General features: G+C 33.3%; 6 protein-coding genes across 11 annotated transcripts in view; 5 read left to right on the top strand and 1 right to left on the bottom strand.

Moving 5' to 3' along the window:
* Positions 1-16,789: 16,789 nt before the first annotated feature.
* Positions 16,790-27,846, bottom strand: LOC133190677 (serine/arginine repetitive matrix protein 1-like). The gene is made up of 7 exons (XM_061326369.1): positions 27,842-27,846; positions 27,500-27,626; positions 26,020-26,133; positions 25,532-25,901; positions 18,378-21,374; positions 17,868-18,113; positions 16,790-17,187 (listed from the first exon to the last, which is right to left on the bottom strand). The coding sequence occupies exons 1-7, from the start codon at positions 27,844-27,846 to the stop codon at positions 17,081-17,083; spliced, it is 3,966 nt and encodes a 1,321-aa protein (XP_061182353.1). The 3' UTR covers positions 16,790-17,080.
* Positions 27,847-32,976: 5,130 nt separating this feature from the next.
* Positions 32,977-46,079, top strand: LOC133190318 (maternal embryonic leucine zipper kinase-like). 3 transcript variants are annotated; one of them, XM_061325867.1, is made up of 17 exons: positions 32,977-33,099; positions 33,289-33,390; positions 33,702-33,787; positions 34,086-34,202; positions 34,904-35,047; positions 36,590-36,658; positions 36,929-37,021; positions 37,223-37,321; positions 38,074-38,241; positions 38,386-38,469; positions 38,628-38,738; positions 38,841-39,261; positions 40,088-40,205; positions 40,788-40,956; positions 41,268-41,371; positions 43,009-43,182; positions 43,839-46,079. In XM_061325867.1, exons 2-17 carry the CDS (start codon positions 33,333-33,335, stop codon positions 43,843-43,845), a joined length of 2,022 nt encoding a protein of 673 aa, XP_061181851.1. In that variant the 5' UTR covers positions 32,977-33,099; positions 33,289-33,332; the 3' UTR covers positions 43,846-46,079. The 3 variants fall into 3 exon arrangements, with proteins under 3 accessions (XP_061181851.1, XP_061181852.1, XP_061181853.1); XM_061325868.1 differs by having other exon boundaries at positions 43,009-43,197; XM_061325869.1 differs by having other exon boundaries at positions 32,978-33,099; positions 40,812-40,956.
* A 4,274-nt stretch (positions 46,080-50,353) lies between these two features.
* On the top strand, positions 50,354-94,919 carry LOC133190317 (serine/arginine repetitive matrix protein 1-like). Of its 3 annotated transcripts, XM_061325863.1 has the most exons (7): positions 50,354-50,794; positions 54,715-54,820; positions 55,833-56,264; positions 56,493-56,552; positions 57,494-57,658; positions 93,043-93,067; positions 93,266-94,919. In XM_061325863.1, the coding sequence occupies exons 1-7, from the start codon at positions 50,740-50,742 to the stop codon at positions 94,523-94,525; spliced, it is 2,103 nt and encodes a 700-aa protein (XP_061181847.1). In that variant the 5' UTR covers positions 50,354-50,739; the 3' UTR covers positions 94,526-94,919. The 3 variants fall into 3 exon arrangements, with proteins under 3 accessions (XP_061181847.1, XP_061181848.1, XP_061181849.1); XM_061325864.1 differs by lacking the exon at positions 56,493-56,552 and having other exon boundaries at positions 50,355-50,794; XM_061325865.1 differs by lacking the exons at positions 56,493-56,552; positions 57,494-57,658 and having other exon boundaries at positions 50,357-50,794; positions 93,266-94,918.
* Positions 94,920-103,381: 8,462 nt separating this feature from the next.
* On the top strand, positions 103,382-124,946 carry LOC133190314 (uncharacterized). Of its 2 annotated transcripts, XM_061325860.1 has the most exons (8): positions 103,382-103,776; positions 113,954-114,072; positions 116,200-116,474; positions 118,474-118,575; positions 119,632-119,793; positions 121,403-122,158; positions 123,593-123,701; positions 123,930-124,946. In XM_061325860.1, exons 2-7 carry the CDS (start codon positions 113,975-113,977, stop codon positions 123,694-123,696), a joined length of 1,497 nt encoding a protein of 498 aa, XP_061181844.1. In that variant the 5' UTR covers positions 103,382-103,776; positions 113,954-113,974; the 3' UTR covers positions 123,697-123,701; positions 123,930-124,946. The 2 variants fall into 2 exon arrangements, with proteins under 2 accessions (XP_061181844.1, XP_061181845.1); XM_061325861.1 differs by lacking the exon at positions 118,474-118,575 and having other exon boundaries at positions 103,386-103,776.
* Positions 124,947-135,577: 10,631 nt separating this feature from the next.
* LOC133190676 (uncharacterized) lies at positions 135,578-137,885 on the top strand. Its single transcript, XM_061326368.1, has 6 exons — positions 135,578-135,593; positions 135,901-136,053; positions 136,238-136,453; positions 136,695-136,913; positions 137,176-137,287; positions 137,396-137,885. The coding sequence occupies exons 1-6, from the start codon at positions 135,578-135,580 to the stop codon at positions 137,883-137,885; spliced, it is 1,206 nt and encodes a 401-aa protein (XP_061182352.1).
* Positions 137,886-139,707: 1,822 nt separating this feature from the next.
* The window catches only part of LOC133190675 (uncharacterized), an 8,766-nt gene continuing 4,294 nt past the window's right edge, over positions 139,708-144,179 (top strand). Inside the window, exons 1-5 of the mRNA XM_061326367.1 lie at positions 139,708-139,728; positions 139,895-140,096; positions 140,328-140,449; positions 141,743-141,893; positions 142,172-142,318. Of these exons, the coding sequence (XP_061182351.1) occupies positions 139,708-139,728; positions 139,895-140,096; positions 140,328-140,449; positions 141,743-141,893; positions 142,172-142,318 (643 nt within the window). The remainder of the gene's footprint in view (positions 139,729-139,894; positions 140,097-140,327; positions 140,450-141,742; positions 141,894-142,171; positions 142,319-144,179) is intronic.

The raw sequence follows: 144,179 nt of genomic DNA, 5'->3' as shown, positions 1-144,179 counted from the left end.
TATAAGGTGCAAGTGGAAATTGAATTATTATTCATAAACGTTGCAATAAAGGACTAGGTCTGATTTTTTTTTCGGGAAAAACTAAACGGTCTGAATTTTTTCGGGAAAAAATAAACACTTCATTCATATCAGTTCTCCTCAGTTGAACGCTTTTTATATAGGTTGATACATAAGAAGATATTTTCATTTCAATTTTTAAATGTTCAAGAATTAACTTTTGAAATTCTTTCAGGCAACCAGTTCTAATTATCTTCACCAAATACAATATCATCTATTCAAGAAGGAAATTTTATCTGAAACTTTTTATCAATATTACATTTTAATATTAGCTGTGTTACATGTAAAGCTACAGAGTTTGAGTTACCTTTTTTTAATAAGGGTGAATTTAAAAAAAATGACCGAACACATATTTATTAATATATAATATATCAATCTGTACAAAAAATACAGGTAATGGGAATAAATTTCTATGACTCAATATATGTCTTTAGATAGTGTCTAAATACCTGCCAAATATCTCATTGATATCTCAATTCACAAAAAAGTTATGCCCAAAAATGATGCTAAAAATGTCAGGAGTGCAACACCTTTTGTGACATTTTGAAAATTCAATATTTGTTTAAGATCTGTGAAATAAATAATAATGGCTTATGTCGGAAATAAAGACTTTTCTGATTATATTCAAAGTATTGAGCTTTAAATGTATAGACAGTAGCAACTTTTGTTTGACCAAGTTGTGGCCATGGCTGATGTTGAAAAAAAATGTTATACCATGTTATGAGTGCAACAGAAAAAAAATGTAGTTTTGCCAAAAAACCCCATCGATTTTAAAAAATCTGAAAGACATTTAGGTCAAAAAAGAATTTTCAAAGTGCTAAACAATAACTGATATACATTTTAAAACTTAAAAATGTTATATAAATCACAAGCAGCATTAATGAGAGTCAAGTATCTGAGCATACCCAATGATGTCAGAGTGCAACATTTGATGTTCCTCCGTATGAAAAAAAAATTATCAGTATATGATTCTCTGGTTTTTATTTTGGAAAAAAGAGACATAAAAATCATTTTTACCAAAGAGATTTATCAATAAAAGGGTCTGTTTGTGTTTCAGATCTATATTTCTATGGTCAGAAGTGCAACACATTTTTTTTGAAGATTCAAGTTATATACTTCTATTCATGCTAAGAAATATTCTTTAATTAATAATGATCTATTTGATTAATTAATACTAAATTATTGACAGTCTTATTATTAAAATCCTTCTCTTTTTCAATTTTATCAATTCGGATGTGTTTTTATCTTTTCTTTTATTTTTTTTATGAATGTAAAAAATAAACACATTGAAAAATTGTTATAAAATTCAAGTAATTCTACCTCAACTTCACTGAAACAACAGAACATGTTCTGATGTAATTTTTTCTTCACAAATCTACTTTAAAGACTTTCATGCTCTTGGTCAGGATTACAACAAATTGCAATCAAGGTTTAGATCTAATCATTTATATCCCTGATACCATTTGAAGCATTAAAAAACCATGATTTCTTTTTATTATTTATTTTATAGAAAGTCTTTAACGTTACAGTGATATTTTCTTTTTTCAAATAAAGTTTTACTAATAAAAATTCTGAAACCTTTTTATCCAGCCGTCTATTCTATTGCAACTTCAGGAATTTTGACTAAATTGCATGTACAATATGATGATATAGGTGAAAAATATGCTATGGGTAGTTGAATTTTTTCAAAAAATTTCAATTTGGTGGTCATTATTTTTCTAATTCTGCATAAAATGATTAAATACATTCAATACTTTTACAAGTCGTGTTCAAATGTTGTATTAATTAAACACTTACCGATTAAATAATGCACTTTTTTTTTATCATTCCCGGCTAAAATCTATAAAATAATGATCATCTTCCCTGCATAGCTTGGAAAGTAAAAAATATTTGGATATATGTTAAGTATCACATCATGTCTAGCATAAATGTATAAGAATGTCTAGCACATGTTTGTTTGTTTGTTTGTTTTTTTAATTTAATCGGTTACAGGTATTTTCTTTAGAGTCATGAATCAGCGTCATAATACTTCTTGTCTGATGAGATAAAAAAAAGCAAGTTCCCTCTCTCTCTCTCTCTCTCTCTCTGGGTTATCAAAGAGTAACCGGTTACTCGAGTCCAAGTATCAAAGACTAAAACAGTTCTCGCGTACTGAGAGAAAACCGTACCATATTATTTTCTTCTTTATTGTAGTTCTTTGTTGAGCACATTCTGATTTTAAATACCAGTATCTAAATAACCTTGATTAAATTTAAAACACTGTCATCTTTTTATCTTTTTACAACTGGGTTTTTAGGACTTATGATCTGGCTCTTTCTTGTTTCTGAATTCAAGATCTTGTGAATATTTACTAAATATTTGAAAACGTTGTTGTAGAAAATCAAACATCTTCGAGCTAATGATGTACCTCGTTCTTGAACAGTTTAAGATACATCACTAGATACTGTAGACGTACTTTTTTCCGCGTGGGATTGATTTGTGCTATGAACACGGTCACAATTATTCTCCACTATATATTCAATAGATCCCCTACATGAACCTCTGGCTCTGGGGCCACAATTTTGGAAGAGGTATCCTTGATCATCATAACCATGCACTTAGTTTATCTGCTGAATACCCAGGAGCAGAGAAGATTTTCAAAGAATGCATTTTCACTATATAATCAATAGAGCCCCCCTCCTGCAGAACCCCTCACCCTGGGGTCACAAATTTTAAAAGTTTGGAAGGGCCGCCCTTGGTCATCATAACTATATACTTGGTTTATGAAAATGTGTGCAATGTTTAAAAATCTTCTTTCTTACTCCTGGACATCAAGCAGTCAAACTGTAGGCATGATTGTAATAAGAATTGAGCCCTCTACAAAAATTGTGAAATTCATGGCCCCAGGGCCAGGGGTTATGGCGCTAGGACGGGGCTCTAATGATAATATAGTGAAAATGCATTAATTCTTTAAAAAAATCTTCTCCTGTGCTTCTGGGTATTTAGACGATAAACTAAGTACCAAGTTATGATGAGCAGGAGTGCCTCTTCCAAAATTCTGAATTTTGTGGCCCCTGGATCAGGGGTTCTGGTGTTTGGGTGGGGCTCTAATGATTATATAGTGAAATGCATTAATTCTTTGAAAATCTTCTCCTGTGCTCCTGGGTATTAAGTCGAAGAACTAAGTACATAGTTATGATGAGGAAGAGTGCCTCTTTCAAAATTGTGAATTTTAATCATGGACCCTGGATCAGGGGTTCTTTTGTTTGGGTGGGGCTCTATTGATAAGTTAGCAAAAATGCATTTCATGCTTTGAAAATCTCTTCTCCGTACCTGAGTACTAAGCAAACAAACTAAACGCATTAATATCAATGTAGATGTATTAAATATACTTATAACTAAATGTGCCCTTTCTTTGCCCCTGGATATCTAGGAGGCAAACGGAGTTCAAAATTGTAATAAGTAAAGCAAATGAGAGTTACTCCCCTTTGCTAGATATTGTTAATCAAGAAATCATCGTGTATAGTTTAATTAACAGGGTATTTGATTGATTGAGGATACAAGAAAGAATGTTATATATATAGAAACAAAATAAAAATGAATGTTTGGTTTAAATGAGCAAATCATGCTCAAAATGAGATTCTTGCCTGGAAAGCAATATAAAAGATTGACATAAAGATTATTTACATATTTAGCAAATTTGTAATTGTACACAGTTTGTCTACATTGACAGTAGATGAGTTTTTATCACTGGTAGAGTCAACAAGAGACTGGATAAAGTTGTTTTCTACTTTATCAAAGTGAACAAAGAATCACAGAGAGCCAGATGACTTATTGTAATTAGACAAGTGGCAAATAGCCAGTTGTATACCCAAGTCTGTGTATACTGAATTAAGGCAAGTGACAAAAACATAACTGTATATATATTGAATACCTTGCACAATCGACAAGTGTCCATTGTATTTGTATATTTTGCATTCATTATCATCCCTGCAAGACTTGGGGAAAACGAAGCATGATTCCAAGGAGATCATTCGAGTCTAGCACTACAATAAGCAAGAGTATTTTGCCAGATTTTTGAAATTCTAAGGCAACTTAATTTGCTTCGTCTATAAGTTAATTTCGTTTTATACTTCTATGGACCCTTTACAGTGTTGTATTATACTCAGGTGACCGTTAAGGCCCTTGGGCCTCTTCTTTTAAATTTCTGATATGAAAAAATCATATACATGTTTCAGTAAATTGAATTTGTGATCCTTCAACTGGCGTCGGAATTTCATAAATATTATGGATTCTGTAGAGGATTATGCCAGGAGATGGGCCAGAAATGAAAAAGAAGACCTTGACACTTTGTCAGAATGGATCAAATGTTTCAGATGTACGTTAAAATCGCGCATTAAAAGATTAAGGGGCAATATGAGAACCATTTATCCTTCTGTATTCAATAATCCAGAAGTGAAAAAAGAATTAGATATATTACATGATCAGTACGTACTGGTCCCTGCTGACAAAGCAGGTAACAACTTTGTCTTTGTTTGTAAGGCTCATTATATTAAATATATTTTAGAGGAACTTGGATTTAATTCTACAAGTGGTAATCCAACTTATACTCATAGTTCCCTTTCTAAGGAAGAAATTCTTCAAAATCATATGTCAGTTTTGAATATTTTTAATATTCCAAACAACCAAAATGAATTTGAATTACCATATATATATATTGGATTCCGAAAATTCATAAAAATCCTTACAAACAAAGATACATAGCGGGTTCCAGTAAATGTTCAACCAAGCCTCTTTCTTTACTCCTCACTAAGATATTAACAGTAGTGAAGGGGAAACTTCAAGAGTACTGTGCAACAATATATTCGAGAAGTGGTGTAAATCAGATGTGGATACTTAAAAATTCCAAGGAACTTTTGGAAAATTTGAAATCACGGGATTTTACAAAAATCAACAGCTTAAAAACTTACCACTTTTCAACTTTATACACAACTATTCCCTACGATAAATTAAAGTCCAGGCCTTTTGATATCATTGACACCTGCTTTTTCAATAAAAATGGAACTCGTAAATTGACTTACCTTGTCATTGGACATTTGCAAAATTATTTTGTTAAAAAACATTCTGATTGTACACAAAAGTACTCTGAAGTTGACATTAAAAAAGATGCTTGAGTTTCTGATTGACAATATCTATGTGGTTTTTGGAGACCAGGTCTTCCAACAATCTATTGGAATTCCCATGGGTACCAATTGCGCCCCGTTATTAGCAGACCTTTTTTGTATTCATATGAAGCAGAATTTGTCCAAAATCTTATACGTGAAAAGAAGAAAACACTTGCTGTGGTCTTCAACTCGACATTTAGATATATTAACGACGTATTGTCAATTTACAATGGTTATTTCCATTCTTATGTCGATACGATATATCCTGGTGAGCTTGAGATAAAAGATACCACAGAGTCTGACACATCTGTTTCATATTTGGATATTTTACTTGAAAAGAACGTTAATGGTAATCTAACAACCAAGCTTTATGATAAACGTGATGACTTTAAGTTTTCAATCGTCAACTTCCCTTACTTATATGCATCAATATACCTTCATCACCTGCATACGGGGTTTATATCTCTCAGTTGATTCGATACGCAAGAGTATGCTCTACGAATGTACAATTTCTAAAACGAGGTAAATTATTGACAAACAAGTTGATGAAACAAGAATATCAGCAGTTTCGTTTAAAGTCATCATTTCGTAAGTTCTATGGTCGATACAATGACCTTGTCAGCAAATACAATTTATCATTCAGTCAAATGCTGACTGACGTTTTTCATGCTAATTGTTAGACCATTATTTACACATTGGATTGTCGACGGATTTTTCCGTTATTTCCCGATCATGACAAGGAGCACACGGCGGGTGTGACCGGTCGGCAGGGGAAGCTCACTCCTCCATGGCACCTGATCCCACCTCTGATGTTTTGGAGGTCCGTGTTTGCTCTGCTCCTATTTTGTATTGTTTAATGGACTTTTGAGCTTGAATACTGTTCGTTATCTCCATATATTTCATTTGATATCACGAATTCGAATTTTTGATATCAGAAAATGACTTTCTTTTTTTGATATCAAAGAATTCGATTTTATATATCAAAAGTAATGTTTTTGATATCAGAAAATCCTAATGATTTTTTTTTATATCAGAAAGTGATTTTTCGATATCAAAGATTCGAATTTTTGATATCAGAAAATGATTTATAGCAAAATTCAAATTTTTTATATCAAAATATAACTAATCGTTTTTGATATCAAGAATTTGAATTTCTGATATCAGAAAAATTTTTCTGATATCAGATAATGGATTTTTTGATATTAGAAAATGATTTTGTGATATCAAAAAATTACTAAGAATTATTAAAACGGCGTTTCATAACAAAACAGTTTAAGTCGTAGAAAAGAAGTTTCATTGAAAACTGCATGTCATTATCTCTTATTCACGATTCCAGAATTAAAACAGCTTAGCATTTGACATCATACCACATTAAGTCTATGTGTGTGCATAAAACTCTTAAATGGTATCATAATTTTTTTCTAACGATTCACCTTTTATGTTAGATACATTAAAGTTACAGCCGTAGATTTGACCTGAGTATCAATGAACCTAACCCTCTGAAAAGTAACAAAAAGACTTCCAAATGCAATAAAACAGTCTTCATATCGAAATAAAGAGGCGAAAAGTCATGCATTTAATTAAAAATCAGACTGATGTTTTGGATGCTATACTTTGTACTTCAATATTTTGCATTCAATTTTGATTGTATGACGTATTTTCACATTGTATGCATTTAAAGTCCCCCTTCCAATGATAATTATTTGGACATCAGTCCAATAACTGAAATTTTAAACTTTGCTATTTGAAGTCATATTGTGATATGTTTATGTTTACATGCTACAACAAACGAGATGGTTATTTGGGACTAGATATAAGATACAGTTCTTTTTTTCTTGCTCTATATATTGCCAATCATAGTATATTGTGTTATAGCTAGGTTCAATTTCATAGTTGTATAGTCCCCCCCCCCCCCCCGGTTCCTACGGCCATGGTTTAACATCAATTTATAATGCAGTGTATTTCACTTTATTTCTCTTCAGTCTCGTGCATTGTGTACTTTTCCTACTCCATGTAATTCGGAGTTATTATTGTACTATGGGTGAAAAAATTTATTACCGAAACAAGTACCTGTGTCTTCAACATAAGCATTGACTCCTATTGAGTCGTTTCGTTCTTTGGCATAACAGAAATGATTTGTTTTTACTGAAAAGTACAAACTTTGTATTGGATGCACGGAATGAATCTAATAAGTCACTTATTTGACCATAGTTCGAAATAATATTATTTAGTTTGTATTAAATATCCAATGCAATGTATAATTAGTGTTGAAGTGAATTGTCATCATCAATCAATCTAAACATTGAAAGCATTTTTTTAACAGCATAATTTACATAGTTGCTCCAAAACAGGACCCTGGGGTATACCTGCAAATATATCTAATTTTGATAATAACAGATCCTTTTAAATTTCGTTTTTCTCCATATTAAATATCACTAAAATGAATACTTGTGTCAGAGTTTAGAGAAAATTATAAATATAATGGTCAACCAAGATTGCCAATTCATTTTTGCCAATTCATACGGAAATGAAGTAACTTTCGGCGTATGAAGTATTTTTAATGCGTTGCTATTCACATTGGGATCTTTATTTTTATTTTTATTTTTTTTTTTTAATTATTATTCTACTTTATTTTAATACAATGTCTAATTTTCTTGTTAGATTATGTCCCCTTTTCACTTTTATCCAAAAATATCGTATAAAACTTTCTTTTAAATTGGCCCCAGTCTTCTCAAGTACTTCAATAGTAATCAAAAGCATGCATATAAGTTGATTGGTCCATGAATAATCAATTAGCACAATTTCCCATTCAAAAAATCCCGTACGGTCATGAGTGTAATATTGAGTGGCGATTCGTCGTCAGTAGAGTACAATCATGCAACAAAAAATACATGTATATCAAATTCTGGTTGGTCAGGAGCATAGACACAATGAAAATATCTATAGAAACACAAAAACATACACACCCTTTCTCTCACAAACTTGTACACACTGAAACCCAGTTATTCCCCTTGAAGTTCATGTATTTAGTGTAATTAAACTACAGTAAATGAAGTCAAATTTTCTTCCTAATAATGATAAGAAAAAGCCCAAAGACTTCATTTTTAAGACTAAAAATGAATATTCTAAGAGGAATTTTAAAATCTTATTTACATTGTAAAGCGGGCATAAATATACTAGTACGTATCAGATGAAGTTGAGATCGAGGGAAAATACGCCGGGTTCTTGGCGTAAACGTTGCATATACATTGGGTGTTTGTATGACTTATTTCGCTAATAAATAATTATAAAGATAAATTTTTGGCAAAATAAATATTCAAGAATGTTCTTAATAATTATGGAAATCATTAGATTTGATTTTGATGGATATTTTTTCAACCGTTATTGTAAATTGTGGCGATAATATTTCTTCACGGGTATAAAACACTACTACTTATTAAAAATATTTCCAATATAGGTTTTTTTGGATAATAAAATAAAAAAGCAGCAAAAAATAATAAGTCCCAAGCCTCCCCCCATCCCCGTGAGAGAGAGAGAAGAGACAATGCGTGTGACAGACAAGAGAGAGAGAGAGAGAGAAAGTAGGGAGATAGTAGATAAAGAATGAGCGAGAGAGTGTGGGGAGGGAGAGAGAGAGTGATTTGTGAGAGAGAGAGAGTGATTTGTGAGAGAGAGGGAAGAAAGTTTGGAAAGTGAAAGTGAGAGAGCGTGAAAGTGGGGAGGGAGGGAGAGAGCTAGGGAAGAGTGGAGTGAGAAAAGGGGATAGAGAGAAAGAGGGAGAAAGTAAGTGAGAGAGGAAGGATAGCGAGAGAGAGTGAGGGAAGAGTGAAATAACAAAAGGAGAATGAGAAAGAGAGAGGAAGGGGAGTAGGAATAAGAATGAGTGTTACAGGGATGAGAAAGAGATAAATGAACTAAACATAACGAAATTAAGGCAATTATTATTATCAACAAATGATATTTACCTAGAAACGATTATGTAAAATAATTTTGGTATAAAATGATTACATGATATATGCATATCTTTGCATAAGTTGTAAAACATTTTATATAGCTGTATAGGTTTATGACCAAATGATGATACTTTTCTATTCCTATACTCTCATATGACCACCACTGGACAGGTCCGGTAGGTATACGTTTTGTACAGACCTCAGATGTGCTTCTTCTCCTCTACTTGACCATTCTGCTAACGTCAATATCCGCTGGACATGAGCAATATATGGACAAGTACCGGTCGTTACACAGATTAACCGGATCACCGACCGCACGGCCGTTAGTATAATGTTCGATAATCGTTTTCTCAGCTTCTCTTGAGTTGCACATCGTTTTACACGGTACTCATTCGTTGCTGAAACATTCTGTAAGTTGACCGTTGCTTGTACGATACATGCCTGTTAATTGTACAGTTTTTATCCGTTTTGTATGCTTCATGTACTGACTGCAAAAATCTCGAGAAGCGTTTGTCATTCGTTAGCCTATCCTGTAAGATGTGAAAGAGTCCTTAGGAATATGTTCTGATTACATGTATCTACTTCAAACACTGTATCAAAATGCTCAGTCAACAGACATTCCAAATTCAGACTTCAGACCATAGTGACTTGTTCAGTTTGTTCTTCATCCGCGTACAGTGAGAAAGAAGGACCACAGCAATATTTTTGTCTTGGGCCAGACAATTTTTTTTTAATCTCCATAAAAGTAGATTTTTTAGGATCTGTCATTTCATGAAACCGTATAATTTGCATGGGCCATGCAAAGATCTATTTTTGTAATTTTTTTTTTCATTTTTGCTGTGTCTCTTGAAGTAGGTGACGTCTCTACATGAGTAAAAATTCTCAACTGGGACGTTAAGCAACATACAATCAATCAATCGGTCAAAAAATCAATATATATATTTTAATTTTTCAAATCATTACCATATTAAGAATGCAGTAGCCTTTACATTGCAGAAACAGGTTGTTTATTGTATATGATTGTAATGCTGATTAAACTGCTGTTGAAATTTCCAAAAGTATTTGAATATTTCGCATGTTTTGTTTATACTTAGTATGATATTTTAATTATTCATTTTACATATTTTTAATTTATTTTAACAAATCTAGTATCTATCTGAATCCATGTTAGCAGAATCATGAACTTTGTGAATGAAAAAAGTTTTGTCACTGAAGAGTTGCTTGGGCTACTTAGAGTGTACTAATGTCACTTGTTTGGAGCTTTATTTGAAAATGATGACCTACTTTATGATTGACACATTCCGAAGACCTAAAATGCATCAACTGACCAAATTTGATGGTTCTAAGTCAATTATTATCCAAAATATTTAAATAATGTCATAAAATTCCAAAAGTAGGTCACTATGAACTGCTTTTCAGTTCAAATACCTTGAGGGCTTAGGATGCGTCAACTGACAAAGTTTGATGCTTATAGGTTTCAAAGTGTCCAAAATATGCCTCTAAAACAATATGAAAATGAATACCTGCAAACCCCCAAAAGTAGGTCAATGTGATCTACGTTTTGATAAATATGTTTCAAGGTCCCCAGATGCATCAACTTACGAGGTTTGATGGGTCCAAACCTCTCAGTTTCCGAAATAATTACCTCAAGTGTTCTAGAAATGAATTGCCATAAAATTCAGAAAATAGGTTGCAGTGACCTACTTTATGGTTGACTCACTTCAAGGTCCCATGATGCAATAACTGACAAGTTTTGATGACCATAGGCTTCAAAGTGTCCAAGATATGCATCAAAATCAAATTGGAAAATGAATACCTGTAAAATTAAAAAAGTATGTCACCGTGACCTGCTTTTGAGTGAGCATGATATGAGGTCCTAATTTTAAGATGCATTAACTGACAAGATTTGATGATCCTAGTCTCAAAGTGGGAAAAATATTAAAGTTTTAACAAAACTTAATTTGTGGTCAACTTTGAAGTGACCTTGAGACCACGCCCTTTGCCCCAGGGTAATTCCTTGAACAATTCTTAATCTACAACATATCTTCATCCTTGTATGTGAGTTTGGTGATACTCTGCCCAGTGGTTCTTGAGAAGATTTTTTAGCAACTATTGCTTTTGTTTTTATTTCCCTAATTATCCCCCCCCCCCTTGTTTACTGGTCACATCCATAGTTTTAGTATAAATAAGAGCCTTTGGGCTAAGGATACCCTGTAACAAATTTGACAACAATTAGCCCAGGAGTTCTTGAGATATGGCCAATGTTCCAAAATGTTGACGCACACCGCACATCGGATAAATGGCCATAGCATAAGCTCTTTGAGCCTCTGGCTCAGAAGAGCTAATAAACACAAGATAAGCCCGTAGCAAAGTTAATCAAAGCGAATTTTAAGGGCAGGGTGGAGATGTGCTGGGGTTTGTGGCAACCACAAAAAAAATGACAAAGAAAAAACATACAGTCCAAGGACCTTACGGTCATCACCTGAGCATAATACAACACTGCAAAGGATTAAAATTAAGTGATAGATGGAACCCAAAAGCAAGCAAGAGATAAAGATCATCAGAAAAAAGCAAAATAAGTAGTACTCACTATTCATAATTTTGAAAATCGAATAAATGTACCTAGGAGCAGAAAAATTTTTCAAAGAATAAGTGCATTTTCACAATATAATCAATAGAGTCACGCCCTAACACCAGATCTTCTGACTCAGGGGCCATCAAACTCAATAAAGATAATAAAACCCCTTGCTCACTATAAATGTCCAGGAGTAGAGAAGATTTTCAAAGCATTAATGCATATTCATTATGTATAAATCAATAGACCTATACCCCACACAATGAATCCCTGACCACGGGGCTACATATTTCACGAGTTTGGAGGAGACACAGTTTATCTGCTAAATACCCAGGACCACAAGAGATATTCAGAGAATTAATGCATTTTCACTTTACACGAATAATCAATAGAACCCCACCCTAACAACAAAACTCCTTAGCAAGGGACCAAGAAAATAATTATTTTGGCAGAGGCGCTCTTGTTTATCATAACTATACACTTAGTTTTACTTAACCCGCCCTTGCACCGGAACCTCCTATCCTGGGGTCATGAAATTCATATGTATATATGTTAATGCACAACAACGGACGAAAGGTCACCTTAATAACTCAGGTGACCTGAAAATAAAACTTACATAACTTTGGAGAGAGTAGAATTTTTGATTTTCTTTTCAATATAAGAACCAATCTAACTAAAATTAGATGTTCCGAATCCGCTACCGCTTCTCAAACATCTAACAACATCCCATTCGGGGTCATGTCAGAGCGACATTTCAATGTTTGAGAAGCGGATTCAGATCATCTAATTTTAGTTTGATTGTATAAGAACATGATTTATTTATTGCAATAAAAAATGTTTGTGTGTTTAAAGGGGCATGGACTACGTTAGAATGATAAAGATTCTGCAGCAAAAGACGGTTGGAACCCCCTCCCTCTGACCCCCATATGGATTGCAAAATCGACGTAAAAGTCATCACTCTCTACCATCGGCTCATACATTCACCTCTGTCGTTGGCTCGCGTATATCACAGTGTTAAGCACAAGAAATAGTGCGATTGTTTTAATTCATTATAATTAAATTCCTGCACTAATGTTTGTCTTGTAAGGCAGATATCTACTAAGTAGATCTGGAACTATTAGTTTAATTTGAAATAATCCTTGATATATCATGGTGTTTACCTTATGTCAAAAATCTTGACGCGAGCCCATTGCAGAGGTGTCTGAGAGAGAAACGAACGACAACTCTGCATAGGAGATTGAAAAGTCATATGAAGATCAGTATCATTTTAAAACTTTAATCCGGATGTAAATATATGAGTTGGTCTCATAATTAAAGCCCAAAGGGCTATTATGAAAAATTTGATTACGTACCAATCCGATACCTTATTACTTATGTTTAACATTTCTGACTGTTTTATAACAAATATTTGCGTACTATACTTTGATGTCACTGTGAAATGTCGATTGTTTATGATTTTACAATGAATTTATGGTCAAATATACCAAGTATTGATGACCAATGTTGGCTTGCTTACTTGAATGGGAAAATAAAAATGTTCAGTTAATTTATTATGGTCTAATAAAACGTTTAGAAATTAAGGTTGAATTGATGGCAAAAAATAGTTATATTATTCTCAATCTAAGGGCAGATCACTCTTACATGTACTCTTTAGTGAGCAGAGGATGTTGGGGGCTTTAATGTAATTTTAAAAAAGTCTCAAAAACATCAAGTTCTGTCGATACTTTCCTTGAATATCTGTTTTTGCATTCTTTTGTACTCTAAAAATCCAAAAATCTTTTTAGTTATCATTATCTTTGGATTTCTAAACTACTTTCAAAATCTCTGGAAAATATATGAACCGAATATTGCTATATAAGCAGTTCTATAGGATTATATAGGAAACAAGAGATGTTTGTGAAACGCTTATGCCCCCCCCCCCCCATTGGATTTTTTTAAGTCCAAGGGGTATAACTCTGTCAAAAATTGCTCCATCGTACCCAGAGCAGACCTTCACCTAGATATTTTTATGATAAATTTGTATACCAAATTTCATTTTCAGTATGTGCAACGTCTGCGAAGAAAATGAACGGAAACTGCAAATAATTGGAATTTCTTTTAAGTCCAAGAAGCATAACTCTGTCAAAAATTGCTCGATCGTACCCAAAACAGAACTTGACCTAGATATTCTTATGATAAATCTGTATACTAAATTTCATTTTAGTATGTGCAACCTCTGCAAAGAAAATGAACGGAAACTGTTGGTGGACCGACAGACAGCAGTAAAGCAATATATGCCCTCCCTTCTTTGAAGGGAGGCATAAAAATTCCACCTCCCTAATTTTGCACAAATTATGCCTACAAATATGTAGTACTGTTCTCAATTTCTTTGTGAGGAAACTTCTTCAAGTAGCAATATTTCAATCACAAATTCTTGGGAAAAGTTCTATATTTTTTAGGACAATTTTGTCTGACCTTAATCAAGCAGAGTAAGTTTATTCTTACAAAAGGAAGAAAAAACACAAGATTTTTTTTGTATAAAAATATTTTATTCCTGAAACAAAACAATGTATAAAGTTGAAAACATTATGTAAAATAGAGACCAACAAATGAACATAAAAAGTTTCCAAGACTGCTTTAATGCCATTTGTAATGGAATGCTGTAAAGCTTCACTCCAATATATTGCTGAAATGTGCAAGTACATTCAAAAAGATTTATTTGTTCAGATAAATTATATGCTCTTGAAGGCATGTACTTGTTGAGAATTTCAATTTTGTTTCAAATCACTGACAAAGACCAGTATTTCCTTTAACCTAATTGTAATATTAGGACAGAAATGGCACTTTTAACGAGTTGTATATTTTTCTTCCAGCTGAGGAAAACATATTATGCAATAACAGAAAAGACACGCTGCCCTGCTTGTGTGTGGTTTTCATAGTCAGACACATTCCTTCTGAAAGACAAAATGGGGATTCTGAAAGACAAATGGGGGATAAAGAGTGAAATAATGTCCACATCTATTTCTGGATAATCCACTGCTGATATGGCTGTTCTGCAATAGAGTCACAATCAAACATGGTCTTTCACCGTTAAAATAAACTGAAATTATGAAACAATTAACTGAATTACTAAGTCAGCTTTGATAAGTTGCCTTTAACAATTTCTTTGATTCTGAAAAAAGAAAGCTATAAAATTTGATACTGTGGAATCATTAGATTTCATGTTGGCTCAATTTTCGAGGAATTCGTGGGTACCTCTCATCCATGCAGTAACATCGTCCACAAATTAACAAATTAGGTTATAAAGTCATACTTCTTTTTGTAAGTATAAGAGATTACACAAAATTATGTCCCCCACGAACCTGTGAAATTTAAGCAGTCCACGAAAATTGGCCCTCACAAATTCTAATGATTCACAATACGCTACAAGGCTAAATACAGTGCAAAGATAAATGCTACATTATATGTTTGGTTTCAAACATCCAGAGGATATCTAAATATAAACTGCTAATGTATGACAAGGAACAGATGATTTAATCTTTTGCTGTATACATATTTATGCAAAACAATACAAGAAATGATAAATTTTTCCAATAATTTTGTTGCAAACTGTTAAACATAAGCATATTTTTTTAAAATCTAAACTACATGTTTGTTAAACAATAAATAATCTAATAGGCAAGAGGACTTAAGTATTTTGCACTGCCATATTATATTTGAGGAGGTATAACACAATTATAAGTGAAAGATAATGTAAATAATACATTTTGATGAAAGAAATATTGAAATCTACATATAGCAGAAATAGCACTTTTCACAAAAAATAACTGAAAATTTGAGATCCCTGCTTGGACTGAAACTCTTAAAGAACAGTCAGGCAGACTGGCACTGAGTTAGACAACAAATTTAGACATGAAAAACAATAAAGACACTTAAATTTGTATCTAGGAAGTACTCCTTTTCAAAAACTTACTAGCTTAGACTTCTTTAAACTTGGTGTGCATGATTGAAAAATTTAAATCCCTGCAAATCATTTCCTTTACATTAATCTATTAACAAAAATGTAAATCATCATTTAAATAAATAGTTCTCATACGATTTCTAGCACTTTTAGCAACCATTTTTTTGAACTAGAAACAATGAAATATGTTAGTAGCAATATATTTTGGTCGATACACATTTTTTTGTAAAATTTTGAGAAAAGAAGACACAACTTATGTCAAAGATGACTGTATCATCATTCATTTTTTAACAAAGCATGAAATAAAATTACTATGGTGCAGGAATTTTTACTTCATATATGGGCGGAATATGATATCTTCTTTTAAAAAATCTTTGTACATATATTCAGTCTTGTTTAAATTGATATTAATATATGAGAATACACTAGAGATAAACATTATTTGGATAATGAACATGATGAAATAAACCTCAAAACTGAAATACTATAGAAATAATGTGCGAGAAATATGTCCTTAAAAAAATTTCCACATATTTCACATGCTGCCCCATTAAAAAAAAATTTGGCACCTTACATTTTAGTATGAACGTCTTTCATACATACACAATTAAGTAATATTGAGAAATGTACACCACGATGATTATAACATGATGACTATTGTCTTTAATTACTGTACTTGATTGATTTTTATCTAACGTTAAAACTTATTCATAACCAAACCCTAAACAATAACATCAAAGCTGGCTTGAAACAGTTGAAACACTCTTTTTTCTGAAAGAAAGAAAGAAAAAAATCCAAAAAAAAAACAGCATCATTTATAATAAACCTGCAAACCAAAATTTGGAATCAGAAAAAATGTCTTTTATCATAAAATTTTTTTTGGTTACTTAAAAACATATTGAAGCCATTAAAATGACTTGCTACTGTGTGTCAAGCCAGCCAGAAAACCATACAAATTACAAACAAATATACAGATAACATACAGAAACATTTATAATGTGTTTAACTAGTTTCTATAAATGCACCTTTCATATTAAACATTTTCCTATTCATGCTGCTCAACGTACAAGGTGAGTTAGTTATCAACACATTTAAGTCAACATAAACATTAACAACCAACTTCAAGACCACTGTTACATTTATTTACTCTTTTAGAACAGGAATTTTAAAAGAGACAATCTTTAACATGTTTAAATATCATTATTCATATACACGTACAATACAAAAATCTTTTGCATTATCGCAGTTACTCACTTAACATAATCAAGCTCCAATCACTCATTCTCTACAAATTCATTTTATATACACTTAGTGTATTAAATGTCAACACCATGTTCTTTTACAATGTCTTTTCCAAAATTCTAATTTACATTGTCAAACAATAGCTATTAAACTTCAATACCAAGGTATGTTAACCATAAATCTCTTTGTCCTTTTTTATTTCTCTCTCTCTTCTCTCAATCTCTGCATTCCTCCTTTTGATGAGTTTGATTCTAGCATCCAAGTCACCACTTCCAGCTGAAAAGATGAAAAGAACCTATTACTCCTACAAAAATTTACTGCCTATACTGACCAATTGATTTAAGGTTGTTAAATTTGACCAAATATTTGCAAACACACTGGTCCTGCATTGACAATGAATTTTAAGAGGGCTGGGTGGTTGTGGCCATTTTCAGACTATACTGATCTCCTTTAGAAGAGCTCCATATAAGGATATACAAAAATGATCAAATTTTAAAACTAAAATGTATGAAATTTTTGTTTGCCAAATGATAGTTGACAGCTTAAGATATCATATCTAAAAAATTAAGTTATATCTGATGGTTAATTTGTTGACCCCCCAGCCTCCTTAATGACCAAACTGACCAGTGAAATTGAAAATTTTCTGCCTTTATTATATTATTTTTAGTCAGTTGTATGTTATGAGCAGGATGTGTTTATAACAATACATGTCTATCAGTGGTGGCAAAATTCACATGGTAGTGGACACATTTGATCTCTAATCTCTTAGTGTGATTTTGCATCTTTATGAAACTTTGATCTCTGCTAGAATTGAGATGTTTTGATCTTCCATCATGTAATTCCAATTTACAACCAAAAGAAATGAATAGTGAAGACAATAGACAGATAGATAACAAAAAAAAATTATTGGAAAATGGATATCCCATAACTTTATTTTGGACAGCCTGGAAATTTACCTGAAGCATCCTCTTTGGTACTTATAAAGGCTGCTCTTTTGTGTGTAGATGTCTTTCTCTGCAGTTCAGGAGATACCTCCCGAACTGCTCTCTTGTGTGTAGATGTCTTCCTCTGTAGTTCAGGAGACACCTCCCGCACTGTTCTTTTGCTCTTTTTGACTTTTTTAATGTCAACTGGAAGACCAAGCCGAGCATGAACTGACCGCCTTGAAGAACCTTCTTCAGAGAGACTAGCTTTGTCTTTGACTGCAAGATTGAAAAACATCAAAAACATTTTAACATAGGGTATACAATTTGTCAGCACATCCAAAAATAAAAAATCAATGCTTAAAAAATCTGAATTTTGTCACAATCTTGGTCTTATGATGATTTATCAAGTAAATTTTTTTTTGGTCAATGAATGGTTAAATTGGGCAATAACTGACTAATCAAAAACTCATTAACATTCCAATATAAAGTGCCTTTTAAGACAAAAGAAAAATTTATGTAAATAATGCTTATCATGTTTACCTGTGTCGTACTGGAATATCACTACTGGACTTGCTTTGCCTTCAGTCCTGGATGATGATTTCATGCCTTCCTCATTTTCATCTTCTTCCATGTTGTTGTCATCCTCTTTATTTCCTCTGTTGACAGATCGAATTAAATGCCTAGCATCAGTCTTCGACAGACTGATTTTTGTGACATCAACTGTTTCCTCATCGTCTCGTGTTACAATTGTTCTTGAAGACATTTGGCCTTTAGAAACATCAGCTTTTCTGCTGGGTAAAACAACACTTGTTTTTAGTCTCGATTTATACACAACATCATCTCCCTCATCATCACTACCTTTTAATTCTGTAAATTTTTTTTGCCTATGCTCCTTCACTTTAGAATCTGTTTTCACCATTGCACTTTCTTGTGGTCTTTCCCTTCTCCGTATTTTTTCCTCCTCTTCTCTTTCTTCTCCTGTCTTTTTCCACTTCATTTTTTCCTTTTTTCTCTCTTCCTCTTTTTTCCTCCTCTCCTCTTCCTCTTTTTTCCTTCTTTCCTCTTCCTCTTTTTTCCTTCTTTCCTCTCTCTGTGCCCTGTATTCTTCCCTCTCTTTCTCTCGAGCTGCCAATAGTCTTTTCCGCCGCTCACGGTCTATATCATCTTGATTTCTCTCAGAATTAGCTGACTTTTTGCTCCTCCATATTTCCTCATCTGATTCACTTTCAGAGTCATCTATCATTGCATGTCTTCTTATGCTTTCATCTGAATCCTCATCATCACTTGTCTTGATAGACTTCATAGATTCTCTACTTTTCCGTTTATCAACTGTAATTTTTGCACTTCTACTAGGCTCACTTCCCATCTTCTTTGCACTTCTCTCATTATTATGATCCTTGGAGCTTTTTTCCTCCTTTGAATCAGATGATTTAGTCCTTTTAGATCCATTTTCTTCCCCTTTTCCTCTCTTGTTTTTGTCTTTTTTCTTTGGCAAAATACCTTTTAAAGATATTGTTTTCTTTGCAACACTAACCTCTGATGATGTTTCAAATTTTCTTTTCCTGGCCTCAAACAACTCCATGTCCTTTGGGTCTGAAATTTTTGTAGCAGTTTTACTAACATATGCTCCTTCACTTATGCTCTTCCCAACAACTTCCCTGTCATTAATACTTCTTTCACTGACACTTTTACTAACACTTACTCTTTCACTAACTTGCTTGCTCTGATCATTAATACTCCTATCACTAATACTTTTAGTAACACTGATTCTTTCATGAACTGGCTTCCTCTGGTCTTTTTCTTTTACATACTTCTTATCTTCTCCTCTTCTATCATCTCTTTTTGAATCTTTATACAAATCTTTCATGTCAATTTTTCCTCTTTGAGGCTGTCCAGCTATCTCTAGCATTTTATCAACGATGCTTGACTTTGATTTTTCATTCTGACCAGATTCTTTCCACCTAGGCTCCTTTTTCCATGGAGATGAAGAATAACTGGCAGGAGAATGACGCATCTCCTTTTTGGGAGTTAAAGACCTATTCCTGCTAGAACGTGGAGACCAGTTGTTTCTCCTTGCAGGTGATAGTGACCTGTCTCTTTTTCTATGGGGTGACACAGATCGTCTGTAGTAAGGAGAAGGAGATCTGCGATAAAAATTTCTCTCAGTCATTGGTAATGGTGATCTTGACCTTCTCCTAGGAGATGGGAGCCTTCTTAGTGGTGATCTTGACTTAAAAGGTGAATACTGAGATCGTCTTGGTGAAAATGACCTACTTCTAGACCTTCTAAAAGGTTTTCCTCGTCTACTAGGTGAAAATGACCTTGATCGACTTCTGGTCCTTTTTAATGGTCGTCTTTCTCTTCTTGCAGGAGACAAAGATGAACTTCTTGTTCTACTTCTAGATCTTCCTCTCTTTCGCACCAAAGGAGATCTATTCCTTTGTCTAGACAGAGATGGAGACCTACTTCCTCGCCCAGGTGAGAGAGATCTGTTCTGCCTACGAAGTCTTGGAGAGTAACTTCTAGGAGAAAAGGATCTGTCCCTGCTTCTCCTTGGTGACGGACTTCTACTTCGTCTGTAAGCACCCTTTGGTGTCCTTGACCTTGATCTACTTAAATATCTTTGAAATGGAGATAATGGTCTTTTGTAGGGGGAACGTGATCGACTTCTTGAAAATGACTTTCGTCTCTTAACATATGGAGAGGGTGACCTATCACTTGTTCTTCTTCTGGGAGAGTATGACCTACTTCTGCTTCTAGGTAGTTTTCTTGGGGAATGTCCTCTGGAGTGACTTCTTGACTTTGATCTTGATCTTGCTGTGTATAGTTTTGGTGACCATGATCTCTTTCTTGATGGAGAATAAGATGGAGAAGTAGATTTGTGAGATAAAGTTCTCGAGTCTCCCTGTCTTTCTAAGCTTCTATCTGCACTTTTGAAATCTCCTGACACTTGTGATGATGAGGTCACATTCTTTTGTCTTTGAAATGGTGATAAAGAGGCACTTTTACGAGATCCTCTCGAGCTAGTATGAGATCTTATCTGGGCAGATCTTGATACTGAACCTGAATGTGAACTGTCTCTAGAATGTCTTCTAACTGGCGAACTTGGTCTTGAAGCAGACTGTGAACTACTTTTGGAACACCTACTAGCACGAGAACTTGGTCTTGATTCTGAAGGAGAACTTTCTCGTGAATGTCTACTGGCCTGTGAGTTTGATCTTGAAGAAGTGCTGCTGGTAGATCTCTCAGGTGAACTCACGGAACTTTCCTCTGTTTGATTCTTAGTTGTTTTAGGTGACTCTGAATGCCTTCTCCCTGAAGAGTCAGATTCACGTCGTCTTCTTGTATTGTCTGGAGAAGATGACCTCGAATCATTATGTCCGTTTTCAGGGCTATTTTCTGTCTCCTCCACATTTGAGAGACTTTTCTGATTTTCTTTGTCACTGTGATTGTCTTTTTCTTCCTCGTCAGTTGAATCCTGGGCCTCAGATCCTTCATCTGAGTCTGTGTCTGTGTCATCATATCTTGAAAACTTATCTATATAATGGAAAAAATATTGCATTTAACTTATTCAAACCAGTACAAAGTCAAATACAGTCAAACCTGTTATCTCGGGTTCAATGGGACCAAGAAAAAACTTTGAGACATCAGAGGTTTTGAGATAATGAGGGTAAATTACTTAAAGAATAAGCAGTTGCAACTTCCAAATCACTTCAACATATCAACAGTATTCGAGATATCAGTGTTCAAGATACCATAGTTCAACTGTACTTCACTAGAGTTTTCCTAACATGACCCATACATCCACATGGGCACAATCAAATCAATTATCTCCTTACGTATCCACAGATGCAGCACATCTGCAAGTCTGATTGGAAACCCCTAGAGATAAGCCAGAAGGTGATCTAAACTCTGGGCTTAATCTTTTGTTTACACTTTACAGACATAAAAAGAAATGAACAGACCACAGGCCCTTAGATCGCTTTAAAAAATTAGATGTTAAAAAAAATAAAGGTATGGAACTCCTTACATAGGGTACCCACATTTGCCAATAAAATACTTTTATATCAAATGATCTAAAACTTTATTTTCTATTAATAACTATTCACATATAAACAATCTACGTTACTACCAAAGTTCCTTCCGAAATTCCGTATACTTCCAGAGATATGCTGAAATCATATTCCAAAACTGACCTTATTTTTTTTACTCAAAATTAGCTTGGGCCTCTGAATAGTTACACTAATTGTAAAGCGGGAATGACGAGCCGAATTCTTCCCGGAATTTATTCTATACTCTGAATATTTGTTTATTAGCACTCAATCTCTACAAAATTTTATTTGATTTGATCATATGGTCTTACTTAGTTACCACCAACATTTTAGCAGTATAATTTTGAAAAAATCAAAAGGTATACTATACATTCCAGGAAAATTTCATTCAATCATACAGGTAACTCTCGAAACCTCGAAGTCCGCGGGACCGAGGAAAAACTTCGAGAGATCAAGAGTTCGAGTTTTCAAGAGTCCGGAATTTTCTGGGTTTGTTGACAGGTTTTAAAATTAGTCTTATCGGATGTAATAATTTTCATGCAGTGCTAACCTTTTACACGTGGTTTTTATAAAACAACGATATTTTTTCGTAATTCAGATGAATATTTCATTAAACTGAGTAAAGCAAAAAATGTATATCGTCATATCATGTATATTTATTTATTCTTTGTAATACGGACATCATACTACGCATTCGTTACATGAAAACGACATTTTACAGCGTCGTATAGAGTTTTTTCTATTCCAAACATGATCATTGAACACAGTTCTGTAAGTATTTGTCCGCAATAAAAGTCGTCATATTGACATTGAGGCTGTTTCTGCTTTTTTCATATTTCGTTTAACTTTGACACTGACTCGAAATAAAAATTAAATTAGTGTTTTGTCTGTTAATAAATTACTACTTTTCAATGACACTGCGTCTCTAAATTATCTTAAAACAGTCGATGATAATTATTTTAATAGCATATAGGCAAAATATGATTCATTATAAATCAATTATCACCTTGCAGCATAAGTGTCACCTGTATGAGGCGCCATTTCTATATTTTTGAGGTATTTTTTGATATCAAAAAAAGAATTCTTGATATCAATAATTCGAATTCTTGATATCAAAAAATAATTCTTGATATCAAAAAATAATTCTTGATATCAAGAATTTGAATTTTTGATATCAGAAAATGATTTTCTGACATCAAAAACTCGATTTTTTGATATCAAAAAATGATTTTCTGATATCAGGAAATCAAATTTTTGATATCAGAAATTAATGTAGATTTTCTGATATCAGAAAATCGAATTCTTGATATCAAAAAATCATTTTCTGATATCAGAAAATCGATTTTTTGATATCAGAAAATAAATTTCTGATATCTAAAAATAAATTTCTGATATCAAAAAATGCTTTCGAATTTTTGATATCAAAAAATCGATTTTTTGATATCAGAAAATATGAGTGAAATAAATAGAACTTACATTAATGAATGCTCCCTTATTCCGTATCAATGGTTAGTTTACTCGTATTAGTGTCATCCTGAACACCGATCCCGCTGCAACATTGTTTGTTGTTTTACTGTGATTAGTGTTATCACTTCATAGTTTATTGTCTAGCCTAAAGCGTTGTGTTTTCTTAATAAACTTTTTGTATAGATTAATGCAGGGAAATAAATGAATATACGTAAATTGATACATGCATTTACAATGCTGATAAGTTCGAAATGTCCGAATTCCAAATAAGTCTTGAAGCCCCCTTGAGTTGTAAAGACAAGAGATTCGTAGGAAATGACAGTAGAAATGAATAGAGTAATTAACACTTTATGCATTCAGTAAGTTCTCTTTACATCATAAACACCGAAACTTGTAACCCTCATTTTGTAACATATACAAGTTCGCCTTTCCACTAATTCTATAGAAAATACTACAAAACCCAAACACAGGGGAACCCTACTTCTGTGAAATCAATCTTGGGGAGAATAGATTATCTGTATGAGCCTAAACACTTATATTTGTTGAATTTCTGATATCAAAAAATTGATTTTGTGATATCAAAAAATCCAGTTGAATTTCTGATATCACAAAATGATTTTTTGATATCAGAAATTCGAATTTTTGATATCAAAAAATGATTTTCTGATATCAGAAATTCGAATTTTTGATATCAAAAAATCTCGCTTATTTTTTGATATCAAAAAATAAATTTTCTGATATCAGAAAATGATTTTTTGATATCAAAAATTCGAATTTCTGATATCAAAAAATCATTTTTTGATATCAGAAAATACCTTAAAAATATTAAAACGGCGCCTCATACACCTGAATAAACATTCTGTCCCTCGAGACCCGCGTCTTCTGCCTGGGGCCATTTAAATGTCCAGGTAAAGGTGCTAATTATATAATCTTGTCTACACATAGCCACTTCGAGGTATCGAGGGTAAATTCTAATAGAATATGCATAGCGGGACTGCATTTTGACTTCGAGGGATCAAGGGTTTCGAGAGATCAAGAGTTCGAGAAATCAAGAGAAAATTTGCTTAGTTATATAGTGGAAAAATTTGGGACCGGAGACTCACTTCGAGCGATCAAGAACTTCGAGAGATCGAAGTTCAAGCCATCAAGAGTTACCTGTAGTTCTTTTTACATTAATAAACAACATGGCTGTGAAGTTGTTGAAGCAAACGTTTTCTAATTTTTTTTGGTGAAAGGAATTATTATTGACTTAACCTTACGCTGGAGTAAAAAAATCAACTTTAAAATGTTGAAAGATTGTGCAAATACTATGCAACTATTTGCTGCAGTTCCAACACTGTCTGTATACATGTGAATAACAAGGGCCCAAGCTAATGTCGAGTAAATAAAAGTAGGTCAATTTTGGAATTGATTTCACCATATCTCGGGAAGTACATGGAATTTCGGAAATAAACTTTGATAGTAATGTAGATTGATTATATATGAATAGATATGAACAGAAAGTAAAACTTTAGAGCATTCAATTTAAAAGTATTTTATTAGCGTAAGTGGGTACCCTATGTAAGGAGTTCCATACCTTTATCTTTTTTATACACCCCAATTTTTTAAAGTCAGATTTAAGCGATCCAAAGGCCTGTGGAACAGACATACAGATTCAAGAATACCTCCTCTACAACTTTGTTGCCAGGGGTATATTACCATATATAAAGAGAGTAAATGAAGATTAAATTGAGACTTTAGATTAACAAAACTGTTTAATAGGCCTTCAATCACTGGGTTCATTGACCCTCTATAACTTCAGTTAACAGTTAGAGGGCAGTATAGAAAGAACAGCCTTAGCAAAAAGCAAGATTTTGCTTTTCTTTTGATAGCTGGTACGGTTTTTTAGCATTTGACACTACAATGTCATTATTTTGATTTCCCGGTAACCATTAATCATAATGTTTTAGAAATTTACTTGGTAGCACTATTCTACTAATCAAAAAGATTTTCGACTTACATAATCATACTTTAATCTCTCAATATTTTTTTTCTACTAAACCTTTGTCAATTTTAAATTAAAAGTTTATGGTCTCTTTCATATGTATATATCTGAATCCATTGTCTTTTCTAATACCAAGGACAGCTTGTTGCAAAATTATGTGAAGTTGAATTTACATATTCCATTTTTGTTACCTTTTGGCCGGCTTGAAATAGAGGATTGACTATTTTCATCAGAAAGTCCTAAGGATGCCCATTTATCTTGTGGCAGCAACAGCTTAGGCTTGGTTGGCTGACTTGAATCAAGAGACCCTGTATTTTCAGGTAACCCTGCCCTAATCTCCTCCTTTTTTGGTTCTTCCTGAGTCAAGACTATCAAACAAGATCTTGATCCAGACTGTGCATTGTTCCAACTACCTCCTCTACCTTTTCCTCCCCTAAATGGACGTCTATTGCTTCCCCTCCCTCTCACTGTACCCTGGTAGAACTGGTTAGGCTGGGGTTGGGCTGGCAAAGGTTGATTAAGGTGCTGGTATGCTGAGTAACTTGTACTTTGTGAGGTTACCTGAAACATTTAAACAAAAGTTTGTCTATATCCATTTGGCAACTTGTACAATATCATTGATACTTTTGTGAAATGTTTAAACTATAATTTTATACTTAATGTCCTGATTCCTACATACTTGACTAGATGGTGGTAGTGACTGAGACTCCTGCTTTGTTTGGCTGTCTGTGGAAACATCCTTCTTCCTTTTCAAAGAAGCTAATGCTGCAAGTCTCAAAGCTTCCAAATCATCCTAAAAGAAAATGTACACAATCAGCATACTATAAATCAAAAGCATCAAAATATTTCTGTCTTTCTGCTGTAGTTAGTTAATTTGAACCAGAAGTCTCTGTTGAGACTGTAGCTCTATTGGTTTGTACTTACAATAAGAAAGAGAAAAGAAGAACCTGAACTTAATTTAGACCAAATATATAAGAGGAATTCTGAGTAGCGTTTTGAAAGAATTTCAACATTATTCCTATTTTTTGTAAACACTGCAACACTCTTCATCTAAATCAAAACCCAATACACTGAACTGGGAATCTTTGTGTATCTACTTATGTACCAAGTCTTATAGAAATCGGATCAAAACAGTAGGAGAATGAGCATTTTGAAAGAAGGTAGAATTAATTAATTAACAATGAAAACTGTGCTTATCCTGAGACATTTCTCCTGTAATCTTTCACAGATTGGGACCAATCTCCCACCAAACAGAATATGATATCCCAAACGGGTATTATGACCCAAATGGGCTATAAGTAAATATTCCGAATTGACAATATAAATTTTAGTTTTATGTTCTGTATGAGAAATTTGAAAATACATTTCTTTTTCTGAGGGATCAGGATTTACCTAGGGACCCAAATATATAAAAATATATAAAAGGCAACTGAAATGTACGCTGCAACACCCCAATACATTGTAGAAGTGGGTGTACAGCAGGTGGACAATAAGTCTCTTGTTTATATACAATAGGAATTTCCATTTAAATGCTTTCAAAGTTAAGAAACATCTTTAGTGTTCTCACTCGTCGAGAAACTTAGCTTTGCTCCAGCATTTTGAACCACTTGCATGATCATGTGTTCAAATACTATCCAACATGGTATTGTTTCATAAATATTGGTCAGATTTCCATCCAGACTGTAATATGTAGATAGAACGTTCTATTGTTAAAATGATATTGTCCTACAGACCCGGTTTAACGATAGAAATTGTTCCGTGTATTGGCAATGTAGCAAAATAAACACAGGCGATAACTCGAACTCAATGTATTTACTATGATCAATCCAGAGAGTTCCGAATGTCAACATGGCGTGTAAATTTGAAGCAAAAAAAAACTTTCAGAAAATTTATATGGATTATTTTTTAGGTTAAAAGGCATATGCAATCTCAAAAAGGATTGTTATGATTAATTTGGTAGTTATTTTCATTGCAACTCCTTTTGTATACTTAAAAATCATTTCGGATCTGCTTCGATTTTCTACATTGCAAATATATGGGACGTATTCTAACTGTGGTGACAGCTTGTCCCAAAACACAGATTTTTCTGACTAGACTGTATGGTGCTCAAATATATGCATAAAAACATTATACAGTTGTTGACTGGGGTAGAGGGAAACAGTCAATCCGTTGGACCGGAGTGCAAGCTGTTGCCCAAGGCCGTAGGCCGTGGGCAACAGAATGCACTCCGGTCCAACAGATCGACTGTTTCCCGATACTCCTGTCAACAACTGTTTTGTTATACTCCTATTAAATCAAATTTATAAATTTAAAAGAAAATAAAAACAGAGTCAACAGATATTCGAGAATATTTTCAGCCGTTTTCACAACATTTTTTGTATTTTTACTGTCCCTACTTTCAAGTATCACCTGGATTTCATCCTCATTTGCCGCAGCAAAACTTCTGTTTATCTTAACGACAGGTTTAAATTACTCGGCACTCCTCAGCTGATTACATTTACCTCATGGTTACCCGAATCAGCCGAGGTTTGCTGAATGAGGAAAAGATAACACAATTTAGCGCCATTTGACGTTAGCGGGCAACATTCTTTTTCAACAGTCTATTTTCATAGTTCCTGGACCGACAGTCGGGGAAAACAGTTGAACTGTTGGACTTTTTAAAGTAAGAAATTATACAAGAGGCCCATGGGCCACATCGCTCACCTGAGCACATTGGCTAGGAAAAAAAGCAAAAATCAGTACAGTATTGAAAAGTTTACAGGGAGGGGGGTGTTGAATTTTAAAGTACCTGATGATGCTTTCATATCAATATAACAAATGGCTTTGTTGTTCTTGAGCAGCAGATTTTTTTCCCATACATTCATTTGTAAAAATTTGATCCCCCATTGTGGCCCCACCCTACCCCCGGGGGCCCTCATTTGAACAAATTTCATTCTACACTACCCAAAGATGTCTCCATATCAATTTGACTAATCATGGCTTTTCTGTTCTTGAGAAAAAGACTTTCCTATATACTCCTCTGTAAACTTTGATCACCCATTGTGGCCCCAACCTATCCCCAGGGTAATGATTTGAACAAACTTGAATCTTCACTATCTGAGGATGCTTCCATATAAATATGACCAATCATGGCTTTACTGTTCTTAAGAAGAAGATTTTTAACGATATTTTCCTATATATTTCTATGTAAAACTTGGATCCTTCATTGTGGCCCCACCCTACCCCCGGGGGTTATGATTTGAGCAAATTTGAATCTTCACTACCTGAGGATGCTTCCATATAAATATGACCAATCATGGCTTTACTGTTTTTAAGAAGAAGATTTTTAGAGATATTTTCCTATATATTTCTATGTAAAACTTGGATCCTTCATTGTGGCCCCACCCTACCCCCGGGGGTTATGATTTGAGCAAATTTGAATCTTCACTACCTGAGGATGCTTCCATATAAATATGACCAATCATGGCTTTACTGTTTTTAAGAAGAAGATTTTTAGAGATATTTTCCTATATATATCTATGTAAAACTTGGATCCCCCATTGTGGCCCCACCCTACCCCCGGGGGTCATGATTTGAACAAACTTGAATCTACACTACCTGAGGATGCTTCCATAAAAATATGACCAATCATGGCTTTGCTGTTCTTAAGAAGAAGATTTTTAAAGATATTTTCCTATATATTTCAATGTAAAACTTGGATCCCCCATTGTGGCCCCACCCTATCCCCGGGGTACATGATTTGAACAAACTTGAATCTACACTACCTGAGGATGCTTCCATATAAATATGACCAATCATGGCTTTGCTGTTCTTAAGAAGAAGATTTTTAAAGATATTTTCCTATATATTTCTATGTAAAACTTGGATCCCCCATTGTGGCCCCACCCTACCCCCGGGGGTCATGATTTGAACAAACTTGAATCTACACTACCTGAGGATGCTTCCACATAAGTTTCATCTTTCCTGGCCCAGTGGTTCTTGAGAAGAAGATTTTTAAATGATGCCATTATTTTTTCACTAATTCCTAATTATCTCCCCTTGAAAGAGGGCGTGGCCCTTCATTTGAACAAACTTGAATCCCCTTTACCCAAGGATGCTTTGTGGCAAGTTTGGTTGAATTTGGCCCAGTGGTTCTTGAGAAGAAGTTGAAAATGTGAAAAGTTTTACAGACAGACAGACGGACAGACAGACGGACAGACGGACGCCGGACAAAATGTGATCAGAAAAGCTCACTTGAGCTTTCAGCTCAGGTGAGCTAATAAGGACTGTTTAGCAGGGGTATAACAAACAGTGCTCTTTTATTTGAAAATAAAGTCTATAGCACTCTCTTAGACTAAACTTTGTGTCAGACTTCATCTTTTAGAAAATTACCTATTTTGATAAATAGGAATGAAAACCATGCAAATTTTCTTTTGGAGTACAGTTTAGGTAGTGTTGTCACGATGATCGATTTATAATCGATAATTGATCGGAAAGGCTGTCGATTTTAGACAATCGATTTGATATTTAACAATCGATTATAATCGGTATATTACAGCACTTATCTTTTTATTGTTTTCTCACTTTTATTTCAAGAAAAAGATCTTGTTATCAATATATATCTTCCATATATATCCTCCAAGTGTTGTCATTTACCATTTTAACATACTTGAAATCTGGTTTAAAATGAAAAGTTGGTTTCCTTACAAATAAATACAACTATGCTTGAATTTATAAAAATAGATTATAAGATAATAATGATATTTGTATTTCTAAACTGAAGAAACTAAACTGCTTGTATAAATAAAACATATTGGTTATCAGTATTTGGGGGAAATTCACCTTTCATTTCATACGGAATTACATGTATTTGCTATATCAACTGTCTAATAACAGTTAAAAAATTTAATTCCATATTCTAGATGATCATGTTAATTAAAACTCTGTCAAGGTTTTTTTTCCCAGGTCAAGTAAATCCTAATGATGCAAAAATCTGTATTACTGAAATTGTTAATCAAACTGCATACTGTATTCAGAGTTTTAATCTGTATAATACACCTTTACTTACATTATTATAAAATTAAACTTCTACATTTTATATAGAATTTAGTGCATATTTAATAAAAATGGTTACCGATTCGATTATTGGCCGATGATCAGTTGGTTAGAGTCAACCGATGCTGCCGATTAATCGATTCTGATTTTCAACCGATTTGACAACACTAAGTTTAGGTATATTGTTCTTTACCACTGCACTGTACATCATGTGGAAACAAGTATCTCTACCATCAGATAAAAAATACCACAGACTATAGCAGGTATGGGATATTTACTTATAGCCCGTTTGGGTCATAATAATCCATTTGGGATATTCTATCCTAATTCCTATTTGGGAGATAGGTCCCAGCCTGTTTAACAGGTCGGGCACAATCTCTTGAAAAAGCTATATAGCTTGATTTAGCTATATAGCTTTATTAAGCTATTCAGAATAGCTTGATTAAGCTATTTTATCATACTTTTTTCTTAAATGTGTTATTTTCTCAGCATGCACAAAAAGTCGCACTCTGGTACAGTGATAATATTTAACCTTGAACTCTTCTGAAAATAATGCATTTAAAAATCACTCATCAAATTGCGTCTCCTTAAGAGACTTTGTACTCAAAGTTCTAAAAGTTTTGGGGCTATATAAAGCAATTGATACAGTTACTTCTTCATTGAAATTATAAAAGAGGCCAATTATGGTCAACAAGATAATTGATTGGTAATAATTCAGTACAATGAGAAGCAATCATATTTATCCATGCCTCAACGCACACAAGGTAGTGTACAGTTACTCAAACAATGGAAATTCATTTTTTGCTTAAAAGTATTCAAATGTTGCAGTGTTAGAACTATCTTTGATTTCTGTTGTTGTTTTGATAGCCCATAGTACATATATGAATAGTCAAATACTTGCGACTTTTTGTCTATTTCTTACAAAAAACATTTTTCTGAAAAACTGCACAGAAATAGCTTTATCAAGCTATTTTAAATAGCTTAATAAAGCTATATAGCTTTTTCAAGCTATATAGCTAAATCAAGAGATTGTGCTGGACCTGTTTAAAATGCCTGATATAAAGTTCCTCCTTTCAGTTTTTGCTTTCTTTATATATAAAACCTTTTTTGATTTTTGCTTGATTTATTATTATATATAAAACCTTGCAAAAATCATGTGTGCATATTGCATAAAGATTCTTAAATGAAGTCTACGGATTTGATTTCAGATATGAGAATTTTGCACAATATTCATTATCAAAATGGAACATTTGTTAAATTATCTCAGTTCGTTACTTTACATAGATCTATATTAATCATGTTTTTGATTAATGTTAATGAAAACATACTATTCTAAATAGATTAATAAAGCTTTATAGCTAATTCAAGCTATAGCTAACAACTGGCTAAGACATTGTGCTGGACCTGATTAAAACAATAACATGGATAAGCAGTCCACATCTTTGTAAACTTGATTTTCTCCGTATGTGAAAAATAACGTATACTTCAATTATCATTCAAATTGATATAACAAGGACAAAAGCTTCACACATGCTTATCGCACTACATAATGCCTAAATAAACAATTCAAATATTGTTTCACCTCTTCGTCGGACGCCATCTTGGATAAAAATGTAGTCTCGCCTGCACGAGACAAATTCACTAAATTTTTAGAGTAAGTCTATATTTTTTTATTGTTGTGTTTTCTTTCCTATGAGTAAAATAGAAAGATGGGATATTTCATAATTTGCTTTTTCCATCATAATTTTTTTTCTCGTACTCTTACAAGTAATTTCATTGGCTAGCAGAAAGAGGAGCCATTTTCAAACTTCGCAGGTGCCCCAAGGAAAACAAGACCTGTTAACAGTTAATGTTATCCTTAGGTAGCGTTGCAAATTGTGGTATAGGAGTAAGGTGTGTCGTAATGCCACCCGTTAAGTTAAGAGGAAACTATTTGTTTCATCAGTAATGATCGGTTTTAAAATTTTTATCACTGCCAGTGCTGGATGTTCATAATCGAAGTGATAGATTTACTGTAAATTTTGCATGGTTTTTGTATTACATATATACTATTTGCATAGTGTAGTGACTATAGAAAAGGGAACATTGAATTGATTTGTTTGTCTTATTGTCATATCCCCACACAAGTTAATCTCAGCGAGATCCGTAGAGACTAAAAATTTTGGTCTGGTATCTCTACGGATCTCAGACCAGTATCACATAATCTCATTCGGGGTTTCGTGCCCGGACTTCGACCGCTTGTTTCGATTAATATGGGCTGAAATGAATTGGCTGTCCGCTTCAACTTTTTCGTACTATGGTTCATTTCTATAGGAAAAATTAGTAGAATGAAGTATTAGAAGCAGACTTAATTGCTGGAACTCTTCAGCATCGGAGGTTTAAACGAATAGCTTATTGCTATGAAAAATCAACAACCCTTATATTTTGATGGATTTAAACCTTTCAGAGGTAAGAAACGAAAGTTTTATGGTGATAGGGAATTAAAAGGATGTCCAAAGCAAAAAGTTAAAGCGGACAGCCAATTCATTTCAGCCCGTATTAATCGAAACAAGCGGTCGAAGTCCGGGCACAAAACCCCGAATGAGATTATGTGATACTGGTCTGAGATCTGTAGAGATACCAGACCAAAATTTTTAGTCTCTACGGATCTCGCTGAGATTACACACAAGTAGGGTTCCTAACTTAAGTCAGGTTGGGACGAATTGCCCAGATGGGAGCCCGTTTGGTATTTAAACTTATTGTGCAAAACAATATTTTGGGCTATAAATATATTGATAATCAGCAGGAGTGTGTACGTTTAATGCTACAACTCCTGCCTTGGAGGATGAAGTTGAAATGAAATAATGTGACTTAATGTCAGAGTTTATTGTCGACACTTTCCTTCTGCTCATACATGATACATTTCTTTTTCCAGGTCACATATAACTATCTGACTATTTTACATGTCATTTTGGTGCCATGAGTCAGTTCACTGAGCTACGTGGTTTGTACCACCTGAGAGAAACTATTGGATCAGGTATATGCACCTGATAAAAACATATAGCAAACTTTTGATACAGAGTTTTTCAATGTCAATTAGAATCTTAAGATAATTTTTTTTTTTTTAACACCATGGTTGAATATCTTATGTTAAAATATTTGAAATATTTAGAAATGCTTAAATAATATATATATATTTAAAAAGAAATTAACAAACTAAATGATGAGTTAAGTTACTTCAGTGAACTTAATATAAACATTTTACAATGTGCTGGTAAATAATGGACATGATCGCAAGTTCTGATGTAAAATGTTCACAGTACAATGATGTCAAGATTGATTTTTCAGGTGGATTTGCAAAGGTGAAGTTAGCATACCATGCACTTACTGGAGAAAAAGTAGCCATCAAGATCATGGACAAACGCTCTCTTGGAGTAAGTGTCTTCCTCAACCTGGTGTTCAGTATTACAAAAGTACATTGTGCATGTACCTGTTCAAGTCTGTAAGTGGATTGTAACTGAATGTGTGAAAGGGATAACCACTTACATATAGATTAAGTATTTTTGTGAATATACAATGATTCAGTTGGAAATAGCTTTACCTTATCCACAAGCGATCCTTAATTTAGAATGGAACTGTTAACTTTCTTTGTCAGACTGTCTGTGGTACTTTTTCTGCAGGTCTTTTTTTAATATTGTATTTTATACATGTTAATTGTTTTTGTATTCATAGGAAGATTTACCAAGAGTGAAAACTGAAATTGAAGCTATGAAGGACCTGTGTCATCAACACATCTGTAAACTTTACCAAGTAATTGAAACAGAGACCAAGTTTTTCATGATTTTAGAGGTAATGTCCAAAAATCAAATTGTTGCCTTGATTAGGAAATTACATTCTTAAATGATTAGATTTCTTTGACTTATAAGCAAAATACAAAATTAAGAAAAAATTTTGCACTGTCACTTGATAAACCATAAACCTAAAATATTTGTGAAAATAAAAACTGATTTCTTACCAAACAAATATTTGTCACCCAGACCCTGACTGTAAAATCAAGACAATGAAGACACTTAATCTTTCGTATATTTAGTATATTTACTTATTATTATAGATGTACATTCAATGTTGTATACATTTTGGACTTTGATATTTTATGTTGGAGCATATATTTATATCTTTAAAAAAAAAAGCAATCAAATTTAAGCACCCTTAAAAGCATCATTACAAAGTAAAGAAAGAAAAGTACTGTATTTTAAAAAGATATATAATGAAGTACGGAGAAAGTTTGATATGCAGTTATCAGCTAATTATGAAAATAGGAGTGTATATGCAGGGCTTTCAACAAGGGACAGAAGGAGGTGATTTATCCTTGTTTCACTGATATTTGGAATTCACTGCTTCAAATTTCATAATTGGCAAAATAACTACTGGAAATAACTCAAAAACAGGATCTTCAGATGGGTAAATTCACCTTTTCACTCCAAAAATATTGAAAGCCCTGATATGCACATTTTTATTTTATGCTTTATCAGACTGTTCTATTTTTGCAGTATTGTCCTGAGGGAGAACTATTTGATTACATTGTATCCAAGGATAAGCTGTCAGAGGATGAGGCTAGGATATTCTTTAGACAGATTGTTTCTGCTGTAGCATACATACACAGTCAAGGATATGCCCACCGTGACCTCAAACCAGTAAGTCTGTTGACAAAAGAGTCAGAATTTAAGTTTTGTGTAACCTGCAGCAATTTTTGATTGTCCAGGTGAAATCATACTTGTTCTGTATTTCAAAATCATAATATAACTTCACAGATCAAGGACCCCCCCCCCCCCCCCCACCTTCTAATACAAAAAATATCTTTGTTGCATACTAATCCAGTGTTTACCAAAGTTTACAAAACTGATCACTCAATCTGGAACCCTTAAAATCCCTCTATGCCTTGAAGGAAAATGTAGAATAGAAATAACATGTATTGAAGCTGGTAACTTAACAGTACAAAAGATGTACAATATTATGTGAAAGTATTTAAAAATAAAGAACAGGGTTTGTACAGACCATAAAAAGTGCTTTAATATTGACCCACTCAGACCCAGTCCTTGGAAAGTGCTTGAAACTGCCTTAACAGTAAAAAGTCATGGAAAAGTTCATAAATTCACATTTTTCATGCCAATATGGATAGATTTAAGTTTTTTATTCTTTGAAATGCCTGCAGAAGATACTTCTTCCTGAAATATTTACAGTGTTAATGATTTTACAAGTACACATATACGGCATATACACAACTGCTGCTATGAAATGGTGCTTAGATCCCAATAAAATGCACATACTGTTGCTGGATGTGGTAGTAACCACTTCTCATTGACTTTCCTCCAAATACCTTTTAGTTTGACCAACAACTTCTTTTGTTTTGTCTCTGAAATATCACAGAATTCCACTGTTCTTATACATGTAACATCCAATTTTTCATTTTTGTCAAAATTTTGCAAAACAGGGTGTCTAAAATATTCTTTAGAATAGTCTATGCTGAACAGTTCTAAAATTTACCATTTCCTTAGCACTGTTATCCTCTAAAGTCTACCAAAGTTCTTGTTTTGATACGAAATAACAGAACTCCCAATCACTTCAAGATGTTATTTTCTTCGTCTGTTTTGATATACATGTACATTTACTTTGTTCAAATCTGTGTAAAACTTGCTGATGGTATCTAGATGTATTAAAATTTAAGATAAATAATTTTTGCTTTTTCTGCCTTCTCTTTACTGGCATATTATCTTTTTCCTACATATAAACTTTTTTTCCTGGATTTTTCTCCCTTCTTGGCTTCTCCACATGTTGTGTTACAAATAGCTCCAGCCAATGTAACTTTTACTACAAAAGGGAGGTAACTCTTAAACTTTAACAGTGATCCATGCCAACTGTTTTCATTGAGTAGGCCCTAAAAGATAATAAATTTACCCCAACCCCCCAACCCCCCAAAAAACAAGGGGTGGGGCACTGTTAGAGGAAGGGGCGGGGCATTTGAGAGGGAGGGGCGGGGATGTGAATCTAAAATTTAATTCAATCTGATCTAAAGGCATGCAATTTATGCTTTTATCTAATCTAAAATGTAATTAAATACATGTAAAATGATTTCCCATTTAAAAAAATAATCCCTTTGGCAAAATACATGTATATAAGATCATGCATTTTCTTCAGTCAAGCATATACATGTAATTTCTATATAAATTTTTTTGTAGGAAAACTTGTTACTAGATGAGGATCAGAATTTAAAACTTATTGACTTCGGTTTATGTGCAAAACCTAAGGTAGGTTAATGATGCCATTGCTTGTTTAGAATTGAAGTTCATATCACAATTTTATTGTATATATTACTTTGGAAAATAATAAATAATATACTTTCGAAATTATATTGTTCTAGAATTTACTCAGAAATCAAAGATCAGAAACAAGAATAAAAGAATTTTAACTAGATGAGATCAAATAAACAAAAAAAAAAAAAGAGTACATACATGTAAATGTATGTACATGTAATTAAATACATGTACATAAAAATGTAAGATGTACATGGTTTACAGGGAGGTATGGACAGTCAGCTGTTTACCTGTTGTGGAAGTCCAGCTTATGCTGCCCCAGAGCTTGTGTCAGGGAGGGAATATCTGGGATCAGAGGTAAGACAGTAGTAAGATTTACCGTGATGAGAATTTCCTTTACCAAAGATGCAGTTTTGTTTATCTATATGTGCTAGATGATGATTGATCAATGCTTTATTGCTGTAGAATACTGTAGTTTTGGTTTTTGTTTTAGGCTGATCTGTGTAGTATGGGAATTTTAACTGCATGCCTTACTGGAGTTTTGGTTTTGTTTTTCAGGCTGATCTGTGGAGTATGGGAATTTTACTGTATGCCTTACTCTGTGGCTATCTTCCATTTGATGATGATAAAATCCCATCCCTGTATAAAAAAATTCAGGTAATGTGAAAGGAAGACTGGTATTGGTTTAGGTTCACATAAGTTCACATAACACATCTTATAGATTTTAGTAATACTCCACTCCCTCCCTCATCAGCATTGTTGGTGGGGTATATTCTATTATTTCATCAGTTTGACTGTAGATGCAAGGTTAAGGATAATATTTTATTCCCAAGTGCTAAGCTTTCTTCCAATGCTGCATCTGACCACACACCTTGTGTATCTATGGATTTCTTATGTAATACTAAATTTGTATGCTGCATATATGTGTACATGCATGTACAGTGAAACTTGTTGTGTATTCCAAAATCTTGCTTAATACAATGTTAACTTTAAGTCCCGTTCAGTAAATTCAATTTCATAAAATGTTGTCTAAAAAGGAATATGGTCTAATCCAGCCAATTTCTTTGGAACCATTGGTGTTCGGATTACACAAGTTTTACTGTATATTTTATCCTTCAGTAATTCTGATGAAGGGCAGATTTTGTCATCCCTAGTGTATCACACATAGAAAACAAAATAAATCAAACTTCTTCATTTGTGGTGCATATGTTGATCTTTGTTCAAAGTAATACAAGTATAACTTATTTTTCAATTCCTGTACGTTGTTATTTGAAATGAGATTTGATCTACTATTAAGTATAAATTAAAGTGTTTGTTTCTGCATGTTAAGAATATGTACTGTACATGTACATTGTAATTACAATGGAAAAAGACAAATTCTGACATATTCTACACACTCTTTATTTCAGAGTGGCAAATATGAGACACCTTCCTGGTTATCTGAGGAAAGTAAATCACTTATAACCTCAATGTTACAAGTCGACCCTAAGAAACGTGTCACGATACGGAACCTTCTCAACCACTCCTGGCTAATGAGTGAAGTCCAGTGCCCTGTGGAATGGCAAAGTAAATATAAGGTATAATAAGATGAAATGCTTTTGGAATTAGTAATTTGGTGATGGCAGGATTGATTCATTACAAAAGTCTTAATTACTTATCTGCTGTCTCAGTGCAGTACTTTGTCTTTATCGTTTAATAATGGTATTTTATATGTTAAACAGAGATGCCTTGATGAAGACTGCATTACAGAGTTGGCAGTGCATTATGGAAAGACGAAGAAAGAAATGGAAGCATCTGTTTCTGAGGTTTAGTAATGTGTATTAAAATAAAGACTGTCTTTAAGAATAGATGTGAAATTACTGACATGTGCATAGATCTACACATATTTTGGGGGAAAAATCATTCTGTTGGAAAACCAAACTCTTTGTTTTGAAGTCCTAATTTGTTTTGCTTTGTTTTGCAGTTTAAGTTTGATTACCTAACAGCCACCTACTTCCTCCTTCTGGAAAAGAAAATGAAAGGGCGTCCTGTTAGACTTCTTAATAAAATCAGGAGCCATGATGGAACAAGTCGGGTAACACCCATTTTACTTCTGACCACCAAACGTTCATTATTCTGAGGTATGGTTCAAATGGTACATGAACTTTCTAGTAAATTTCTTTAATTTATGATTTAGGACAAGAGAAGTCACAGTGCAGATGATGCAGCTTGTTATGAACTTGTGTATTCACCAAGACTAGCAGCATCAGAGAGAATAGAATCTCCTGTGAACCATAGCAACAAAAAAGACCTAGGCCCCCGCCCCACTACCTATGGGGGCTGTGAGGACAGAGGAAGAAATAGAGCAAGAGAGAGACTTCCATTCTCATCAAAGGAGGAGCAGGAAAATGAGAAAAATTCTGCTATTTCTAGACGAGAGAGATCTTCTAAGAGTAAAGATGACAAAGAAAACTTTGCTGTTCCTCTTACCCCAGGTATAAAGACCCCAAAACCAAAAACTGCAAAGACACCTTATCAACAGCTGCTGATACCACCTTCCAAACCTAGGTCACCACTAATGGCCAAACAGTTAATACCTACATCACTGGATGATACATGTAAGTCCAAGCAACTTAAACTTAGTAACTGAGAATAATGGTGAAAATCATAATATTAATAGCTTGGAACAACTGCATAAAATATCTTTTTGTAAAAAACAGTTAAAAAACTCACTTAGATTGACTGATTTTATTTGGATGATATAGAATGTTAGATATTGCACAACTTCATTAAGGTTATTCCTAAGGGGAATTCCAGTTAAAGCCTCTTTCATGGAAGGAGGCAGTGGTGGAGGTGGAATGGCAGTAAATTTTAGCCAGTCAAGAATTTCTCCAGGATTCAGACTTTTATTTGAAGAAACTTCAAGAAATCCAATGCAGTGTTTGTTTCTATAACTGATTCTAGATAATTTAAACTTAAATTATCAATACAGAATGTACATGCATTAATTAAGGATATTGGTCTTTTAAATTTTCCATTGCCATTGTTCACAAGAAAGCTGTGTAGAAGAAACTGTATTTCCTGAAAGATAATTTTTGCATGTTGGTCAAAAGGAAATGAAACATCAAAAAAAAAAAAAAAAAATCTTGATTAATTTCAAGTATTAAGTTTTAGTTTAGCACTTGCATTGAAATTAAATGATTCAGCTACCCCCATCTGTGCAGCCTCTTACTAGTCCAATATTAAAAAATGAACAGGTGTTCCACCCACCTCAAATAATTTTTACAGTCATTCATTCTGTGAATCAAAACATCATGTTCCCTATAAAAGAATTTGAACAACCCAAAACAAATCATTTAGTACCATAAGAATAAAAAGAGACACCTTTTCAACAAAAATGTGAATCTCTTCTCTAAGTTGAAGTACTTGTCATTAATTTTACAGTATCCCCAGGTAAATCAGACAATTCAGTGATGAACACAACTCTTTCCCCATCTCGATCTTATGATTCTCAGCTCAACAGACTACCAGAACAGCTAACACCACTTAGTGCAAATAAGAGGTATGTTTATGATAGCATGTGTGGCAGACTATCACAGGTGTCTAACCAAAGACACATTTAATTGAAACTATGCATTACACACAAATTACAGTTACATTTGCATGTTGCTATACACTTTATAAGGTAAGAATGCTGAGGTTTCCATTTTCATTATCATTGACATAGATAATTGATTTTTTTCTGCTTTTTTTGCTGCTATGCAAGCTTTTATTATTTCACTAGAAGGGCTAGTTTATTTGAAGTCAAAAGAATATTGTTCACTAGAATAATGAATAATGGATGGAAAATAAAGAATACATTTTACATAAGTATGGTTAATAAATAAAAATTTTATGATTCAGAATCAGAATTCATTTCAAGTATTTCTGATATACAGTTAAACAATTTGACTGATGTCTTGAAAACACCAAATTTCAACTTGCTAAAAGTAAAATGTAACTAGATCTGAAAATGTTGGTTACTGAGGTTGAGTAAATTTAAAGAAACCATATCATGAGCTTCAGTAGCTTGGCTTGGCAATTACAGGGCCACCAAGGTCAAAGGTCATGAAGGTTTACACATCCATAAATTGTGAAATTTTAGAAAACGTGTGATAAACTCTAACAGGGCTGCCTCCGCGGATGGACTAGAAGGTGACTTTACCCCCAAATCCAGGAAAGCCTCAGTGTTTGGAAGTCTGGAGAGAATGTTTAATATGCTGACACCCAAAAAACAGAACAAGTCAACATCTGACGGCCCTAGGAAAGTTAAGGTTTGTTATCTTCACATACAGCTAGAGATATATACATGTACATCTGAATGTCCTAGGAAAGTCAAAGTCAATCTCATTAGCTTGCTTTCCTCATAGTCACAACAGTGATATGTACATTTTTTTTTAATGAAAAAGAAGTCTTGAATTGTTTTCTGAGCTTTGCAGGCAGCAATGGCAATGAAAATGCATGTAATCTGCTGCTCACAATTTAAAAAAAAAAATGACTGTTTGCAGTGTTTTATTTCATTCTTTGTGAAATATTTATCTTCAATTTTTTCCCCTCTAGATGATTAATTTTTTATGTATTTCAGGCTTTACACAATATATTCCGAACAAATGAAACTAATTCAGAGTTTGTGTTAGGAAGACTAAAAGAGGTGGTAGAGGAGAAGTGTATACCCTACAAACAGAGCGAGTAAGTTATAAACAAGTTATATATAAATTCATTTCAAAATTTGCTTGAACAGTAAAACTTGCTGATAAGAAACTCTGTAAAGAAGAAGTCTTGCATTTAGGAAGAGTAACATTTAATACCCCAGCTCTCTATCTCTGTAATCTAGAATCAGGTTTTAAGGAATTCTTAATACAGTGGAATACAGCTAAAACACTTATAATGAAGTTGCACTTACAGAGAAGTGATTTTCATTCATTGTACAGTCTTAGACTACACCTTATGTGATCATTCAAGGGACTTGCTTGAAAAAGTCACTTCAGACACAGAGTCAGTTGGCATAGTCCAAGACTTGTCTCCAGACCATGATTCTTCCTTTGGCTATAAGGTCACATATATATTAATGTAAATTAAAACACAAACACATGTATTATTTTTCAAATAACTTTATTTAATCAATTATCACCTGTGCATTAAAACATACATGTACATGGATGCTTAATTTATTTGTAAAAAAAAAAAAATAAATAGAAATCATATGTGTACATGCATACAAAACAAATATACAGTTCATGCACTTGTTCTTGTACTCTAATTCTCATAATCTTTTTTTTTTAGTAAACTGGATAATTAAAACACACAGTTCCTTTTTTTCACAATAAATGAATTAATATTTCAGAGAAATTTTTGATGAAAACATTTTGGTGACTACATTTTTATAAATAATGTGTTAATATCTAGGTTGCCTATGAAATCTCTTTGGTGCTTGGACATCCTGGGCACGTCAGGGTTCTTAAAATCATTTGTAGTTCTTGCTTTCTGTTTTAAAGATTTGTACTTTGTTGTTTTCCTATAGTTTCTGTATTTTTGAACAAAAAAGGACAGTGCTGCATTTTTTAGTCAGCTTAGGACACCGTTCTTCTCAATTATTGACATTCCGTGTCTCATGAGAGTAAACATATTTAAAAAATACCACATGTAGGCTGTCACAGACATCATTGAAAATGATTATGTAATGACTAAATATAGGTGTCATCAGGAATTCCTTATTAGCAAGTTTTTATGTCCCTGTAATTGGAACAGGGGCATATAGATTTTGGCCTGTCCATCAGTTTGTCCTCAAAAACATTAACCTTGGCCCTAACATTTGAACGCTTGGTGCTAGAGCTTTTATATTTCACATGTATTTTTTGTGTCAAGACACCAATATTTTTTTACCTCATGACCTTGGAGTTTTACCTACTTTTGAAAAAAAAATTAACCTTGGCAGTAACTTCTGAACAGGTGGCAACACAGCTTTCATATTTCACCTGTGCATTTCTTGTGACAAGACTTTTCTTTGGGTACCACCATTGTTGACCTCATGACATTGACCTTGGAGTTTGGTCTACTTTTGAAATACCTTCTAAATGGTTGATTCTAGGGCTTCCGTATTTCACAAGGGATTCTTAGCGACAACACCTTTCATTGGGTACCACAATTTTTTTAACCCATGACCTTGCAGTTTGACCTTCTTTTGACAAACTTTAAGCTGCATATGGGGGCATCAGTGTTTACAAACGTCTTTTTATTCAAATTTTACTGATATTATACTAAATTCTGTGATATTGCTCATATAAGCGGAAAAATTTAATGTATGTGGAATGACCATTTTGTTTCAGTTACACACTTAGATGCACGGTGATGAGTGACTGGTCACGCGTACAACTAGCCTTTGACCTTGAGATCTGTACTTTACCGAAAGTTCCTTACATAGGAATCTGTAGAAAGAGAGTGAAAGGAGACACCTGGCATTATAAGAAGCTCTGTGAAGACATATTAGCCTCCTGTAAACTGTAAGTCTTGTTGTGGTAAGTTCCTGCAAGGTGGGCAGAATTTTATTCTTTAGCATGGGTGGTAGGTAACTGCTACTTAACAAACCTAACAAACTTGATGGGGAAGAGGGGGGATTTCACTTGCATATAAATAACAGTTTTTTTCTTTTTTTTTTAAATGTTTAACGGTTGTTTAATCTCAGAAAAATTACTTCCTCTGATCTGCTCATGTAGATTGCTACTACTCAAGAGTGCAGCTACATTTGTATTTTTCTGTTTTTTTCCCCTTATTTCTCTTTTCTATGCCCCTTTTTCACGGACATTTCTAAAATGTTGTTTTCTAATTTGTGAGAAAATATTCATTTGTGTACAAGTGCATTTACATGTTTCTTGATTTATTTATACATAATTACATATGAAATCACCCAAACTTGTTTTAACTTAACAGAATCACTGTTCTCTTTATTTTAATTTATTTAATTACCAATACTTTGTTTTATTATTTTGATTACATTCACTACAGATAAAATTGAAGCTGTATACAATATTCTCAGGATATTAAACTATCTATCAAGATGCATGTAACTGTTGTTATCTATAGATGCTGATCATTCATTATGTTCATACTTTATATGAAATCTTTATTTTTGAAATATACTGGTGCTTGTATTTTTCAGGAAATAAACTTTGGTTGTGATTAATCTCAGCTCTCTGCAAACGGGAAACACAGGACCCTCAGGGAAGGGACAGTGTGAGAAAATAAAGAGATGTCATAACTCTGTGATTTTATCCTGTGAATGCTTTCTGTAAGACGGTGCTTTAGTGAATATTTTATTAAATTTGATCCAAATTGTAATTTGACGATCACATTTAAAACTGTTGTAAAACAAAGATATTTAAGGTTTTATTATGTTTATGCATCAATGATTATGGGTATTGTGAATGATATTTACCTTGTTTTACTTCAAATAATTTTTAGTTCACCTGAGCTGTGAGTTCAAGTGACCTTTTCTGATCACCCTTTGTCCATCTGTCTGTCTATCCATCCACATGTCTGTGAACTTTTCACATTTTCAACTTCACAAGAATATCTGTGCCAATTTCAACCAAACCAGGCACAAAGCATCCTTTGGTAGAGGGAATTAAAATCAGTCAGATGAAGGGCTTATACTCCTTCCAAGGGGGGAGATAACAAAGAAAAGGCAAAAATAGGGTAGGGTCTTAGAAGAAATGCAAGTTTCCTGACAGTGTAGATTTAAATTCTTCAAATCATGGTCTACATGGATAGAGTTTAGGCTAAATTTTTAAAATGAGGATACATATGAACCACACTGGGCCAGAAATAATGAAACTTGTACTTAAGCTACCTGAAATAGTGTATATTCTAAACTGTTCAAATCATGGCCCCCATGATTAAAGTTTTACATACGAATATATAGGGAAAAAATTTGCTTCTCAAGAACAACAACCCTGACCTTTCCTATGACCTTTACCTTACTATTTTATTTTACATTTAGCTCAATTTCAAAGAAACTATTCAATATATTTTATCTTAACAAATACATCTTAGTGAGAATTATTCAACTGTGTCGTACAAATATCGTACACATTAAATATATTTACAGTATCAGCTGGGTCCTTTTTTTTTTTTTAGCTTATCCTTCCCTTTGACCTTTGACTTTTCCTATTCATTGTGTTTAAATCTCAGTTTTAAAGAAACTTTTCAAGGTATTTTCATCAAACTTCATACACTAATACAAACTGGTGAGAGCTAGTCAATTGTGTCATAATTTTCTGACCTTAACCTTCCCTGTGTCCTTGACCTCAGTTTTCTTCATTTACCCTAATCTTAAACAAAGACGAAAGACAATTTTCTTTTAATAAACCGTGGGTGTTGGCATTCATGTTCTATAGGCTAGTTCTAGTTTTTTCTTTCAAATGGACCCTGGTTTAGCATGGGGCTAAAATCATGGATCAAATTTTACATAATGTATGTATACAGAAAAAAAATTCTCATCCATAACAGCAGGAAATATGTCATATTGATAATGAAACATCTCCATGTTGTGTGAATTCAGAGACCCCTTAGAGTTTGGGTGGGGCCACAATATGGGGTCACAACTTTTTATTGGAATAAGAGAGGTTACTTAGGGGAGCAGTGTGGCACATTGGTCTATCTACACTGTCAATCAATACAGACTGTATCACTTATCTAATACACCTCTCCAATATTCTATATATGCAACACATCACCTTTTTTTTAAACATGTATTTATCAAGTGCTATTTATTATAGGAGGGAAAGTTGTTGATTAGTTTGTTTCAGTCATTACCAGTACAGGAAATTGAGAAATTTGTAGAAAGAAATTGTGTATTTCCTCAAATACTTTCTTGCAAAAATTTTGGAACTGTTATGTGTGATTTTTCTTTAAAGAAATATTCAGTGGCATGATGGCATCACTACTAGTGCAGCACCTACAACTGTTCTAAGTCTTTCTAGTTTCCATTAAACATTAAAAAAAGTAGTTTGAAATATAATTTTATTTATGGTTTTTTTAAGTAGAATTATGACACAATATTTTTACAGTTAGTCTAATTTTTATTAAAATTTAATTTTTAATGTTCTATGTAAATACATAGTACAGTGTATATTGTAAATAAACATGTTCTCTTACTCCCTTCCTCTTTTTCCTTCTTTGTATATATTATTTCATTATCTTATACATTTTCTTCTGTGCTGTACACACACACATACACACACCTAGCAATATTTCATTCTATGTATCACTATACTGTCAGATCTGTATTTATATCTTACACAGTGTATGCAGTCATGTTACAGATATTGATTTATTGTGTAAGGAAGGAGTACTTTATTCTTAAAATTTTATGAAGAATCATGAATAAAAACAGTAAGCTGATAAATTGTTCATGTTCTTGTTTTGAACATACTGAAATAATCATGCAATAGGATCGGGAACAAGTTCTGATAACTTGCGAGTTCCTCTCCTTACATATACTGTAACGCATAGTTGTCTTGCAGAATATTTCGGAAACAATTATACAAATAAACTTATTGTTATTATTCAGTTATTTGAACGTACAGAATTCAATATCTGTTAACGGCGGCAAAAATGCCTTTGTTCAGCTCTGGTGCCTGTTTTACAAAAGAACTTACGACGAAGACCCTAAACTTTAGCTCATTGTAAAATTTTGCAAAATTAATGATTCTGTTTAAAATTGCTAGCGTAGAAATATCTTTCTACATTCCTTTTGAAGAGATTAAAACCATTTTCAATTTAGTGTAAATTAGAAAGTTATGACTAGAATTAAATTTTGGTCTTAGTCGTTAGTTCTTTTGTAAAACGGGCTACTGATGATGATCTTTCCCCTTTGGTTACTTTACAGGTACGTGATACTGAAAAGAAACAAATATATATGTATGGAACTGAAGGCCTCGTAAAAACAACTATTTGAGCCAATTGTAGAAAATTTATATTTTTTGCCTTTAAAATACTGCCAAATAGAAATAAAAAAGTTATATTTGAATGACTGGTTGAGAAAAACATGTGTGAACAAAACAAACTTGTCATGATCAGGCAAAGTAACAATAAAATATATTGTGGACTTTGTCTATAGATCAGAGAACTTTAACCGCAGTATTCATTTCTCCAACCATGTCATCTTTTTCTCTAAAGTAAAAAGGAAATATATCTATTTTAATGATAAAAAACGAATTATAAATCATAAATGTTACTCTGTTATGTAAATAAGAATTAACTAGCCAAAATCTTTTAGAGTTTGATAATTTAGCCAATGATTTCCAAGATATTGATTCAAGACATTTGATTTCACTATAACCCCCCCCCCCCCCCCCCGGAAAAAAGATTGCCATTTCACCTAAAAATCGGTAGTCCTCTTAAGCGAATCAAGACCAACTTCGTGTATAATGCTTGATAACCATGTAAAAGAGTAAAGTCAAGTTTTGTTTGAACTATTTGATGTGAAACCAGGTGGCTTTTGACCTGAAATTTACTGTGTCATCTGTATACCATGGCTAACACGTATGCAAAGTTTATCATTTTTCAGAATATCAAAGTAATTTGGGTTTTAGTGGGAAAAACCAGGGAAAAGACCTGACAATCAGTAGCTGTCACTGTCTTATCATGATGACCAAACAGTGTACGATGTTTAATGACAATCAAAAGTATAGTGATGTTAATCAAATAATGGGTTTCAAGACATTAGTCCGTAATCATTTGGATAGAAAAACCTGGTTGCTCATTATTGTCGCTCAACTTGCAATTTTAAGAGTTTATCAAATACACTGTACACTGCTATGGACACCATATACTGTATATAATGATGCTTTGTTGAAGCTTAGTATTTTTTCAATCTCCACTTTCCTAAAAAAAAAAAATTAAAAATTTGGAATATATTAATTCTTCATTCTAATAAAATATAAAACACCATTTATTATAGTTAACAAAACTAATACGTCGAGCTGATTTATTGTTTATGAGTAATTTGAATGTGTCAAACGTGCTGCACTGAACTTTGAGACAGATGCTAACGTTTTTGTGCTGTTATATGTGTGTGTATGTTTTAAGGAAAATGCTCTATAATTGATTTATATTACATGTAAGGACTGCATATATGAATTTGAATTATATAATATTCTTGTAATCATTGACAAAAACGTAGCAGATTTTTCTGCATCAAACATTCTAGAATGTGGTCCTCAATATTCTGGTTCTGAGTAAACCTATTTATTTAGAATCCACTGCGCCTTGGATTTACGTTCTACAAGATGTTTTACACAAGTGATTTTATAACACATACACTGCATTAATATCATAAACAACAACTGACTGTGCTCCATTGTAAAGCGTTTCCATTAAACAAGCCTGCCTGCGTTTACTTTTACTTCGAGAAGTCATATCCAAGTAAAATACTGCAGCTGGACTTCTTTGGAAAATAATAGAACTCTATGTAAATGATAAGTTCAGAATACTTGAGCTTTGGTGTTAAACTATATAACTCATAGTACTCTAGCTAAAATGTTTATATTAATTAAGTAAAAATACTCAAGCTAGAATGTTTATTACATCTATTAAAAATACTCAAGCTAGAATATTTATTACATCTATTACAAAATACTCAAGCTAGAATATTTATTACATCTATTCAAATACTCTAACCGTCACGGTAGTTCAGTCGGTAGAGCACTCGCTCCGTGATCGGAAGGTTGTGTGTTCGAATCAAGGCCGCGACTGACCTAAGTCGATAAAAAAAGGTAGCAACTGTTCCTTCGCCAAGCGCTCGACACTTTGAAGTGAAAGTTGTGGGTCTTTCGGATGAGACCTTTTAAAGCGAGGTCAGTGTCACGGTTGGCGTTGGCACGATAAAGATCCCTCACTGCTCAATGGCCCTCAGTGCCGAGTAAAGGCCTTTTTGAATTTGAAGCCCTTTACCGGTATATGGTGACGTCTCTATATGAGTGAAAATTCTCGAGCGGGACGTTAAACAACATACAATCAATCAAATACTCTAACTAGAATATACGTTTGTCAAATATCTCAGTTTTCTCTAACTAGAATGTTAACTCGAATTACTCTCTGTTAAATACCTTACTCAATATAATCTACTTTGAATTTTTAAAACCTAACTAAAATTACTCTAGCAAGAATATTTATTACCTTGCTCAAAATACTCTAGCTAGAATATTTAATATCTATCTCAAATTACTCTTTTTTCGTTTACATGTACCTTTAACTCAACTTATTTTAGCTAGAATGTTTATAACTTAGCTGAAAATAGTCGATATTGAATGTTTATTGCCTCAAAATACTCTCGCTAGAATATAATCCGTACTCAAAATTCTCTTGTTAGAATCTTAAACTAACTTTAACTAGTATGTATATCTAGGGAGACGGCGTAACTTGTGACTTATCCCATTAATTACATGTATACAAATAAAATATATGTTCAATCTTGAGTACCACAGAATGCTCTAGCTAAAAAGTATAGACTTGTCAAAGAATAGTGTAGGTATACCCTATCTGGAATGTATATACCTATCACAACACTCTAGCTAGAATTAAACAAGCATTCTGAGAGTATTGCATTAGCAATACTAGTCCTCTACCGGCAAGTGTAATCTGGTTCCCGTTAAAAATGCTGTAATTCCGTCAAAAAATCATTGAAGCGGAACATAATGCAAACTTGATCTGTAACTCATCAAGATACACCCACATACCAAAAATCAGCTCAATATCTGCAAGCCTTTAGGAAAAAAAGTGCGGAAAACTCATAAAAATTAAAAAGGCCGTAATTCCCTCAAAAATCAATGATGCGGAACGAAATTCAAACTTGATCTGTAGCTCATTAATATACGCTTACATACCAAAAATCAGCTCAATATCTGCAAGAATTTAGAAAAAAAAGTGCGGATAACCAAGTGGGACAGACAGACGGACAGACTCCGAGGAAACCTATAGTCCCCTCCGGTTTCACCGGTAGGGGACTAATAACACAGAAGCGCTAGCTAGAATTTAAACTACTCATGATACTATGGCTTGAATGCTTTGGATATTAAGCTATTTTCCATATAACTATACCGAAAAATTAATTACATGTACATTTTTATTTGCCGAGAATACCCGTCATTTCAATGACAGAGAAAAAAAAAACCCACTTTGCTCTGAAGTCTTAGAATTGCAAGATTTTTGCCTATAAGTACTGGGAAAGAAATTCTTTCTACTGGGAGGATAATCCCCTAACAAAGTGAGGATTGAATTAAAAAGGCTATGTGAAGAGAACGCGAGGCAGGAAACTGTCAAGGATTGCGAAGCAGTGCTTTGGCTGTCTGAATTTTTAAGTAGTACTGTTGTTGCAATGACGTAAATTGCATCGTTGTTCCTGATGCATTGGTGAATTGTGACCACTTCTGTGCATCTAATTTTGAAGTTTTACGTCAGGAAAAAAGGTTCAACACTAAATAATGACCGTATTCTAATTACCTAGTATCGCCATTGTAAATTATGCGGACTTCACAATCTTAATGAAATCAATGGTTTGAAAGACGCAAAAATGAATTATTTATAGCGTATATATGATAACTGAATTTGACATTGATTTGGTAACAGAATGAAATAGATGGATTCCACTGTACACATTCACAGTTTATTATGCGACTCTGTTGATTGATTTTCATCGTATTGATCTTCGCATACTTCTACCTCATTTCACCTTTGGATTCAAGGGCGCCTTTGCTTTTTGTCAAAAAATGTAACGAAGTACATTAATGAAACCACAAAAAGTGTTGTCTACAGTTTTTGTGTGTATATTCATAGTTTGAGACGATTAGTTATGAAGTGCCTCTTTCTTAAGCGATCGCTCAGCCGTGAATTGTCGACCCAACTTACGCCTGTTTAAAAAGCAAATATTGTAAAGTTCAGAACCTAGGAGTGTGGAAGAGGCCGGTTTTATTCTTAAAGCAGAAATGTAACTTCCTAGTCTGTTGGTCTGTGTCCCTCGGTCACAAAATTTCGGATTTCTCAAGGATCAGACGCAAAAAATGGATTCTCCTTCTGTTTCTGCTACAGTTGTGTGTCTTCTGATGTCTTTGCCAGGTAAGTTTCTTTTTGCCTCCTTTCCGTGTGTAGTCGTGTCATTACCTATGCTGTAACTTTTTGACCCTCATAAGTATTTTCAAATTAAAATTCAGTCTTTTATTGTACACATACAATTTTGATAATCAGTTTACTAGTTCTTTTATCAAGTCTCTTTCGTTTAATAGTTGATATGAAATAGGGTGGGGCCAGGGACCTCTAATTTTTGTCTATTTATAACATATGATTAAAGCACCCTTAGTGGTTTCCTCTTTTCTTCTAAGAGTATTATTTATAGAACATTTCTGCACATTGTCTGGATTCCCAATTACGACAAAACGTGGTGTAAGATGATCCAATAAATGCTCCACTTGTCGTCAAAAGAAAGGAACATTGTGGTATTCAGAAAGGGTACACATATTGCAATTGCTGTTTATTTTGGAGGCGTTAACAGTATCGGCGAAAATATTTGATATGTAAATGAACGGTTCCATGCATGATTGCAAGACTGATCAAAAAGAGATGTGGACTTTTAAAAAGACTAACAGACCAAAAGGTCAAAACACTGAGAAAAAGTATATCGTGAACCGACCAAGGTGCAAAAAATTAAAAGCTGAGGGCGGATTTAGGATCTTTAAAGATTAACTAGTACTGCATTGAATTTCTGTCTGTGTGTGGTGTAACACGTATTTATCCACCCCTATTTGACTAATCAACACAAAGGATCAAAATGTGGTCTACTGAGCCGTGTTATATAATGTTGGTTTAGGTTCTGTTGACAGGTTGACTCAAACCGGAGTTATAAGTCCTAACAATCAATGATACATTGGTCAGTATTTGATTTGCATACATTTATTTTTAAAAGTTATATATATAGGGCTTTTTGATTTACTTCTCTTCAATGGTATCCGCCAGACTGGCGGGGACCTGAGGGCACGGACAGTGTGTAAAAGGGAATTTTACGACATCATTCGGACAATGGCAAGTGCAAGTGTCATTTGCCCTGCAAATAACCGCTTTCTGAACTTTAAAAACAGGGAACACAAAATTATGGCTGTGTACCACATATTGCAAAGTATTAATTGTGGTTCTTTTTTCTGTAGAAACGCGTTAATTGCTTTCGCATTATGGCACAGCTAGGTGTTAAACCACCTTAATAAACACGAATTAATGACCGGAAAATCATTTCTTTATCCGGACACCTTAAGCATTCATTATCCGGAAAGAAACACAAATGTATTGTAAAAAAAGGGATTGAATGAACACGTACTGAATATCGCCTTTGGGAGCCTACCATCAATAATTTCAACAAAGTCCAGGAAGTTTTAACTGACCATGCATATTTTCAATGTTTTATGTTTTCAAATTATGCATTGCAGTTTACCCTCCTAAGCTAATTCCTAAAAATCGAAACTTTGCAATCAAAGTTGCACTTTTTTTAATTGCATTCCCTAGGCAAATTGTGCAGTGCAGTTTACTTTTTTTTCAATTATATATGCAGGTCAATTTGCAATTGCATATTCGTATTCAGAAATGCACCATTTGGCCCAGAAGTGCAAACCACTTCCTTATCGATTTAAATCACATTTCCAATAGTTCTGTAAGGAGAATTTAAAAATGTGGGTTAGAAGTAATGTATATAATTTAGCTGTTATGCATGACTCGATTCATTATGTGCGTACAAAAACGTGAATTATGCATCTTCTTAGCCACGTTTAACGAAAGTTAAGTTACGTCTCCTTAATACTTTTGACAAAAGTTAAGCTTTGTAAAAATCAACAGGTATATGATATTACCTAATTACCGACCTGGATTTAGTTGAACAACCGCAGAAATAATGATCTGGATCAATATGTAATGGTCATCTCAGAGATTCTAATTATAGAGATAAGATAACGAAAAGAAGGGAACCGGTTTTAAATTTACATGTGTATGTTTACTTATGAATAATTCCTTAATGGCGTTGCGTTGATATTTTGATTTATTCATAAGAGCTAAGGTGGATGACACCAAACGGAGGAAAATTCCACTATTCTCCTGTAAAAATAGATTAGAGGAACTAGGAAGAAATAAATTAATTTGTTACAAAAAACTTCGTAACACACCCTTTGTATATAACATATATTATTCAATATTAATTTGTACATCAGATTACATGTGACACGGAACTCCAGACACATTTGTTTATTTCATATTGTACGTAGATTACTTGTACGTTTTAATTAGATTAACATTCAATTTACAATTAAATAAACTGAATACTTTGCGTTTCGGTTAAATTGCATATCGTTATGTTAATATTTCTAACCGCAATTTGCATATAGGGTCGTGGCATACACGTGCTAATTTCGTACTTATAATGTCCATAATATGATATCATTTAGGGATACATAATTGTATCGAAATATAAATAAGCATACTGAGTATCGTGAATGGTAAAATAGTGATCGATAAACGAAACATTTTTAAAATTTACTATACTCGTACAGTAATGTACTAGTATTTAATGCAAATAAGGTGAAAATCCATTAGAAGTGTCGATCACGATTTCAAGTTTATCTGATGAGGGATCAAAGATGTACACTTTATGCCTCACAATTCGATGAAACTCAAAGAATGCAATGACATTATCAGTCTATACATACCAGGGACCTAACCAAACATATGAAAATAGTATAATTTGCAAATACATGTATGATAAGTTAGCAAAATATTTAATAGATTTGATGAAAACTTCTGAGAGGTCGTATATCGTACAGAATAAAAATTTGATTTCTCTGTCTTCCAGTTTGATTCAATTCAAATGAACAAACCCCATGATATCCCCAGAGAGAACCAGTTTCAAGGCAAAGAATAAAATCTTATCAAAACGTCGCTCTATTCCAAACGTAGTACTCGTACTTGCGTAATCTATATGTTTTGATTGGTTTCTTGTCGACCGGTATGTAGGCGTGCAGACCAATGAAAAAGATAATAGAACAGACTCTGGTATTTTTATGAGGAAGCCTCAACCTTTTACTTTTGGTAATTTTTTTGTTATGGCTATATATTTCAGTCTGATAATGCATCACACCTATTTTATAAAATATTCATAAAAATTGATGACTGGTTGTTCAAATGTTTCAATTTTGACTAATTGTTGCAATAAAATTTGTTTGGCCCATACAATTCCGATTTGTCATGAACTTTGCTTTCTGTAGAATAGATATGTATGTTTTATTTGCTTTACTTGTAATTTACAGACCTCTAAAGAGGGAAAACATTTTTTTGGGGGGTGGGGGGTATGGGTTCGTAAATAGTTTCATTCTCAGGTGAATATTCTTACTATGTTAAACAATCCATACAATGAGTTCTCTCAGAATGTTAAAGAGGAAATATTCATCACGGTTTGTTGCGTGGTTCAAATTGTCTGTTCAGTTGTTTTGTTAAATTGTTGTTTTTCATATATACTTACAATCTCGGAAACTTTTGTTTATGTGTGTTTATTGATTCCCGTGCCCCCTCCCCCTGATCTAGGACGTTTAATAGAAATGACACTGATATTAGAATTCTTCCTTTAATATATTATACGAAAACTTGGTATGAATGGATTGTTAAGCAATGGACAATAACACTTGTTTTTTTTTTTTTTTTTTAATATATAAATGCTAGAATAAAGCATTTTATAATCGCGCTTCAAATATTTCACATAAACTTAGTAATTATATAAATACATATATATAGTGCCCTCTGAACGATCGATAAAGACACTTCCCATAGAATATATTAAAATCCATATTACTGAAACATGCCAATTTTCCATTGACAGGTGTGATTTACTGCTAAGATACGTACACAAGTTAAATGTAGACCTTTCTAAAACCATCATCACACCCAAGGCAACGGCTTTGGTGTCTGCAGCCATCACTACCCTCCTTTAACGTCTGTTTTCTAATTGACAGGTGCCTCCGCTCTGGATGTCGGGATAGATGGTATCATAGGATCAACCATAGCAGCAGGCCTCATGTTGATGGCCATAGTTATCGTGTCCGCCATTCTTTGTTACCGGTGGGTAGAGTTTTGTCGTCAGCTGGGTCAAGATTTACATGTAAATGATCAGTATATCAATAAGATCTGAAGGTTTATTTTCCTTAACTAGCAAAAAATGATATTGATTCTGGTTTTATTATTTTGTTTTAGCTCACCCGAATAAGGAAGTTTTCCTGATCATTTACTGTGTAATTAATTTTTTATCTTTTCACCCATTACCTGGAATTTCTTGATCAAATTTAACCAAATTGAAAAAAAGGTATTATACAAGAAATTATTTGTGCTATACTGCTACGATAAATGCACGCAACCTTACAGTACACAATGAAATTTGCTTGTGTTTTATCATAGTATATACTTTTAAGGTTGAATGCATTGCAACAAAGATATAACTAGGAAGTGTCGATCCTATTCTATTGATTTTACATGACATTTAAAAGTCTTGCCTGAATAGATACAGTGTAATACGGTCAATGCAGATACATTTTTTCTTTGTGAAAGACAAATGGAAAAGAGCAAAGCTTTAATAGGAAAATAATAATGAATAATAATAAATAAAAATACATCCGTCAATTTGTCATGTGAAACTATGTAAGGAAAAAAAACCCCTAATTAATTACATTTTTTATAGTTATTTATATAATGGTGCAATATCTGTGATGATTTTTAACCAGTAAAATACTTCCTTATGTTGGTCGTCACAAAAGATTGATTTCCAACAAATCCCATATCAGAAAACGTCCTGTATGCGTCAGTGTGTGTAACAGATTTGGCCCCCTGTTATCTCTCTCATAATATTGACAAAAAACAAAACTCCATAATTGACGGAAAGCAAAAATTGGCATAGAAAATCTCATGTCTGCTTGTACATCATATCGAAGTATGTCATTTGTTGTGATAAAAGTAAAACACTACTGCGTAAATTTGTTTTGTCCGCATTTCACAGTCTTTCAGAATGTATGACCAGTCTTAATAAATATTTCTTATTATTATCCGCATGACTTGTTCAAAGTATCTTTTCATTACAAAGGTTGTCACCTCCAAGTGGACCTGCAAAGCCACGGCACCGAAAACCGCCACCAAAACCAAAATATGACATGAACGGAAACGCGCCAAATGGTATTCCACTGCAAACACGAGTGCCAAATGGAGTCATGAGGTCTCCACATGGAACACAGAGAAGCCACCTCAGTAGGCAGATGGGTAGTCATAGAGGACCTCCGATGGGTAGTCAAAGAGGACCTCCAGGTCCCTTAAGGTTTGCCGCTGCTCCACCAGGTCTATACAGGTCAATGATGCCGCCATATTTCATGCACCCTCCATATCAGCAGATCATCTACATTGACGAATCAGATGATGATGATGAACGTTCAGTGCGATCCACAATGCGAGAACACAAAAAGAGATACAGAAGATCCTACTTTTCAGCTAGTAAAGATGCATCTTCCAAAGTAGAGATTAAGTACGTATAAATCTTCATTCACCAGTTTAATGCTCAACTATTTTTTTTCTATTTACTTTTTAGGGTGAAAATGGGTTTAACAAAGTGGTGGCTGCTGTATTTTTATATCCATGCTAAATTCGATTATCTCTGATCTTTGTACACTATTGAATGTTTTGGCTGAGATAAAATAGTCACGAAGAGCTTTAAGTTCTCAGCACTTGACTGAGTTCGATATATCATTTGCAGAAAAAGGTCTAGAAGACCACATCCAAAACTTCGCGATTTTCTTCACTCAAACCCTCCAGGGTAAGATTTTGTAGAGCTTTACACAAAGCTACGCTACAAAGATCCGTGTGTTGCATGATAGTGCTGCTGTTTTTGTTGAATCTCACTTCCTTCTAGGTTGAGTTTATCCTTGTAATTAAATGTTTTCTTGGTAATATAACATTGAAGACGTAGCTCAAACGTTTAAAGCAGTAGAATATTTTTACAGAGAGAATATGGAGAAGGCCAGTGGTGATACTAAATCCAATTCTTCAAGCTCTCTTTCAAAAGCAAGCGATTCTCTGGCCCGGTATGGTTAATCTCTTGCACAGAATATCAATATTTAGCCATTGATGACCGTGATGCATTAGTCCACATAGTTTTAGAATATATAGAATTAATAATATCTTTTCATTATAGGCGCATGCGTGAAGCAAGAAGCATGATACCTCGCACACATTGTTTGCAAAAAATGTATATCATCACAATGTCACTTTTTCAGAGAAAGAACAAAACAAAAATACACTAGTCATAAAACTAGAACGCCCAGGTCTAGCAGCACCAGCTCAGTAGCTTGGTCAGATCGGTAAGCGAGGGGTTCTCGTGAAGTGGGTGTGAACAATGCATGATGATTGGTTGACCTGCATGCTAATAATTAACAAAGTTAGATGACTTTAATGAAAGAAGTCTATGTTTCTCTGCACAAAGTTTCGTTTTTTTTCTGGACTGGTTTGTCGTAGGCTGTGTTCACTGCATGGTAGTTCACTAAATATGATGAGGATTGTTTTGTTTTGTTCATCAGATATGTTCAACTTAGTAATGTTGTCTTCAAGAGTTTTATAGTATTTTATCAAGTTACATGTACTTGGTTATGTCTAAATTCAGATAATATTTTTCAACATAATTCAGCTGAGTTAATGAGATATATTTTTGTTCAACGGTTGATTCCGAACAAACTATGAAAAATTAATGCTATCTCACAGAGACCAGAATAAACCAGCCGATACAATAACCAAGGATTCTGAAGAAGAAACGAAGAATGAGCAAAGGCGGGATTCAGATTCAAGTGGGTCGAGTCGTTTTGCTAGTTCGACAAGTTCTACTAGTTCAAGTACTAGTTCTACCGCTAGTTACACAAATAAGAAAGGGTAAGATTGGTGGTCGTATGGTCTTTGGTTGTGGTACATGTTGCATGTGCCTGCATGATTTCTTCAGTAACTGTTGTTGAGTTCCGAGGAATACAGGAATAGATGAATGTATGTCTGAAGAAGAGTTTCTGCACGTGCAAAGCAAGTCGGGAGAAATAATGCAATAAAAAGTCGGTATGTTGGAAATTCATTCAAAGTCCAGCTCCCTGATAACAAAATATCAGCTTTCGCTATTTTTGCAGAAAACGTAAGATTCCTAGACAGTTGTGTAATGTTTGTCCTCAGTTCATTGCAGGGATATGTGGTGTTGCATGTTTATGTTTCAAGCTTTAGCTTAAATTATCGCAAACAGTTTTGGGAGAGGCGCGTACTGAATGTGGTTATTAGGAAACATAATCACACGTGATTCTCTGTGTATGAGAGATAAACTAATTTAAAAAAAAATTATACGATTGTGTACTCGTGTTTTGTCTGTTTGGTGTGGGTTTTGAAAAGATTTTGTTGTTTTATTTTATAGAATGTGTTATGTAGACACTTAAATGATGCTTCATCTTAAAAAAAATTTTTTGCAGATCATTCTTTGTTCTAATCAACTCCACACTAATGTTTTTTGGCCTGGATCATATTTTTTAAATTCAAGATCAATGCTATGGGTGATATGAAAAGAAATCTTGGCTTCTACCATCAAAGTGAATGAAAGTTGACAAAAGACAGTTTTTTATGATAAAAAAGTAGACTTATACAAATATTATTCTCAAAATTACTTATTTCCAATATTGCAAAGTCTTTACTGAAAGTTTCCATTATATTCCATGCAGTTTATGTTTTTATTTTGATGTTTTTATCTGATCACATAATTATGCAGTTGAAATCTGTGTAAATGTAATGATTAATTTTGGCGATAAAGGAATACAGAATGTAGTTGTACAATAGGAAAATGAATAAACTTGCAATGCTTTAACGACTATTTCAAAAATAAAAATTATTTGGGAAATGCGCTGAGAATCAACAATGTCTAAAAATGTTTAAAAACCTTTCAATAGTAAAGCCGATGTAAGAATTTTATGACTATCTGTTGAGGTAACTTGTGAATTGTTGGCTAATGCAGACATAGGCTGACACTCTTGAGGGCCAATGCAGACTTTGAATGACTCAAAATTCAATGCAGGCATTGTCCGACTACCCCAGGAGCCAATGCAGGCATTGCCTGACTCTCTCAAGAGCCAATGCAGGCTTTTCCTGACGCTTTCTAGAGCCAATACCTGCATTGAGAGACCATGAAGTTAGGTAATGTATGCATTGATACGTCATGGAGTCGACAATGCCTGCATGGAGAGACACCATTATTCACCAAAGTTTGCATTCATACCTCGTAGTCATGATATCCCTGCATAATACTCTTGAGAAATTGTAGATAAATAAAATGTTAATCTCCTGCATCCGCATACAGTTGTGTATTATATTATATAGCACTGAAAAAATGCAGATTAAAAGATTGAAAATGGAAAATTATTTTCAGAAAGAACCCCCCAATCTGGAATTTTAGTATTATCCTTTTCCCAATTTATCTTAAATCTGTTCTTATCTGACTTGTGGAATTATATTATTTCAGTTTTGCATTTCTTGACAGTTTTTTTTTTAAAGTTAAAAATAAGTCATCAGTAGTCCGACTCTGAAAAGACGATATTTGAACAAAATGAAATATGGAGATAACGAACAGTAATTAAGCTCAAAAGTCCATCGAAACAATACAATTCGGGAGCAGAGCAAATTTCATTTCATTTCATTTCATTTCATTTTATTCACTCACACCAACATCAGTGGTACATGAGGTACAATAAATTAGTCGTCATAATTGTGACAAAAATAATAAATATAATTATGATACAATAGCATAAATGAGGGGCATATACATATGTACATAGTATAGCAATAAACATACAATGAAAGAAGAAAAGAAGAAAAAAAAATGGTATGATAACATTTAAATTATGGAGGACAGACGGTGTCGTTTATTTTAGATATAAATATACAAAGGTTTTTTAAAGTTTTTAAGTTTGTCGTTGACATAATTTCAGAAAACTTAAGTGTATTCGGCGTTTTACAAAATCTGGGATGTAAAAGATTCTTTCTGATGCTGTTCAATGTTTTACATTCTAGGATGAAATGATATTCGTCTGCTATTTGCCCTGTATTACACAATTTACAAACTCTTTCATCCAGTGGAATATTTAACCATCTACCAGTTTCAATTGGGAGGTGGTGGTTTGAAGTTCTAAATTTTATTAGTATTTTTTGGAGTTTACTAGGTAAAATACTTAGATATTTTTCAAATCCAAAATCACTCTTAAAAATTTTGTAAATTTGACCTTTTGATGAATTATTTATATCACTATGCCATTTTTGAATAAATTGGTCGCTTAATCTTTGCTTCACTGCTGCAAGTACCCAATTCCTGTCAATGGGACTTTGTTCATACCAAATGTTGGAGAACCCACAAGAGGTTAAAATTTTATAAATGAAATCTACCCATAGGTTTTTTGGACCTCCTTGAAAATATTGAGAACATAGATATTTATACAAAACACAAACTATTTTGTTTTCTAAAGAATTCGGGGTAAGTAATTTTAACCAGTAGGAGATCATTCTTGTATAAATATTAATATACAATGGGAATCGCCCAGTCTCCCCATACACCATATACGAGGGCGTACTACTCTTTAAATGGAAAATATGTTTTAAAAATTTTAAATGTACACGTTCAATGATGTCGAGATTTTCATAACCCCAAATTTCACAGCCATAAGTCAAAATTGGAACAACAACTTTATCAAAAAGATCTAACTGACATTCAATTGGTAAGTTAAATTGTCTTATCTTCCTTATAACACCATACATTGCTTTCTGTGCTTGTTCACATAAATGTTTTTTGGCCTTACAAAATGAACCTGAGCGTGAATATATTATCCCAAGATACTTGAATTCTTTTACATTTTCAATTGCATTATTATTATAATAAAATACCTTTTTTGACATTGGTCCTTTAGAAAACACTAGAATTTCTGTCTTACTAACATTAACATTAAGTTTCCATTGTGAACAATACAAATAAAAATCATCCAAAGCCTTTTGCAGATCTACGTCTGTTTCAGCCAAGATAACAGTATCGTCTGCATATAACAAAATGAAAAGCTTAAGATACACATATAATTCTTCTTCAATAGCGTCAGTTATGCTTTGTAAACCAATAATATTTCTGTCCGAGAGAAACTCTTCCAGGTCATTAATATATAAGGAAAATAAAAAAGGCGATAGATTTTCACCTTGGCGAACACCAACATTACAGTTAAAATAATCTGTGATTGTGCCATTCAGATTTATCATAGATTTAATTCCTATATACATATTTTTGATGTAGTTAAAACATTTTCCACTAACCCCACTCTTAAATAGCTTATGCCACAATCCAGATCTCCAAACCGTATCAAAGGCTTGTTTAAAGTCAATGAAAGCGCAGAAAAGTTTTTTCTTTCTTTGAAAAAAAATCTGACATAAAAACTGTAAGGTAACTATATGATCTAAAGTTGAGTACCCTTTTCTAAACCCTGTTTGACTCTCATTAATTAAATTTACTTCTTCAGCAAATGTTTCCAAACGTGTGCATAAAATACTTGTAAATAATTTTCCTAAGCAGCTCAATAATGTTATGGGTCGATAATTTTCTGGTTGTGTTGGATCACCTTTATTTTTATAAATAGGTTTAACAATGCCAATTAACCATTCATCCGGGACGGTACCTGAATCAAATATTAAATTGAACAGTTTTCTATATACGGGTAAAAATACAGTAATTGTTGAAGTAATATGTTCATTAAACACTTTGTCAAAACCACATGCTTTGTTATTTTTAAGCTTTTTGACACTGTTCAGTATTTCTTCATCACTGATAGCACAGTTTAGGATATCAACTGAAAAATCATTTGAAAAATTCGCTACATCTTCCTGTTCATCTAAGTTATCAGGAACAACATTACAATTTTTATCTTCATTCATATCTTTCAAAAAATTATACATGTCATTTATATCAACAGCACATTTCTTATTTTTATCGGATGCATTCAAAATTTTCCAATAATCTTTGGGATTTGTAGAATGCAAATCTTTGAGTTTTTTGGCAATATTCTTTCTATTATTTTTTATGCTCTCATCCATTGTTTTCTTATATATTTTACTCATAGCATTCAAATTACGCTTGTTTTCGGTCGATTTATTTCGATTATACATACGTTTAGCGAGATGAAACTTTTTTCTAGCGTTTCTACAGTCCCGATTAAACCATTGCTTATTACAACTAGTAGACTAATTGTTCTCGAACAATTAGAGGTCTTTCCACCTTCTTTAAATTTCATATATTTTTCATATTTAACTCTCTATTGTTTATTTTTATACAAAAGAAACAAGAAATGGCTTGAGAGATGGAAAAAATGAAATTTAAAAAAAATTTTTAATGACCTTGACCTTTGATCTTGAACAATTATTTAAGTTCATAAGTCAAGGGTCACATTGCACTTGACCCCATGCTTCTACGACTTTTAGTTTCAAAGTCATAAGGTTGAATAGTAAGAGCAAAGATGTTAAAGGGCAATAACTCATATAAGGGGTCATCGGATCCTTTCGCACTGAATAGATTGAAGTTGTGTTTAAAGGCCCTGAAGACATTAGTGAAGGTTTCGTGTCTCTGCGGTTTACGGTTTCGGAGTAGTAGCGATAACAAGGTTTTCAATGAAAGGGGCAATAACTTTTAAAAGGGTAAATCTTATGGGACAAGTATGAAATCTTTGAAATAGTTTGAAGAGTACATATTAAAGATGCAAAGAGATTTAGTATATAATGAAAGACAAAAGAGATATAAAAAGAGCTTAATTTCTCAAATTTTGAATGACCTTGACCTTTGACCTTTACAAAAATTTCAAGGTCTGAGGTCAAAGAATCTAATGCAGTTGGTTCCATGTCTCTACGACTTATCGTTTTGAAAAATTTTCATTATTTGTAAACTTCAAAAACTTTCAGGGGCAATAACTCATTGAAGGGGTCGACAAATCATTTCGCAATGAATAGATTGAAAAGTCCTCTCAAGTAGTCAAAGACATTGGTGAAGGTTCTGTATCTCTACGATTTACGGTTTCGAAGGAGTAGCGATAACAAGCTATTCTTGCAAAAGGGGCAATAACTTTGTAAGAGGTAATAGGTCAAACACGTTGGGTCGTTTTTCGGAATAACTTTTAATATCCAGTATCATGAACAATAAAGTTTTTCGATAAGTCTTGTGGTTTCAAAAGTCCGGGAAGAAAAAGAATAATAATAATAACTAGGAGACTAATTGTTCTCGAACAATTAGAGGTCTTTCCACCTTCTTTAAATTTCTTTAATTTTTATATTTTACTCTCTAAAGTAAATTTTTATACAAAAAGAATCCATAAATGGCTTGAAAGATAGAAAAAATGAAAAAATTTAAAAATTTGAAATGACCTTGACCTTTGACCTTAAAAAATATTCAAGGTCAAAGGTCAAGGGTCACATTGCACTTGACCCCATACTTCTACGACTTTTAGTTTCAAAGATTTAATAGTAAGTGCAAAGACGTTAAAGGGCAATAACTCATATAAGGGGTCATCGGATACTTTCGCACTAAATAGATTGAAGTTGTGTCTAAAGACCCTGAAGACATTAGTGAAGGTTTTGTGTCTCTACAGTTTACGGTTTCGGAGGAGTAGCGATAACAAGTTTTTCAGTAAAAGGGGCAATAACTTTTAAAGGGGTAAATTTCCGGGGACTAGTATGAAATCTTTGAAATAGTTTTAAGAGGACATATTAATGATGCAAAGATATTTAATATATATTGAAAGACAAAAGAGATATAAAAAGAGCCTAATTTCTCATATTTTCAATGACCTTGACCTTTGACCTTTGCATATATTTTAAGGTCAAAGGTCAATGAATCTTATGCAGTTGGTCCCATGTCTCTACGACTTATCGTTTTGAAAATTTTTAATTATTCGTAAACATCAAAAACTTTCAGGGGCAATAACTCATAAAAGGGGTGGACGAATACTTTCGCAATGAAAGGATTGAAGAGTCCCCTCAATAAGTCGAAGACATTGATGAAGGTTTCGTACCTCTACGGTTTACGGTTTCGAAGGAGTAGCGATAACAAGGTTTTTCGTACAAGGGGCAAGAACTCTGAAAGGGGTCATAGGTCATACTCGTTGGGTAGTTTTTCGAAATAACTTTTGATGTCGAGTATCATGAACTATAAAACTTTTTGATAAGTCTTTCGGTTCAAAAGGCGGTAGCGGAAAAATAATAATAATAATAATAACTAGAAGACTAATTGTTCAAAGAACAATTAGAGGCCTTTCCACCTTTTTAAGTGTTTCCGTGTCACTTGGGTTGAGAAAAAGTAGAAAAATGCCCAAAATTAAAAAAAAAAAAAAAAAAAAAAAAAAATTGCTCCTCCAGCAGGGATCGAACCCAAAACCCTTGGATTGAAAGGCAGGTGCGCTAACCATTAGGCCACGCACTCCGATAACAATAGTATGTTAAAATGTTTAGGACTATAGAATAATTGCAAGCGTATTTTTAGAATCGGTAGGGGAAGAAAGAAGTTCCGTAAAAGGAAATAGTTCCTGAATTTGCAAGCAGTATACAAAATAATAAGGGACGGGCTGCGTGAGAAAACGTTAACACTGTTCCCTAATGAAAATGTATTCATGGACTGTAGCCTGATTCATCGATATTGTGAGCATGCTGATTTTTTTGTGAATAGCTTCCTTGTAAGCTTAAAAGATCGGGTTCGGATTTGAACATTTCTGACTGAATATCCTGAAATAAATATGAAACATTTAAATAAGCATTTCTTTGGGTTAAATTAAATATGTGTAGCCCAAATTAAATTCCCAACATGCATTTTTAGAAGGGAAAGACGACAATGAAAGCGAGAATTGTTTTTAATATACCGAAAATCGCTAATTCTGGAAACTGATTAATTCTAAATAAAAATCAAATAAATTCCAAATGTAAAAGAAAGAGAGAATGCTGGGTATTAAAATGTTGTATCATATCAGGAGAATTAAATGCTACTAACGACATCTGAAGAAATAGCCGATAAAAGGTTTAGATCATTTCTTCGTTCACCTGCACTTAAATTTCAAACACAACAGAACTTGTAGTTTTTGCCGTGAAACTTCAAGACTTTTATAAAATTATAGGACTCACCGTAAAACTCTCCAGAAAGTTTTTCTGAGGTCTATACTACATTTGTACCAAATCTGGTGTCGATCCGAGGTCTGGTTTGGATTCTAGAGTAATATTCTACGTTGTTGTTGATGTGATTTTTTTTTTTTTTTTTAAGAGGGGGGGGGGGATGAATTATTTATTTTATGCCTCTTTTAAACTAAGAATTGTAACTACTTCCATATCCTTAAGCCTGATTGTGACCTTTGGGTCAAGGTCAAAGGTCAAGGTCAAAGGTCAAGGTCATTTAAAAAAAAAAAAAAAAAAAACACACAAACAAACCCAGAAATCTTTACTTTCTATGTTTTTACCTGATACTGGAGCTGAATGCATGTCCTTACTTTTCCATTTGACCCAAGGTCAAAGGTCAAGGTCAAAGTTCAAGGTCACTTGGTTTATTGCTATATTGTACACATATATAAGGAATTTCTTATGTTTTTAAATGACCTTGACCTTTGACCTTGACCTATATTTCAAGGTCAAAGGTCAAATATGCCGATGTAGTTGGTCCCATGTCTCTAGAATACACCGTTTTAAAAAAAAAGTTCATTAAATGTAAGCAGCAAAAACTTTCAGGGACAGTAACTCATGAAAGGGGCCGAAGAACCCTTTCGCACTGTATAGATTGAAGAGAGTACTAAATGAGTCGAAGACACTGATGAAGGTTTGGAATGTCTACGGTTTACGGTTTCGGAGGAGTAGCGATAACAAGGTTTTATTGCGAAAGGGATGACAACTTTTGAATGGGTCAAGCTTGGGGGACAAGAATGAAATTTTTATAATACTTTTAGAAGGACATATTAAATATGCAAAGATATGTAGTATATGTTGAAAGACAAAAGAGCTATAAAAAGAGCTTATTTTCTTATATTTTGAATGACCTTGACCTTTGACCTTGACCTTAAGTTCAAGGTCTAAGGTCAAAGAATCTTATGCAGTTGGTCCCATGTCTTTACGACTTGTCGTTTAGAAAAGTTTTTCATTATTCGTAAACATGAGAAACGTCCAGGGGCAATAACTCATAAAAGGGGTCGACGAATTCTTTCGCAGTGAAACCTTGAAGCGAGTACTCAGTTAGTCGAAGACATTGGTTAAGGTTTCGTACCTCTGCGGTTTATGATTTCGAAGGAGTAGCGATAACAAGGTTTTTCGTTTAAAGGGCAAGAACTCCGAAAGGGGTCATAGGTCATACTCGTTGGGTAGTTTTTCGAAATAACTTTTGATGTCGAGTATCATGAACTATAAAGTTCTTCAAAAAGTCTTTCGGTTCAAAAGGCGGTAACGGAAAAATAATAATAATAATAATAAACATAAGCATTTCAATAGGTCTTTCCACAGAAAGGTGGAAAGACCTAATAAAACACTAGGAGACTAATTGTTCAAAGAACAATTAGAGGCCTTTCCACCTTTTTAAGTGTTTCCGTGTCACTTGGGTTGAGAAAAAGTAGAAAAATGCCCAAAATTAAAAAAAAAAAAAAAAAAAAAAAAAAAATTGCTCCTCCAGCAGGGATCGAACCCAAAACCCTTGGATTGAAAGGCAGGTGCGCTAACCATTAGGCCACGCACTCCGATAACAATAGTATGTTAAAATGTTTAGGACTATAGAATAATTGCAAGCGTATTTTTAGAATCGGTAGGGGAAGAAAGAAGTTCCGTAAAAGGAAATAGTTCCTGAATTTGCAAGCAGTATACAAAATAATAAGGGACGGGCTGCGTGAGAAAACGTTAACACTGTTCCCTAATGAAAATGTATTCATGGACTGTAGCCTGATTCATCGATATTGTGAGCATGCTGATTTTTTTGTGAATAGCTTCCTTGTAAGCTTAAAAGATCGGGTTCGGATTTGAACATTTCTGACTGAATATCCTGAAATAAATATGAAACATTTAAATAAGCATTTCTTTGGGTTAAATTAAATATGTGTAGCCCAAATTAAATTCCCAACATGCATTTTTAGAAGGGAAAGACGACAATGAAAGCGAGAATTGTTTTTAATATACCGAAAATCGCTAATTCTGGAAACTGATTAATTCTAAATAAAAATCAAATAAATTCCAAATGTAAAAGAAAGAGAGAATGCTGGGTATTAAAATGTTGTATCATATCAGGAGAATTAAATGCTACTAACGACATCTGAAGAAATAGCCGATAAAAGGTTTAGATCATTTCTTCGTTCACCTGCACTTAAATTTCAAACACAACAGAACTTGTAGTTTTTGCCGTGAAACTTCAAGACTTTTATAAAATTATAGGACTCACCGTAAAACTCTCCAGAAAGTTTTTCTGAGGTCTATACTACATTTGTACCAAATCTGGTGTCGATCCGAGGTCTGGTTTGGATTCTAGAGTAATATTCTACGTTGTTGTTGATGTGATTTTTTTTTTTTTTTTTAAGAGGGGGGGGGGGATGAATTATTTATTTTATGCCTCTTTTAAACTAAGAATTGTAACTACTTCCATATCCTTAAGCCTGATTGTGACCTTTGGGTCAAGGTCAAAGGTCAAGGTCAAAGGTCAAGGTCATTTAAAAAAAAAAAAAAAAAAAAACACACAAACAAACCCAGAAATCTTTACTTTCTATGTTTTTACCTGATACTGGAGCTGAATGCATGTCCTTACTTTTCCATTTGACCCAAGGTCAAAGGTCAAGGTCAAAGTTCAAGGTCACTTGGTTTATTGCTATATTGTACACATATATAAGGAATTTCTTATGTTTTTAAATGACCTTGACCTTTGACCTTGACCTATATTTCAAGGTCAAAGGTCAAATATGCCGATGTAGTTGGTCCCATGTCTCTAGAATACACCGTTTTAAAAAAAAAGTTCATTAAATGTAAGCAGCAAAAACTTTCAGGGACAGTAACTCATGAAAGGGGCCGAAGAACCCTTTCGCACTGTATAGATTGAAGAGAGTACTAAATGAGTCGAAGACACTGATGAAGGTTTGGAATGTCTACGGTTTACGGTTTCGGAGGAGTAGCGATAACAAGGTTTTATTGCGAAAGGGATGACAACTTTTGAATGGGTCAAGCTTGGGGGACAAGAATGAAATTTTTATAATACTTTTAGAAGGACATATTAAATATGCAAAGATATGTAGTATATGTTGAAAGACAAAAGAGCTATAAAAAGAGCTTATTTTCTTATATTTTGAATGACCTTGACCTTTGACCTTGACCTTAAGTTCAAGGTCTAAGGTCAAAGAATCTTATGCAGTTGGTCCCATGTCTTTACGACTTGTCGTTTAGAAAAGTTTTTCATTATTCGTAAACATGAGAAACGTCCAGGGGCAATAACTCATAAAAGGGGTCGACGAATTCTTTCGCAGTGAAACCTTGAAGCGAGTACTCAGTTAGTCGAAGACATTGGTTAAGGTTTCGTACCTCTGCGGTTTATGATTTCGAAGGAGTAGCGATAACAAGGTTTTTCGTTTAAAGGGCAAGAACTCCGAAAGGGGTCATAGGTCATACTCGTTGGGTAGTTTTTCGAAATAACTTTTGATGTCGAGTATCATGAACTATAAAGTTCTTCAAAAAGTCTTTCGGTTCAAAAGGCGGTAACGGAAAAATAATAATAATAATAATAAACATAAGCATTTCAATAGGTCTTTCCACAGAAAGGTGGAAAGACCTAATAAAACACTAGGAGACTAATTGTTCAAAGAACAATTAGAGGCCTTTCCACCTTTTTAAGTGTTTCCGTGTCACTTGGGTTGAGAAAAAGTAGAAAAATGCCCAAAATTAAAAAAAAAAAAAAAAAAAAAAAAAAAATTGCTCCTCCAGCAGGGATCGAACCCAAAACCCTTGGATTGAAAGGCAGGTGCGCTAACCATTAGGCCACGCACTCCGATAACAATAGTATGTTAAAATGTTTAGGACTATAGAATAATTGCAAGCGTATTTTTAGAATCGGTAGGGGAAGAAAGAAGTTCCGTAAAAGGAAATAGTTCCTGAATTTGCAAGCAGTATACAAAATAATAAGGGACGGGCTGCGTGAGAAAACGTTAACACTGTTCCCTAATGAAAATGTATTCATGGACTGTAGCCTGATTCATCGATATTGTGAGCATGCTGATTTTTTTGTGAATAGCTTCCTTGTAAGCTTAAAAGATCGGGTTCGGATTTGAACATTTCTGACTGAATATCCTGAAATAAATATGAAACATTTAAATAAGCATTTCTTTGGGTTAAATTAAATATGTGTAGCCCAAATTAAATTCCCAACATGCATTTTTAGAAGGGAAAGACGACAATGAAAGCGAGAATTGTTTTTAATATACCGAAAATCGCTAATTCTGGAAACTGATTAATTCTAAATAAAAATCAAATAAATTCCAAATGTAAAAGAAAGAGAGAATGCTGGGTATTAAAATGTTGTATCATATCAGGAGAATTAAATGCTACTAACGACATCTGAAGAAATAGCCGATAAAAGGTTTAGATCATTTCTTCGTTCACCTGCACTTAAATTTCAAACACAACAGAACTTGTAGTTTTTGCCGTGAAACTTCAAGACTTTTATAAAATTATAGGACTCACCGTAAAACTCTCCAGAAAGTTTTTCTGAGGTCTATACTACATTTGTACCAAATCTGGTGTCGATCCGAGGTCTGGTTTGGATTCTAGAGTAATATTCTACGTTGTTGTTGATGTGATTTTTTTTTTTTTTTTTAAGAGGGGGGGGGGGATGAATTATTTATTTTATGCCTCTTTTAAACTAAGAATTGTAACTACTTCCATATCCTTAAGCCTGATTGTGACCTTTGGGTCAAGGTCAAAGGTCAAGGTCAAAGGTCAAGGTCATTTAAAAAAAAAAAAAAAAAAAAACACACAAACAAACCCAGAAATCTTTACTTTCTATGTTTTTACCTGATACTGGAGCTGAATGCATGTCCTTACTTTTCCATTTGACCCAAGGTCAAAGGTCAAGGTCAAAGTTCAAGGTCACTTGGTTTATTGCTATATTGTACACATATATAAGGAATTTCTTATGTTTTTAAATGACCTTGACCTTTGACCTTGACCTATATTTCAAGGTCAAAGGTCAAATATGCCGATGTAGTTGGTCCCATGTCTCTAGAATACACCGTTTTAAAAAAAAAGTTCATTAAATGTAAGCAGCAAAAACTTTCAGGGACAGTAACTCATGAAAGGGGCCGAAGAACCCTTTCGCACTGTATAGATTGAAGAGAGTACTAAATGAGTCGAAGACACTGATGAAGGTTTGGAATGTCTACGGTTTACGGTTTCGGAGGAGTAGCGATAACAAGGTTTTATTGCGAAAGGGATGACAACTTTTGAATGGGTCAAGCTTGGGGGACAAGAATGAAATTTTTATAATACTTTTAGAAGGACATATTAAATATGCAAAGATATGTAGTATATGTTGAAAGACAAAAGAGCTATAAAAAGAGCTTATTTTCTTATATTTTGAATGACCTTGACCTTTGACCTTGACCTTAAGTTCAAGGTCTAAGGTCAAAGAATCTTATGCAGTTGGTCCCATGTCTTTACGACTTGTCGTTTAGAAAAGTTTTTCATTATTCGTAAACATGAGAAACGTCCAGGGGCAATAACTCATAAAAGGGGTCGACGAATTCTTTCGCAGTGAAACCTTGAAGCGAGTACTCAGTTAGTCGAAGACATTGGTTAAGGTTTCGTACCTCTGCGGTTTATGATTTCGAAGGAGTAGCGATAACAAGGTTTTTCGTTTAAAGGGCAAGAACTCCGAAAGGGGTCATAGGTCATACTCGTTGGGTAGTTTTTCGAAATAACTTTTGATGTCGAGTATCATGAACTATAAAGTTCTTCAAAAAGTCTTTCGGTTCAAAAGGCGGTAACGGAAAAATAATAATAATAATAATAAACATAAGCATTTCAATAGGTCTTTCCACAGAAAGGTGGAAAGACCTAATAAAACACTAGGAGACTAATTGTTCAAAGAACAATTAGAGGCCTTTCCACCTTTTTAAGTGTTTCCGTGTCACTTGGGTTGAGAAAAAGTAGAAAAATGCCCAAAATTAAAAAAAAAAAAAAAAAAAAAAAAAAAATTGCTCCTCCAGCAGGGATCGAACCCAAAACCCTTGGATTGAAAGGCAGGTGCGCTAACCATTAGGCCACGCACTCCGATAACAATAGTATGTTAAAATGTTTAGGACTATAGAATAATTGCAAGCGTATTTTTAGAATCGGTAGGGGAAGAAAGAAGTTCCGTAAAAGGAAATAGTTCCTGAATTTGCAAGCAGTATACAAAATAATAAGGGACGGGCTGCGTGAGAAAACGTTAACACTGTTCCCTAATGAAAATGTATTCATGGACTGTAGCCTGATTCATCGATATTGTGAGCATGCTGATTTTTTTGTGAATAGCTTCCTTGTAAGCTTAAAAGATCGGGTTCGGATTTGAACATTTCTGACTGAATATCCTGAAATAAATATGAAACATTTAAATAAGCATTTCTTTGGGTTAAATTAAATATGTGTAGCCCAAATTAAATTCCCAACATGCATTTTTAGAAGGGAAAGACGACAATGAAAGCGAGAATTGTTTTTAATATACCGAAAATCGCTAATTCTGGAAACTGATTAATTCTAAATAAAAATCAAATAAATTCCAAATGTAAAAGAAAGAGAGAATGCTGGGTATTAAAATGTTGTATCATATCAGGAGAATTAAATGCTACTAACGACATCTGAAGAAATAGCCGATAAAAGGTTTAGATCATTTCTTCGTTCACCTGCACTTAAATTTCAAACACAACAGAACTTGTAGTTTTTGCCGTGAAACTTCAAGACTTTTATAAAATTATAGGACTCACCGTAAAACTCTCCAGAAAGTTTTTCTGAGGTCTATACTACATTTGTACCAAATCTGGTGTCGATCCGAGGTCTGGTTTGGATTCTAGAGTAATATTCTACGTTGTTGTTGATGTGATTTTTTTTTTTTTTTTTAAGAGGGGGGGGGGGATGAATTATTTATTTTATGCCTCTTTTAAACTAAGAATTGTAACTACTTCCATATCCTTAAGCCTGATTGTGACCTTTGGGTCAAGGTCAAAGGTCAAGGTCAAAGGTCAAGGTCATTTAAAAAAAAAAAAAAAAAAAAACACACAAACAAACCCAGAAATCTTTACTTTCTATGTTTTTACCTGATACTGGAGCTGAATGCATGTCCTTACTTTTCCATTTGACCCAAGGTCAAAGGTCAAGGTCAAAGTTCAAGGTCACTTGGTTTATTGCTATATTGTACACATATATAAGGAATTTCTTATGTTTTTAAATGACCTTGACCTTTGACCTTGACCTATATTTCAAGGTCAAAGGTCAAATATGCCGATGTAGTTGGTCCCATGTCTCTAGAATACACCGTTTTAAAAAAAAAGTTCATTAAATGTAAGCAGCAAAAACTTTCAGGGACAGTAACTCATGAAAGGGGCCGAAGAACCCTTTCGCACTGTATAGATTGAAGAGAGTACTAAATGAGTCGAAGACACTGATGAAGGTTTGGAATGTCTACGGTTTACGGTTTCGGAGGAGTAGCGATAACAAGGTTTTATTGCGAAAGGGATGACAACTTTTGAATGGGTCAAGCTTGGGGGACAAGAATGAAATTTTTATAATACTTTTAGAAGGACATATTAAATATGCAAAGATATGTAGTATATGTTGAAAGACAAAAGAGCTATAAAAAGAGCTTATTTTCTTATATTTTGAATGACCTTGACCTTTGACCTTGACCTTAAGTTCAAGGTCTAAGGTCAAAGAATCTTATGCAGTTGGTCCCATGTCTTTACGACTTGTCGTTTAGAAAAGTTTTTCATTATTCGTAAACATGAGAAACGTCCAGGGGCAATAACTCATAAAAGGGGTCGACGAATTCTTTCGCAGTGAAACCTTGAAGCGAGTACTCAGTTAGTCGAAGACATTGGTTAAGGTTTCGTACCTCTGCGGTTTATGATTTCGAAGGAGTAGCGATAACAAGGTTTTTCGTTTAAAGGGCAAGAACTCCGAAAGGGGTCATAGGTCATACTCGTTGGGTAGTTTTTCGAAATAACTTTTGATGTCGAGTATCATGAACTATAAAGTTCTTCAAAAAGTCTTTCGGTTCAAAAGGCGGTAACGGAAAAATAATAATAATAATAATAAACATAAGCATTTCAATAGGTCTTTCCACAGAAAGGTGGAAAGACCTAATAAAACACTAGGAGACTAATTGTTCAAAGAACAATTAGAGGCCTTTCCACCTTTTTAAGTGTTTCCGTGTCACTTGGGTTGAGAAAAAGTAGAAAAATGCCCAAAATTAAAAAAAAAAAAAAAAAAAAAAAAAAAATTGCTCCTCCAGCAGGGATCGAACCCAAAACCCTTGGATTGAAAGGCAGGTGCGCTAACCATTAGGCCACGCACTCCGATAACAATAGTATGTTAAAATGTTTAGGACTATAGAATAATTGCAAGCGTATTTTTAGAATCGGTAGGGGAAGAAAGAAGTTCCGTAAAAGGAAATAGTTCCTGAATTTGCAAGCAGTATACAAAATAATAAGGGACGGGCTGCGTGAGAAAACGTTAACACTGTTCCCTAATGAAAATGTATTCATGGACTGTAGCCTGATTCATCGATATTGTGAGCATGCTGATTTTTTTGTGAATAGCTTCCTTGTAAGCTTAAAAGATCGGGTTCGGATTTGAACATTTCTGACTGAATATCCTGAAATAAATATGAAACATTTAAATAAGCATTTCTTTGGGTTAAATTAAATATGTGTAGCCCAAATTAAATTCCCAACATGCATTTTTAGAAGGGAAAGACGACAATGAAAGCGAGAATTGTTTTTAATATACCGAAAATCGCTAATTCTGGAAACTGATTAATTCTAAATAAAAATCAAATAAATTCCAAATGTAAAAGAAAGAGAGAATGCTGGGTATTAAAATGTTGTATCATATCAGGAGAATTAAATGCTACTAACGACATCTGAAGAAATAGCCGATAAAAGGTTTAGATCATTTCTTCGTTCACCTGCACTTAAATTTCAAACACAACAGAACTTGTAGTTTTTGCCGTGAAACTTCAAGACTTTTATAAAATTATAGGACTCACCGTAAAACTCTCCAGAAAGTTTTTCTGAGGTCTATACTACATTTGTACCAAATCTGGTGTCGATCCGAGGTCTGGTTTGGATTCTAGAGTAATATTCTACGTTGTTGTTGATGTGATTTTTTTTTTTTTTTTTAAGAGGGGGGGGGGGATGAATTATTTATTTTATGCCTCTTTTAAACTAAGAATTGTAACTACTTCCATATCCTTAAGCCTGATTGTGACCTTTGGGTCAAGGTCAAAGGTCAAGGTCAAAGGTCAAGGTCATTTAAAAAAAAAAAAAAAAAAAAACACACAAACAAACCCAGAAATCTTTACTTTCTATGTTTTTACCTGATACTGGAGCTGAATGCATGTCCTTACTTTTCCATTTGACCCAAGGTCAAAGGTCAAGGTCAAAGTTCAAGGTCACTTGGTTTATTGCTATATTGTACACATATATAAGGAATTTCTTATGTTTTTAAATGACCTTGACCTTTGACCTTGACCTATATTTCAAGGTCAAAGGTCAAATATGCCGATGTAGTTGGTCCCATGTCTCTAGAATACACCGTTTTAAAAAAAAAGTTCATTAAATGTAAGCAGCAAAAACTTTCAGGGACAGTAACTCATGAAAGGGGCCGAAGAACCCTTTCGCACTGTATAGATTGAAGAGAGTACTAAATGAGTCGAAGACACTGATGAAGGTTTGGAATGTCTACGGTTTACGGTTTCGGAGGAGTAGCGATAACAAGGTTTTATTGCGAAAGGGATGACAACTTTTGAATGGGTCAAGCTTGGGGGACAAGAATGAAATTTTTATAATACTTTTAGAAGGACATATTAAATATGCAAAGATATGTAGTATATGTTGAAAGACAAAAGAGCTATAAAAAGAGCTTATTTTCTTATATTTTGAATGACCTTGACCTTTGACCTTGACCTTAAGTTCAAGGTCTAAGGTCAAAGAATCTTATGCAGTTGGTCCCATGTCTTTACGACTTGTCGTTTAGAAAAGTTTTTCATTATTCGTAAACATGAGAAACGTCCAGGGGCAATAACTCATAAAAGGGGTCGACGAATTCTTTCGCAGTGAAACCTTGAAGCGAGTACTCAGTTAGTCGAAGACATTGGTTAAGGTTTCGTACCTCTGCGGTTTATGATTTCGAAGGAGTAGCGATAACAAGGTTTTTCGTTTAAAGGGCAAGAACTCCGAAAGGGGTCATAGGTCATACTCGTTGGGTAGTTTTTCGAAATAACTTTTGATGTCGAGTATCATGAACTATAAAGTTCTTCAAAAAGTCTTTCGGTTCAAAAGGCGGTAACGGAAAAATAATAATAATAATAATAAACATAAGCATTTCAATAGGTCTTTCCACAGAAAGGTGGAAAGACCTAATAAAACACTAGGAGACTAATTGTTCAAAGAACAATTAGAGGCCTTTCCACCTTTTTAAGTGTTTCCGTGTCACTTGGGTTGAGAAAAAGTAGAAAAATGCCCAAAATTAAAAAAAAAAAAAAAAAAAAAAAAAAAATTGCTCCTCCAGCAGGGATCGAACCCAAAACCCTTGGATTGAAAGGCAGGTGCGCTAACCATTAGGCCACGCACTCCGATAACAATAGTATGTTAAAATGTTTAGGACTATAGAATAATTGCAAGCGTATTTTTAGAATCGGTAGGGGAAGAAAGAAGTTCCGTAAAAGGAAATAGTTCCTGAATTTGCAAGCAGTATACAAAATAATAAGGGACGGGCTGCGTGAGAAAACGTTAACACTGTTCCCTAATGAAAATGTATTCATGGACTGTAGCCTGATTCATCGATATTGTGAGCATGCTGATTTTTTTGTGAATAGCTTCCTTGTAAGCTTAAAAGATCGGGTTCGGATTTGAACATTTCTGACTGAATATCCTGAAATAAATATGAAACATTTAAATAAGCATTTCTTTGGGTTAAATTAAATATGTGTAGCCCAAATTAAATTCCCAACATGCATTTTTAGAAGGGAAAGACGACAATGAAAGCGAGAATTGTTTTTAATATACCGAAAATCGCTAATTCTGGAAACTGATTAATTCTAAATAAAAATCAAATAAATTCCAAATGTAAAAGAAAGAGAGAATGCTGGGTATTAAAATGTTGTATCATATCAGGAGAATTAAATGCTACTAACGACATCTGAAGAAATAGCCGATAAAAGGTTTAGATCATTTCTTCGTTCACCTGCACTTAAATTTCAAACACAACAGAACTTGTAGTTTTTGCCGTGAAACTTCAAGACTTTTATAAAATTATAGGACTCACCGTAAAACTCTCCAGAAAGTTTTTCTGAGGTCTATACTACATTTGTACCAAATCTGGTGTCGATCCGAGGTCTGGTTTGGATTCTAGAGTAATATTCTACGTTGTTGTTGATGTGATTTTTTTTTTTTTTTTTAAGAGGGGGGGGGGGATGAATTATTTATTTTATGCCTCTTTTAAACTAAGAATTGTAACTACTTCCATATCCTTAAGCCTGATTGTGACCTTTGGGTCAAGGTCAAAGGTCAAGGTCAAAGGTCAAGGTCATTTAAAAAAAAAAAAAAAAAAAAACACACAAACAAACCCAGAAATCTTTACTTTCTATGTTTTTACCTGATACTGGAGCTGAATGCATGTCCTTACTTTTCCATTTGACCCAAGGTCAAAGGTCAAGGTCAAAGTTCAAGGTCACTTGGTTTATTGCTATATTGTACACATATATAAGGAATTTCTTATGTTTTTAAATGACCTTGACCTTTGACCTTGACCTATATTTCAAGGTCAAAGGTCAAATATGCCGATGTAGTTGGTCCCATGTCTCTAGAATACACCGTTTTAAAAAAAAAGTTCATTAAATGTAAGCAGCAAAAACTTTCAGGGACAGTAACTCATGAAAGGGGCCGAAGAACCCTTTCGCACTGTATAGATTGAAGAGAGTACTAAATGAGTCGAAGACACTGATGAAGGTTTGGAATGTCTACGGTTTACGGTTTCGGAGGAGTAGCGATAACAAGGTTTTATTGCGAAAGGGATGACAACTTTTGAATGGGTCAAGCTTGGGGGACAAGAATGAAATTTTTATAATACTTTTAGAAGGACATATTAAATATGCAAAGATATGTAGTATATGTTGAAAGACAAAAGAGCTATAAAAAGAGCTTATTTTCTTATATTTTGAATGACCTTGACCTTTGACCTTGACCTTAAGTTCAAGGTCTAAGGTCAAAGAATCTTATGCAGTTGGTCCCATGTCTTTACGACTTGTCGTTTAGAAAAGTTTTTCATTATTCGTAAACATGAGAAACGTCCAGGGGCAATAACTCATAAAAGGGGTCGACGAATTCTTTCGCAGTGAAACCTTGAAGCGAGTACTCAGTTAGTCGAAGACATTGGTTAAGGTTTCGTACCTCTGCGGTTTATGATTTCGAAGGAGTAGCGATAACAAGGTTTTTCGTTTAAAGGGCAAGAACTCCGAAAGGGGTCATAGGTCATACTCGTTGGGTAGTTTTTCGAAATAACTTTTGATGTCGAGTATCATGAACTATAAAGTTCTTCAAAAAGTCTTTCGGTTCAAAAGGCGGTAACGGAAAAATAATAATAATAACTAGGAGACTAATTGTTCAGAGAACAATTAGAGGCCTTTCCACCTTTTTAAGTGTTTCCGTGTCATTTGGGTTGAAAAAAAGAAGAAAAATGCAAAAAATGCAAAAAAAAAAAAAAAAAAAAAAAAAAAAAAAAAAAAAAAAAATTGCTCCTCCAGCAGGGATCGAACCCAAAACCCTTGGATTGAAAGGCAGGTGCGCTAACCATTAGGCCATGCATTCCGATGAAGATGGAGGTAGTAAATATATTGTTTAGGAATAAATAGGAATCTAAAAGCACGTGGCGATTTGTTTGTTATGGAATGTAGTAATCAGTATTAGATAGTTTTGAGAAACACGATTGGTGTATAATACGAATGCAGATTTTCGGTTTAAAAAAATTATTTGAGTTGGTGTATAATTTGAATCCATTGAGTTAATCATTTAGAGCCTATGATGCATTAGTACTGCAGTGCCGTGACTTTGTTTACAAATATATGAAAATATCGGATCGGGTTCGGATATGACTGAATATCCTGAAATACTAGGTAAGATTGAAATAAGCATCTCTGTGTGGACTGAATTAAATGTAAGTAGCATAAATTAAAATCTCAGATATGCATTTTAGATAGAAAAAGGTGTCAATGAGAGCGTGAAAATTTATTTGCTCTGAAAAATCGCTGTTTTCGACATTCATTCGATTAATATTAATTCTAAATAAAATTGAAATAAATTCCACATACTAAATAAATCAAGAATGCTTGGTATTAAAATATCATATCATATCAAGAGAATCGACTGCTATTCATAACAACTGAAGAAATAACCGATAAAAGCTTCAATTCATTTTTATGTTCATCGGCACCTAAATTTCAAATACGAGAAAAAATGTAGTGTTTGCCGTTAACATTCATAATTTCTATATACTTCAGAGATTCGGCGTAAAACTTTCAGGAAAGTTTCTTTCAGGTCTGTTCTGCAGTTCCCCCGAAATTTTATGTCGATCCAAGGTGTTGTACGAGTTTTTGAGAAATATTCTACGTTGCTATTGGTTTGATTTTTTTTTTTTTTTTTTTTTTTTTTTTTTTTTTTTTTTTTGAGAAGAGGAGTAATTTAATTACTGATTCTGACCTTTTGGTCAAAGGCCAAGGTCATCAAAGTTCAAGGTCAAAGGTCAAGGTCAAAGTTCAAGGTCAAGGTCATTTAGTTGATTGTTACATTTTTACATACATATAAGGAATTTCTTATGGTTTTAAATGACCTTGACCTTTGACCTTGACCTACATTTCAAGGTCAAAGGTCAAACATGCCCATGCAGTTGGTCCCATGTCTCTAGGATAGACCCTTTGAAAAAAAGCTCATTAAATGTAAACAGCGAAAACTTTCAGGGACATTAACTCATACAAGGGGCCGAAGTATCCTTTCGCACTACATAGATTGAAGAGTGTACTAAATGAGTCGAAGACACTGATGAAGGTTTGGAATCTCTACGGTTTACGGTTTCGGAGGAGTAGCGATAACAAGGTTTTATTGCGAAAGGGGTGACAACTTTTGAATGGGTCAAGCTTGGGGGACAAGAATGAAATCCTTAAAATAGTTTTAGAAGGACATATTATAGATGCAAAGGTATTCAGTATATGTCGAAAGACAAAAGAGATATTTAAAAAGCTAATTTTCTCATATTTTGAATGACCTTGACCTTTGACCTCTATATAAATTTCAAGGTCAAATGTCAAAGAATTTAATGCAGTTGGTCCCATGTCTTTACGACTTGTCGTTTTGAAAAATATTTCATTATTCGTAAACATCGAAAACTCTCAGGGGCGATAACTTAATAAAGGGCTCCACAAATCATTTCGCAATGAAAGATTGAAAAGTCCTCTCAAGTAGTCGAAAACATTGGTAACGGTTTCGTACCTCTGGGGTTTAAGGTTTCGAAGGAGTAGCGATAACAAGGTTTTTCGTTCAAAGGGCAAGAACTCCGAAAGGGGTCGTAGGTCATACTCGTTGGGTAGTTTTTCGAAATAACTTTTGATGTCGAGTATCATGAACTATAAAGTTCTTCGAAAAGTCTTTCGGTTCAAAAGGCGGTAACGGAAAAATAATAATAATAATAATAAACATAAGCATTTCAATAGGTCTTTCCACAGAAAGGTGGAAAGACCTAATAATAAACATAAGCATTTCAATAGGTCTTTCCACAGAAAGGTGGAAAGACCTAATAAAACACTAGGAGACTAATTGTTCAAAGAACAATTAGAGGCCTTTCCACCTTTTTAAGTGTTTCCGTGTCACTTGGGTTGAGAAAAAGTAGAAAAATGCCCAAAATTAAAAAAAAAAAAAAAAAAAAAAAAAAAATTGCTCCTCCAGCAGGGATCGAACCCAAAACCCTTGGATTGAAAGGCAGGTGCGCTAACCATTAGGCCACGCACTCCGATAACAATAGTATGTTAAAATGTTTAGGACTATAGAATAATTGCAAGCGTATTTTTAGAATCGGTAGGGGAAGAAAGAAGTTCCGTAAAAGGAAATAGTTCCTGAATTTGCAAGCAGTATACAAAATAATAAGGGACGGGCTGCGTGAGAAAACGTTAACACTGTTCCCTAATGAAAATGTATTCATGGACTGTAGCCTGATTCATCGATATTGTGAGCATGCTGATTTTTTTGTGAATAGCTTCCTTGTAAGCTTAAAAGATCGGGTTCGGATTTGAACATTTCTGACTGAATATCCTGAAATAAATATGAAACATTTAAATAAGCATTTCTTTGGGTTAAATTAAATATGTGTAGCCCAAATTAAATTCCCAACATGCATTTTTAGAAGGGAAAGACGACAATGAAAGCGAGAATTGTTTTTAATATACCGAAAATCGCTAATTCTGGAAACTGATTAATTCTAAATAAAAATCAAATAAATTCCAAATGTAAAAGAAAGAGAGAATGCTGGGTATTAAAATGTTGTATCATATCAGGAGAATTAAATGCTACTAACGACATCTGAAGAAATAGCCGATAAAAGGTTTAGATCATTTCTTCGTTCACCTGCACTTAAATTTCAAACACAACAGAACTTGTAGTTTTTGCCGTGAAACTTCAAGACTTTTATAAAATTATAGGACTCACCGTAAAACTCTCCAGAAAGTTTTTCTGAGGTCTATACTACATTTGTACCAAATCTGGTGTCGATCCGAGGTCTGGTTTGGATTCTAGAGTAATATTCTACGTTGTTGTTGATGTGATTTTTTTTTTTTTTTTTAAGAGGGGGGGGGGATGAATTATTTATTTTATGCCTCTTTTAAACTAAGAATTGTAACTACTTCCATATCCTTAAGCCTGATTGTGACCTTTGGGTCAAGGTCAAAGGTCAAGGTCAAAGGTCAAGGTCATTTAAAAAAAAAAAAAAAAAAAACACACAAACAAACCCAGAAATCTTTACTTTCTATGTTTTTACCTGATACTGGAGCTGAATGCATGTCCTTACTTTTCCATTTGACCCAAGGTCAAAGGTCAAGGTCAAAGTTCAAGGTCACTTGGTTTATTGCTATATTGTACACATATATAAGGAATTTCTTATGTTTTTAAATGACCTTGACCTTTGACCTTGACCTATATTTCAAGGTCAAAGGTCAAATATGCCGATGTAGTTGGTCCCATGTCTCTAGAATACACCGTTTTAAAAAAAAAGTTCATTAAATGTAAGCAGCAAAAACTTTCAGGGACAGTAACTCATGAAAGGGGCCGAAGAACCCTTTCGCACTGTATAGATTGAAGAGAGTACTAAATGAGTCGAAGACACTGATGAAGGTTTGGAATGTCTACGGTTTACGGTTTCGGAGGAGTAGCGATAACAAGGTTTTATTGCGAAAGGGATGACAACTTTTGAATGGGTCAAGCTTGGGGGACAAGAATGAAATTTTTATAATACTTTTAGAAGGACATATTAAATATGCAAAGATATGTAGTATATGTTGAAAGACAAAAGAGCTATAAAAAGAGCTTATTTTCTTATATTTTGAATGACCTTGACCTTTGACCTTGACCTTAAGTTCAAGGTCTAAGGTCAAAGAATCTTATGCAGTTGGTCCCATGTCTTTACGACTTGTCGTTTAGAAAAGTTTTTCATTATTCGTAAACATGAGAAACGTCCAGGGGCAATAACTCATAAAAGGGGTCGACGAATTCTTTCGCAGTGAAACCTTGAAGCGAGTACTCAGTTAGTCGAAGACATTGGTTAAGGTTTCGTACCTCTGCGGTTTATGATTTCGAAGGAGTAGCGATAACAAGGTTTTTCGTTTAAAGGGCAAGAACTCCGAAAGGGGTCATAGGTCATACTCGTTGGGTAGTTTTTCGAAATAACTTTTGATGTCGAGTATCATGAACTATAAAGTTCTTCAAAAAGTCTTTCGGTTCAAAAGGCGGTAACGGAAAAATAATAATAATAACTAGGAGACTAATTGTTCAGAGAACAATTAGAGGCCTTTCCACCTTTTTAAGTGTTTCCGTGTCATTTGGGTTGAAAAAAAGAAGAAAAATGCAAAAAATGCAAAAAAAAAAAAAAAAAAAAAAAAAAAAAAAAAAAAAAAAAATTGCTCCTCCAGCAGGGATCGAACCCAAAACCCTTGGATTGAAAGGCAGGTGCGCTAACCATTAGGCCATGCATTCCGATGAAGATGGAGGTAGTAAATATATTGTTTAGGAATAAATAGGAATCTAAAAGCACGTGGCGATTTGTTTGTTATGGAATGTAGTAATCAGTATTAGATAGTTTTGAGAAACACGATTGGTGTATAATACGAATGCAGATTTTCGGTTTAAAAAAATTATTTGAGTTGGTGTATAATTTGAATCCATTGAGTTAATCATTTAGAGCCTATGATGCATTAGTACTGCAGTGCCGTGACTTTGTTTACAAATATATGAAAATATCGGATCGGGTTCGGATATGACTGAATATCCTGAAATACTAGGTAAGATTGAAATAAGCATCTCTGTGTGGACTGAATTAAATGTAAGTAGCATAAATTAAAATCTCAGATATGCATTTTAGATAGAAAAAGGTGTCAATGAGAGCGTGAAAATTTATTTGCTCTGAAAAATCGCTGTTTTCGACATTCATTCGATTAATATTAATTCTAAATAAAATTGAAATAAATTCCACATACTAAATAAATCAAGAATGCTTGGTATTAAAATATCATATCATATCAAGAGAATCGACTGCTATTCATAACAACTGAAGAAATAACCGATAAAAGCTTCAATTCATTTTTATGTTCATCGGCACCTAAATTTCAAATACGAGAAAAAATGTAGTGTTTGCCGTTAACATTCATAATTTCTATATACTTCAGAGATTCGGCGTAAAACTTTCAGGAAAGTTTCTTTCAGGTCTGTTCTGCAGTTCCCCCGAAATTTTATGTCGATCCAAGGTGTTGTACGAGTTTTTGAGAAATATTCTACGTTGCTATTGGTTTGATTTTTTTTTTTTTTTTTTTTTTTTTTTTTTTTTTTTTTTTTGAGAAGAGGAGTAATTTAATTACTGATTCTGACCTTTTGGTCAAAGGCCAAGGTCATCAAAGTTCAAGGTCAAAGGTCAAGGTCAAAGTTCAAGGTCAAGGTCATTTAGTTGATTGTTACATTTTTACATACATATAAGGAATTTCTTATGGTTTTAAATGACCTTGACCTTTGACCTTGACCTACATTTCAAGGTCAAAGGTCAAACATGCCCATGCAGTTGGTCCCATGTCTCTAGGATAGACCCTTTGAAAAAAAGCTCATTAAATGTAAACAGCGAAAACTTTCAGGGACATTAACTCATACAAGGGGCCGAAGTATCCTTTCGCACTACATAGATTGAAGAGTGTACTAAATGAGTCGAAGACACTGATGAAGGTTTGGAATCTCTACGGTTTACGGTTTCGGAGGAGTAGCGATAACAAGGTTTTATTGCGAAAGGGGTGACAACTTTTGAATGGGTCAAGCTTGGGGGACAAGAATGAAATCCTTAAAATAGTTTTAGAAGGACATATTATAGATGCAAAGGTATTCAGTATATGTCGAAAGACAAAAGAGATATTTAAAAAGCTAATTTTCTCATATTTTGAATGACCTTGACCTTTGACCTCTATATAAATTTCAAGGTCAAATGTCAAAGAATTTAATGCAGTTGGTCCCATGTCTTTACGACTTGTCGTTTTGAAAAATATTTCATTATTCGTAAACATCGAAAACTCTCAGGGGCGATAACTTAATAAAGGGCTCCACAAATCATTTCGCAATGAAAGATTGAAAAGTCCTCTCAAGTAGTCGAAAACATTGGTAACGGTTTCGTACCTCTGGGGTTTAAGGTTTCGAAGGAGTAGCGATAACAAGGTTTTTCGTTCAAAGGGCAAGAACTCCGAAAGGGGTCGTAGGTCATACTCGTTGGGTAGTTTTTCGAAATAACTTTTGATGTCGAGTATCATGAACTATAAAGTTCTTCGAAAAGTCTTTCGGTTCAAAAGGCGGTAACGGAAAAATAATAATAATAATAATAAACATAAGCATTTCAATAGGTCTTTCCACAGAAAGGTGGAAAGACCTAATAATAAACATAAGCATTTCAATAGGTCTTTCCACAGAAAGGTGGAAAGACCTAATAAAACACTAGGAGACTAATTGTTCAAAGAACAATTAGAGGCCTTTCCACCTTTTTAAGTGTTTCCGTGTCACTTGGGTTGAGAAAAAGTAGAAAAATGCCCAAAATTAAAAAAAAAAAAAAAAAAAAAAAAAAAATTGCTCCTCCAGCAGGGATCGAACCCAAAACCCTTGGATTGAAAGGCAGGTGCGCTAACCATTAGGCCACGCACTCCGATAACAATAGTATGTTAAAATGTTTAGGACTATAGAATAATTGCAAGCGTATTTTTAGAATCGGTAGGGGAAGAAAGAAGTTCCGTAAAAGGAAATAGTTCCTGAATTTGCAAGCAGTATACAAAATAATAAGGGACGGGCTGCGTGAGAAAACGTTAACACTGTTCCCTAATGAAAATGTATTCATGGACTGTAGCCTGATTCATCGATATTGTGAGCATGCTGATTTTTTTGTGAATAGCTTCCTTGTAAGCTTAAAAGATCGGGTTCGGATTTGAACATTTCTGACTGAATATCCTGAAATAAATATGAAACATTTAAATAAGCATTTCTTTGGGTTAAATTAAATATGTGTAGCCCAAATTAAATTCCCAACATGCATTTTTAGAAGGGAAAGACGACAATGAAAGCGAGAATTGTTTTTAATATACCGAAAATCGCTAATTCTGGAAACTGATTAATTCTAAATAAAAATCAAATAAATTCCAAATGTAAAAGAAAGAGAGAATGCTGGGTATTAAAATGTTGTATCATATCAGGAGAATTAAATGCTACTAACGACATCTGAAGAAATAGCCGATAAAAGGTTTAGATCATTTCTTCGTTCACCTGCACTTAAATTTCAAACACAACAGAACTTGTAGTTTTTGCCGTGAAACTTCAAGACTTTTATAAAATTATAGGACTCACCGTAAAACTCTCCAGAAAGTTTTTCTGAGGTCTATACTACATTTGTACCAAATCTGGTGTCGATCCGAGGTCTGGTTTGGATTCTAGAGTAATATTCTACGTTGTTGTTGATGTGATTTTTTTTTTTTTTTTTAAGAGGGGGGGGGGATGAATTATTTATTTTATGCCTCTTTTAAACTAAGAATTGTAACTACTTCCATATCCTTAAGCCTGATTGTGACCTTTGGGTCAAGGTCAAAGGTCAAGGTCAAAGGTCAAGGTCATTTAAAAAAAAAAAAAAAAAAAACACACAAACAAACCCAGAAATCTTTACTTTCTATGTTTTTACCTGATACTGGAGCTGAATGCATGTCCTTACTTTTCCATTTGACCCAAGGTCAAAGGTCAAGGTCAAAGTTCAAGGTCACTTGGTTTATTGCTATATTGTACACATATATAAGGAATTTCTTATGTTTTTAAATGACCTTGACCTTTGACCTTGACCTATATTTCAAGGTCAAAGGTCAAATATGCCGATGTAGTTGGTCCCATGTCTCTAGAATACACCGTTTTAAAAAAAAAGTTCATTAAATGTAAGCAGCAAAAACTTTCAGGGACAGTAACTCATGAAAGGGGCCGAAGAACCCTTTCGCACTGTATAGATTGAAGAGAGTACTAAATGAGTCGAAGACACTGATGAAGGTTTGGAATGTCTACGGTTTACGGTTTCGGAGGAGTAGCGATAACAAGGTTTTATTGCGAAAGGGATGACAACTTTTGAATGGGTCAAGCTTGGGGGACAAGAATGAAATTTTTATAATACTTTTAGAAGGACATATTAAATATGCAAAGATATGTAGTATATGTTGAAAGACAAAAGAGCTATAAAAAGAGCTTATTTTCTTATATTTTGAATGACCTTGACCTTTGACCTTGACCTTAAGTTCAAGGTCTAAGGTCAAAGAATCTTATGCAGTTGGTCCCATGTCTTTACGACTTGTCGTTTAGAAAAGTTTTTCATTATTCGTAAACATGAGAAACGTCCAGGGGCAATAACTCATAAAAGGGGTCGACGAATTCTTTCGCAGTGAAACCTTGAAGCGAGTACTCAGTTAGTCGAAGACATTGGTTAAGGTTTCGTACCTCTGCGGTTTATGATTTCGAAGGAGTAGCGATAACAAGGTTTTTCGTTTAAAGGGCAAGAACTCCGAAAGGGGTCATAGGTCATACTCGTTGGGTAGTTTTTCGAAATAACTTTTGATGTCGAGTATCATGAACTATAAAGTTCTTCAAAAAGTCTTTCGGTTCAAAAGGCGGTAACGGAAAAATAATAATAATAACTAGGAGACTAATTGTTCAGAGAACAATTAGAGGCCTTTCCACCTTTTTAAGTGTTTCCGTGTCATTTGGGTTGAAAAAAAGAAGAAAAATGCAAAAAATGCAAAAAAAAAAAAAAAAAAAAAAAAAAAAAAAAAAAAAAAAAATTGCTCCTCCAGCAGGGATCGAACCCAAAACCCTTGGATTGAAAGGCAGGTGCGCTAACCATTAGGCCATGCATTCCGATGAAGATGGAGGTAGTAAATATATTGTTTAGGAATAAATAGGAATCTAAAAGCACGTGGCGATTTGTTTGTTATGGAATGTAGTAATCAGTATTAGATAGTTTTGAGAAACACGATTGGTGTATAATACGAATGCAGATTTTCGGTTTAAAAAAATTATTTGAGTTGGTGTATAATTTGAATCCATTGAGTTAATCATTTAGAGCCTATGATGCATTAGTACTGCAGTGCCGTGACTTTGTTTACAAATATATGAAAATATCGGATCGGGTTCGGATATGACTGAATATCCTGAAATACTAGGTAAGATTGAAATAAGCATCTCTGTGTGGACTGAATTAAATGTAAGTAGCATAAATTAAAATCTCAGATATGCATTTTAGATAGAAAAAGGTGTCAATGAGAGCGTGAAAATTTATTTGCTCTGAAAAATCGCTGTTTTCGACATTCATTCGATTAATATTAATTCTAAATAAAATTGAAATAAATTCCACATACTAAATAAATCAAGAATGCTTGGTATTAAAATATCATATCATATCAAGAGAATCGACTGCTATTCATAACAACTGAAGAAATAACCGATAAAAGCTTCAATTCATTTTTATGTTCATCGGCACCTAAATTTCAAATACGAGAAAAAATGTAGTGTTTGCCGTTAACATTCATAATTTCTATATACTTCAGAGATTCGGCGTAAAACTTTCAGGAAAGTTTCTTTCAGGTCTGTTCTGCAGTTCCCCCGAAATTTTATGTCGATCCAAGGTGTTGTACGAGTTTTTGAGAAATATTCTACGTTGCTATTGGTTTGATTTTTTTTTTTTTTTTTTTTTTTTTTTTTTTTTTTTTTTTTGAGAAGAGGAGTAATTTAATTACTGATTCTGACCTTTTGGTCAAAGGCCAAGGTCATCAAAGTTCAAGGTCAAAGGTCAAGGTCAAAGTTCAAGGTCAAGGTCATTTAGTTGATTGTTACATTTTTACATACATATAAGGAATTTCTTATGGTTTTAAATGACCTTGACCTTTGACCTTGACCTACATTTCAAGGTCAAAGGTCAAACATGCCCATGCAGTTGGTCCCATGTCTCTAGGATAGACCCTTTGAAAAAAAGCTCATTAAATGTAAACAGCGAAAACTTTCAGGGACATTAACTCATACAAGGGGCCGAAGTATCCTTTCGCACTACATAGATTGAAGAGTGTACTAAATGAGTCGAAGACACTGATGAAGGTTTGGAATCTCTACGGTTTACGGTTTCGGAGGAGTAGCGATAACAAGGTTTTATTGCGAAAGGGGTGACAACTTTTGAATGGGTCAAGCTTGGGGGACAAGAATGAAATCCTTAAAATAGTTTTAGAAGGACATATTATAGATGCAAAGGTATTCAGTATATGTCGAAAGACAAAAGAGATATTTAAAAAGCTAATTTTCTCATATTTTGAATGACCTTGACCTTTGACCTCTATATAAATTTCAAGGTCAAATGTCAAAGAATTTAATGCAGTTGGTCCCATGTCTTTACGACTTGTCGTTTTGAAAAATATTTCATTATTCGTAAACATCGAAAACTCTCAGGGGCGATAACTTAATAAAGGGCTCCACAAATCATTTCGCAATGAAAGATTGAAAAGTCCTCTCAAGTAGTCGAAAACATTGGTAACGGTTTCGTACCTCTGGGGTTTAAGGTTTCGAAGGAGTAGCGATAACAAGGTTTTTCGTTCAAAGGGCAAGAACTCCGAAAGGGGTCGTAGGTCATACTCGTTGGGTAGTTTTTCGAAATAACTTTTGATGTCGAGTATCATGAACTATAAAGTTCTTCGAAAAGTCTTTCGGTTCAAAAGGCGGTAACGGAAAAATAATAATAATAATAATAAACATAAGCATTTCAATAGGTCTTTCCACAGAAAGGTGGAAAGACCTAATAATAAACATAAGCATTTCAATAGGTCTTTCCACAGAAAGGTGGAAAGACCTAATAAAACACTAGGAGACTAATTGTTCAAAGAACAATTAGAGGCCTTTCCACCTTTTTAAGTGTTTCCGTGTCACTTGGGTTGAGAAAAAGTAGAAAAATGCCCAAAATTAAAAAAAAAAAAAAAAAAAAAAAAAAAATTGCTCCTCCAGCAGGGATCGAACCCAAAACCCTTGGATTGAAAGGCAGGTGCGCTAACCATTAGGCCACGCACTCCGATAACAATAGTATGTTAAAATGTTTAGGACTATAGAATAATTGCAAGCGTATTTTTAGAATCGGTAGGGGAAGAAAGAAGTTCCGTAAAAGGAAATAGTTCCTGAATTTGCAAGCAGTATACAAAATAATAAGGGACGGGCTGCGTGAGAAAACGTTAACACTGTTCCCTAATGAAAATGTATTCATGGACTGTAGCCTGATTCATCGATATTGTGAGCATGCTGATTTTTTTGTGAATAGCTTCCTTGTAAGCTTAAAAGATCGGGTTCGGATTTGAACATTTCTGACTGAATATCCTGAAATAAATATGAAACATTTAAATAAGCATTTCTTTGGGTTAAATTAAATATGTGTAGCCCAAATTAAATTCCCAACATGCATTTTTAGAAGGGAAAGACGACAATGAAAGCGAGAATTGTTTTTAATATACCGAAAATCGCTAATTCTGGAAACTGATTAATTCTAAATAAAAATCAAATAAATTCCAAATGTAAAAGAAAGAGAGAATGCTGGGTATTAAAATGTTGTATCATATCAGGAGAATTAAATGCTACTAACGACATCTGAAGAAATAGCCGATAAAAGGTTTAGATCATTTCTTCGTTCACCTGCACTTAAATTTCAAACACAACAGAACTTGTAGTTTTTGCCGTGAAACTTCAAGACTTTTATAAAATTATAGGACTCACCGTAAAACTCTCCAGAAAGTTTTTCTGAGGTCTATACTACATTTGTACCAAATCTGGTGTCGATCCGAGGTCTGGTTTGGATTCTAGAGTAATATTCTACGTTGTTGTTGATGTGATTTTTTTTTTTTTTTTTAAGAGGGGGGGGGATGAATTATTTATTTTATGCCTCTTTTAAACTAAGAATTGTAACTACTTCCATATCCTTAAGCCTGATTGTGACCTTTGGGTCAAGGTCAAAGGTCAAGGTCAAAGGTCAAGGTCATTTAAAAAAAAAAAAAAAAAAAAACACACAAACAAACCCAGAAATCTTTACTTTCTATGTTTTTACCTGATACTGGAGCTGAATGCATGTCCTTACTTTTCCATTTGACCCAAGGTCAAAGGTCAAGGTCAAAGTTCAAGGTCACTTGGTTTATTGCTATATTGTACACATATATAAGGAATTTCTTATGTTTTTAAATGACCTTGACCTTTGACCTTGACCTATATTTCAAGGTCAAAGGTCAAATATGCCGATGTAGTTGGTCCCATGTCTCTAGAATACACCGTTTTAAAAAAAAAGTTCATTAAATGTAAGCAGCAAAAACTTTCAGGGACAGTAACTCATGAAAGGGGCCGAAGAACCCTTTCGCACTGTATAGATTGAAGAGAGTACTAAATGAGTCGAAGACACTGATGAAGGTTTGGAATGTCTACGGTTTACGGTTTCGGAGGAGTAGCGATAACAAGGTTTTATTGCGAAAGGGATGACAACTTTTGAATGGGTCAAGCTTGGGGGACAAGAATGAAATTTTTATAATACTTTTAGAAGGACATATTAAATATGCAAAGATATGTAGTATATGTTGAAAGACAAAAGAGCTATAAAAAGAGCTTATTTTCTTATATTTTGAATGACCTTGACCTTTGACCTTGACCTTAAGTTCAAGGTCTAAGGTCAAAGAATCTTATGCAGTTGGTCCCATGTCTTTACGACTTGTCGTTTAGAAAAGTTTTTCATTATTCGTAAACATGAGAAACGTCCAGGGGCAATAACTCATAAAAGGGGTCGACGAATTCTTTCGCAGTGAAACCTTGAAGCGAGTACTCAGTTAGTCGAAGACATTGGTTAAGGTTTCGTACCTCTGCGGTTTATGATTTCGAAGGAGTAGCGATAACAAGGTTTTTCGTTTAAAGGGCAAGAACTCCGAAAGGGGTCATAGGTCATACTCGTTGGGTAGTTTTTCGAAATAACTTTTGATGTCGAGTATCATGAACTATAAAGTTCTTCAAAAAGTCTTTCGGTTCAAAAGGCGGTAACGGAAAAATAATAATAATAATAATAAACATAAGCATTTCAATAGGTCTTTCCACAGAAAGGTGGAAAGACCTAATAAACAGAAGCATTTCAAGAGGTCTCTCCACAGAAAGGTGGAAAGACCTAATAATAATAATAATAAACATAAGCATTTCAAGAGGTCTTTCCACAGAAAGGTGGAAAGACCTAATTATTTTCAACCCCAGCCCTTCTATCTTTATGGTACCCAAATGTTTCTTTTGCTGCACTAAAGAACACGTCACATATATCGCGTGTTACAAGATTGATATTTTCCTTTGTTACATGAGTATTATCACCGCCTAAATCATCAAGTTTACTTTCAATGTTATTTACAGTAAGTGTTTCAATATTACCACAGAACTCCACTGATTTGTTAGGACACCATAATTTTACACCTGAGTGATTTACACCTGTGTCGTTTGAAATAACAGTCTTACAACTAGATAAAGATACTGATAAGGCATTATGTACATCAGAATATAGGTTACAAAATTCGACAACATCAAAATCACTAAACAAATCAAAAATATGCACACTGGCTAAAACATAATCTACAGTGCTGCTATTTTTACAAGTTAAATCTCCCTTAAGTTTGTCGTTGCCTACACGACTATTTACAATATACATTTCATTATTCCTACAAAAATCAATCAATTTATGCCCATAGTTATTTACCGTGGTGTCTTTAACAGTTCTTTCTAATGGTATATTACATTTTTCAAATATCGTGGATCTTGTTAAAATATCAGTATACATGTTTTCATTACAATTGTTTTGGTTCAATATAAATTCATCAGCTGTGAAAAAATCATTCATATTGCCTACTCTGGCATTAAAGTCACCAAGCATACAAAAATAATTTGAATCTTTATTAAAGTTGAGGAACTCTTGTTCAATTTCTATGAAGCAAACACGGAACTCTAAAAGACATGAGAGGTGGGATCATGTGTCATGGATGAGTAAGCATCCCCTGTCGACCGGTCACACCAGTTGTGTGCTCATTGTCATGATCGGGCAAACGGAAAAATCAGTAGACAATTCAGTGTTTAAATAATGGCCTAATAATTAGTATGAAAAACGTCAGCAGCATCGACTTAATGATAGATTGTATTTGCTGACAATGTAATTGTATCGACCATAGAACTTGCGAAATGATGACTTTAAAGGAAACTGTTGATATCCTTGTTTCATCAACTTGTTTGTCTATAGATTGCCTCGTTTTAGAAATTATTCGAACGTGGAGCATGCTCTTGCGTATCGAATCAACTGGGAGATACAAACCACATATGCAGGTGATAAAGGTATAATGCTACGTAAGTAAGGGAAGTTGACGATAGAAAAGTTGAAGTCATCATAAAGTTTTGTTGTTACATGTAGTTACCATTAACGTCCTTTTCTAGTAAATATCCAAATATGAAGCAGATGTGTCCAACTCTGCGGTATCTTTAAGTTCAAGTTTACTGGGATATATCGAGTCGACATATGATTTGAATGGAAGTAACCATTGTTAATATACGTCGTCGATATATCTAAATGTCAAGTTGAAGGCCACAGCAAGTGTCTTCTCAGGTACAAGTTTTTGAATAAATTCTGCTTCATATGACCTACAAAAATAGGTCTCCTAAAATACTTTGGAGAAATAAAAAAATAGTTTCCTCTCCGTTTTCTATAAGGAAGCGTTTTCATTTTAGACTAAAAAATCATACGATTATTTATATAATGAAATATAATGCAATAGAAGTGAAAAAAGTCTAGTACGTGTACTTTAATTTGGTAGTCTTTATAGGTTTTAGAGATATACAAATTTGATTTTTTTTATGCGCCCGGATCGATAGATCGGGGGCGCATATTGTTTTTGTCCTGTCTGTCTGTTTGTCTGTCTGTTGTCAACTTTAACCTTCGCCATAACTTTTGAACCATAGGAGATAGAGACTTCATATTTGGTATGCATACTCCACTAATTAAGTTCTTTCAAATGACACCAAGGTCAATGACCTTGTGACCTTGACTGTGACCTATACGCTAAAAATAGCTTTTTCGAACTTTGTTGCCGCCGAGTGCATAGTGTTTCACAAACACATCTTGTTTTAAATATATATATTTTAATCAATGGTTTATTTTTCTTACAGGGAACTTGAAAGTGAAGAAGGGCAGGTAAATATCTTTAAATTTACAGAAATGTACTCAATACATAGCTGCAGAACTGTAGCGTTATGGTTTTATATTGTCTTTGACCATGGTCAAAGACTAATATATAAAATCATAACGCTTCAGTTCTGCAGCTACTCAATACGTACATAAGAACAGAGAAATTGGATCATAAACTTCGATTACTAAATTCGTATATTACAGATGAAATTTTCTGATGAAGACACGAGCAAAAAGTCTCCTGAAAGAAGACGAAGATCAAAATCTCCCGAGAAGCAGACTACAGAAAAGAGGAGATCTCGATCCAAATCTCCCGAAAATGTTGCTCTTCTAAGACAATCAGCGAATCGAGACCTATCCCCAAGGATGTCCAAGGAATCCAATGACGAGGTCAAGCAAATCGATGACATGTTCAGCGGACTAAATGCTGAACCCACACCAGGTGACATCATATTTAGAGATGGTGGTGAGAGTTCATCGAAGCAGACGACTCCAAGAAAATCATATACGGAGGAAGAAAGGAACCTGGTGATGGAATCTTCCACTGCTGAATATGCTAAGGTTATAAAACCAAGCGAACCAGTGGGAGAAGTTAAGAGGTCAGCGGAGGACGATACTACGGCACTTTATGCTTCTGTTGTTAAACCAACAACTTCCGCTGGATATGATGGGAGCAGAGGAAACCCTCTACGACAGTCCATGTCGGACCAGTTGGAAAATATTATTCAAAGTAGACATGACGGTAAACCTACAGAATTTGACAAAAATTATGATGAAGACGATGATAGAGAAGTGAAAAATATTTCAGAGTATCCCAGAAAATCTTACAGTCTTTCTCAGTCAGAGAGACGTGACATTTCTTCCCGAGGCTTTTCACAAAACGCCCAGTTGTCAAAATCAAGTAGACACTATAGGGATGATCGTGACGATTTCACATTTGATCGTGATTACACGAGAGAGAACCGGCCAGTGACGCCGCCAGTTGATATACCCAGTGAACCGGTAACTCCAAGAGAATCCTTCAACAGACCTGAAAGATCTTCTGTTTACCCAAAACGCCCCGAAACACCGCCATTTGATGCTGTTGAGACACCTCGTGTTTCAACAACAGAGAGACCTCTTACGCCTCCTTTTGACGCTGAAACAGACAGGTCAACAAAAGAGAAAAAGTCGCCGCTCTCGCCACCCACAGAATCGAGAGGACCTCCAGATATGAAGGCAGCATTTTCAAACCAGGTTCTTCGTGAGTTACAGCAAAGACAAAGAGGGGCTTCCGTAGACGATGATGATGATGATGATGACGCAAGTAATTCACGTGCAGTAAACTTCTCAGCAGCGCCACCGGAAATCATACCACGATCAGAACCAAATAGTCCACGAACCTCTATGAATATTCCACAAAGCGGAGCACCGCCGCCTCCCCCTCCTCCTCCACCCCCACCACCCCCTCCTCCCATACCATGACATAGTACCTAACTAGAAAGATAATATCTTAATGCGCAATACTTAGTGATGTGGAAGAGTACAAAAAATTAATGGTGTGTTGTAGAAATATTAGAAAACTGTAATAGAATTTCAAATGCATAATTGAGTTTTGTTTGGTCATTTGTGCGGATATTACTAAAGATATGTAAATGTTGCCAAATGAGGACTTTTGAAAGTGCTTTAAATTTGAGTCTAGATAATTGTATACATATTATGTCTTTTAACATAAGGTATTTGTTCACTACAATATTATTTTTATTGAACATTTATTCTTAGGTAGGATATAGATTCTTTTATTTGATGTTGTTTATAAATCATCTTAAATTTAATTCATAGTTTAATAATGTTAGACATTATCACGCAATGTGAAGCTCGCCGAACTTCTTATATATATATAAAATATTTTTTTTTTTTTTAATTTAAGGATGAAAATGTTTTATGTATGTCTGCATCTTGTAGCAAAGATTTGAATTTTTATTCATATTTGTTTTATTACAAATCAATTTTCATTTCTAGAAAAATATTATATTTTATGAAAACACTTCAGTTTTGAAATTATAAATGGGTTTTGTCACTAATTTTCACATCTCATCATACCTGTAATTTTCTTTTTAGGATAATAGATAATATATATTTATAAATGGTAGAAATCACCCAGTTAGTCGAAAGGTGCTAGATTTTAAAAATTGTTGAAGATTGCATAGAGAGAAGACACAAATTAGGATATTTTTGACTTTTAAAAGTTATGGCGGAGATATATAATAATAGAATATTAAAACCATATATTGTATTTATATAATGGCAGTGAGACCGCGAGTTAAGCTATGTATAGTGCTTTTATACTTTTATTGCATACTAATTATTTTTTCACAGATGTCTGTAAATTCAAAACCTTTTTTGAATTAGAAAACAAAAAATAATCTTTTGAGGAGATTTTTTTTGGAAAATGTGATTTTTTCCCTTCATTGGATTCATTGTTGTTTTTCTTGAACAGACTTTGTATCATGTTGTAAATTTTGAATTTACTAGGGGGAGGTAAATGCACAGTATACAACATGTAAATTTTGCATTTACCTCCCCCTAGTAAATTCAAAATTTACAACATGATATTTGGGACCCCACTCTCTTTACATTTTCAGTGTGTATGTTTATTACCCCAAATATAATTCATACTTGTATTTTTCCCCTGATGCCTGCTGTAAATTTTGACTTACTACATAAGTTTCGTCCATATATTGTTTTAGTGTTGTGTCCTCTACCAAATTTAGAAATATATATGACAGTTTTTAAATTGAACAAATTCTAAATTTGGTAGAGGGCAGTAGCATTATACCTTGTCAAATGAATTTATCATGTTGCTATTTAAAGATTATACCATTGTTCAGTATACCAAATATATATTTGTACAATTTGTTTCTGTGATGTAAAAATGAGATATTTTATATAAAAAAATATATCATATTCAAACCTTTATCAGTGTTTACTCGAATATAATGGAAAAGAGATCCATGTGAAATTTTGATTTTTAGAAAACTGACTTGAGTAATGTCACCCCATTGACCATTGTCATCCATCGTTGGGCGCTTCCCGTCGCAACGTATAAATATTTACCGCATCTTTATCTATGATTACTTCTATTTCATTTCAATATACAGTATTTACAGGTTAAAGGGAGTAAAATTTGTAAATTCTTTGGTCCTCAATCAACTGTACAGCATCTTTACAGTGGAAATAAACACAATTAACTTCTAAACTAATTAGATCTCGCTTTTTAAAACAATCTGTATCAAAAGATTTTCAAGTACCGGTAGTGTCAAATGGTTATTGTTTCCTGGCTATTTCAGTAATGTGATATACTGATTTTACAATATTTCACATACTTTATATGAATAAATTCAAAGACAGATCTAAATGTAAATATAATACGTCTTTCTTTGTTTATACGTGGATAAACGGTTTCAATCATTGCGGGAAAAAGTACACTACCACACTTAGGCAAGTTACGTATTTATCTGCAGTGTTGCAATTGTTAACACCTATATCAATAAACCAGAAATTTGGTTGTTTGTATGGGAATTAATGTTGCAGCTGTTGCAGAAAAAAAGCGGATTATCTTAAGTATTTATACCCCACGCAACAAGTTGCGTGAGGTATAATGTTTTTGACCCGTCCGTCAGTCAGTCAGTCAGTCAGTGTGTCAGTCAGTCAGTCAGTCCGTCAGTCCTGTTTTTTTGTCAGCGCAACTCCTCATAAACCGCTGCACAGAATTTCGTCAAACTTTGCAGATATTTAGGACACAATGTGTAGATGTGCATATTACCAGGAAATTCCGATTCCTTTATTTTTTCTCGGAATTTCGGCACTTTTCAACTTAGATTTTTGGCCATATCTTGAATATGGAGATGAACAGTTTGTCAGCGCAACTCCTCATAAACCAATGCACAGAATTTGGTCAAACTTTGCAGATATTTAGCACACAATGTATAGATGTGCATATTACCAGGAAATTCTGATTCCTTTATATTTTCTTGGAATTTCGGCACTTTTCAACTTAGATTTTTGGCCATATCTTGAATATAAAGATGAACAGTTTGTCAGCACACCTCCTCTTAAACCGCTGCACAGAATTTGGTCAAACTTTGCAGATATTTAGAACACAATGTGTAGATGTGCATATTACCAGGAAATTCCGATTCCATTATTTTTCTGGGAATTTCAGCACTTTTCAACTTAGATTTTTGGCCATATCTTGAATATAGAGATGAACAGTTTGTCAGTGCAACTCCTCTTAAACCGCTGCACAGAATTTGGTCAAACTTTGCAGATATTTAGTACACAGTGTGTAGATGTGCATATTACCAGGAAATTCCGATTCCGTATTTTTCTGGGAATTTCGGCACTTTTCAACTTAGGTTTTTGGCCATATCTTGAATATAGAGGTGAACAGTTTGTCAGCACAACTCCTATTAAACCGCTGCATAGAATTTGGTCAAACTTTGCAGATATTTAGCACACAATGTATAGATGTGCATATTACCAGGAAATTCCGATTCCTTTATATTTTCTGGGAATTTCGGCACTTTTCAACTTAGATTTTTGGCCATATCTTGAATATAAAGACGAACAGTTTGTCTGCGCAACTCCTCTTAAACCGCTGCACAGAATTTGGTCAATCTCTGCAGATATTTAGTACACAGTGTGTAGATGTGCATATTACCAGGAAATTCTGATTCCATTATTTTTTCTGGGAATTTCGGCACTTTTCAACTTAGGTTTTTGGCCATATCTTGAATATAGAGGTGAACAGTTTGTCAGCACAACTCCTCTTAAACCGCTGCACAGAATTTGGACAAACTTTGCAGATATTTAGTACACAGTGTGTAGATGTGCATATTACCAGGAAATTCCGATTCCATTATTTTTGCCTTAAGAGTTTTGCCTTTTATTGAAGAAACTTTCCAGCTAGGTAATAAGAAACTCCACTGGAATCAGCTTTTTATAATGAAATTCTATGTGAAATATTTTATGACCTTAAAATACCCCTATTGATTTTGAGATCAAAATATTAATGGTTTAACACAAACACACACTCACACACACACCATCTTCGATAGTTCTCCCCCCCCCCCCCTTCAAATTGGTGTGCTTTGCCTTAAATAATTTCATAAGTACAGTATATAAACAGATTCATATGACTACATCATAATTTTGTTTCCATCAATTATTTAAATGTGTAAACTGTCATGTGTTGGACATGGACTTACACTCATTAACAAATCGAAATCACTGAGGAATTTAAATAACAGTTTGTCAGCATAATTCCGGCACTGAATTTCCTGAAACTTTGTAGGTATTTCAGAATAATGTATAGATTTGTATATTACCAAGAAATTTTGATTCCATTATTTATCTAGAAACTTCAGCCCAGTTAAATTTGTAACATACAAAGATTTGAATGTCCTTATATGCAAGAAGTTTTGATGTGATGATTTTTTGCAAGTAGTGCCCCTTTTTTGAATTATACTGTGTATTTAAAATGCACTGTGCCATTCATTACGTGTTGCATTGTCGAGTTTTGGGGAAGCGTGGGGTATGTGAGCTTGCTCACTTTTTCTTTCATTTTTTCTGCAATAGTTGCAACGTTTATCCCTACTAACAATAAAAGAGAGACATTTTATTTTTTATATTTATGTCTTTATAAATAATCTTATAAAGTAGTATTAAATACAGCAGATATGTACATCATTGTATGTTTCTTTAATGAAATAGCCACTTGCATGCTCAATAAACCTATAGTTCCAGTGCTTGATTAACGATGTTGAAGTATTGATAAACATCCGCGGTTTTCTTAAGAAATAAATGAAATAATATTATTGGATGTAAAAATACACATTAACACATTTAAATGCAGAATAAATACGATCTCTTTTTGTCTGTTATGTACACGTGTTGTCCCTGGTTATCATCTATGCAGTTTAATGATAATTATAAATCAATTCTTGGCATTGTTTTATAACTATAACCTCTAGTTTGTGAAAAGGATAATTCATCTCTAAGTATAGCAAAGGAAAACATTTACTTTGATTAATTGTGATCTCAGATTAGACATTATATACATGTACTACTTTTTAGGGTTTTCCATCTGGCCCCATGACCATAAACTGAGAACAGACTTAAGTAAAAATTTAAAATCGGTATAACTTTTGATAATGACACAACATTTTCACGTCATGTATCAATTAAAACTTTATACAAATATGCAAATTTTCGTGCACATATATTAAATAAAAGTCAGGATATTCAAAATAAAAATTTTGACTTAAGTCTGTTCTCAGTTTATGGTCTTGAGGCCTGGCTGAAATGTAGAGCGTAAACTTGACCAAAACAAAAAGGGGGGGTCAGGAAATGAGAGTTATATCTCTTGTAGTGCTGAATCGCATTACTTCTCTGAGAAAAGGCCCACAACACCTCGGAGTTTTGGACGGTTTTTGCATAATGTTATTTTTGAAGACTATCTACAATATATTTAACGCCATAAAAACCCAGATGCATTCAATACACAAAAATATTGCTTCAACTGTTGATAGCATTCATAGAATCTGTGTTTTGAAGTGAATTCCCGTACAAAGGGGGGGGGGGGGGGTTAGCCCCCCTCTCCACTTTTTTTGCAAAGATAGACATAATATATGCTTTGAAAATTAGAGTTTATCCCCCTCAAACTTTTTTTTTTGGGGGGGGTTAGCCCCGACCCTCACTTTTTATTTGCTTCCGACGCCCATGACTAGTAAATCATGGGGAAATTTTTCCTTACGTGCATTAGAGGAACGAGATACCTGTCTGCCCATACTGTTTATTTTTAGATCGAAGGTCTCATAGTTTAAGAAGACTCTAAAAATGTCCCTCAGATTGAATTGATTAAGTAATATCTTTTGTAGCTCTGCTGGTGGAAGTCCAGAAGAGCTTATGCGATGGTATACAATTTGCCACAAACCATCAAAGACACACCCTTAATTTTTTTTCTCAGTTTTTGCAGTTTATATTTTCACTTGTTTAATTCAAAAAAAAAAAAGGCACAGAAATTTAAGTCATGCGTAGACAGAAGTTGTGCAGTGTTTACTTACATATTTAGGATATTTGTTAACATCTATTCATCGTTCCGTAGGATATTATTTAAAGCTTAATATCTTACAGACATTTAATATATCTATTGAAAAAATATTTACCAAGTGTTTACAATTAAGATTTTGGTTAATATAAATTATTATTATACACATTTAATGCAGAATAAGCATGATAACTTTTCGTCTCTGTTGTGCACGTGTTATCTGGTTATCATTCAACTTAATCTTGTAACGGCGCCCATCGTAATTATTAATCTTTAATATTCACGTCATTGGTTTTATACTTTTATGCAATTGACCTTCAGAAATATGATCAGATTAGATATTGTATAAAAAATTTTCAGAAGCCTTTTTTGTCTTCAAAACTTCCATCCGCTAAAGTTTAGAGAAAGTACAATACACCCCACGCTCATCAATTTTAGTCCAGAGTTATCTCTCTTACACTTGATGAACCACATTGTTTCCCTGGAGGGATTTGAAGAGTGTTTAAATATATTCTAAATTTTGAAAAAATCCTTAACTTGGTCATTCTATAAAAACAATCATACTTCGTCTATTGAATGAATTAATAGAATGTGTGTGTAATTGTTTTCGGGGTATTTTTTATTTTCCAAGATTGATTTCAATAAAATTTGGTACAGTAGTATATTACGATGAGATGCTTTAAATCGTCCTCTCTCGCAGAATAATAAAGTACAGGTGTCCCAGAAAATATGATACCATTTCATAATTATGTATAACATAATGTAATGAATATTGAATTACAACAAATGCACTTTAAACATTGCATATTCAGTCCAATTTTATTTACACAATTTGGTGAACATTGAAAGGAACACGACAAAATAAGTTCACTTTGAAAAATCAATTTTGCATGAAATGCAATTTTTAGCAAATTTTAAATGTAATTTTGTGACTAAATAATTCCAACTATGTGAAATTTTTTACTGGTATATTTTGTTGCTAAAAATGTATTTACTCTGATATATAATGAGACAGAAATAATGTGATATTCAAAGAAATTGGTCAAGACATGTTTTTGACAATTAATTCAAATGGTAACATATATTTTGAGACACCCTGTATATTACTGTCTAGTGCAGATATGTCATTTATTCAAAAAAAAAAATAAAAATAAATAAAAAAAAATAAAAATAAAAATAAAGTCTTGTGCAAATAAGTCATTTTTTTCAAGGAATAAAGATGACAGAACTTTCATCGAAATATTATGTACTTATGTCTACATAATGACGAAAATAGTAGTTGATTGTTGTCAATAATTTGCGTGCAACGAATGATAAGATGCTAAGTAATGAACAAGTATTTTCGCTGGAATGCTGATAAGCAAGGAAATTTATTTATAATATAAGTTTCAACATTTATTTCTTGGTTTATGAAGAGTATGACATTTATTTAAAAGACTGAAAAACGAAAAATTGACTAAAGAATTCACAGTCAAATTGTCGTTTTTTGATTCATAAGATCCGTGCACACATCTAGGGCATTTTATCCAGAATGCATCCCAAGACAGAATTCACAGTTTCAGGAAGAGGAAAGAAAAAACTTTCTTACCCCCCCCCAAAAAAAACCCCCCAATATAAATCATGTATTTCGTGGAATTTGTCTTTTATGACAGCGCAGCCATATGGGACCAGACTAAAAAAAAAAGAATAATATTTCACAAATCGGTATCGTGTAATTTCCTTGAATAACAAAGATCTGTTATAACTTCTAACCTTGAAACTGCGTCTGCACTATTTAAAAGTTATTGACATTCTTGCCTGAAAACGAGTCAAAAACAACGTTTTTCCTATATAATTCATTAGAATAACGTCGAAAATGTTACTACAACAAGGGCATGTTTGGGATTTAATTACACAAAAACGATGCAGACGAATTTTATAAAATTTTCAGAAAATGTAAAACAAAAGTAGGGGACTCATATACATGTAATTAATTTTCAAGATATGTTTTGGGGCAATTTTAAAAGGGCTGCGACCTACGTTAGAGAGAATTTTATTAAAAGAGAGAATTTCAGTGGTGTTTTCTGATAACGATGATTCAGTTCTCAGTAAGTCTCTTGCATCACAGAAAAATTAATTTTCAACAAAATATTGATATGTTGATAATGATAATGAACAGTCTGATGTGGTATTGACTTTCGGCATGCGTTAAAAATGTAAAACAGCAATGTTGAATGCATTTATTTTTAAAGTTATATTAGGCACTGTCAGTGTTAAAAAAAATTGAAAGCTTATATGATGTGAAAATTTATATACAATTTGTTGAAGTTCATACGTGGAAATTTTAACATTCTATTGTTAAAAAAAAAAAGACTATGTCGAAATCCAAAGGACATTAGACACCTCTCTTTAAAAGGTCTGAAAATCTGTCAAGGAAGGATAAATCCGATTGTCAACGGATTAATGTTGGAGTTACTTTCCTTTAAGTCCAAGAAAAGTAGTACATAAATTATCAGAATAGTATGCTTAATGTCCGAGTGCTGAAATTCCTTTGTGATCATGTCTGTGAAATTTAAGTTGGATATGCAAATCCTTAATCAATCCCTGAATTAAAACTATTCAAGCATATGCAAAATTCCTCTAAATTAATGTTTGATTCTTTAGTACTAGAGAAAAAAGATTTGAAATAATTTACTTGTGTAATTTACTTGCATCATTAAATTTTTGAAAGATATTTGTTTTTCCATCGTATAAGTGCTAATGCACTTAAAAATTATCTTTATCTTACTCCCAGAGTTTCATATGACCTGGGTATATATTACAGAAATATTTATGAGTCACAAACACGTATCAAGTTTTTTTCCCCCCAAAATAATCAGGTATACGATAGAAGTAATATTCTTCCGTGTGTCAATGCAATATATATTTAAGGAGAAAACAATAAAATTTTAATAAAAATTTTACACAACCTTCGCGCCAGCATCGTTTTACTTATATATACCCTGTATCGTGATCAGGCATTCACTTGTATCTCGTTACTCTGGGAGAACCACCCGACATAAATGATTCATGAAACACAGCGTGCCAAGAATCTGATTTTAGTCAGAGGATCAAATACTCCGAGAAGCCAAGGTATCTCAACCCTTGACAAATTAAATCAGCCGATCATTCTGTTTTTCAATATCAACTGAACCAATAACCATACTTAACGCATATCTCTAGTATTTGAACTTTGTTTGTCGGGTTTTTTAAATGGCACTCTATGCCAGTAGAACGCTGGCTCTAAAGAACGAGAGTCGGGGCTTTAAATCGGTCGATGTTTAAACTTGTACATTTGGTCATGGGTGTACCCCCGAGTATTTTACACGGTGTGGCTGAGGATTTGGCCTAAATTTGATTATTTCCGTGAATATTTTATATTGCCTTCGCGCCTCTCTCTGGACATAACCCTTTCTTAGATTATATGACGCAACTGTGTACTGTGAATTGATATGGCGGGACTTTTGCAATACTAGAGTTTTTAATCAATGAATTATAAATTTATGACAAGTCAGCCGGCGTGTTTTATGACTTTTCAAATCTTCAGTAAATTGTAAGAGGAATTGGACTGCTTGCTGTGAGGGTTATACAGATTCTTCGACCTAAGGTGAGATTCTTTTCAATTGATTTCCTGGCCCACTGGGTCTCTTCTTCCATTGCAATGCGTAAAAATAGTACAAAGCAGATTATCTTTTGCAATGGGAACTTGTTATATCGATCGAAAATTCCAACGTTTGTTGTTGTAAAATGTTGCTAATATCCGATTATTTCTTGTAAATATGTGGTCTAATTAAACATAAACATGTGTATATTGTTCATGTGCGTTTTTTAAACTTGGTGCTGTATATTTTAATCCGTGAGTGGTGTAATAAATCAGTTTCATTTAAAGTTCTCAAACGAAGAAAATTTGCGTGTATTTTGCACTTAAGTCGTTGACCCTCTGAACCTTTTTTAAACAGGTGTATAAACATCATTTATACTTACATGGGTAAGAGTATGATTGTAGATGTTTTAATATAGGGCGTGTACCAAAGTACTATGTTACAAGGACTGGCAGTCACAAGGACATGATGTATGTCTAATCTATACATTGAAATTAAGTACTCTAGTACCTTAATCAGATCCTTAAATGGAACTCAGAAATGGCACGAAAACCTAATAATGTGTTTTAAAGAATGACCCCCTAACATGGTTTTCATACATGTAGCTATTATGAATTTCAATCAAATTTTTTCTTCCTTTTCTATGAAATAAAATCCTCTTCCTGGTGCTCAAAGATCAACCATAAAATGTAAATAAAGACCATGAACTGTAATTCTAAACCGAAACTGCTGATAGTTTTGGAATATTTAATAGCGTTGGTAACAAGCAATCTTCCAACATGCGGGAGGCGTCTACATGGTTCAAATCTTTATGAGATGTACCCCCATTGTGTTAGTCGAAATACTGTCAAAATTCATGTTTCAAAATCACGGTTTTACAATAAGTCGTGTATCAAATTAAGTTTTAAGAAAGGCCCTCAAGCATTAAAGGAATTTGAGAAGGGGCACAGTCGTCTATTTATGTGCACAATATCAGTCTTATGCTCTACATACTTTGCACAATAGGAAAAGATCATTTTAAGAATACAATGACAGAGAAAAAATGATTTAGATGTTTCGGAATGTGGGCGCAGCACCTCCGTAAGAAAAAAATTGAAAAACTTTTAGTCATTTTTAAACAAAAGTTAACATCAGCTGATCACCATTTTGTCATGAAAAAAAGGGACAGGGAAGGGCAACAGAATACTTGAACAATTGTTTACCTTAACAATCCAATACCGGACATTATCGGTAATTTCACGATCTTGGTATATTTTTTAAGCTCTACCACATTTATTCCTGACAAAAAATGCGTCGTTATAATGCAGCAATAAGTTTAAGTGTAATATTAACAACAAACAAGTGAAAGGGAAGGTAATGTATCTTAATTTACATTCCTGAAGCTTTATAGTTCATAAATGTGGACTGAATGCATGATATCCTATGAAAAATACATTATGTAACGTTTGATGTACCTTAAAATGTTAGTTTTTATTGTAAAAATGATTTTGTACGATTGTGATTGGTCCAATTTGTTCTGAGTATCAAGTAATTGATGTTCCTCTTTACACAAAGTTTACTTTGAATGAACAGAAGTCTCTGTGATTCATTTTCTTCTTTTTTTCTTAAAAAAGGGGAGGGGGAGATCTTCAAAATTTTTAATTTTTTTATGGAGGGGGGAGGAGGTGGTAAATTTTTGATATGCTGCGTTCATGCTAAGTAAATGCCTTGATACGCTGAAGATTAAGAGTACTATATTGAACTAATAGAGAAAAAAGGACTGCAAAAGGGCAGATTAGATTCCATACACAATGAGAAACAACCGGGCTAAGTTTGTTATTGGTACTGCATTTACGCGGTAATCCTCCGTGGTAATCATAATTGAATAGGAAAGTCTTACAAATACTGGTTCGGTCATATCCGGACAAAGAATTAAACTCATTTAACTTGTATTAAAATATATAATGATAGTAAATCTATAGACGCGTTTAAGCTTGAATGAGAAATAAACTTTCATTATAGTAAAACCTATTGAATGATTTATATTTTACTTAAGTAACACAAAGGAATAACCATTCTTAAGTTACGTAATATGGACTAGTTTATTTAGGATTAAACTAATAAATGAGAAACTGTATTGCAACGTCTTGCATTGAATTGAACATATTTTATTGACAAAAAGTCAAAACGATCAGACACAAGTTCTGAAAATTAGATAAGTCTTCTCCTCGTCCAGCATTTTCTAAATTGCCAAACTATAAATATATCTATGGTCTACTACATATACACAGTAGTATTAAAAAGAAAATAAAATCTTCCTTAAATGTACAAAATATAAATTTTCATCGTAAAAATTAATCTTCTTTAGAAAAAAAAAGATCACATTCTATTAGAAAGGTTTGAATAATCTTGAAAAGTTCAGCATTTTGTACTATGATAAATGAAAAGATCATCACTCCACAGCATCAAATGTACGTCTATAACGTACAAATTATTAAATGACAGTATAGCTTATTCATTAAAGAATGTCTTGCATTTGCATAATTTTTACAAAATAAATAAATAAATAAATAAATAAATAATAATAAAAAGGTGGTATGCATCTTCTAATAACCCACACGAATAATTTGTATTAACTTTCAAAACCCAAAACATTTTATCTGGAGAATGAATCATGGAAAAATATTGAAAACATTTTTTTTCCGAAACACGAACTGTATCTTAACTTAAAAAGATTATTCAATATTTTGGCAATCTGTTGTTATAGTTGAGAATAAATTTGAATGTTAATGGCATAATTTTCTTCTGACAACATAATGCCAACGTTTGTCATTGATCAAAATCAAAATGTCGTAAAACTCTTCCATTTAGAATAACGAGGTCTAGAGATCCTGGTTTTAGCATTGGTGATAGAATCGTCCTTTCCTTTTAACATTTAGAACTTGGGTACTAATTTGACTGGGAGGGGCAGCGAGTTCAGTTATCGGACGATGACATTATCTAACGGCCGAATCCATTAACATTGACATTTGACCTGTAAAATTACTAGGTAAAGTGGAATTAAGGACACGGTAATTTATGGAACTTATTATGAGCGCCTACCCTATCCATTTAAGGCATCATTTAGTTGACAGAGTTGAGCAACAGGTAATTGAATTTGGGTTGAAACGAGTTATCCATTCTGAAACTCGAAGGTTCAATGGCATTTTAAGTAGATGTTCAGGTACTTTGGGCAGTTTCAATGTCTTTAACTTTTGATGAAGGAAAAATCTATCAGAAAATTGAATTTTTTATTGTAAAATCCATACGTTTGGATGACTTCTTTGATGTTTGGATTTTGTTTACTTTCCATAATGATATCAGAGGACTGAGTTATCTTGCGATGTCGCAGAATAGGTATCACTTTTCAATCATGTTTTTTCAATCATTAAAACAAGAGTCAACATACTTTGAAGTTTTTTTTTAATCGAAGAAATGTATATAGAAAATACAAATGTAAAATTTATTGATTAAATTTGAAATATATTCGTACGAAAAGACCAGAAAGTATGTTTTGCGATTTTAAACTTTGGCAAAAATGCAAATTTGAAAAACAAAACAATTTTTTTAATAATATCTGATTATTTAGTAAATTAGTGTAACAGTATAGAGGAAAACATTTATAGAAATATAAAATGCATAAAAATAAAATGCAGGGAAAATCATAATGCTACAGAAGTGAAATGCTCCGAGTATACACTGTTGTCATTTTTTATGAATGGACGATATAGCTGACCGGACAAAAGAATACTATAAAAATGAAAATGGGACAAAGATCTATATTTCAAAACATCATTTTAAAACCTATTAATTTATCAGGGCTGATCGGATGACGGATAATTATCAACCACGCCCTTAACACAAACAAGGTATGGTTTTATGGACAAGATCGATTTTTATTCGCCGCTCGAGGCTGAATTGTCGGTATAGAAACAGTCTAGGACCAAAGGGGTAGAAACTTGTCACTGAGTTATGGCCATTTATTATGGTTTTATACAAGCCATTTTTCTAAAGATGTATTGATTTTTTAAGGTAAGAAAAAAAGGCAAACGGTGAATATTTATTATTTTACTTTTATGAACTGTGATGCACAATTCTACAGTTTTAAAATCCCTACACAATCTGCCATTGCGCAATTTGAGAACAGAAAAGGCAAGACCTTCAGAGTATTATTGTGCAGTACACCCGATCTGCAATATTGATTACTTCCTTAATGAATAAATGCTCGATTTTTATCAACGATGACTCTGCAGATCTACAAAGGTACAAACATATGTTGCGGGTTGAGTCCTTCTCATCTTATGTTACATCAGTTTCCATCTCCGTGCCATAGCAACCATAAAACTATTGGTGGTGAACAGTTTTGGAAACGACAATGTGCTAACGGTGTTTAAAAAAAATACTTTCCTAATTGCAAGATTATTCCAAGAGAACAGTTTTGTTGCAGTTTGCATTATATATATATATATATATATATATATATATATATATATATATATATATATATATATATATATATATATATATATATATATATATATATAAATGCGCAACAAGTAACCGTTGTTATACAGATATTGATCAATAAACAAGAGATCCATGTTACTATAAAGCAAAATGCATGAGAGAAAATTCATTATTGTCTTAAACATTTGTGTACATTTAAGAACAGATAAAGTTGATGGAGAGTTTGATTGCTTTTTCTAACCCAACTTGTTTCTGAACGAAAGCAATGGTTTCATGCGATCTCAGAACTATACAAATATGCATGTACATGTTATCAATCCCCTGTTATGGCCATTTTAGGCAAATATAACCATTACTTTAACTTTAAAATTCTCACATCAGCCAGTCAGAATGCTCGTTTTAAAGACTTTTTGGTTTTCAGATATTGCGTGTAATATCCGGTGCTTTGAAAACAGGAAGCGTATTGGTTTCTTCCATACTTGAGAAATGTTTTATTTAACTGTCAAGACCTGAACACAAAGTCTATAGATACAGATGATTAATTTTTGTTTAATTTTATCAAAACATGTGACTAACTTGTCAAAATATTTAGGTATAAAAGAAAACATATCACAAATAGCCAATTGGTTTGTTTCCCTCCAGCTACAAACCGTCTTTTGAATAAATTTCCTTCGCTTGGTTCGCTGTTGTCCTTCAAGACTTAATAAAGGATAAAGTTCAATCACGTCAGATAACTTTTAGAATAAGTGATAAATATTTCTAAAGAATATTAATGAAAAAGTGACCTTGGGGATAAAGTAAGATCTAAGGTCAGTAAAACACTTCGCTCAGATGCCATATTTTATGAATTTGTCCACACGATATCACTTTTCTAACAAAACCATTGTACTGAAAAATTTATTACATTTTTTGGTAAAACGATATGCCTCCAAAGTCACGTTTGCTGTTACTACCGCATAAACGTGCTGATGATGATATACTGTAATGTATGCATTCGTTCGGGTTATCAAAACATATATGGTCACGAAGACAGTATGGAACTATAAACTTTAATTATTTTCTATCGATCCACCGGTTAAAACCCCGAGAATATTATATGTTTGTTTCTCCTGGGTAATATAGTCCCAGACTTTGTCTAACTTTATTAATTATTTCATGCATGCTCAAGAGTAATATGTTCCTGAACTAAAAACGAGCTTTTACAATATATATTTAGATGAGCCTACAACAAATCATTTTCCCATTTAAAAAATGCACCTCGATCTGCTACCTATGATAAAATTATTGCTTTTGATACAAATGTTTTGCCGAGATAATTGACCCGCCAAGTTAAGCCAAAATGGACATTTCAAAAAAAAAAAAAAAAAAAAAAAAAAAAAAAATCCAAGACCTGTTGCTAATTAAAGAATGTACATTTGTATATCTTAAACTTCCTATGGTGCTAGATTTCGTTTGCTTGGGCCGATATTGGTAATTCTCTTGGTCATTGAAAATTCAACCAATCTAGGAATTTTGATGCCAGGGCAAACCTTCAAAGATAAGTAATACGAAACCGAACATTGGATTTGACAATATTAACTAAAGTTTTCCCTATCTATAGAGAAGATACCCTTTTTAACAAGTGAGTAAAATGTAAAAATTATTTTCTGATATTGTAGTACTACATAGTATATGTATGTACAATATATGGCATTTTGGTCCATTGACGGTTCTATATAAGGCTTAATGAAATTGAATTTACAGGTTTAACAAGGATATGGGTGATGTAATCTTTTAACATAAAGTCCAACTGATTTTCTTGACAATGCTTTGAAATAATTTTCTTCAGAGAAAAACTGTGTTCATAAATTTACATGTATGTATTTTTGTAGACCATTATCAATATTTTCTGTTTTTTTTTTAACGGGCCAGGGAACATTAACAAACTAAAATAAAAATTTCTCATGCCGTGTTTCTAATAAAAGTTGTATTCATGGCGGATTAGTTTACAATGTAATATGTATAATGATGACATCAATAGGACAACATGTTGATGAAAAATAAATATTTCATGACAAACACTGTAGCGCACTGTTTATTAAATGATAACTTGCCGACCTGTTTTATTGTTAACCGGCTGCGATGTTTTGATTATGTAATATTGTACAAATGGGACAAATTTGATTAATGAAAAGTTTCATTAAATAGCCTTAACTCAAATGTGTAATCAACGCCCAAACCCCATGCAAGATTAGATTATAGTCCAAATAAAAAAGAGAATCGACCGAACGCGCCATCTTCCCACTAAGCCACCAGCGATGCGAAGCGTCGATTTGCTCAGGTACGCATGGCTCGTTTCTAGTTTACTATGATAATGTTTCTGAATGGGGTTACCAGGTGAATTACTCTTCTCTAAAGAAGTGTCGAGGGATCTTAATATTTGGTTCTTGCATGTCCGCTTAAGCAGTTAAGTCCGATATTGTATAACTAAAAACATCCCAGGCAAATTTATTAGCTCGGGATGTAGGTGAAATTGACTAGGCGACCCTTCAGGTGAAATTCTGTCATTCTCGAGTCATATTTCATGGAGTAAGAGATACACGATTTTTTTCTGGAATATACATCAGCAGGAATATTAGTTCCAACGAAAAGTGATGTTTGTTTCATGCGTATCATGTAAGTTGTTTTATTGCTTTACTTAGTTTTGTAAACTGCACGCACCGTCATTTTTCTTAACATCGATTTCTGTATAATTGCATGTTGAATGACTTCCTCGATAGTTTCAATTTGCTCATGTAATATTTTGTGTAATTGGTTTATTGAGGAAGATTTGTTCGGGTGGGTTTTACGGCTATTGTTATTTAACAGATAAAATCATATCAATATAGCGTAAAACAGTGATAGTGTATTGGGCCCCCAATGGTCCATTTTCAGTTTTTGCTGAAGTAAATGTATGTCTCTCATAATGGCTTTTCAAGTGAAGACGACATTTTAAGCACAATTATTCATGTCTCGATGAAATTTTTAATATCGAGACAAGCCAAGGTAATTTCTGTATGGACCTATGAGAACTCTTAATTACATTTAATGAATACACTAATTGCAGATTTAATTACTGTTACGTTGTAAATCTTATCCCAAAATGTACACCTATTGTCATGCAAAAAAAGAAATTCTTGTTGGGTCATTCAATAAGCTGTGTAGGGCAACAGTCGGTATGGGAAACCCTTGTATATATTGTCAGTCTGGAGTCTTTTGTCGCGTTCGTAATTATTTGTTTGGAGGCATTCGCTTTATTTTACAATGACCCTAATCTTACTCGGATCCATTTTAAAGAACATTCTTGTTCCTTTTATCATTTGACCTCCGATATAGAAAAGAAGACGGGCGGGTCATCTTGCAGCCCAATTGCTTCAGCGATCATGGTTATTCGAAGATTAAGCCATTGGCCTCCTGAAAATGATAGTGCTTAATTTAACAATTATATGTTTTTGTATTCGCTTTGAGCTTATAATAGACTGCCATTAAAATACAATCAATATCCTTTCAGCTTAAATGTAAATATTTTTACTTTGTCTGAAAAGAAAGAAAATCCTTTGGAAATAAAACATCTGAAAAGTATGTATATATTATTTAAGGTTCAGAAACATTCATTCATGTATTGTAAATTCTTACTAAGTATGCATTATCTTGTTCACATAAAGGTAACTTGTACGATATATTTTTATCAATCACCAGCAAACCGTTCTATGAATTATTCACAAGATGATAATTATGCTTACGCAAGGACAATACACATATGAATTAATGCCAAAAAATAAGGTGCTAACAACATATTGACTCCAGAGCCTTTTTATCAAGTCCCCTGTGGAGTGAGATTTATATCTTTATGTGGTCGGCCTCTCCAAAGTCTCTCTTCCATTATCTACCTTATTTGTTTATTTTCATTAAAGTAGCAAAGTTGTCGTAAATTAAACCAACAATAATGTAAATATTTGTATGAGGTGCGTCCACCTATTTCTATATGCTACTTAATTCGTTTATAAACATACGAGTAACACCTTGATTACGTTAACTCATGTTCTACGTAAATGTATGTAATACCCAGAGAGCTGGTAGACGACCCATCCCGTCTAGGGTAGATAAAAACTAACGTCATATACTTTCCATCATTACAATTTACATGTTGACATTGGTTTCACTGGTCGAAGTTGGATTCTTTTTTTTTCTTTTTTTTTTTTTAAATCAAAGCAGTTTTTTTTTAAAAAAAAATTGAATGTAAAAAAGAGAAAAGATCGAAATCTAAATCAAGCTAATATATATTAATCTCAATACATTAATCAAGGCATACATTAATCAAATTCGATTAAACATTTCATATCTTGTGTCATAATAGAAAGAATGAAATACATGTACATAAAAGGAAAAATTTTAAAAGCCATACATGAATACATTTTTTTTGTCTGTTAGATTTAAAGAACCATAATGTTATCAAACAGCAATGCATTTGTAGCAGAAAAGGAACTCTTCTACCAATTAATGAATGTGTAAAATGTTTTACAACTGAAATCGACCCCTACCGAGAGCTTTATGAGGTAGACAGAATGCAGGAATTTTGAGCACAACTCTTACCTCTTACCAAGTTAAATGAAAATACCATACCATCTCGATTATTGACAAAACTTAACATGAATATGGAAAACCGAGGACGCCTGAATCCATATTTGTATAACCCTTAACTTCAGCAATATATCCGTGTAATAAATTTCTTATGATAGGCAATACAAGGAGGAACTTAGTTTCTGATTTAATTTTGTTTTTCAGTTAAGAAAAATACATGATCTTGTTTGCAAGTCAATAAAAGGAGAAAGAGATATTTAAGAGATAAATAAAAGGCTGTACATAGCTATAACAAAAGGAATATGATCGAATGGTTTAATATAAAAAAGGAAAATATACACAGAAATTCCTCATCACGGTGAATATCCGAAAGTTACGGTCTTACGACAAAGTTAATGACCTTATTCCGGAAACTATTTGCATTCTGTTTATATAAATGTGCCCTTACAGGTTCTAAAGAAAATCTGCATAATATCATGAACGTCAAGTAAATCTAACAAGCAATTTATCAACAAGTACCGAGTGGCGATTTTAACTAGAAATTGCATTTTTCTTATCAATTGCAGTTATGCTCTTCATAGGAAAGGTGCAAAAACATCACATAAACCATCAATCATATACCAGCAAGGTTTCTCGTCAAAATAACTATGAATTTTATTTTAAAATGTAACCATAATGGCCTAAATATGTTAAAATAAAGGCAATCTGAAGGTGTGTGGTATAAAAATTCCAACATTCTTCATGCTTGTCTAGTCCTGCTACGTGCAGTCCATGATGATAAGTTTTATGTCTTGTCAAAAGCATTTCTTACACTAATAAATTGAGTGTTGAAGTGGAAATTGTAATAATCTGGAACTATGGATAATTCTGAATGATGTTCAGTTGTTTCGGAGCATATTTTTATCCCCATTTTCGCTTCATTATGACTCTATTGATTTTTGTTACAAAACTTTTTTTTCCTATTCCGTCTCCTCACATCTGTTGCCACGGTATCCCCAGATACATGTACATCTAACTTGTGATCATTTGTTCACTATATCCATACATCATCACATCATTCAACCAATTTTCTTTACCGCGATTTTTTCTTTTTTCTAGAGACTGACATAATAGTAAACCATGAACACGAATGAATTGATCGCCATAGTGGGAGGATCTTTAGCAGGGCTGGTTGTGATTTTGATAATTTTGGCGGTCATTATCTACTGTGCTTGTGGGTAAGTACTAGTACATGTACAAACGCGACCGGTTTCAAAAGCTGCATAAATGTGTTAATGTTCTTTAATATAGTGATGCCCTTAAACTAGCATTTAAAAAAAAAAAAAAAAAAAAATAATTTTAATTAAAGTTCCATATAAACAAAAACATTGTTTTTCTTGAAGATATATGGTAATATATATTGTTCCTTTGAATATTTGACGTATAAGAGTTTCGGCGGTTTCTCTATTCTTTCTGCTTGGTTTTGCTTCATTGAATACATTCTTGAAAACATCATTTATTTTCCTTTTCAAAATAATAAGACCATTAAGGGAACATTTACGACAGGATTTTTAAAAGAAAGATTTCTTGAATATGCTAAAATTTGAAGAAAAGGAAACAAAATTTATGAAATTAGCAACGTAATCAAAATTGAGAAGAAAAAAAATTCAGTTCCCATGGAAAGTTATCCCTTTCTGAGTTCAAAGTTAAAAATTCCCTATCATATCAATTATTATTTTGAAGTACTACATATTAATATTTTTTGTCTGTTATAAAAAATCAGAGGATAAATCTGAAATGAAATAAGTATCAAGAATGTGTTAGATATGTCTATTGAAAGTTAATAAGTTAATAGCTAGGACCAATATAGGTCTATCTTGCCATACATAATCTTAAAATTAGTTTACAAATAGTTCCACGGTTCCCAGATATAGAATTACAGACGTATATCTAGTGAAATTGATCAATGCATTCATTAGTATAGTACTGCATAACCGTTGATAAGATTGATACAATTAATATTCAGTATTCAAAAGTTTTGTATGTTTTCTGCTTATGCATTTTAATCTTCACTTTATCCCTTAATGTGAAATTAAAGAGTAAACTTTTGATGCATAAGTAAGCCTAGTTTTGAACAAAAGATTGAAACTAGACCTATCTTAAATTCTTTAACCCAGTTGTCTTTATCTGAGTTCTTGAGTGCGCACTTTAATGGCCTGTAATACTCCAAAATCTTACTGAATCGTCTACAGAAACTTGTGACCTTCGAATTTATTCTCTCTATCGGTACACTTTTTAAAAATGAAAACTTAGAAGTCCTGTCACCACTTATTCTACGATAAACGATAATAATTTTCAAGAAGAACAAATGCAATTTCGTCTGAATGCTTGTTTACAAAAATAAATGTGTTATTGATGAGAATAATTTCTGGTTAGGAATTTTCTCGTCCAATTAAGAACATGTTCTACACACACCTACTGTGACATGTTATGTGTGCTGTATCAAAGTTCATAACACTGTCTTATTCATAACTTTTCCACATTTTTGAATAACACAACATTAATAATGTTAGATGTACATTTAGGATCTCGTGACAAATTTATGGCGACAACCTTTCTGTTGCTTAATCTATTGCTGTTAAAATGGTAATAAAGTAAGTAGTGATGGAGTGGAAAGAAGACGAAATAGCTTTGCAGTACAGAGTCTAAAAAGATAAGCATGCATGCGTTAGAATTTAATTTTAAAAAATACAACCCTAATGAATCAAGCCAAAAAAAGTTTCAAAAGCAAATAATGAATTTTTCAGAAAATGTTTCTAGCTTGTTATAACATTTTTTTTCTTGTATGTGCATGTATCGCTTAAGTAAAACACAATTTTCCCTCCGGTAACGTATTTGTAGCAATGTACGTATAAGTTTCAGATGGATATCGTTAAAAAGCAAGGCTTCTAGTTTTCCGAATGGATGATAATCAAATTTGTTCAGCCGACATTGTCGTCGTAGCCCAAAGGAACAAGATTGTGGCGAACACCGACGCCTGATTTCTTACACATTACTGTGAATAATTTCAACCAAAGCGTTGCCCCTTGTTGAACTCCTTACGAATGATAAAATCAGCAGAAACTCACAGTCCTTAAAGATGACACAATAGATATTAAATTAACAACGCTTGTTGATGTTAATCTTCATTTATCCAACACCACTATGAAATAGATAAGAGCAATTTTCGAGTTTAATGCAAGAATCATAATTTATCAGGAAGATCCCCAATCCTCATAGCATAAAATAATCTCCCTCTAAAATTTTATACCTTAAATCTTACCAAATTCATTTTTTAAAAAAACATAATTTCGTTTTTATTTAAGAAAAAGGAGAAGACACGAGGAAAAACATCGCCGATTACCAAACAGCATTAGTCAAGATACAAGCTTAAGCAAAAGCAGCAAATATGGCAACGGAATGGATCCGCGAATGGAGCCTCCTCCTGACCCAAGACTACCAAAGGTGGGGAGTAATGGTCTATGGATGGGGGCCCCTTCGATGTATACCTCCGGGAAGCCCCAGATGTATTACAACGACAACCAGAGAAGGCATCAACCCGCTGTTCAGCGGGCCATATCGGAGGACAGGCTGTCACCACGTAAGTCGTAAAACGGGAGAAATTTAATATCTATAAAGAAATTAATATTTACTGTCTGTGCGCATCTGTCCTTACATAATCCTAAGAAAAGTTATAATATATAATTTCTTTCATTAACAGTACTAAACTACACGTATTCAAATGCTTCACAGAATAAACGTTAACAAATGAAATAGCTAAATCTTACATACATATGAATACAAATGTATCTAATGCTAGAATTTACATCAGCAGCACACATTGACCTTTGTATTGATTACAGTAGTAAAATACTGTATGACAGCCACCATTGTGACTACAATACACAATTTCTGATTTTAGATTTTTTCCCACTATCATGATGTTTTTCTTTACCTTTGTGACATAAGTGTGTCACGCCATATTACCCTTACAACTTGTTACGGACATCAACTGACCCCACACGCCCCGATACCTATCATTCACTGTCCCATTACCACCGTAACAGGTCAAATCAAGACACAGTGTTAGGTACTAGCACTGCCCATCGTGAGAAGGAAAAGATTTTATTGCCATACTGTGTTTCTTAATATAATTGAAGTGTGCAGTGTAGTTTTATTTTTTCTTACTACAAATCGCAAGAATAAAAATGTTTTTATTTTCCACTTATAAAAAAGAATTTCCTTTTAGAGCAAGTGCATGCAAGGCCCATTTATTTGATATTCTTCTTTCGTGATGAAAACGAATAACATTAAATTTAAAGTTTGTGCAAGAACAAAAAAAAAAAAAATAAAAAAATAAAAAATAAATAAATAAATAAATAAAAAAATAAACAAATAAATAAATAATAATAATGAATTATTTAATAATGATTATTAATATTATAATATTATTTTAAAAATAGATTAATAAATTTTGAAAAAGATCTTTTGATTTTAACTATAATGGCCAAAAATGAGACAAAATTCAAGATGCTTTCTGATATACGAACTATATATATTTATTATTTTAAATATTTTGAATGAAACTTTATGCTCGTAAATTGCGAAGAATTCATAAATGCTCATAACTTTAAAATATGATGTGTAATAAACAGACAATAAGTAGTAAAGAATAGAAATGCATCAATCAAAAGAAAACTAGAGTCATCATTTATAGTTTTCATAAATTTGCATACATTTGATCAATTCATGAATAAAACTATCGTGTACCATAAGAACAATTTGTATTAAATTGAATGAAAAATTGTTACATCGATTTCAACAGAACTTAGAAAATGCAATAAAGATAAGTGATGGATTTGCGATATTTAACTTTTTTCAAATGTTTATGATCGTAATTACATTTAATTACCGTATTAGGTATACAAGTTGAAAAAGAAATCGCCTCATTGTACGTGTCACTGTATTATGCAAGCATTATACATGTATGTATTTTCTCACGCTACATATATCTGACTTTTAACTATCTTAACAATACTTAATCCATTTAAAACTCGGTGTTGATGAACGGAATTTGATAATTTTCTTTTCAGAAGCATTTAATTACTGACTTTTTTTTCTGATGGATCAATTTTCGTGATTTACGAGTTCCTACAAAATTATGGAGGGTTAACATTTTTATAAACGTTAGAAAGGACAATTGTCTCTTGTGTTTCGATGAATAAAGAGATTGATGAATGCCTTCAAAATATTCTCGTATTTATGGATAAAAATCACATTTAGGGAGGATAAATATGTTGTGAAAAAGTTTTTCATATGTCATGTTCAAGTTTTTTGTAAAGTCCTTCACTTTAACCCTATTTTGACTAACCGATTTTAATAACTGCATACGACACATACGGTACACTAGCTATCAAAACTAAAAGTTAAAAAAATGTATCACATCAAGTGCGCCTTTAGGGTTAATTTAGTTCAGATCTACATGTAGATGTAGAAATATTTGACTTCGAAAGAAGGTCGAATATTTTCTACCGCAAAGAAATATCCGCTTTTGTATGCAGATTGAGGATACTATATTCTTCTTTATGTAAAACAAACAGGTTACAATCGACAGCTGTACAGACACAACAATAAGGGCCGAGAGATCCGAAGTGGTTCGCTACAAAGATACCCGTATTATGACAACTACAATTTTTATCATCGTATGTACTATAGCTGCATGGACAATGTATTTATCGTTGGTTTCAGCTGCTTTAAACACATTGAATTATACTGTGCTATTTTTAGCATTGAATACCTTATTTAAACGTATACACTCTTATCAATTTTCACCACAGCGAGTAACGCCATCTTGAAATTGCTTTTCTTAGTGAGATTATGCATTGTTTGATGTTAAACAAATTAATCCAACCGTTTTCTTCTCATTTATCGAGTTTTATTGTAGAAAGTATTAGAACATTAAAATTAATTTAGGTGTTTTTTTGTCTGCTTCACAACCTTTTTTCCATTTTGCTCAATGTACATGTACTGACATCACGGTTAAATTTGTTAACAATTTTTTCCATATCTTTTGATAAAGATACATTTTTAGTGCTTTAATTCAAATTACTTATGCAGAATGATAAATTAATTAAAACCGCATTCGAGTAGAAAATTACTGGACTTGGAAATTTTTCATTATGTTGATGTTTATGAAAAAAAATGTACGATTAAAAAAATGTATTTGCATGATTTGCACACGTTACTCACCTATTATATTTATACAAACGTTTGTGGGTAGAGTAATATCTTTAGGCACCCTCTTGTGTCTCGGGTAGATGAATATTATAGACTGGTATTAAATATGATATGAATTGCACCTGTGTTAATTGTGATTGTTATTGGTTAAGGTTGTGTCACCATACTCGTATTACATCAAATGTTTTTAGATTAAGCATATATGTTTGACTTTAGTTGAAATGTATGTAAATAATAAGCATCTTGATTCTCGTTTTAAAAAATATAACAGACTAAACAATTTTTTAAAGATAAATTATGGTTCGTTTTCGATTTGTATAGGCATTAAACAAATGTCATTTTTTCAGATTTTGATTTCATTGACAAATTAATAAAAATTGTTATCAATGATAAAATATTTAAGTTCCTTGTATAATCCCATATAGAATGTATTGATTAAGTGAAGAAAAAATACGTCCGTGTCTTTACGCATCAGATTTTAGTAATGTTAAAACTTCATATGCCTTATTCCACTTTTTCAGCCTATATGGTCTATCAAGGAAATCCACAGATTTACCACAGCCAACAAGTGACCTCTTCATATGAACCTTACGGACGTCTTCCTCGCAGTAACAGCTATATGGAGCTATATCCACCTTCACCTTATGCTGGATATCCTTCCAGTGGATATGGTGGTGTTCGAGGTGTGTTTCTTGAAAGCCTTAACTTTTTGATAGGGCAAAAATATAATATACTAGTAAATTGATTAATTAAGCATCAGCTCAAATAACAAAAAATCCATCTTGCTTCAAATTAATATTTCAAACGTATATCGTGTGATAGAGTAAGGAGAAATAATTCATTTCTTCTATATCTAATTTTCTTAAAAGCATGATTGCATGGAACACTTGGAAAAGTTTTACTTTGGTGTAAAAACTTATTTCCACTTTTAATATGCACTTTAAATACTTTTATAAATATGAATGTTTTGTTGATCCTGTTCGAAGTAAAAATATGCCAAAAAGTAATGTAAAGTAAAAGTAATATAATTTTACTTTTTAAAAAAGACTTTCTTCCACTGAGGACATTCTGTAAGTTTAATGCAGTGTTGATAATTTTTCAATTTTCATTTAACAGATGTTCTTTCTCTGGTTTGGTGTAACATCTAACGTTTTTTTTAGTTTCTAATTGGGTGTGAACTTAAGGAAGCTCTGAATTCTCATGGAATTTTTTTTTTTGGGGGGGGGGGGGTGAGAATATTATATCATATAAAGGTGTACACATTGAGTTTATCTAATTCACTCTCAACATTAGGTACCTGCCATATTTCTCCTTGAAAAATGTTCAAAGTCAAGGAAGTACAAGTGGACAGAATTCACTGTAGTTTACTAACACTGCTGAAGTAGATGCAGATTATGTGGTTAATAACTTTATGTTGATCTAATATTATGTTTTAAAACATTAATCTATTTCCAATTGTGTCATTTCCAATAGATTTCTATTTATTCTAATTTGCATCAAAGGGCAGATTACTGTTTTTGCTTAAAATTACAAGGGAGTTGAAACTCTTCTGTGAACAGTGTTTAGAGCTTCCTTAACCTTAATTTATTAATAAAATAGAAATCTTATAATTAATTGCATTGAAGGAATTTGATAATTTGATTAAATATAATACATGCATTTTTAGTCATATTTTGTGGCAGACTCGATAAAACTAGATTCAATAATGCAAATTTAATAACTGGTGTTAATAGAGAGAAATGAAAATGCACAAGACTCTCCTTAATTATTAGAACTATGACCGTTTATTTGAATTGAATTTTAACACAACTGACCACTTGTCAATAATTTCCATTTGACTCTCTGAACCTCTAGTTTTCATTCAAGTTAAGACAGATTAAACATCATAATTATAAGTCATTCAGTCAAGAGGTTGTTAACGGATGTTGAAACTCGAACAAGCCAAAAACACAGAGTTCACGATTTCCGTACAATCGTCAATCTAAAGAAAGTGGTTGTTGTAAATACTTGATACAATGATACGTTGATTATAATAAAGAATAGTAAATTCATTTGTTTGGTAAGTTATGTGCAATAACTTCTGGATTAATTGCAATTAGAAAGTCGATTGCAAAATGAATTATTCATATCATATATTTGTTGCGAAGTGCGTCACCACTAGTAAAAGAAACATTGTATTTTGCACCTACGTAATAATGCATGTCTGTTTTGGTAATATGCAATTGTCCATTTCCTGACACGTGTAACGTGCACCATTTAAATTGCTAGTTTAATGATGAGGATATCTTACAGATTCTCGGGCAGTTCTAGTGGAATATCCTGACGATTCTGATCACATTTACGATCCCTACCGGGATATGTTTGATGATCGGAAGCGTGGAAAGAAGGTTCAACGAACACACAGTGACTTAACAGGAACCAAACGTAAGAAACGTGAACGAAAGTACGATTCTCCGTACGATCTGGAGAATCGTCCCAGCAACAAAGACAAAAGGGAAGAGAGTGACCGACGCAATAAGGGGTCTCTAGAAGGTCGTGTGCCTCGAACAGCTTCCGTAGAGATTCACGAAAGGCAATCACGTGATCATAAACAACGCGAGATGAAACAGAACATGAATGGTGTCAGAGACGATAAGGAGACGAAACCGGAAGTGAACGAACAAGAACTCTCTCAGACAGACAGTGCTAAATTGAGAGCAATGCAAGAGAAAACAAAAGACACCGTAGACAGTAAACCAATAACAACTGAATGGAATAATAACAAGGAGGAATTAAAACTAAACTTGCCAAAAGATAGTGACGACGAAGACGTTGAAGTGAAACGTTATGAATACAGTGGACATATACAGAGGGATAGAGAGAATTCTAGAGAAAGACAAGAGAACTTGAGGAATAAACTGAATGAAAGCACATTTGTCAGTGTGAAAGTAACACCAGACATGTATGAAAAGAATGGCCACGACAACCCGGTGTTCAGCGACGAGGGTCCAGTGTCTTCTCGGACACCCACTAGGGGCAGGAAAGAGAGATCTGACAGCAATACTGATGGTAAGTCTTCATGGCAAGAGATCTAATGAATGTCTGAATAGTCTGGCAATACCACTTTGATTGCAATAATTTTCAATGATTTTTTGAATTGTGTCCTGTGCTTCACTGATGATTCGGAAGTTACAGTATTTAAATGGAAATGATAAAGGAACAAAACCAGGCTTACTATACTTTATGAATACTGAAACGATACCTTTTTGAAACTATTTTTATTAAGTAACCATGAATCAGGATACCCTTTTCAAATCCTTTTTAAGAGGGGGGGGGGGGTATTAAAATTTTAACAAAAACAGTTGATAGAAATCATGTAGACAAATAATTCACCGTTGATTTCCTTGCTTATACTTTAACATTATTCCGGAACATGTTTCTTACTTTTCACTTCAAGTTCTCAGATCACTTTAAAGTTCTCAAATTGGGATGACTGCAGAAGATTATAAATTTTTTTAGATGATTTCTTTGAGAAAAAAATTAGCAAAACAAGACAAAGAAGGGGAAAAAAGATGTATACTAAGATGGGAGAAATTGAATTTCACCTCAAGTAATTATATATTAGTTCCAGATTTTCAAGAGAGTCAGGGAGATTTTTTAAACAGATATTTGATGTTATTTTTAAGTAAAGTTATCCATAATTGTGATCTATATAGTGCATGGCATGGATGTCGAGTGTAAAAGGAAGGGGATAATGCGCCTTTACTGCATAAGATTGATAACCAGTTAATATGTTAATACATGCACGTAAACAGTGACGCAAAATTGCAACATAGTCACAAAAAAAAGATATGTGTAATATGCACAAGTAAATATAAATTATTCCAGAGCTCAAGAGAGCAAGAAGGGATTATACTTATGACAATCTGAAATGATGCTTAGAATTTAAAGAGGAAGAGGAACTCGAGGTTTTAGGGAAATTATCTACTTCGCATTAAACAGAATAGCAACAGCCAAGTGATTTTACGTATATGCTTAGGCACACTTACTTCTTATGCAAATCCAATAATATTTAATAAACTCAAGAAGAGGACAATTGTTAAATGTGGTGTGAAGTATAGATAACATGGACTTCCTGTGTAAAAAAGGCGAAGCACCTTAAGATTTCATATTGTATAGGAAAAATGGAAGGGCCTTTTTATGTAAGTGTTGTGTAGGCGAGAATTTGTTAAGAAGACTATTCAGTCCTCAGGAATATTTAACAATGGAGACATTTTTTTTCTATCAAATCTAGACACTGGGTGTAATAAGCATATTTCAAGACAGATTTCTGTTTACAAAATACACACACTGAATACAAAGGAATTTGAAGTATATAATGCAGTGTCAAACTATCACTTGAAAACAAATAAAGTTACAAAAAACCCACCAATGCCTGATATTTTAAGAAAAGTTTTCTTGGAATGAAAAAAGTGACATGCTGTATTTAATTCTGTTGTTTAGGTAAACAAGTGTCGGCAGCTTTTGATTTTCTGAATAATTACCTGTCGGACGATGAGGGGACGGACTATCTAGGAAGTCGATCTCACTCCCCCGTACCATTGTAACACAGGTAAGAGAATTGGCCTGAAATGACTCCTGGCATTTAGACGTATAAAGTCTTAGAAAGAAAATATTAAATAATGCTATTAAAAAAATTCATATATCCGTTTCATAGTGTTTTTTTTATATCATTCAAAAGTTATAAAATGTAGAGGTATACCCTAATTCTTGTTGCTTTGCATTTCTGATTTTGAGTGTGAACACATACATGTTTACATGTTTTTCTTTACTTTTGTAGCAAAGTTATCATGATGCAGTTCTAGAATGAGTGGACTTTTTGGCCAAGTAAAGGTTGACTGTCTGCATTTGCAGATTATAGACTGTGCAAGAAAAGCTGGAGAATTGCGCGAAATCAGAAACGGTGAACGTGGATTTCTACAAAGAGACACGCAATGAATTTGTTCATAAGTTATTATATACCAACCCTGTGCCAAACAAGATTGCAAGTTTCTTGTCTTTTTTATTATATTTTCTTGACACAAAAATGCATCATCAACAAATTCATACCATGCAAATACAATAAAGTGAATTATTACTGAAAAGAAAAACTTATACTTCAGTTATTCGGAAACTGAACTAAGCTTGTTAAATTTTGTGTTTGTTGTTGAATGGTTGAATCTTCCTTTTATCTATCTCAATACTCAAAGAACAAAAATCAAAATTGAAAGTGTGTAAGGCTTTATGGTCGGCCGTTTTGTGAAGAATGACATGTACACAAAATTTCTGTGCTGTATGAATGATTTACCAGTATCATAGTGTGTGTTTGTCTGTGTTTGTTTGATTTTATATATGAATTTTTACTTCATCTTATTCTATTACAAATATCTTAAACCATGGATATCGGAAAATATTTTCTTTAATTTTGCATATAATTTTAGTGCAGATCATCTTTTATTTTTGTTATTATAAGTCATGTATCTTTTTTACTTTTCCAATTAATTGTTAATGCAACATTCAGTGAGCTTGTGCATCTGATAACATTAGATCAACATCTTTTAAAAATAAACAGTTTATCATATGAATGCATAATCCAGAAAAGAACTAATGAAAAAAAAAAATACTAACAAAAATGTAGAATGCATTGCTTCAATTTTTGTTCACGGAATCAACTGAAACTGTTCAGCGGTTGATCAAATTGCCACAATAATTTATACCTGTATTTACATATTCCATATGTATCAATTTTCATATATCCAATAAAAAGAATGTAGTACTGTATGCCATATTTGTATTTATTTTGTAATAAAGACAACTATAAATAAATGGAAAAGGTATTATTGTTTTTATCATATGTCTGAACTATGCTGTATATCCTTATGTGATTGTGCCCCTTGTATAAAGTTTGACTACTGAATGAAAATATTTGGAATCGATATTTGTAAGGATATTTTTACCGTCTTCCTTGGAAGACGGTACACAGAGTTGATGTATTTTACAGTCTTCGGACTATGCACTTCCTCTCTTTTGTGATTGGAAGAAATTTCATGAGGAGAAAATTTTCAATTATTTCATTGGTTGAAATGCTGTTCAAGGCTAGGGAAATTAATTTTTTGATGATCTAATTTTCGTACGACTTGACATTTTTTTTTCAAGATTTTCAATCGTAAAAAAAAAATGACAAAAGGAACAGAGGAAAATGAAAGTGATTAATTATAATTAACACGTTGGTTTTTTTAAAGTAATTACTCACAAACGTTTCTATATTTTCATATTAAACAGAAATGATCTTTATTGCATGTGTACAAGTTTTACAGTTTGTATTTATTCCCCCCCCCCCTTTGTTTTGCACTGTCTTTCTAATCTAGGTAGCAGAATCGGATTTTACGGAGACAGTGGAGCATCTGGTTGAACTTTCACATGGTAGGGCTAAAGTCAGTAAAAAACTAATGAAGAAATACAAAGCCAAGAAAAGCTCAAGAATAACACGAACTGCTGGGTGTAGGTCAGTTTACTGTTTAAGGTTATTGCTAAAGACGGCCAAGCTTTTTGAAAAAAAGCTCTACTTGCAATGACTGAATAGTTATATTTCCATAAATTCTCTCTCTCCCTCTCTTGAAAACCTTTCCACCTTTTAGCAACAAAATATATTTTGTCAAACGTTTCTCTATTCTTTGAGATATGGGAGAGGAATTTACTACTTTCTAAATTTACAACTTCTGAAACCTAAAGGTCAAAAGCACAATACTACAGTTTTTTCCAGAAATTCTAATACTAGTTTATGTACAAATGTATGTAAGTTAACACGTTCAGTATCAGATAATACACATCGTACCCACTGATTTTTTCCAATAGTCTTCATTTTACATAAAATGGGAATATTAAGGACAGATGACGCAAACAAACTTTTATCAAAAATCTTGAAAATAACAACTTGAGCCATGTTAATATAAGTAAAATGAATAAGTTTGTATCATCTGTCCTTAATTAAACTGAAAGTAAAGCTAGTTTACGTCGTGCCGATTTTATTACAGTAAGCAACCGGAGTAGGTTCGATAACTCAAAAATATGACTGTTTTTCTAAACAATGTACTAACTTTTGTTGTATAGTATACTTGAAGCAAAGTTTGATATCTTATGAAAACAAAAAAGTGTAAAAAAAAAAAAAAAATAAAAAAATAAATAAATGTTAATAAATAATTGCTATATTACTCTCAATATTGTAGAAAAGCAAATGCAGCTTTATATACCACAACCCAATTTTTGAAGTGATTGCAGATTCTTTAACACGCAATGCTCTTTACATAAAAATAGTTTTAGGGTTTATTAAAGATTAGATATAACCACCTATGAAAATCCATTTACAACAAATATAAATTTGCTTGAACAAAACCCCTAATATATCTAATATTTAACGTCAATTTCGATAATGTGATGTTCAGTTTTCGTAGAACGTTGTCAATTATCCCACAAGAGTTTATCTGTTTAATAACTCCGCCTTAGCTACTCCTAATTGCACTTTCGTACTTCAATTAGGAATTATTTATATACCGCCATAAAACAATATCACCCGGAACAATTCAACATACTATCCAATCAGATTAAGTTACGACAGGGGACCATTTTCTACCAAATAATGAAGATATACATGTATTTAGGGGGGGGGGGTGTTAGTTTCAGAGATTTTGCAAATCTCCTCAACTTTAAGAGCCTTTGGACCTCACCCTCTGCCACTTACAATGATTTTTCTAGTCATATCTGTTTGCATACAAATATTTTGGAATATTGTAATTTTGATGTATTATACCACTTATTGTGTTTGCAATTGGTTATAGTTACCAAACTTCTAATATACATGTTTGTAAGTTTAGACTTGTACATTTTGCTAATGCATGTGATTTTTACTTGGTCTCAACCGGTGTTTGCTTGTCAAATTTTGGTTTTTGTATATACTAGCTTGAAATCTATTAAGCCTTAATAAACAACAATTTCAACACATACATGTGTTAAGTTATAGTTTTCTAGGTTACTGTTCATTTAATTTTTGCTGGAAAGAGGAAGCATAAATGTATTTATCATATTTAGTGTCCTTTCAGACAAATTTCATTTTATCAAATGATCCCTACAACCAAAGTATACACATTGCAGAGTTTATTTGATAAAATAAAATATTTCAGAAAAAACAGTATGTAGGCCATAGAGACGTAAAGCAAGTAGAGGCAGCAGGATCCCCCCCCCCCCCAACACACTCACCCCCACCTCAGACATTTTGTGGTTTTGATTTACTACCAATTAAGCTATGCACGTGTTTATGACTATATTTTCAAACGATCTTTGTTTAATTTGAAACCATAAAAATATTGCCAATATCTGTTCAGAGTTTTCGATCCTTTCACTGGTGTGTGAAAGAACTGCAACTTTAGGTAGAGATCGTCTAAAATTAAATATATAAAAAAAATAATTGATTAGCTACGAAAGCCTAGAGGGGTCAAATAAGAAAATGAAAAAAAAAATTAAAAAGTCGTAATAACGAGATAAAAAGTCGTTATTACGAGATAAAAAGTCGTTATTACACTTTAGAAAGTCGTAATAACGAGATAAAAAGTCGTTATTACGACTTAAGAAAGTCGTAATAACGATAAAGAGTCATTATTACGACTTAAGAAAGTCGTAATAACGAGATAAAAAGTCGTTATTACGACTTAAGAAAGTCGTTATTACGACTTAAGAAAGTCGTAATAACGAGATAAAAAGTCGTTATTACGAGATAAAAAGTCGTTATTACGACTTATCTCGTTATTATGACTTTCTAAAGTCGTAATAACGACTTTTTATCTCGTTATTACGACTTTTTAATTTTTTTTTCATTTTCTTATTTGACCCCTCTAGGCTTTCGTAATTAACAGTTCATCAGTTGGTGACTAATTCTGAAAAGAGGGATATCACCTTTCTTTCACTTTTAAATGTTGGCAACCATGAATACCAAAAAAAGTTACTATGGAGAAAACTGGAAAACTCATACTTTTTGAAAACATGAAAGAAGATTCTTCATGATGTTATAGTAAATGGATGAACTTATGCTGTTAATTTTCTTACATTCTTATACAACTAGACAGAATTGCTAACGCATCACTAGTTTTGTTTTTTCTCGTTTGTTAATTGATTGCCTAATCGGCACTAGTGTATTTAAAAGTCATCTTTTCCAATATATTGGAATTGACAAATGTCTTATTTCATGAAAAGACCCTTAAATGACCTTTTTGCCCGAAAACGAACTTCCCGATGTGCACTGCGCACCGTTTTTGCCCAGATATAAAGTTGGTGATTACCGATGGTGGTCAGTAAGGTTGCAACAGAAACAAGTATAAAATCAAATGAAAAAATCGAAATAAAAGATACCACAGAGTCTGACACATCTGTTTCATATTTGGATATTTTACCAGAAATAGACGTTAAAGTCATATATGGCGTATTTTTTATAAGTTCAGACTAACTAAAATCAAAAAAGATCTTTCTATTTATTTTATTACTTTATATAAAGATAGGACTTTCCTGTAAATTACACAATTTAAATCAATCACGTTTCAAAGATATTAGAAATTTAAAACAATAACCGATTTATTTACCGACTCCGCATTTAAATAACAGACAGTTTAACATGTTTAAAGTCAATTTAACTATAAAAACATGAGATTATTCAAGTTCAAAATGGGTGAAAAATTTAAATTTGAATGTAAGTAACATATATCATGTTTATCTACACTCAATTTCGTATTTTTATTTTTTAGCTCAGATACGCCATATATAGCTTTAATGGTAACCTTTATAACAACAAAGCTTCATGATAAATGTGATGATTTCAACTTTTCTATCGTTAACTTCCCTTATTTATGTAGCAATATATCATTATCACCTGCAAATAGAGTTTATGACACCCAGTTGAATCGATACACAAGAGCATGCCCTAGGTACGAACAATTTCTAAAATGAGGCAAACTATTAACAAAGTGATGAAACAATAATATCACCAATCGCGTTTAAAGTCAACATTTCGCAAATTCTATGGTCGATACAATGACCTTGTCAGCAAATACAATCTATCATTAAGTCGAAGTGTTTTAGGTCATTATTTTCACTGAATTGTCTTTGGATTTTTCCGTTTGCCCGATCATGACAAGGAGCACACGGCGGATGTGACTGGTCGACAGGGGGTGCTTACTCCTCCATGATACTTGATCCCACCTCTGATGTTTTTAGACGTCTGTGTTTGCTATGCTCCAAATTTTTATTTCAATGGACTTTTGAGCTTGATTACTGTTCGTTATTTTCGTATTTCATACAGCGATTAACTATCATATCCTTTGTAGTCACCCAGTGCCCTTGTGTACATTCCCAGTCCATCCAACGTCCAGGTGCATCAAGCTTGCGGAACAATCTTGAAATTGTAGTGTGGTGACTACTTAATGCCATGGCTATCTATATAAACCATTTTGATGTTTGTTAATCTATATTTGCAACAATTTTTCACACAAAGATAGAATAATCTTTTAATTCTTATATTTATTTATTTTAAGTTCTCCAAAGGAACACCCTGCAGACATCATACTGACCACTTTAGCACGCTTTTCTAGCTAGTGTCAACGCCGCATACGGTGTAATTTTTTCCGAGTTTTTATTTAGTACAAACTTAGAGTACACAACACAAATTAAAAAATGGAAATTAATTCCTCCAAAAAGTCAATAAGTGGATTTTCATTTTTTCTATGAAATTTTTACGCTTCCAATTCAGTAAACATGGTGGTTATTTATCAGTTAAGACATTCAAATGCCTCGTTTTTACTTTGGTAACATATATCTATATATCAAATACAATATAAACAAGTTTCGAAAGGTAAAAATCAATTTTATTTGGTGCAGTAGCAATTTTGTGTAGTGTATATACCTATGCCTTTCAATTTACCTTAGCTTGACAGACTGGTCAGTTTCGAGCAAATTAAAGGAGGTTTAACACAACAACAATTATAGATAAGAGATATTTAGCAACTACAATGAAATTATGTTACTGATACCATGCATAGAAATTTTAGTTTAAAAATAATGATTAAAATGTTTTTTTCGGATCGAACTCCCAATTTAGAGTTTAGAGACCGCTGAACTTACCTTATAGATCTTCTCTGAAAGTTGGTGTCCCGTAGATGTGCAATAAAGTTTCTGAATTTTCATTGTCATCCTACGGGGTCAAATGGGGGTCGAAAAACTATTTTTTTTTACAGAAACGGTTTCCAGAGCTCTTCATATATCTTACCCAGTAGCCAAATTTTAACCATCTTTTGAAAGGTAACTGGTGACATCCTGTAGAAATTTCCAAGGAGGGGATAGAAGCAAATATAGCAGGAAAACAAATGAATTGTAAATTGGAGATGAAGGTATATTTAGTTGATTCCCCGAATTAGTTTGAAACCCCCCCCCCCCCCCCGCATCGCTTCCAAAATAAAAACATACTGATATAAGTTTGAATATATATAATTCATTTTCGAAAATAAGTCTTTTCGACGTCTTAACTTTTCATTTATATCAACATTACCATGGATTGAAAAATATTATTACCTGGTTGGACAACAAATCCACCAAGTTCCAATTTTGGGCTGATTTCGTCTTCTTTTTTGCATGCAGAAAAGCATTCTTTCCAAAACCACTTCTTTTGGAATCAGAATTTACTTCATTGCAACCTTTGATTTAAGACCAGTAAGGTATTCATTCTTTGTAATTCTAAGAGGACCCTGGGACGTAGGATCACCTGTGGATTTTATGATGAAATATGGAGATCACGAACAGTGTTCAAGCTCAAAGTCCATTAAAACAATACAAATCGGGAGCAGAGCAAACACGGACCTCCAAAAACATCAGAGGTGGGATCAGGTGCCATGGAGGAGTGAGCATCCCCTGCCGACCGATCACACCCGCCGTGTGCTCCTTGTCATGATCGGTAAATTACGGAAAAATCCGTCGACAAATCAGTGTGTAAATAATGGATTAACAATTAGTATGAAAAACGTCAGTCAGCATTTGACTTAATTATAGATTGTATTTGCTGACAAGGTCATTGTATCGACCATAGAACTTACGAAATTATGCCTTTAAACGAGACTGTTGATATTCTTGTTTCATCAACTTGTTTATCAATAACTTAATACATCGTTCTAGAAATTGTTCATACGTAGAGCATGCTCTTGTGTATCGAATCATCTGAGCGATATACACCCCATATCCAGGTGATAAGGGTATATTGCTGCATAAGTAACGAAAGGGAAGTTGACGATTGAAAAGTTAAAGTCATAACGTTTATCATAAAGCTTTGTTGTTAGATTACCACTAAGGGTTTTTTTCTAGTAAAATATCCAAATTTGAAACAGATGTGTCAGACTCTGTGGTATCTTTTATTTCAAGCTCACTGGGATATATCGTGTCGACATATGAATGGAAATAACTTGTTAATTGATAATATGTCGCCAAAATGTCTAAATGTCGAGTGGAAGGCCGCCGCAAGAGATTTCTTTTTATGATATACAAATATAAGAATTTGAATAAATTCTGCTCCATATGAATACAAAAATATGTCTGCTAACAGCGGGGCGCAATTATTATCCATGGGAATTCCAACAGATTGTTGGAAGACCTGGCCTCCAAAAACTACATAGATATTGTCAATCAGAAACTCAAGCATCTTTTAAATATCAACTTCAGAGTACATGTATGTACAATCAGAATGTTTTTTAACAAAATAGTATTGCAAATGACAATGACTAGATAAGTAAATTTACGAGTTCGATCTTAAGTTTTGATGTTATTGATTTTGATAAAATTTTGTGATTTCAAATTTTCCAAAAGTTCCTTGGAATTTTGAAGTATCCACATCTAATTCACACAACTTCTCCAATATATTGTTGCACAGTACTCCTGAAGTTTCTTCTTCACTGCTGTTAATATTTTAGTGAGGAGTAAAGAAAGAGGCTTGGTAGAATACTTACTGGAACCCGCTATGTATCTTTGTTTTTAAGGATTTTTATAAAGTTTCGGAATCCAATATAAATATAGTAATTCAAGTTCATTTTGCTTGTTGGTAATATTAGAAATATTCAAAACTGACATATGATTTTTAAGAATTTTCTCCTTAGAAAGGGAGCTTTAGATACATATACATTTACACATTCACTCAACAGACTTTGCCATGAAATAAAGATATATTTAGAAAGTCAAAATAAAATTTACATTGTTTTTTGCCTGAAAAATGCATATTTTGACCAATATCTTAAATCACTGGCCCCAACCTTTTCTTTCACTATTTCAAACTACACGATACTTCCAACCGATCAGCACTAAAGTCTTAAAAAGCTTAGTACACAGAAAAATTAGAAAAACTCTGATCCCTAGTGTGGCCCCGTTTTACCCCCAGCAGACCATGATTAGAACAAACTTGGATCTGTACCTCCAGAGGATGTTGGATATTAATATGAATCATCCTATTCTTGAAAAGATTTTTTTCACATTCCAATGTAATACCTTAATCTCCTATTGCAGCTTTATTCAACCCCCGGGGGCCACAATGAGAACAACCTTGAATCTTTTCTATCTGTTAATGTTTGCATATTTAATATGTCTAATCGTGGTCCTGCTTTTCTTCAAAAGATTTTGACAATTTTCCTATATACACGTGTATATCAATCCAAAACATTGACACCCCCCCCCCCCCACTTCCACACTGTGGTCGACTCTACCACTGGTGTCCATGATTTGAAAAACTCAAGTAAGTTTCTTCTCCATCCCAGTATTTCTTGTGAAGATTTTTTGTGCATTTTATTCCCATGTAGTACTTTGATGCCTTGTCATGGCTCAACCATAGCCAAAGGGGCCATGATTTGAACAAATTTGAATCTACATTGTATGAGGATTCTTGCATCATGGTCAAGTGGTTCTTGAGAAGAAGACTTAAAAGAATTCTTCCTATATTTTCCTAAATAAAATTTGATCCCCCAGTTTGGCCCCACTCTACCCAAGGAGGCAATGATTTGAACAAACTTTATTCTTCTGTCAGAAAGCTTTCAAACAAGTTTCATCTTCTCTGGCCCAATGGTTCTTGAATTTTTTTTCAGACATCCGCCCAATATTTCCGAAAGGAATTTGTTTTCATAACGCCTCATCTTCATTTAATGATAAAATTATACGAAAGTTTCACAGAAATCTTTACCAGCATTCAACCCCTAAGAATTACCTGGTATAATCTAATATTAATATATTGTACTGATCATGGCGGAATTTATTATTAATACATAGTACAGGATATAACTAACACTCCACCTTGTTGTATCCTACATATTTCTATTTACTAATATACTCCATCTTCGTAGAATGTTTTCGAAATTGATTGTGATATGTGTCTTCTTTTTTAACTTTAAAGAATGTTTCGCAGTGACTCAAGGTTTGTACACAAAAATCACTTGTGTGGATAGTTATTTCTTTTTAAAAGGTGTATTGGTTGAATTCAAATTAAGCATATTTATTTATCATGTTTACATGTTTCTTGATTAGGCTTATAGTTAGTATTTTTAACAGAAAACTGGGTCACTTTATCACTAAGTTCTGTAGAAGAAACATGGAGTCAGGCCATGAACCTTAGTAGCACTCAGTGCAATGTTTTTAGCAGTGACATCCTAAAAGACCTCAACAAGGCGCGAGCATCCATTGCCACAACTGCCATAGGACAACTTGGTTGGATTGGAGCTTACCGTTACTATACACATTGGATCCGCCTAAAACGTAACAAAATATATTGAAATGTAAAGTCATTCCAACGAAATTTCACTTATATATTACTGTTATCATTTTTTGTTTCTTTGTTTGTTTTATCTGTCTTTTTTATGGTTGTGTTGGTAATTTAAATTCTTGTTTTAGTTTTGTTGTTTATATGTATGTTTTGCTTTCCTTCGTCTATTTTTGGTTCGTTTGATCATGTTATTTGTTTTTTATGGAAAATGACTAAATAACATGGCCGTAGGAACCAGGGGGGGGGGGCACGGGGGGCCGTGCCCCCCCCCCCCCAATAATTTTTGCCGATAGATTACTATAGTAAACATAGATACTATATGCTTGTGCCCCCTCAATAGAAACGTCTGATGACCTTTTTTTTTTTGCTTGTCAAGGAATTTTTGGTAGTTAATGACCTTTTTTCTTTTTTCGCTTGTCAGGAAATTTTTAGTTGTGCCCCCTCAACAGTCAACTGAAAAATGTATGGCTGTGCCCCCCCCCCCCCCCAACCGAAATTGCTTCCTACGGGCCTGAATAATGACACTGTCAATATAGAGTTGAAGATCATACAGATATTAAATCATTGATACCTTGCACATCCATATTTGGATGGATGTGTATCCATACTAGGATATATATAGAGGATATTCAATGTTTTGTAGATGAATATGGAATTTATTTCACGAGTGGGACAGGATTTTTTGATATTTTCACGAGTGCGAAGCACGAGTGAAAATATCAAAAAATCCTGTCTCACGAGTGAAATAAATTCCATATTCATCTACAAAACATTGAATTTTCTGTTTATTACATTTTCGTTGATTTTCCTTTTGCCTCTGTCTTCTCTTAACACAGTGTAATAGCTTGACGTCATAGTTGAGCGGTTGAGACGTCATAGCTTAGCAGTTGTGAGATTGAAAAACATTACTTAGCATGGATTTTAGCAACATATTTGGGAAGAAATGTGCAGTTTTAGCTCTACCAAGATGGTTAGTTACTATCTCTATCTTATGACAGGCCAGAAATTATTTTTTACTTACTTTGATATCCTTTCACACTGTGAGAGAATATCATTTTGGTATCCTTTCACGCTGTGAGAGAATATCACTTTTATTCAATTAATAAATCACAGTATTTCACTGTTGAAAATGTAATAAATACTAGTAAACTATTTAAACTGTAAATGGCTTCAAAACGATGTTCTTTGCTGACCTTCACTGTTTAAAATCAATTATTTTGCAGGTTGTAGTCTCGTTAAGCCATCTGACATACAGTTAGTGTCGAGTACAATTATTCATGGTGGTACACAAAACAGTGTAACATTCTGCACAAGTGCATGTCGAAATTCCCTGGGGACTGTTAAAATATTTGCTCTAAGTGTAAGATCTTACATTTCAAATGAGGCATTTATTTTCAAAATTCAAATTTAACCAGTGCAAGCTCAAAGTGTGAAATTATTCCATCAGTAGCAGGGGCATAAATGAACTATTGAACATTTTTATTATGTTATAGGAATTCCATTGTTTCTGTCTATCAGAAAATCCAGTTTCTAGGGGAACGTGTGTACCCACTCCTTGTCATGGTGACGTTAGAGATTTCTGTGGTTGTCATGGCGACAACTATCAACATGGAAATGTGACAGACGTCATGATTTACGAAACTGGTCAGATTCATTGAAAAGAAATTGTCTCCAGTGACCTTTACTTACTCTGTCTGAAATGTATTTGTACATCAAGGTTTTGCAATAAAAAATAGCTTCAGATATAAATCATGTATTAATTTCATACCACGTAAGTCAAGAATAAGACAACTTCACTCTTTTCAATATATTCCAATTGCAAATAACGACTTCGTGTGCTACATGTATGTCAATATCAGATCAGCATTTCTGTTCTCATCGTGTTATATTTTGCTGTCTTGCATTGTTTCAGATGCCAACATTCTATTGATTTGATGTGTTCTGATTTCAGACACCACCCTCGTTACAAGTGGATCTGGGGAATGTGTGACGGTGGAATATACTGGCGATGTTTTTCTAACAGGATTCTCAAAAACTGTGCGAATTTTCGAGAATCCTTCAGATGAAGATTGCACCAAAGCACATGGAGTTATATGTAAACTAGGTAACTAAACTCTTTTTTACAATAAAGCGTAAGTACCCTTAGTGTAGTATCTTAGATATTTCATTTAATGATTTAATGAATTAATGTATTTGATAAACTAGAGAAAAGATTGTTGGAAAATATTCCACAAACATTTGAACAACAACAACAAAAAACAAATAATGTTACTATCTTTAAATTTAAGAGGGGGCAGTTATTATTAACCTTTCTCGAATATTCTACAACGATCCCAGAAAAACATGGTCAGACGCCGTTTCAAGGTGTTATCAACAGAGTGCATACCAGATATCGACGGACCTAGATAGCCTTACACAAAATAACAGTGCTCTCAGCAATTCAGAAAATGCCTGGCTTGGAATTTTTAGAAGACACTATAATTTCACCATCAATACAAAACCAGGTGTGTCATAATAACTGATATGTAATACCATTCATATGAATCGATCATATATCATAACTTCTGTTTAGCCAAGGTCCCCAGAATACCAGACATGAAAAAGGGTACAAATGTACAAGTGACCCAAAATAATTATTGGAAGGGATAAAGAAATTCAGAGTCTGTTAAAATATCATTTATGTAGATTGAAAATAATCATTCACATTACCTAATTTCTCTTTCTTTCTTTTGAATTTTTTTTTAGACATCTTGTCTACAGAATCAAATATTCACTGCATTGCTGCCTCAGTTGATATCACTGGTAATATACAACTCAGTAATCACAAGTGCAATAAATCACTTCCGGTATGGTGTATGTTACAAGCAAATGTGACGTTGAGCTCTTCTACAACGCCAATAACGACATCACGTACCACAGACGTTTCCACAACACCAGAAAATATGGTCACAAACAGCGTCAAAGGTGAATAATTGAATTTTCTTGGAGAATTCATGTAAAATGATAAATGAAACACACATCTTGAAAATTTCATGCAATTTAGTGAGTACATGTGTAGATGTTTTGCACCAAAGCCATATTTTTCAGATCGGGTTCTGTCCTCTAAGAAGTATATCGTAAGAGTTTCAGTTTAAGACTTTTGAATCTAATTAATTGATAACATGTAATACAGTATTTACAACAATTTTACCTTCCTCAGCGTTTGGTTTTCCTTTTTTCTTTGCAGCTGTATCATCTTCAGTAGAAATAACACAAGATATAAGTCTACTCATCACTACTACTGTATTAGCCACTATCGTGGGAATCGGGATTCTGACAGCTATCATCATACTATTAAGGTTTGGAAAAATAAACTGTCTTTCTTTTCAAAGTTATCGATGTTTGTAACACTGAAATATAGTAAGGAATCGTTTCATTGTAAATGACTTTTTATTTTATTCTTTTAGAAAAATTTTTAAAAGTCGAAAAACTCAATCCAACGTTTCTATTAGACATGCCATTCCAAATCATAAGAGGAAAATTCAGAAAAACAAATCAAAGTCGCATTATGAAGAAAGCCTAAATGCCGTATACGAAGAGGACATTTATTCAGTAATAATTGACAATAATGAAGAGATACCAAGATATTCAGAGGTCATTTATGATGACGTTGAAAACAACGACACCAAAAACATCTCTTCACAGAAGTATGTTAACACTTTACCATCTTTAGGAAGAACAGAATCTTCAACCAACTCACAACTGAAAGAAATTCCAGAGTATCTAGAAATTATACCATATGAACCACAAAATATAAGCGAGAAAACAGGTGTTGAATCAAACTGTCAAGAGACTGGTGATTTCTGTAAGCTAAATAATGAAAACGGTGCTGCAAACGAGGAATCATCGATGTTCTCGGATGCAAAGGAAGCTGTGGATGGCAAGACCACCGTCTAAGTTTCTGAGAGGTTCTGAATGTTCAGAGACAGGGTAATAAAATCAACCAATTGAAAAAGAAGCAGAGAATACTGGTATTTTTAAAAGGCATGAAAAATATTGAAGAAACTGTAAGGCAATCTGTTCCGTGCCTTAGAGTCAATGGAGAAAACTAAATGTCATTAATGATGAAAGAGACAAAAAGGGATCATCCACATATCGCCAAAAGAGTGCAGCACCCAAATGTCACTAATGATTAAAGCTTAGAAAAATAAATCATTCAAATGTCACTGATAGGTGATAACTTAGGCAACAAATATTGAATCATGTAATTGTCGCTTACCACCAAAAAAGATCAGGGCATGTATTCTAAATATGGCGAACAAAGAATGAATAACCAACGCCAGTTTACTCAAATACCGACAACAATGAAAGCTACAAAGATGTCAGCAAAGAAACAAACAATACACTGAATATGTACGACAGTATACCTGTAGACAATCCTAATCACGTGATACCTCAGACACACCGGTATACGTCCATCGACATTGTACCTGAAATTTATCTTTAATTATTCAGATCAATTAGGGAGAGACTATAGACATCGCCGAAAGTAACTTTGAACAGGGAGGATTCACGACAAAAGATGAATAACTTGTACTTCAGAAACGGACAGTGTCTTTTTCGGTTTTGTTTGATTTGTGTGTTTTTTTTTTGTATGTTTGTTTTATTTTTTTATTTGAACTTTGTTTGTTTGATTTTGTTTATGGATTATTTCTTTCATTATAAGGAGCATGTGATTCTGAATACAAAAGTTTTAGAATGTCAAAATAAAAGTTTTCTTTTCAATGATGTCAAATCTTGTGGATATTGTAAATTGAATCATGAATAACTATATAACATCGATTTCTAAATACTGTATTTAATTCCATTCAATAAATTTATTTTTCCCCTAAAATTTACCCATGTAGAAGTGAACCATTTTCCAGCTCTTTATTGTATATTCTATTTAATTTTTTAATCTATTTTATACAATGAATTCAAACATGAATACGACGCACACTTTATAAAGCACAAACATATATATATATAACATGAAAATACTTGTAAGTGTAATCTCATTCAAAATTAGGTATTCCGTTATTTGAGATTTTCGAATAAAACTGACTTCTTTTAAAATAGCTAATTTTGGAGTGTACAACATGATCAACGATTTGTAGTTGCAATAACATTCTTTGGTGTAAATAACTTCATATATTTTAATCCTTCCTCATGACCACTATTAATTTGACCTACTTTGGCTACTAAGTATCTACTCCAGAAATAACATAAAAATGACATTAAAACATAAATTCTCTCGCTCAGAAATTGAAAGAAGAAAACATTTCTTTTTCAGAAACAATAAAATTTTGTAAAGCAGGGCGTAACTTTTGAATCCTTTGCAAAGGAGGAACAAAATTTTAATTTAGATCCTTTATTGAAAGCTTCTGTGCATATCCTTACAGAAACCCGGCAAAATTGACAATTTTCCCCTCCTTTCAAGCCGTACAAGTTTTGATCAACAATGCATTTGTTGTATTTTTGAACTGTGAAATTTAAAAATATTAAGTTGACTATTAAAATAGTAAGTTGTAGATATTACAATAGAGGGGTCACTTCTATTACATTACAATGCGGACCTCGTGTTAGAATCATACAGGCTTCCGATGGTTCGTGAATTGCTCGCTTCCGGTTGACGTTGAATTTAGTTATTTAATATCCTTGCCAAATTGAAATCATATTATTTATATAATGGGATGGGGTTTTCTTTTATGTGTATTGTCAACGATTGTGCTTTTCGAAAATGAGTTTTGCCATGGAACTGGTAAGCTTTGATTTTATTTTGTTTATTCCATTTTCTTTACATAATATTTTTTCTTCTTGTGATCATATTTCTATATAAGATTCTTTAATTCTGACATCAAGTAAGACAAAACCTAAAGTGAATGACAATTATAAACGTATAACATCTCAAAGTCTAATTGTTTTAGTTCAATTTTTCAGTTATTATTGCAAATATCAGCCAGTCGCACGGTGACTGGGAGACAGCAATGCAGTTTTGTTCCTCGCCACTGGGATCCGGGAATTCCCTGAATGTGTCCTCCATCAATGTTTCTGTATCGTCTGATTATACAGACAGGCTGGCGTGGATTGGTGCTTATGGGTTGTATTCTTCGTGGTTAAAAATGCTGGGTAATTGAGATTTTTTAATGGAATAAAATTTTCATTCAGTTTGACGACTTTCTTGAATAGATTTGTGAAGTGTTCTCATACATTTTACGCAGGCCTAATCAAAGATGAAAAAAATTAATCCACAAATGGTATTAATATACAAAACTTATATATGTCTTTGCTGTATACGAAATTCATTTTTGATTGTTTGACTTTATATGAGGATGTACGTGTATTAGTTCAAATTTATAGGATGTTTCAGAGTTACTGATTCGACACTTTCTCCCCTCATAAGTCGGACAACCACTTTGAAACAGATTAACGTTTACAACTGCTATGAATTTTGTGGTGGATTCACGTACTTTGCTCTGAGTGTGAGTATTATATCTTATGTTTACCACTCGTACCTTGCTGGAATTTTAATTACAAATGTAATTTTATTGCAATTTTACTTATGCTGTTTTATTTATAGTTATCAATATTAAGTATTGTTATCCATTTCTGCATTACAAAGTTGATAATCTTAAGGTATGTCACTCTTCAGCTTTTGGTAAAAGTTTGGCCAGGATCTCTAATATAAAACTTATCAATCATAAATATATTTTTAATAAGACATTTGAATTAAGCAATGCAGATTATACAACATTGAATTAAAAAACAGTTCTCATAATCCAATAGGTCTATATAGAAGTGATATTTCTGAAGAACATTTCTTGTGGTAAAGAGATATTTAGACGAAAATTATCAAAATTTATATTTATTCAATGTTTCGAACTTTGGTCCTGCATATTTTTACTCATAAAAAGTTTTATGCTTTTATATGCTAGGAATATCCAATGTGGGTTTCAAGTGATTTATTAAGAAAAGATTTTACAATTTTTTAACATATTTTGCCAAAAAGTCAAGATATATTGAACAAGTCAAGAAAAACTGTACTTTTACTTTTAGCCTTAAATTTGTATTATATTTTGACCCATGTTTGAAAATTTACATTTGCCCCATTGTTTTATTTTTTATTTTATTTTTTAAATATTTTATTTGTTTATTTTATTGCACAATACTTTCAATCGATCAGCATTCGGTTCATTAAAAGCTTGATATAAGAAATTATTTTATTGCCTGCTTAGATTTTTCAAATATGACATTTTTAAGTGTAAAAATGTCCCACAAAATTTACGAGTATATCATTTTCATTTTTTTTCAATAATATATATTTTTGAAAAACCTGTTTTGCATAAAATAAGATTATATTAATAGCAATGAGTACATATGGTAAAATATTACTGAGGTTAAAATGATTAACCTTAAAGTTACAATTTAAGTGCAAAATGGTCAATTTAAGTGTACTGCTGCTCAGTAAGATATTAATTATAAATACTGACCCCCCAATTTACTTCTCGATTTTAAGCTATTTATACAATATCTAAAATATACTTCTGAAATAATCCTTGATATAATCAGTGTCAGAAGTCACGTACCTTAACTTTAACATGCACTAATTTAAAAAAAAATAATGGAAAAACTGCTTTAAGAATTTTGCTTAAAATCCACATCAATGTAAAAAAAAAATAACTTCATAAAGGTAATCAAAATTAAACGAAGCAATTGAACACTTTAAAATGATTTTTTAATATCTCCTTTGCTAAAACCTAATACTTTACCTTCAGAATATAAATTGTTATTGCTTTGCTGGTGACACGATTCCTACCGTTAGTAATGGACGGTGCTATCCACAAAGATGTTCTGGCAATCAAGAGGATTTCTGCGGTGAAAATGTGACGACAAACAATTTAGTGTCTATAATGATCTACAAGATAGGTAAGTTCGTTAGCTTTCATAAAAAGGCAAAAAATCATTACAAGATTTCAGAAACTTTTATGTAAAATTCTGACACTATTTTTCTCATATTTTCAATGGGAACATCTAAAGCTATGTTAATTTACAAAAGGCATACAAACCATTCGTGGCAAAGTGGTCTTAAATAAAATTGAAATAGGACAAAATTATTTGGGACAAAAACAAGTTGGCACAGTATATGTTTAGTATTATGAAGTAGCTTTCAATTATTTTTAAGTGTACCCATTTATTTTTTTTAGACTCTGAAGATTTCGGAGGCGTGGAGGAATGTCTTGCTTCTATGTACACAGGCATTTTTACAGAAGATAGCACCAGTTATTATGGATTTCGAGCACCTGTTGTTCTACCCTGCAATACCCAGGGACTGGGATACACCTATAGAACAAGTATGTGGCAAATTTGCAGGAAAGTGGCAGGTCTGTAAATCCGCCTATTTTTGTATGTAAACAGAGATCAGGTGTTTGTTATTAAGGGAATTCTTTCTTAATTTTCTTTTTTTAAAGTCAATTTTGACAAGCACATCACCAGCATGTTCATGGAAAAAAAAATCATGAATATTTATCTTCACTTATTTACCTCACTTGACCACAGTTTACACTGTGGCGACAAAAGATTAAGCTGGTTTGATGGTAAAATATAGGTAATACAAATAATTGGCAACCTAATGTATTAGATACAATGATTTGCCAATTATTCCACCTTTTGAAACTTTTAAAATCTTTAGCATAAACTTTCCTTGAACTAGTACGGCAAAAATCTCTGAAAATTTCATTATTATCATTTTATTTTCTATAGTTTTCTTTATTCCTTTAAGGACATACGCAACGTACCTTACCTGCTGATAGTTTTTCAAGATATTTTAGGAATGACTCTAATTCTTGGCCAAATTATTCGAGTATAACCTGGTTTGGGTCAGTTTACGCTTTATAATCCGCGAAGCGGATTATAAAACAGCGTAAACTGACCCAAACCAGGTTATACTCGAATAATTTGGCCAAGAATTAGAGTCATTCCTTATTATTTAATTCTAAAATCTAGGGGTGCAACGATACACTAACCTCACGATACGATACGTATCACGGTATTCAATTCACGATACGATACGTATCACGATACATGACAACTGAGGTTAAAAAGTTTTTCAAGTTTGTCATCATATTTTTTTTAAACTTGGCAGGGTTATACAAAATGTTCCCCATTTTTTTAATAATAATCAAAATAACATTTTGTTTACTTGAATTGGATTGTTAGGTAGATCTTTGAGTTGTGACAACATTCTAAACCAATGATGAACATTTACAGGGAACTACGGGGACCTTTTCTAATAATCTTCCTTTTAAATTGGAATGAAAAAGGAAGACATTCATTCTTTTATTCCTTTTATTTACGTAGAAAACCGGTTGTCATATTTCTTGTGTTAATACGTTTTAGTCAACAAGACAGCAAATTTTCATCGAAATACACACGTGATGGAATATCGTGTATTACCAAAGAATACGTTTATAGATCTAAAGGGTTTATCATTTGTCTTAACATCTATAACTTATAATCACATTAAGTCCTTCTCCGTGTTAAATCTGAGGTCTGTAAGATGCTGGAGATGAGTTTAACTGCCATAAATGCGTTATCGGCGACCTCACGTTTTGCGCGGAAGCCATTTTGAAATAGTAAAGAAGGAAATAAAACGGACAAAACGGATAATTCTGGACCGATTGAACCGAACCGCGATATCAGTTTAGCGTATCGTGAACTGAACCGTGGAAAAATATACCGCGATATACCGTCAAACGGTTTATCGTTGCACCCTTACTAAAATCATTAAACAACTGTGGGTGTAAAATTTCGTTGCTTTTTATTAGTTCAAATTTGCCGCTCAATAATACAACCCTAGTAACGGAAGTGATGGGAAGCGAGGGGAGGTAAAAACTGATACATAGTCCTAGCAGCCATGTTGTTTTGTTTACATGTGGTAAGATCCAAGTTACTGTTTGAAGTTAAAGGTACATTTATTAAATCTGGAATTTTCCATGAATCCCGAGGACTGGAAATGAGAGGATTGCATGGATACAGACGATTCAGCTGGTTGTCAGGGGGGTGTGTCCCCATACCAAACCAGGTTATACAGAAATAATTTGTGTTCCTTTTTGGATATTAACCAATCAGAGGCTAGAATACAAACAAAATTAAATTATTCTCAATTTAAGATAATAGTGCCATTAGATGATCGTAGACAAAAAATCAGCATGC

This window comes from Saccostrea echinata, unplaced genomic scaffold, assembly GCF_033153115.1.
Source record: "Saccostrea echinata isolate AGI-Se365-2 ecotype Australia unplaced genomic scaffold, CSIRO_AGI_Sech_v1 ptg000022l, whole genome shotgun sequence".
NCBI classification, from domain to species: domain Eukaryota; kingdom Metazoa; phylum Mollusca; class Bivalvia; order Ostreida; family Ostreidae; genus Saccostrea; species Saccostrea echinata.
This window is presented reverse-complemented; position numbering and strand designations above follow the sequence as displayed.

Coding starts and splice junctions, on each gene's coding strand:
- LOC133190677 (XM_061326369.1), bottom strand. Junction 21,375..25,531: donor TATTTCAAGCCGGCCAAAAG/GTAACAAAAATG, acceptor TCCATTATATAG/ATAAGTTTTCAAGATATGAT. Junction 17,188..17,867: donor TACCAAAGAGGATGCTTCAG/GTAAATTTCCAG, acceptor TCATCTTTTCAG/CTGGAAGTGGTGACTTGGAT.
- LOC133190318 (XM_061325867.1), top strand. CDS start 33,333: ATGAGTCAGTTCACTGAGCTACGTGGTTTGTACCACCTGAGAGAAACT. Junction 33,788..34,085: donor TGGACAAACGCTCTCTTGGA/GTAAGTGTCTTC, acceptor TTGTATTCATAG/GAAGATTTACCAAGAGTGAA. Junction 39,262..40,087: donor TACATCACTGGATGATACAT/GTAAGTCCAAGC, acceptor TTAATTTTACAG/TATCCCCAGGTAAATCAGAC.
- LOC133190317 (XM_061325863.1), top strand. CDS start 50,740: ATGGATTCTCCTTCTGTTTCTGCTACAGTTGTGTGTCTTCTGATGTCT. Junction 54,821..55,832: donor TCCGCCATTCTTTGTTACCG/GTGGGTAGAGTT, acceptor TTCATTACAAAG/GTTGTCACCTCCAAGTGGAC. Junction 57,659..93,042: donor AGTTACACAAATAAGAAAGG/GTAAGATTGGTG, acceptor TTTTTCTTACAG/GGAACTTGAAAGTGAAGAAG.
- LOC133190314 (XM_061325860.1), top strand. CDS start 113,975: ATGAACACGAATGAATTGATCGCCATAGTGGGAGGATCTTTAGCAGGG. Junction 119,794..121,402: donor TGGATATGGTGGTGTTCGAG/GTGTGTTTCTTG, acceptor GATATCTTACAG/ATTCTCGGGCAGTTCTAGTG. Junction 122,159..123,592: donor ATCTGACAGCAATACTGATG/GTAAGTCTTCAT, acceptor TCTGTTGTTTAG/GTAAACAAGTGTCGGCAGCT.
- LOC133190676 (XM_061326368.1), top strand. Junction 136,454..136,694: donor CACCATCAATACAAAACCAG/GTGTGTCATAAT, acceptor ATTTTTTTTTAG/ACATCTTGTCTACAGAATCA. Junction 136,914..137,175: donor GGTCACAAACAGCGTCAAAG/GTGAATAATTGA, acceptor TTTTCTTTGCAG/CTGTATCATCTTCAGTAGAA.